At 40.6% G+C, this 111821-nt stretch overlaps 2 protein-coding genes across 5 annotated transcripts; one reads left to right on the top strand and one right to left on the bottom strand.

Moving 5' to 3' along the window:
• Positions 1 to 4208: 4208 nt before the first annotated feature.
• CEP57L1 (centrosomal protein 57 like 1) lies at positions 4209 to 29047 on the bottom strand. Its single transcript, XM_082047235.1, has 11 exons — positions 28917 to 29047; positions 14796 to 14940; positions 12948 to 13127; positions 12254 to 12375; positions 11723 to 11839; positions 11355 to 11432; positions 9514 to 9612; positions 8739 to 8816; positions 8401 to 8630; positions 6652 to 6796; positions 4209 to 4660 (listed from the first exon to the last, which is right to left on the bottom strand). The coding sequence occupies exons 2-11, from the start codon at positions 14935 to 14937 to the stop codon at positions 4436 to 4438; spliced, it is 1416 nt and encodes a 471-aa protein (XP_081903361.1). The 5' UTR covers positions 14938 to 14940; positions 28917 to 29047; the 3' UTR covers positions 4209 to 4435.
• Positions 29048 to 29276: 229 nt separating this feature from the next.
• On the top strand, positions 29277 to 108962 carry SESN1 (sestrin 1). 4 transcript variants are annotated; one of them, XM_082048803.1, is made up of 11 exons: positions 29277 to 29990; positions 99105 to 99170; positions 100072 to 100272; positions 101233 to 101415; positions 102726 to 102968; positions 104250 to 104397; positions 105223 to 105335; positions 105578 to 105768; positions 106022 to 106166; positions 107359 to 107412; positions 107833 to 108962. In XM_082048803.1, exons 1-11 carry the CDS (start codon positions 29709 to 29711, stop codon positions 107917 to 107919), a joined length of 1713 nt encoding a protein of 570 aa, XP_081904929.1. In that variant the 5' UTR covers positions 29277 to 29708; the 3' UTR covers positions 107920 to 108962. The 4 variants fall into 4 exon arrangements, with proteins under 4 accessions (XP_081904929.1, XP_081904930.1, XP_081904931.1 ...); XM_082048805.1 differs by lacking the exon at positions 29277 to 29990 and adding an exon at positions 91592 to 91722; XM_082048804.1 differs by lacking the exon at positions 107359 to 107412 and having other exon boundaries at positions 29279 to 29990.
• The last annotated feature ends 2859 nt before the right edge of the window (positions 108963 to 111821 follow it).

Consider the following 111821-nt stretch of genomic DNA (forward strand, 5'->3'; position numbering starts at 1 on the left):
GCCACTATGCAGGCAGTGGAGTTAAGATTAAAATAACTCAGATATGGCTGTAAAACTAATGGCAATTACTTAGCGCCGCTTTTTGAGACCATGGAAGTGAAGTTAGGGTAGCAGAGTGATGCAGTGGGATTATAAATTACCATTTCTGGGTATAAAGCAAAACTTTTGGCAAAATAGTAAAGCTGTCCATAAATAAATTCAGCTTGCAAAAAGAAGTCATCATAAGTATCAGCAGAATAAAATCCTATAGTAGGCTGTGTCTTCCTGAACCACACAGCACTAAGACTTTAATTTCCTAGTTTCAGATCAGGGAGACCACTCATGACAGGGTAGTTAAGGTAAGCATGTTCTCAGGACAGGCATCCACGTTTAGACCAACGCATGAGAAGAAAACATGAAAACAGGAGGAAAAATGGTTGAATGCACTGCACAGGATTCCCAGGTCATCAGCAGCCCAGGACACAGCCAGTATTTCTGAAGACTTTGAAGAGCTAACTCAGGATCCCCAGAAATCAGAGAAAAGAGCTCCACATTTCATCAGAATTTATCTGGCCAAACTCTGTGTACAGTGTAACTATCTTCATTTAAGCTCACCACTCACCCCAGACTCCCTTCATAGTCAGCAGAGAGAACCAGGCATTTGGGATAAGATTCATCTGACCTGTTTCAGCTGTTACTTTAGGGTAACACTTCCAGAAACGGTTGCTTGTCTCTGCTGATGGAAGAGACTATGGGACCCACACAGGGAGCCCGTGGAGACCTTCAGGTAAGTACCAGAGCCACAACTCAAGCTACTTGCAGAAGCTTCAACAGGCCCCAGCAGGGGATGAAGAAGAGGCGGCCTTGCCCACTTCAGTACAGGCAAGCCAAGGAAAACAGAAAATGCTTCATCAGAAATAGGAGCATATGTTCTATTATCCTCACTTCCTTATTTTTTTTCTGCTATAAAAATCATTGTGTGTTTGTACAGTATTCTTATTCTGGGAATGTCTTTCAGTCCACATAAACATCTGCACTTAGTTACGTTAGCCAGTATCCAAGTCCCAGTGAGATCCTGCCCTGATTATTTTGCTTCGAGTGTTTTTGCCAGCTTCTATTCCCAGAACGCACTGGGTTTACAGCTATGTCCAACCTCCAGCTTTGCTGGTTAGAAGATTCTAACACACATGCTCAAACTGAATGCCTTTTGTACTCAGACAAAATCTTTCCAGAAGGCTTGAGTAACCAGCCATTAATTTGTGCTAGCATATTTCATTAGCAGCAGGAAAGTGAACTATTGTATGATACAATTTGCTTGTCTGTATTTTTAATTATACTGTTTGACCTACATTTTTTGTCCAATTTTCTTAATGTCTAGCCATGAAATATGACCCTAGATTCAAATACTAACAAAATCTGTTGTGGCAATTTTGCATAACTCAGCATAAAAGAACTCAGATTTTGAGTAAATAAACCAATTAGTCTTTTTTTGGATCACTGTGTGGTTTTGCCTGCTGCTCCTTATAGCTAGGTTAAAAACATTCATTAAAAAAAAAAAAAAAAAAACAAAACCAAAACAAAAAACAGTTTCATCTGAGAAGACAAACGAAAACATGCAAGATATAAATCAAAACAAGAATCTGTAAAAGAGTAGAGCAAGCACTTATTAAGCCAAAACATATTGTTCTTGTGAAGAAGCCTGGTCTGACCACTGTGCTTTCTCCAAATGTAAGTTTATGGAGTTCCAGGCCAGAACGTTTTTGGACCGTAAGACATGAGGCGTTCAGACCCCAGCAAAACTCCCTGCGATCTGCGTGCCCAGTTCTCATGGAGTTGAACCTTGCCAACACTTGTGCACAAGCTCAACTTCACCACTGTGGGCTCTGCAGAATTATTCTTTGCTGCATATTTCTTTGAATACTTCCCTTATGTGTTTGACAATTGCCTCAAACTGTGAATATGCCAATAAATAAATACATAAGTTGACCTCCTACTCCACCCTTCACACTGAGATACAATCCGAAAACAAATTTTATGCATTTCTTCAAGCAAGAAAGCTTGTTTGGGATACTCTGCCTTTGTATCTCTTGTGACTCTCTCAGCCCATGCTGAAGTGCAGCTGCTTTGCTTTAGTGTGTGAAAACACATGCCTTAGAGAAATAAAAGCTCCAGAAAAAAAAAAAAAAGGCAGCACAATTATTAAAAGACAATGAAATCTTCCCAGTTGAAATACAAGCGATGCACCCTGGTCAACTAATGGAAGTTTGCATTCTCCCCTCTCAAATCCCAGCTCCTGGCTCTGAGCAAGACAGCCTCTCCAGCTCCCCATGCCCTTCCCAAGCAGGCAGAGATGTACAATGCCCGGCTGCCTATAGGACCAGGGCCAGCCTTCTCCCTCTCCTTCCAGCCACTCGCCCCACAGAAAGGCAAACAGAGCAGTTTTATTCTGGGACTGCCCAGCCCCTGTCAGCACACACATTTTGAAGACTGACTATTCAACGCTTCCTTCGGTATAAGTGCTGCCCCATCCAGTTGACCAACCCAAAGCTGCTGGCCTCCACAGCAGTCCCTTGTCCAAGAGAGGAGCTGGGCCTCTCCTTCCCCGGTTCCGGCACCAAAATGCCCCCCTCTACCCAGGTTTCTATAGTCAACAAAAATATTGTGTCAAGGCACAGAGGGAGCAGGTGACTGATGTGTCAGTTCCCTGCTCGGATAGGCCCAGCTGTCCCCGTAGCAACCTCAAGCTGCAGGAGCTGTGATGGCCTCTCGGCCCCCAGCTGCAAGGCCAGGGCATTTCTTACTCTGACTCCTGCCCCTGCACAAAGCTGTTCTATCTGGTTTTAAGCACTTGGGGCAAATTGCTGGCAATTTTCTCTCTCAATCCAACATCTGATGCCTTTTGTCTAGGGCTGGACCTCCAGATGAAATATAATGCTTTAGGCTCCTTAGGGCTTGGTATGGCCCTTCTTGCTCTCTTGGGTAGTGAGCTTCAGAGATTATTTAACTATCCCTAGGAACAGCAAAGGCTTATCTTGTGGCAGCGGAATACCTACAATCTGAAAATGTTAATAGCAGAAATGCTTACTTGTTTTTTGCCTCTGCTGTCAGCAATTCCAGTGTCCAAAAATGCATAAACCCACCCCAGAAATGCTATCTACACCACGAAAATACCACGTTTAGTACAGTCTAAGTGTTTTGAAGCATACAACTTGCTTTTCTGAGCCAGAGGTAATCCATAAGTAAGATGGATGTCTATACAGTTTAACAAAGTAGAGGAAATCCATCTCTGAAAATTAGCTGAACAAACCAGTCTTCCACAGTCCTGATAAAGATGTTTAGGGCCTATAAACTCCCCCATCACCCCTAAAAGCTCACATGCACAAGTCCTGTCAAAGATCATAACATTCTATTCTACATTTAAATTAATTGTCTGAAATTTTTCCTAATCCTTTGTCTTGAAGGTGGCAGAACAAAGCTTACTGATGCAAATCCTTTCCATTAGGACCATATATCATTACTAGCTTTTATTCAAAACACTTGAAAACAGAGCATGCCTACAATTTTCATTCTTACCTGCACAGGGGCTTGAGAAAACACTGCGTTCTCCTTATATCAGAGACCTGCAGCAGAACTGTTACTGTCACTGTTAAGTCTTTCACCATATGTATCTAGCAGGGTTTGGAAAAGAGCAGACTCACCATTGCGTAAGGACCCATCTTGCATTTGTATGGGTATGGAAAACTGCTGTACACGTGAAAACTGTACAGCTCTGGTAGAAGAGATCACAAATTCCACAACATACTGATACGCAATTCAAGGTCTCCTCTATAACAGCTCAATTATTTTATACTGTGCTAGATGCACGTTCTGTTGATGAGAAGACCCAGGCTTTTGGTAGCGGCCCCTTCCCTGCACTTATCAAGAATGCTCTCACATTGTCACGGTTTAACCAAGTCATGGGTTGTGCTTCCAATCCCTAGCTGTCCCTCACACTGTCAATAAAGCTTATAGAGTAACAACATTAATAATTAAAAGTTATATAAATAAGAGACAATACCTCTTCCTCTGCCTCATTTGTAATGATCTGAATCTTCAGTTATTAGAGAAAAGGAAAGTCACTGGTTTTATTTTAACAGAAGCACTAGCCCAAGTCATTCTGGAAACACGAGCTTTGAGTATCTCCTTGGCAGCAGTGGGAACAAGGCACCAAAGATTGCATACTATTTTAAGTGTATAAAATGTATAAAACTTTATTTGACAAGTTAACAAGTAAGCATTTCATTAATCCATTAAAACACTTCGTTACAAGTCAGTGTAGTTGAATTATAGCTACCCTACATGAAAGTTAATTCTGAGGTGAACAAACTGACCTACTAGGGAGTAGGCAGTTTAGTATTTTGTGAAATTTAAAATTTACTAGCTATAAGACAACTTCAAAAATTTCTTAACACAGTAACTATTGTTCCCACATGATATCATCTTTTTTCAGTGCCGACTGAAGCTTCTGCACATTTTTTAGCAGCTGAAGAGAGCTTCTGCGTTTGTGCCCGGGACAAGATTTAGACATACTTTCCCTTACAGTGACTGCAATCTCCTTTGCTTCGTTTTGTCCACCACACTTCAGTTTGACATGAGCTGCCCCTTGCTTCAATTTCTGATTTTTTTTCTTTAATTTCTGCACCTAGGAAGAAAGATTACTAATTAGAATGTTACATACTCAAAAGACCTACAGCTGGAGAGCTTACTGGACTTCTACCAAACTCCAAACCAAAGATATCTAAGGGACATAAAAAAAGTTAAAATCTACTAATCTTGTACACAGTTGTTGCTCCGTAACAGAAAGCATTACAGAAAGCTGACCTCACCCGCACTCAATAGATTGTTGAACCCCATAACTGCCTACGGTAAAAATGTTTGCTTGAGAGGATAGAATATGTTATCAATTTATATTTACAATGGTCTTTTACCATTAACAAAACACAACCAACAAACCTGTAAAATGTATCCTGTTTATTACTGGTTACTGCATTTAAGCAGTTTACTTTGAAGCCTCGTAAAAAACAGGAAAACAAAATAAATTGCTAAGGAATGTTTTTTTAAATGTCAAATAATGTCTTGACTTGCACTTGGCATGAAAAGGTCACTCCCAAAGATAAAATTAGGCTGGAAGCATTCCATATGCCAATTTAGGTTTTAAGTCCATTTCTAAAAATAATTAACTTTAATTGCATTCTAGAACATATTATTAACTGTGAAACACAGAGATGACTACAGCATTTTTAGTGTGACAGGTTCAGAAATATGCATCGGAAATATTAAGACAGGTCTGTACAAAACACAAATAGAATTGTCCGCGTGCAACTGCACCAGAAAAAATTACATAGGCCAAGGGTGACAGGAGTGGCCTGTATTGATAACCAGGGCATGATGGACAGTAATCAAGCAGACAGACATGAAGAATGTGCTATTTAGATCATGACCCTAAGGCGTGTGCTCTGATAAGGCTGTACCAGAGCAGAGATGACGTGCCAGGAGATCCGCACCCTGATAATAAGAAGGGATGACAACAAGGTTGCACCACATTGTATGTGATATTAGTCTCCTCATCATCCCAAAATGAAGGCAGATTGTAGCCACAAAGGTGCAGTTGTTTTCCACTGTCTAAGGTTCCTGGAGGATTAAGTCAGCAAGATTCTGAGGCAAGGAATAATACCACAATTGTTGGCTTCTCAAGAATACATGAGATTTATCCAAGACACAGTTGACATTGCCAAGAGAGGCTATGAGGACTCAACAATGTCCTTTGTCCATATTGCTTACATGCAACTCTGACAATTCTACTTTGACATAAGCACCTCTGTGCCTGCAACGACACACACAATAAAAGGTTTGAGTGAGTAAAATCTATCAAAGAATGAATGTGAATAAAACTGGTCAGATTTAAATTCACTACCACCTCCCCCTTTCATAAGGTCTCATACAATTTTGTTTTGTTTCCTGTCTAAGTGAAGTTCTTAGGTGAGTCTGTTTATCCTGAAACATAGGATGAAGAACAGAAAACTATCAGACAGAACTATGGGTTGCATTTTTTTATCATATATTCCAAACCACATTGCTACAAAAGGGTTAAGTTGTTAACCTACAGAAGAGTGATTTTCTATGGGCATGTATGAAAAGCTGTCATCTATGGCTCTAAAACAAATTCTGAGAGAATGCAAATGGGTTATGGGTTTAACAAACCTGGCTATGACTTTGGAGAAGCTGTGGTCAACAGACTATTTGGTTAATAAAAAGCTTCAATATTTAAGTAAGACATTTAATGCTATCTGTTCTGGAAATATAGCTTCCTTCTCATTCCCCATAAGGACAGGACACAAAGGAATGAAATTCCAACAATCTGTCTTAACGCAGGGAGCAGAAGTGACAGCCTGAGCAATTCAGCTCTATATTGCAGAACTGCCACCAGGAAGGAAGTTTTTGCACTTTCCTAGATACATAGCTGCCAGCTGTAAGCGTTTTTCTGGATGAAAAGAAGGAATTGGAGGTACAACACTGAGCTACCAGCCCTGGCTTAAGCATTTCAGTGACATTCTAGTTAATGACAACAGGAGGCAGAGTTGTGGCAGCCTTCAACCAGAGCGTTACTAGCTAGGGTTTACATCTTATTCTTACAGTAGCCTGATGCTCTTTCAGCTTGGATATTTGTTCTTCTTTATTCTCCATTTGTTTTACGAGGCAATCCAGCTCCCATTCTAGGTCTTCACGAACTCTGGAGTCTTGAGCCTCCCGTATTTGCTTCAGAAGTTCTTGATGTTCACTATTATAGACAAGAATGGCACACTAAGTATTCACGATATAGTCTCTAAGATTTCTTCCAATACTTTCAATGTACTGCAGGAATTGCTAGCTGTTTTGTCCAGAGTACAACCATTATAGCATTATTTACTGCCTCACACAATATGCATTAATCTGGAATATGTTCACACTAGAAAAGAAAAAGTTTTTTCAGTGGGTCTGATTTTCTCATTCCAAATTTGTAGCTGATGTACATCTTATTCCTCCCCCTTGTCACAGTCATAACAACCACATGTGTATAGTGTGCAAAATGAGAATTTGGAAAGTGAACAGCAGCTATGCAGCATGGTATTTTTAATTCTTGCCCAATTCAGCGCAGATTTGAAAGCTTAATATAATATTTAATTTATAGGTTTTTTCTGACAGATAATTCCAATTAAAATACTCTACTGGAAAAGATTTGCAGTGAGGTGTGCTGGTTAATCAAATTAATCAGCTTAATTAAAAGAAATTGTGTAGATCTACTTGATACCTAGATATTGGAACTAGTCAAAAACAGAGAGCTACTCTTAGATAAATAATCTCTTTACAAAGGTCATGGCTTGTTTTCTGACTTGTGAGTAACTGCTGCTCCTTGACAGCTTAATTGAAGCAACTAGTTGTTGCTATTTAAAAAGAAAAAAAAAAAGCCCGTCCCTGAATTTCCATGAGTAAGCCAAACCTTTTGAAGAGATTGGTTGCCATTTTAGATCTTGCCACATCAAGGATTTCTAACCAGTGTCAACATCCTAACTGGTTTAACCAACACATCCTCCTCTGTTCAAACCACAGCTCATAATGTTGACATGTCTACTATGACCAGCTACATAGCTTTGGCCCACAATTCTACAAGGTTGCATTAATGGGAAGATGCCTAAGAACAGGACAATTTGTAATCCACATTTGCTTGTGTGGCTAGAAAGATACATACACTCCCATCTAATGCGTTAGCTTCTTCCACACCCTGCCCATTTTCTGGCAGGACACTGTCCTCTTGCACAACCCTCTTACAGGACTGGCAAGTTCTCCTGCTGTCAACAAGGAAAAGGAATGAACGCCAGACTGTCTCAGCACAAAGACCCATCAGTTATGCATGTATGGAGAGAACATAGAAAGAGTGAGGAAAAAGTCATTGGCTGGATGTTGTGACAGGACTATTCCTGCCACAGCTGTACTTACCTATTCTACCACCCAGACTGACTGCATTCTGCAGGCTTACTCAACTTTAATACCACCTTTGCACCCTTCTCAAGGAGATCACTCCTGGTCTACTCTGTAGACCTCAGAATATGTTTAAAATTTCTAAAAAGCACAGGCCAGAAAGATTTTTCATTTGTTGCAGCTGTTACTTCAGTAGCAGTTAAGTACAGGATATGGAAGCAGAAAAACCCAGCTGAGGCATATGTTGCTTGCTCACAATATCAGATAAACACCAGGAGAGAAATAATTTTTTGAAGTCAGGCCTGCTCAGGCCATTCTCTCAACAAGTAGACCTAAACAGACTAGGTTTGACTACAGCACAGCTGTAGCTTCCCAGGTCTACCACTGAAGTAATTTTTCCCCATAACACCAGGGATGAGTACTCACAAGCTCATTTGGCCCAGCTCATCCTGCATGGCCAACACAAGCTCCGAAAGATTTCTGGTGGCAGTAGGTGATGTGGAACAAGAGGATACAGATTTTGAAAGTGCGCTGTGTCCTGAAATCCCAGACGTAGCTCCTCCTTGGCTTCGTGATGAGATACATGGATTGAAATGCTTCATAGTATGCAACATGCTTTGTACGTTTGCACTAACAGAATGGCTGGAACTGACAGACTTAAAGCAGAATTGTTAAGTGGTTTACAGAAGTGATTAACAATTACAGTAAAGACACTTATTCAAACTGTAGATGCTGATTTTGCAAAAGCACTTGGTTTCACTCACCTTCCCAGCCACAAAAGGTAGCTCACCAGCCTTTATATGTAATTGTGAAAGGTGCATTTTCTTCACTGTAGGAGTTCTCTGTCATAAGGTAGACAGGCAAAGACAAGAAATTTCAATGTGTTAACCCAATAGCACAAACTTTTTTTTTTTTTTTTAATAAATAAAATTAAAATAAACAAGCAGAGAAATGCATCATCTCAGTTTCCCTCTGGTTTAAAAAAAATAATTTCCCTCTCTATGTGGAAGGAGTAGGACTTTCCAACAGCTGAGACAAGTCGATTTTTTTCCAGATTGACAAATAGGTTGACATTAAAGAAACTGAACATTGCTTACTTAAGTTTGCAAAACCACAGTTGCAAAATTTTGACTGACCTGTAACGTGTTGCAAAATGAATTTTCTTGATTTCAGCAATCCCCCCCCCACACAACATCTTGAGATGCCTACTTAAAATGGCTTTGGAAAGTAATTTTGCCAGATAAACTGAAAGGCAGCTAAGACAGGACATGAAGGATGGCAGTAAAACTGTAACAGAAGTTATTGTCATGCTGGTAAAGGGAAAGTTTTCCAGTGAGGTGCTACCAGCCCCAGCTGAGTTTTAATTATCAAAGAAAAAAAAAAAAAGGGGGTATTGAGTATTGTTCTTCACTTTAGAAATGGAGTAAAGTGCAGCAGACAAATCAAGGGCCTCTTACATCACCATTTTTCACAAATTCTCATCTCTGTGTGAGGCAGTTGCTATCACTAACAGTATGCTAATAAAAACTTCCATGTTACCTTCTTAGTTTGTTTCTTCTTCTCATTTTCCTTTTTAGGTTCACTTTGAGATGTTACTGAAGACATCAAAATCCTGTTTATCTCCAGTCCTGTTTGAAGCTGTAAGAATAAGCAAAAAAGAAAACAATCATCTAATGAAATATTAGAAGCACAAAATCACATGGCCTAATTAATTCCCTCTTCATGCATGGATGAGAACCAATTAAAGGCACTATTAACTGTCCTGCTTGGAAGGCAAAATCTATGCTTAAAAACAGAACAGATTCCTAGGATGGCAGGGTATCAGGCAGATCTTGCAACTCTGTCTCAGAAGTCCTGATTTTCATATTCAGCTGCAGCAGCTGTATTTTTCCACTGTGACAACCAGCAACTGACATAAGCCAATCCTGCTGCATGCTGGGGATCTGATCATAAAATCCCAAAAATATGAACATTTGGATTTTACAGTCTGGGAGCAGAGAGAACTGAGCCCCTCTGTGTAAGATTGAGGTCAAACCTGAGGGACAATCCTTGGATTGCTCTGTAGTTCAAATTTTACATCAAGGCCCATGATAAACAGGATAATAGCTGTTCCCAATTAAACATAGGACAAGGACTTTGTTTTGGCATGTGTAACAGGTCTGGCTAAACAATACTGGAGGTCCACCACAAAAGTGGGATTACTCTGTTTTTTTCTGTCATCAAAAGGAAGGGAACCACCCCACATCCTGCATTTCCCAACCCAGATCCAACAGACCTAAATCGATCCTGCAGTGAACTAAGATGATACTAATATTGGTTTAGGACCCCGTTTACTACACTTAAGTCGTTTCTTGAGCAAATGTTTATAATACTGCTAAGGTCAGACTATTTGCTCTGGGAAAGTCTTTCTTACTATGTTTCTCAGAAGATAAAATCTCCATACTAGTCTTTCTGTTTTGCAGCAGCAAGCAGTTTAAGCAAGAAACCCAAAAACCTGTGAGTTTTCAACTGCGTCATTCTGCTGGATTCTGGAGGTGGTCAGATACCTGGGCTGCAATCTGGATGTTATTTCAGACTTCCTGGGCTGATGAAAGCCTCTTGGATGAGGTATAAAAACTGACAGCAGTGACGAATTAATTTAAGCTGTCAGCTTTGTTTTATGGCTAAGTTCTTTCAATATTATTCTTCAGCTCTGCATCCCCCCCACCTTGCCCCAAGGGGATGCCACCACAACTGCTCTCTTTCTAAATAGCTAATATTTCTCAGTGAAGGGAGATTTGGAATATCTGGAGCTACTTTGCCCCTTTAACAAAAGGTTTCTTTGATTTTGCTTTCTTTCGTAAATATTCCTCACTCAGACGGATGGCCCAACAAACTGACTATGGTTTCACAGAATAATGAATTATTCAAGCTCTCATTTAATGAACAATGTAACAGTATCACTGATTAAAGACTTTTCCAAGTATAGTCCAGTATATTAGATTTCAGCAGATCTTAACAAAAAGAACAAACAGAATAAGCAACCCTACTTCGGGTATAAGGTTTCTTATATGACCACTTTCTAGTAACTGTAAGTTAAAGTTACCTGATTTAGCTGCAAATTCTCTAGAAATTAAGTCTCTGCGCAGCTCACTTATAGCAACTTTAAGACTGATAAACTGTGCCATTATCACAAAATGAAGTAGAATCTTCCTTGACTGAGATATGCAACACACCTGGCAAGCTTTCTACTATTGAGTTTATAACTGGCCTACACAGTATTCCAGTTCTTCCCAGGTAATAAACACGTGGAGTTTAAATGTAATTTAAAAAATGGTATTTTGGACAGAGAAGTTAGCTTCCTCCAGTAATAAAAATATGATAAAATCTTTTCAGTCTACCTGAGCAGTTTTGTCTTGCATTAGTTTACGCTGATGCTCTTCTGTACGAAGCTTTTCCTCTAAGTGTTTGATCTTGTCCTGAATTTGAAGACAAGGATGATTAGTCACACTTCAGTTTGACATACTGAATCAGAAGTCTGAAGCAGCTTGCAATTGTAATCTGGGATACAACAGGATGGAGGAATTTATAAAGCCCAGACTGAAAAAAAGACTCATGCAAATGAACGCAAGGTGGCATTCAGTCAGGTATGTTTTATGATCTTAGCTTTAACAGAGGAAATTTTTGCAAAGCTTAGTACTACTAACAGTATACCATACAAACTATATGGAATGAAGGACTTTCAGACTGTCATTCCATGCATGCTTACTTCTGCAATTCTCTGAGTAGCACTAAGTTTAAGACATTCTTTTTCTAGCATTTCAAGTTTTTCAAGTTTTGCATGCAGTTCTAACTGGTTCTGATCTTCCTCTTCCTGAAGCTGGGCCTGGAAAAAAGTAAGCAAGAATGGAGTTGGCAGCTGACTGAAATTGTTTCAGATGGCAAAAAAACCAAACATGCCACAGTAAAGGTATTTAACTAGTTGAACTTATATATTTTTTAAATTGCAAACTGATGAAAAATACCAGGCAGACAAGATTCAAGTTTCCAGCAGCCTTTTTGTCTACCAAATGTGCAAGTTTTAGCATGGTTTTGCTCATTAAGAATTCCACCCAGGGAGTCTTTTCAAACAATTCATCGAACAGTTGTCATCAGTCAGTCAGACAGTAAATTGCTTCCGTTTGCCGCCACCCTGAGAAGAGCTGAGTAAGAATGATTGCCACAAAAAAAGTTACGATCTTAGATATTTCTATACTTCTTTACTATATCACGACTTTGTTAGAATGCTAAGAGGCTTCACCTGTTGTTCTGAAACCATTTTCTTTTCCAGTTCCGCACTGGAAGCCATTTTTCTCATGTAATCCAGCTGTTTCTCCAGCAGGGAGCAGCGAGATTGTGCTGCATTTAACTGCACACTTACATCTACAGAGAAAAACAAAGACATTCAGTACAGCAATGGGAGCTACACATTTAGCCAGTCTGTCATCTCACTGAGGAATTCTCTAGCTTGAAAACAGGCAAGAAAAGTTTTGTTAGTCATGTGCTTAAAATATGTTTTATATATAAGACATGAGAGTCAAGATATTTTTTTCAGAGCTAGTCCCTAATATGAATTCCAAAGGTGTGAGTACTGTGGTTACTTTGATTTATATCAGCAGACATCTAAACAGAATCTGGTTTCTTCCCTTTTAATTTTTCTCAAGTTAGCAGTGTTACACATGTAAGCAGCTGCTTGCTTATTGTAAGGGTTAGACATACCACCTGAAATCTGCTTATTCTTTAAAATAGCTTTATGGGTTATGCAATACTGGGTTAGTATATGTAAAAACAAGACCTCAACTTGATTCACATTTATCAGGCTCCTGCCCCTCCCCGGTTCTGAAGCAAAAAAGAAAAGGTGGTTGTATTAATTAGCAGTTTGTCAAAATAAACACTCCCTGGATTATGCAGTCTTGGAGTTGCTGTGGCTACACCTTATCGCTCAAGAGAAATACCTTTCCTCTGTTGCATCAGTTCTTGATGTGCTATGTCCTTTTTGTTGGATTCACGCTCTAAGGCCTTCTTATACTGAGCAGCTGCTATGGAGAGGCTGCACAGATTATCTTCAGCCTGTGACTTCTCCAACTCTAGACGGTGGATCTTTTCTTGAAGAGTTTTCAGGGCTGCCACCACAGCTAGCAAACAATGCAACAGTTCCATCTTAAGTAACAGGTCCTATTCTTATTATTAAAAAACCCCCACTTCAAACAGCAAAATACTACCTAAATTTTCTTCCCAAAATGAACTATGTTCCCCAGCAGTACACTTATACATGCAGAACATATCTGGGAGAAAATTGACATGTTTACTGCATAACCGAGGTATAAAGCACAGGTCCTATGAGTGAAACTGTTTTCACTACAAATAGTAGCAAGTGCAAAGAAATCATAGCAAATTGAGTACCACAAACCCTGGGACTTCACACAGAAGGATGAACACAGATATCCAAGTTAGGTCACAAGTTTTGGTGTAATGCAACTGGTGTAGATAGGAAAGAAAAAAAAAGACTCAGATGGGGGGAATAAGATATAAAGGGACATTTTGGTAAAGGATAGATTTAAAAAAACTTTATTGTTTAAAAAGCAAATGATTCAATGTCTAGTTTCTTGTATTTGATGATTCTTTAAACCATAGAAACAAGTCTGCAAAATTTTGCTTTTAGTCTCAAATGTCAAAATTAGGTGTCAAAGTTATGCCAAAAGAAAAAAAGTTGCAATTTCAGCTACAAGGAAAAGTCTGCTAGCTCTCCAAAAAGTATACACACCTGTGGAAGTTTAAGACATGTTCTGTAACAAGTCAAGCTTCTTTTCTGACATTTTATAAGCCTTGATAGTCTCACTAGACCAATTTTCTCGATAAAGGAATACCCAGCAAATATTGCTAGCTCCATAACAACTCTCATCAGCCACATTAGAATAAAATAAAAAAACAAACAAAACACAAAAAGGAAGCCAAAAGCAGATACCAGAGAGCAGAAAGATGAAGTGGGAGCACTTCTTCCATCTTTCCACTGTCATGCCAAATATTTCCTTACTATAACACTTAGCTACATAACATCAAACGGAACATTTTAATCCAAAAAGCCCAAACCAGTCACAGATTCTTCAGGTGAAGAACATTGATCACATGCACACACAGTGGCTATGTCTGTGCAATATTGCAAAGTTGTCCATGGTACTAAATCCAAACATGGCATCCTTGTGATTCACTGTGCTCTCCAGATATGCTAAGCCACTGAGCATTTGCCCTGTGAGCTCCAGAAAGTAATCACCCATCCAGGCACATGACAACCATGGCAGACCCATGTTTCATACAGACTGATTTTCATGCTGCTAACTTGCCTGAGAGTCTGCATTGTACAAAAGTTCTCCCAAGGAATCATACCACACAAAAACCTTATAAGTGATTTTAAGCTAGAGGGAATCGAATAGCCCTATGCAAAGCTATTTTCAAGTCAGTGTGCCATACTAATGATCTTTTATTGCTGTATTTGAAGTCATGAACTGCTTCTGCTGAGTTTGAAGCATTCTCCATTGCTTTTAGAGGAAGTCTGACAATTTTAAGTTAAACAATTTTCAAAGCCAAAGTTTATAAGGATGTTAGAAGACTTGCAGCAGTTTCCATTCCAGACGTATGACTTCAAGGAGACTACTCCCTCAGGACACATATACATCCTGTCTCAATGTCAGTCTGATAATCACAGCAAGTCATTGAACTAAGTAAAGCAGAACAGGGATCTTTGCTCACAAGATTTCACATGGAACAATTAAAAAGACCACTTTAAGGACATATTTTTGCTTTACCGTGGTTACTGGGGATAGAAGGCCTGTCACCACTAACAGCTGCCAACTTCTTTGATTCTGTATAAGCAAGGGCTGCAGGAAGCATCTTATCTGGTGGGTGAAGAAAGCTTCCTATGAAACTGTTCTTTGATTCAGAATCCATAGCCTGTGAAAAGAGAGCAATTTAAGGTCACTAGCTCTTTAACTGACTATGTAACAGTTTTCAAAGTATGTGACTGTGCAGTCCCTGGCTCTGTTTATATCAAACCAGATCATATGCATCAAAATAATAATTAAAAAAAAAAACCCACACATCCTCAGATGAATCCTGTATTTTAATGCAATTCCAAAACAATGCCTTTCATAACACTAAACAAAGGTCTCCTCAAACACCCAAAATTTCTCAGATTTTTCTTGGTGCTTTTGAATAACTTGTGCTGATTTTTGTCCTTTTAAAAACCAAGGATTATCAACTTTTTGTATTTTCTGTTTCACAGACTTCAGTGTCTGCAAGCATTCCAAGTTTTACAGCCTGTTTTCATTTGCAGCCTCCTTACTGCTCTAACACCTATATTTTTACATATGGCTTTATTATGTAAAAAAAGACATGGTTCTCCACATGTAATATTGAGGTAACAAAAGGATATGCAGTATCCCCAGAGTATGTATTAAATCCTTTTTCTCCACTCCCTTTCTGCCCCACCCTTTCACATTCTTTATTTTATCAGAAGCACATCTGAAGACAGTTTACACCCTGCCAAATAGTGATACTCAAGAAAGGCACAATGAAACTTGCAGAAAGTGCTTCAGTCTAATACAATCTCTAGGAGAGCGGATCCTTAAAAGATCATTCAAGCCTCATATGTTTTTTTACATTGGAAAGCCTATGACAATCAAGCATGGGCCATAGGTCATCTGAAGGAAAAAGGTGGAAAACGTACTAATATTGAAGAGGTCTTTAATAACTTTGGACTTACTGCTACTGCAAAAATAGCGTTCATTAAGCTTTTTTGTTATATTTGGTATTCTACTCATCTACTTATCCTACATACCCAAGAACAGCAGAGACAATTCCAACGTCACACAAATACTTCCCTCAAAAAGATACACTTTGGTCCATTTTAATAAAGGTCCTATTAACTTACACTTCAAAAATTGAGAGAGTTGCTCACTTCTGAAAGCTGTTACCAGGTTTTGCTACCTGTAGCAAGTGTAAACACCATACTGAGAGAAGGAAGTTACTATAAAAGCAAGTTTTAAATCACGTTGAAGCTACCTAGCAAAGTAGTACCGCACATTTCACTTGATACAGTGTAAGAAATGAAGAGTATAGACAGCCTCAGCTGACAGAAAAAGAACTTATTTGAAGGCTTGATGATACAATTATGGAATCACTGCAGTTTAAAATACAGGATGCACAACTGGAACAGGCTTCCTGCTTGGGCATGGCTATTTACAGACACTAGTTCCCAAAAAGTCACCCAAAGGAGGTAACAGGAGGAAGAACTCCTAACCAAAACTGGAGCCTGCTGATGAAGCACACCCTAGGAAAAGCCATTCATAGCCGGCGGGCAGGGAAGAAAGTTTTCAACGAAGGAACACGTTTCCAGGAACAGCTCCTCCAGCACTAGTTCAGAGGCTGTATAAAAGAAAAACCAGCATCCATCCACACCGCCTCTTCAGGATACACAATAAACCAAAGGTACACAGAAATACTTCCTTCCTCCTCTAAGTTGTCATCACGGAGAAGTCGACACGCACCTCACTTTGCCAGGGCTTGCTTGACTTGGGACCTCCCAGACATGCCTGCTTTGGTATGCTAACAACCCCAGGACAGATCCCACAGTTCAAATTGGCTCCCCTGGCACCGGCATGCCCCCCCCCCAGCACCAGCACGGCCCCTCAGACCCGTAAGAGAGGAGCTGTCTGGGCTACCCTTGTGCAAGAGGCCATTTCCAGAAAGTTCCTTGCAGGGCGCCGCCACCATCCTGCCCGTGCCAATGGGCCACCCTGGGCCCAGGCCACAAGCTCTCAGCACTGGGTCAGTGGCTGCGGGTGGCCAGGCAAGCCACCATCTCTGGCAAGAGGTCCCACCTGGTGACCCTGCCACATTTATGGCCACACAAGGCATTTATGTGCCTCCACACCTCCCCCCGGATGTCCAGGAAACACCACACAGGGACACGCGACTATCTCTAACAGCCGGACAGGTGCATCAGCCATTTCCAAAAGCACAAGGGGCAGTGGTGGTGAAGGACACGAAGCCAGGAGCAGCAGAAACCTCAAGATATGGATCGGAAAGTCCTGTGGTCACAGAGAGGGTCAAGGCCAAGACAGGAGAGGAGATGGGACTGGTGTCGCATGGTGCAGCAGCATGGTATTCCACAAAATGAGAAATAAGCAAGACTTACCAATTTTCCCATTGCTTCTCAACCCCTACATGCTGGTGACAAAAAAGACTAGCAAAAAAGTCTGTAAAAATATGCATATGTGCACACAATAAGCTTCCTACCGCTTCTGTGACCAGGGGAAGGAAACTTTGGATACTCCAGAGGAAGAAGGTGGTTTTTGCTCAGGCCATCTAACCTTTTGGCAGTCAGCATAAGTGGAGACTTGCTTTTCCAACATCCTCCGGTGGAACATGGCTCCCTCACATGCCTGCAGCTGCTACACATCAATTAGCTTTCTTATTACTTTCCTATAAACAATTCTGCTGTTTCCAAGGAGATGGGTTTGTGGACAGTTGTTAGGAGGGCGGTATCCGAAGCAAATAATGAATAAGAGAGGGAGGGAATAAGCACCGAAGAATTTGAGAGTTTGTGTTCAAGCTCGGTAACACAAAGGTGGGGGGACGTGGGGGCACGTATTTGCAAGAAACACAACTAAAAACTCTTTAGTTCTGCAAGTGAAGCCAGAAGAAAGTGAAAGAGAAGAGGCCAGCTCACCAGCCAAGTGATGGTGATCCAGCTAACCCAGCACGGGATTCAGCATGAAAACCTACAATTTTGCTAGCACAGAAAGGGTAACACATACCCTGTAGCTGGAGTGGGAGCTCCCCAACCTACTCCTAAGAGCACAGGCTCTGCAAGGGGTGTGAAGGAATACAACACTGCATGACCGAGACACCTGTGTTTGCAGAACCCCTGCTATCGACATAGTTACGGACACCTTGCTTTGCCACAGCTTCCTCAGACACAGAGGCTGAAGGAATGGTTGCTATAGTGCCTAGAGGTTCTGTCAGTGTAATTGCTCTAGTAGAGGTGCTCTGAGGTAGAGGAGTCCTTTAGTATCTCAGCAGGTAAAATATATGTAGTTTGCAACAACTACGCTGCACAGGAGCGATGTCTACAACACTACAATCCTCAGACAAGGACATTGGCCAGGAGAAAAGGATCAGGTGACTCTACACCAGTAAGACATCACCAAACATCCTGACCACTTTCAGTCCACTAGGACAAGAAACCTATCAGGAAATAATTAAGTTGCTTGACGTACGTTTGGACGTCAACTGTCCATCAACTTTTTCCCTCACAAGTATTTAAGTTTCTATAAAACAATCACAGACGAGTTTGCTTTTTAAAAATGGTTATGCAGCCGACATCCATTGCAAGCTTAACCTACCACTCTTTTATTCCACGCTACCATGGATGTTGGCACATGGACCTAGAGAGGTGCTTTAAAGCAGATATTGTTTCCCGAATGGTAATGTTTGTACTAATGTAACTCCATGAGGCTTAGGGGGATTTAGCACTTGAACAACACTCATTAAAGCAGCCAAAACACGTTGTTTAGACAAGCCCTTAGTTGAGGAAATTAGTGCACTCGTTCAAGTTTGGGGAACAGCCAAGGGAGAAGTATGTGTATTAAATGGAGGCTGACAAAACACCCAGGTTACAGGCAGAGGGGAGGGAGGAAGAAATGCCTGGCTGCCACCCCAGCTGCCTGTGCCACGGTGGCGAGGGGTGGGGGGGAAGCAGCTGCACTGTGCCGGTCACAGCCGGACTCACTGCCAGCACGTTGTGTTTTTTAACCAGAACTGACCCAGCCAGTGTTGGTGGAGGCATTGGTGATACTCAGATGCTCAGTGTTATTTTATACAGAAGAACACAAAGGAGACAGTTCATACAAACGCTGCATCAGGCATGGGGCAATTTAGTGCTGTTAACTGCCAGCTTGGCCCAGCCACCCATGTTTGCCTAAGGCAAAACTACAGTACTTACAGGGGCCTATAAGAAAGATGGGGACAGACTTTTTAGCAGGGCCTGTTGTGATAGGACAAGAGGTAACAGTTTTAAACTAAAGGAGGGGGGATTCAGGCTAGACATGAAGAAGAAATTTTTTACAATGAGGGTGGTGAAACACAGGTACAGGTTTCCCAGAGAGGTGGTAGATGCCCCATCCCTGGAGACATTCAAGGCCAGGCTGGACGGGGCTCTGAGCAACCTGATCTAGTTGAAGATGTCCCTGCTCATTGCAGGGGGTTAGCCTAGCTGACCTTTGAAGGTCCCTTCCAACCCAAACTGTTCTGTGATTCTATGTTGCCTCCAAGCCTGAGCCAGGAGGCTCCCAGAGCGCAGGGCCACAGGGTTGCAACGCTGTGCACGGTGCCTGACATAGCGAATTAGCTCTGTGACAGCTGTGCACTAATGCAATTGCACTGCCTACACCTCCTACCTTGCTGCAGCCAGCATGTTCACCTCAGGGTGTGAGCATGAGCAAAGCTGGTCCCTTCGGTGGGACCACTTCTGCCAGGTGGCTCAGTGTCACATGCAGGCTGGGAGTAAGCTTGCACAAAGGCTGTTGGGGAGCAATCCTCTCATCAGGTTTGTACCTGTATATATGACTTTCAGACCTACGAGGACAGCAAACAACCTGGAGTTTCATACATTAAGACAAACAGGGCATTTCCCATTTCATCATGGTCATGTAAGTACTGATGTGATTTACCTTTACACTATTTGTATTTTTTTTTTCTGAATGCGGCCTGCATGGAGTACCAGAGTACTGGATCGGGTAGCTGTAAAAATCAATTGACATTGTAGTTAGTAACTGTTGTCTGTACAAGTAAACATGCCATCAGTGGGGACGTACTGAACACCACTGAAATCATAAATGTTACAGAAAGACCAGTAATTACTTCATCTTCCTCTTCCCCTCTTTTCCATTCCTTTCCTCCATTGCTAGCCACATTATTAAAAAATAAAAAAAAATTTATTCTGAAGTTAAAAGTCAAAAAACCATTTTGCCACATATACAGTTATGTACCATACTGTAAAGCAGCACATGGAAAAGCTTTTTCTGTACATGAGCTCTAGCAGATTCAGAGAATAACAATGACTTAACGTTTTCCCAAAAGATATACACTAAAGGAATAATGTAAGGGATGATCCCACTAAATTCTCCAATGTTCATTACCTTAGAGATGTTCATTCAAATCACTGTGAGGGCAACCTTTTAGAACCAAAGAGGTGCTGTTAGAACACCATCAAAAAGGAAAAAGAAAAAATGGATCAAAGCATTTTTCAGAAAGAAATACAAAGATACCTGTCTTCTGACCTGACCTACCGGGCATGCACAATTTACAGTGAAAATAAAGCCTCAGATGAATCAAGGAATGATTCACTGTTTATATGACATATTATAAGACAAAATTTTAAAGAACTGCCCCAACACAAGCTATACCAAGAAACTCTCAGAATGCTGGCTGCTGCCTTGTCTATTTGAGCCAAGCCTTGCTGGCGAAAGGTTATGTGAGAGGCCATTTTCATGACACAATCCAAATTGGTCTTTTTTTTTCCCCTTTCACTTTCCTTCGAGAACCAGGGAAAAGCTTGGTCAGCTGTACTAGCTGTGCTGCAGCGCTCTTTCAGCCTTATCCCCGATAGACAAAGAACAGCCCTTCCACTGACAAAAAGAAATAAATAACGTTGCAGGCAAACTGCATTGTTGTTTTGGGAACACCCAGTCTTCAGCATCCTGACACAAACGCTTTAATCAGCCTGAAACATATGACCTTGCTCAGGACATATCTCAGTAACTGGTACTCGTGTGCCTTCTGTAATCTAAGTGGGTTAGAAATGAAGCGGTGACAGCTGCAAAACAAATAGGACCTCACTGAATCAATAAGGCATTTCAACACGTTTTAAGTTCTGTCAAGTCCCACTTTAAACGAGTTTAGAACAAATGACTAAAATTTGTCAGAGCGACGGAGGAACTTGGGAGTTTTTTTTTAAAACTGACACAGGCAACTCCATAGGAGTTACTTCGTTGTGCAAACTGTGAGATACAAACTGGCAGTCTCAGAACTGGATATATAATATAAAGGTTAAGTGCCCCGTATCTTTTTTGATACTACTGTGCCAAACCCTATTCATTCCTGAATTTCAAGTCCTAGGCAGAACTTTCATACAATCTTTTTTTTTTTTTCTTTTCACTCTTGGAAGAAAAGGAAAAGAAATTACATTCTGTGTTTTCTCATGACACTTTATGTACTGTGAAGTATGATAAAACCTGGCATTTTAATGGAAAAAAACCCTCCTAAGCCTTTTGTTGTGTCAGACCTTCTAAGCATTCATACCAGTATTTCTCTAGCTCCCATTTGCTAGAGATAAAAGACAGAGAACAAAAAAGATGAAGAAAGAAAATTGAACAAGTTACACTAGTATACTGGGAACAAGGCAAAGAAATAACCAGGTTTGGGTGGGGGGATTATTTTTTTAAAGCAAGTTTTTTTAGGAATGGGTTCTAGCCTGACAGTGTATCAAGCAAACTTGGGTCACGATGTCATTAGAGTTTTGCTGTCTTCTTCAATGAGCACAATTTCTCATTAAATTTGGCCTGTATTCAAAAGTACATGATAAAATCATATTCAATACTTGTGGGGAAATCAAGTTGATGCAAACTGCTTTAACCTTTATGAGCAGATAACTGAACTCTGCATTCAGAGGAGCAAAACTGCAAATTCCTATCTAGTAACAACTGCTGCTTTAGCATGAAAACATCTGGCCTGGAATATGGTGTTATCAAAATAATTACATTTATAAGTCTTTAATCAGTCCAAAGTAATTAAATAGAACCTTTCTGTAACAAGCACCAAAACCAAACCCAAATAATATAAATGGTCACTAATACACTTCCTCACTTCACTCGTAGCTATGTCTTCTTGATATTTTCCTTTCATCCACCCCCATATTATAGTTGTTTTTTCTCCCTCATCTCTTTTCCTTGTATTGACATAATTCTGTGGCTTTGTTCCTTGCTCTTCTCCTTTTGGTCTTCTTTTTGTCCCACTCCTTCTTCTAGTATAAACTTAATTTCTTTCTACAACAAGGTTACTCAGCTAATTGATCAAGGGAAGCTTGCTGATGTGATCTTTTTGGACTTCAGTAAAGCCTTTGATACTGTCTCTCACAGTCTCCTCCTGGACAAGATGTCCAGCACACAGCTGGATAAACACACAATGCAGCGGGTGAGCAACTGGCTGATGGGCCGGGCTCAAAGGGTTCTAGTAAATGGGGTTATGTCAGGCTGGTGACCAGTCACTGGTGGGGTTTCACAGGGATCCATCTTAGGGCCAGCACTCTTCAATGTCTTCATAAATAACTTAGACGGACTTGATGAAATAAAAAGTTAAGAGTTTTTTTATAAAGTTTAAAGGACCATTTTTTTTCCTCACACAAGAATAAATATGAAATTTCTTCCCTTCATACTTCAAATACAGTTGTAATGGATGCTGCTCTTAGTACACTAACTGATGTGGAAATTGAAGGTATTCTCCTCAGTACTCTACATTAGGAATGTAAAAAAGTTACTTTTCCTACCCACTGTTATTTTCTGCTAGTGATGGATGCCATCACACACTCTTCCACCCCTAGCTTGCTTAGCTTGGTTACTTCACCCTCAAAAATCTGCTTTTATTCATTAGATTGGAAGCAGCTCTCACAGCTTTCTAGAGAGCAAAACACAGTACCCGTGTCCTGACAATTGGAAGGCAGGAAGAAATTACTGGCTCTGGCTATTGACCCTTGATTAAAAAGAGGAAAACTTTGCTGTTGTGGAAAGGGAAGATTTTCAAGGGCAACTGTCTCCAGTATAGAATACTGTGTAATTAAGAGATTAGAAGGGCAAATGCAAAAATTAGGGTAGGGTGGGGCAAATATAAGAATGGGTTTAAATTACAATCATAATGAAGAACTATAACGAGGTAGGGGGATAGTTATTGCAGGTACTGACTCATTCACAGTAAACACTTCTACTGTATGATAATTTTCACCTTTTATGTCTCAAATATTTAATGGAATCACTGAAAGACAGCTCTGAACGTTGCAGCTTGCCCTCTAGGCAGATGAAACACACAGATTGTGTCCCCGTCGTTGCCTCAGAATTTATTTTTTCAAAGTAAACTTCTGTTTTCACCAATACTTTCTCAGGGAAAGTGTCATTCTCTTCATTCAACATCCTTTAAACTAGTGTGGAGATGGAGGTAGAATTTTAGCCAGATAACTGGAAGAGCATGACACGGATGAGCAGAGAAACACAAGAGGGCAATTGTTCTCCTACATTTTTTTTTCCATGTATTCTTGTGCTGCTGATAACTAGGCACCTGGCAGGGAACAAGAACTCCATTCTGCATATGGACATCAGGCAACCTAAGAACAATAATGAGAAAAAAAAAACACTAACAAGGAAAAGATAAGTTTCACTCCTGGCAAGAAATAATTCCCAAAGTCATCTTTTGTCAGCAACAGTTCTCTTCAAAGATGCAGAAAAATTACAAGCAGATCTGAGTCAGAGCAACTCCTCAATCTTATTTTGGAGACTTATTTTGTTGAAGAATAATTTTAAATAATATCATCTGTTTATATTAGCAACTCCAACACATCAGCATTGTGCACCCTGTACAGGCGCAATATTCTAAGTATTAATGCCTTGTATGTTACACATATATACTATTATATAGTATAATAAGTACTCAAAAATGGTCTATCACTACTGCTGCCCTCAGTTGTCTGGGAAAATTTACAACACTCAAAGCCATACAGTAGAATACTTGTTTCATGTAATCTGTATATTTAAACTTGCATGACTTCAGAGATGCAGGAATATCTGAGTAAGATGCCATGAAACCCTGCACGATGTTGCATATATAAAACTACATTTATTGATTATACATTATTTAAGAGACATTTCTCCCCTATTAACTAGATGCAGAGTTTCTGACTGCAAGGTAATTGAGTGGATCTCTAGGGACTTGGCTTAAATTCTTGCTAATCTGTGTGACCTTAATAAATCACAGAGGGATGGGACTGATACGGACTGATGTTCCAGGATACATGAGCCTTCCAGCTGAATCCCAAATGGTAATGACAGACTTACATTCCCTGCATGTAAAATAAGTGGAGGTATACGGCCAAAACAAATAGCATGCTCAGTGAGAAGCTAACAAAACCTGTGTGTGGGGAAACTCTATGAACACTGATGTGTGTGAAGTCCCACCCTGGTGCTTGGCACCTTTGTTCTCTTGGGACTCAGAATTTGGAGCTGTCTGGGGGCGGTGAGCACCAAAATCTGTTCTTTAAAACAATAAAGAGTCCCTGTAGCTTCTCACGTCTGCAACTTCATTTCATATGGTTGTTGGCCACAGTATTTTCCTTTGTGTTATTACTGGAAAACACCAAGGTCTGTGTTAACAGACAGTTTGCCAAAAGTGTTTAAAACGCCTATCAGGCTGTCAGCAGATAAAAAATTCTCAATAAGCAATGTTCATTTTCTTTTCAAGTGTAGCTGGAAGAAACAGGGTCCACCTTCTCTATGCAGTTACCCAGTGGTAAGAGCATTGGCCGGGAAGTGGGAGTTCCTGGGGAGCATTCACGCCGGATCCCTGACCACCACACTGGACTGGGAGGAGGAAGAGCAGGAAGGAAATGGGGAGTCACCACCTCTTCGTTTGAAGTTATGACCCTGTTCAGACAGGCATGCAAGAGTCTAGGACAAGGAGAAGGCAGATGAGGCAAAAGACAGAGTAAAAGAAGGATATGTCCCATCTAGTTTAACAGTTCAAAGAGAGTCTTGTGTTTTATTTATGCATTTCTGTAGTAAATAGCTCCTGAACAGAAAACAGCACTGGCTTGGGAATAGCTACCAGAAACTAGGAGTTAAGTGCCTACAGCTCCCTGTGTCTCCTTCCTTCTCATTCACACCAGTGCCACACATTTGCCACCCTTTCCAATAGGGACACAACTTCAACATGTGAGGTGATGAATGCTTCCCTTCCATTTTGCAGTCCTGGGATGCACTCCCGGGTGTCACAAGATGTTGACATAGATCCCTTAGAGCTAAAAGCCAATTTTGTCATCACTGGGTTACTGAACTGAAGGTGAGCATTCTACCACATGTGGACAGATGCTGAACCTGCCTGACTTGTTGGGTTCAGAGAGGTTCCTCTCAGCTGGACCTCTCTGGAAGCTGCTCCACCTACTTCCTAGATCACAAGTGGGCAAAAAGGGCAAAGAGGTGCCAAAATGCTCAGCTTGGGGTAATGCTAGACATTTCATCTAGACACAGACCGAGTTTAGGTGGGTGCTCAGTGGAGTTTCTTTGATCTGAATTTCTAGTTTGCCCATGATCTTTCCTGGGGTCTAGCCCTTAGTCTTTCAGGCTATGTCTATACAGTTGAATGGAGTATAGTCAGAGAGTTGGCAAAGTACAGCAGGACTTCTGGTGGCCTGTAGTTTGGGTACATCATAGCCCATCTCTTCTCAAAGCAAACCATGCTACAGTGTAGAACTATTCCATAGTCTTTCTGCCAGAAAGATATGGTCTCCTGAGAAGAAGCTGGTGGCTAACCTACCCATCCTTGCTGCATCTGTGACCAATAAGGAGGCAGGGTAGCAGAGTTTGGTGCAAAGGTACATAGGTGACACACAGTAGGCCACAACACACGTCAGACGTACAAACATGTGCTCAGAGGTAAAACAAGGCCACGTTTTCTCCCACATCTTACAATGTGGCTTGCAGAATCATTGAGGCCAGTCTGTTGGGACAATAAATAAGTTTGGGCTTGACACCAAGCTTGGGCCTCAGTTCAAAGACAGGAGGAGTAGCCTCTGGCATTCTTGTGTCTCTCTGCAAAACAGGAGTCACAGAAATTTGCTTCATCAGAGGGCCACTGTGAAGAAAACCACACGAAATACTGTGGAGTGCTCAGATGTTGCAGCAACATGCCAGAACCCAGATCTAAAAGGAGAGAAGTGATCCCATCCTAGGTATTTACTAGTTCGAATGAAATAAGCCTCAACAAAATCAGGTGTAAATAGAAGCAGTTGAAGGAGTCTAACTTAAAAAGCAACTCCTTCTAAGGTCCACAAATTTTATTGTGTTATTACGAGGTCTCTGGAAATCAACTAAGTGACCTCTGCAACAAAGTGCTCTTTTATGGCATACAGAAACTGGAAAACACTTATGAAAGTAAATACAATATAATTTAGATCTTATTTCTTAGAAAGGACATGAATACAACCACTTTATATTGTATTTTCAAAAAATATTTCTGCATTTGGATATCATTTGCATATGGCTACAGAAGTTCTTATGTGGTTAAAAAAAGAGGGAAGTTGATAAATCATCAAGGAAGGAAATACTGAGGTTTAAAACAGCCACAAATTTGTTTTTCTTCAGCTTATCATTTTAAAAACTCAAATGCTGTAATTCTGGATGAGTTGCCAGATTGTTTCCTTCATAATTCTGCCTTTCTCTTATCCGTTCTTTAGGGATCAAAAACAAGCACGTTAACTTCTGTCAGTGAACACACAAATCAGACAAACACATTCCCCTAACTTCAGGCTCTGATTAATTCCGCTGGTAGCCTTTGACCTTGATTTCCACAATGTCTTGCAGTACATACAGAAGCCTGACCTGGTATCGGAAAACTGCAGCGATCTGGTTTGGAAAAAATAAAGCCACCTTCATCTCCATTACCAAAGTGCTACATTAAAATGTATAAAACAAAGGGCTGAAATCTGAAGTTTAGGCCTTGGAGCCAGTTTCACAAGCTGTTTCCTGTAGCCAGAGTTCACTTGGAGCCAGTGGAAAAAACAACTCCTAAAAGATAAAAGGCAGTGCTGTGACTTTCAATCAATCTCAGTATTCAGTGTGGGAATATGATGTACTAAAGTCTAAAACCAATGCTTCAGTTCTTATTCTGGTTCACGTTATTGATCTCGGCTATATGTATCCATTGTCAGAGACATGCAGCAAGTGCAAACTTATCAGGGGAAAAATGAGAACTATCCAACTTCTGAAGATCAACATTTACACAGAAATAAAGCAAGCACACGTGACATGCCTATTCACAGGAAAACTGGTAGACCATAACAAGTGACAACAGAATGGGACGGGAAGCTGAAGAGGTAGCTAACGTCAAAAAAAAAAAAAAAAAAGAAAAAAAAAAGAAAAGGAAAAAAAAGAAAACAAAAAGAAAACATAAAAGGCACTGGCAGAATTAGTTTCTTGAACCCATTATCAGTTATGATGGGTGGAGGCCTTGAATGCTTCAAGAAGTCAAGACTCACATTTTTTATAGGTAGTGATGATTTCAGTAGATATATTGTTCACAAGGGTGCCAAACACCTAGAGGAAGCAGCTGCACAAAGCAGTCCAGGCCTGTCCACACTGCCAAACAATGGCAATGTAGGCTGCTCGTAGAGAGGATTTTATGGGAAAAAGAGATTGGCCTTCCTTGAAAGATACAGGTAATGACAGAATACTTATTTTGCAAGCTTCAGAGAAACCATGCCAGAAAACAAAAGGAATGTCAGATGAAGAAACCAGGTTCTTTGCAAATAAAAGAGCTGTTGATGGCTGGTGTTGGTGAGCCAGCCCAGTCTCTGCTCCTGGACTCAGAAGTGAGAGAGACTCTGTCTCTCTGTGGTATGTGAGCAGCTTGTTCTGCATTTAACTTCATGTTTGAGTTTTGCATTTTAGAGCGGGAAATGTGTACATGCTAAATTATGCAAGAACCTATAGGCCAAATGTCATGTTTCTAATTTACTTGCAAGCATTCTTTTGCCTCAGTATACTCAAAGTTGTAGTTTTAGGATTGGTTTAATGTGACAGCTGCAAATGGGTGGTTTTGCCCTTGTCTGTATGTTTCCCTCTCCTCTGCCAAGAGGTGAATTGGACCAAGGAACTGACTTGGTTAAAAATTAACTTTATTAAAAAAAAAAAAAAAAAAAAAAGTGTGTTTTTTTTCCCCTTCAGGAAAACCAAAAGAAACAGCAATACCAGCCCATTTGGTGGCAGACTGCACTTAATCCCAGAATCACTGAGGCCAGCAGGGATCTCTACAGCCCAGCTGGTCTACCCCCCTTCTCAAGGAGGGCCACCTAGAGACAGTTGCTCAGGACTTCAAAGGATGGAGACTCCACAACCTCTCTGGGCAACCTGTGCCAGTGCTTGGCCACCCTCGCAGTGAAAAACCATTTCCTGATGTTCTGAGGGAACCTTCTGTGTTTCAGTTTGTGTCCGTTGGTTCTGGTCCTCTCACAGGGCACCACTGAAAAGAGCCTGGTTCTGCCCTCTTCGCACCTCCCTTCAGATATTTATACAGATGGATAAGATCCCCACAAGCCTGCTCTTCTCCGGGCTTATCAGTCCCAGAACAATTCGGATTAAAAATAAACAAACAACAACCACCAAAACCCAACTGGACTAATTTGGATAAAAAGGCTACAAAACTGTCGCCCAATTTGAATATTCCGGGGATATTTTTTTTTTCTCTCTTTCATTTCAAGTGTTGAAGGCATTGTATTTCGCTTGCATCAACTGTTCTTTTGTTTTTGTTTTTTTTTTCTACTTTCTGCTGATGTCTTTACTTAGGTTACATCAAAGGCTTCTGTTGGAGCGTACATCTGACAAGCCTTTGCACTTGCTTAAAACACGTGTCTTTTTTTGCCAATGCAAATTTCTGAAGCAAACCCACTACCGGAATTGCTTTACTTGTGGCTGTTGCCAGGCATCTGCTGCTTCTGAGAACCTGTTGCGGTAGAAAACAGAACAAAAACAAAGAAAACAAAACCAAAAAAAAAAAACCACAACACCACGGGAAAAACGTGAGCAGAACCGGCAGCGAACGCCGTCTCTTACCCTTCCCGGGCAGCGTCCCGCGGTGCGGAGCGGGAACTCGCGGCCGCTACAGCCCCAGGAACGCGCCCACAACGCCGGGAGGCGGCAGTTAGGCGGCAGGTACGCGCCAGCGCCCCGCGGCCCCGCCCCGTGCCCCCTGCCGCCGCACGCGCTGCCTGCCGGGAGACGCAGTTCCCGCCCGCGGGCGCTGGGTTGCCCGTCAGCGGACTACAAGTCCCAACACTCCCTCCTGGGCCGGCCGCTCCCCGCTCCGATTGGGCCGCCGGCCGCGAGTGGTGAAAGGGGATTTGGTGGGTGGTGTGTCCGTCGTGTGGGCACTCCGGGTTGGGCGTGGCTAGTTTCTGCCCTTCGCTGCCCCCCCCCGCTTCACGGGTGAGGGGTTCGCTGGGGGTCGGCCCTGCCGCGGCGGGGAGGGCTGAAGGGGCCGCCCCACGCCGTGGCGGAGAGGCCGGGCCGGGGCCATCCCCTTCCCTCCATGCCTGGGACAGGGAGGAGGAGCCGCCGGCGCCGCGGGGTGGTGGCTGCCCCGCTCCCCGCCGGGAGAGGCGAAGCCCCAGCGGCGCCGCTCACTCGGCAGCCCCGGCGGCGGTGGGCTGCGGTTGCCGGGGGCGCCCACTGGGGCTGAGGGAGCTCCCGCCCGCCCTGTCTCTCCATGCGGCACGGGCAGCGGTCTCTCCTCTCACCGCCGTGTTCGTCGTCTTTGTGGGCGGGCTGGCGGCTGTCGGGAGCCCGCCATGGGGCGGCCGCGTCGGGGCTGCTGAAGCTGCGGCGGGGAAGCAGCCGGCCGGCCCCATGGAGGAGCGGGAGGGCGAGGTGCGCTGGGACGGGCTGTGCAGCCGCGACGCTGCCACCCGCGCCGCCGCCCTGGATCACATCGGACAAGCCGTTCTCCGCCGGAGCGAGACCATAAGTCCCGTGGCGGCGGTGCCGCCTACCCGGGCCGCCGACGGACCCCTGGTTCCCGCCGCCCGCGATGGGCTGAACGAGGTGCTGGCCCGCCTGCTGATGCTCTCCAAGCGCTGTCCGTTCCCCGACGTGAGGGAGAAGAGCGAGGCGATCCTCAGCGGGGTGCAGGTAAGCGCGGCAGAACCCACCGCCGCCGTGGGACGGGCCCGGGAGAGCGCTCCCAACCCCATCCCGCGCAGGGCACCCGCGGCTTTTAGCTGTGCAGCGAGGTGGGTGTCTTGACCCAGGCCGCTCGGATTTATTCGTGCAGTAATAAATGCGAAATGCTCCCCGCATCCTCGCGGAGAATCATTTGGAAAAGCGTTATTAAAAGGCAAGCGTCAAGTTTTGGAGCGCGATCCGGCGGAGAGGATTTAGCGATGAATGGCTGGAAAGTAACTGGTCGTTGGGGGTATCCCGCAAGAAGTGCTAAAATGTTAGCTTTAAATGCTCTAATTTTGGTCTGTATGACCAGTGCGGCGATATTACTAGTTGTCTTTAACACAAAAGCAGGAAAGATTCGGGTATAAACATTCAGGGCTGCCAATTAAAACTATAAATCGGTATGGGAAGTTTTTCACCTTTTAAAAGCTGTATGAGTTTCAGGACTATTAAAGCAGAGCCTGTCAAAATTCCCATTTTGTTGTTTCTTGATAAATAGTTTCTCAGCTGGAATCAGTAAAATCCAAGCTATTTTTCTCTGGCTCATAGGCCGTCTAGCCAAGAGAGGATTACATTTATTGACCTTTTATGCTAACAAAAATAAATGTTACTTTGTACTCTTCCACTGTTCGGGTCTAATTATAGTTACTTGCATTGCAATTCTCTAGCTCACCTAAAGTTTTTGGACAGGTCTTGAAATTCTGATGCCGGGCTTGTATCAACGGGTCTAGCAACACTGCTAAAAATACTTTCTGTAGACTAGGAAAAGGAAATTAAGGTATTTCTTTTAATCACAAGTGAATACGTAGAGCTGTGTTTGGAGTTAGCTGCCTGATTCCTACTATTGTGCTTTTTCTCCCTGAACATTAACAGGTTTAGTATAGAGGAATCCAGGGAAATATATATATATCTTTATAAAATATATAAAAATGTTAAAAATTTGATACTATATAAAAGTATATGTATGCATTCTAAAGGAACTTGTTTCTAGTTCCATTTTTATTCTGTCCTACTTCGAACTGGTTCAGAGAAATTGTGGGTTTGGATTACTGAATCTGAGAGAGGCTTCTCAATAGTTTGCAATATACTAAATACAGTATAGTGTAATTTATACAGTTTGGGCTGTATGGGATGTTTTTCTCAAAGCAGACTTTGCCAGTAAAAGTTATAAATACAACATACAGACTATCTGAAAGGCTTGACAGCTATACTGCTTTTCTTTAAAAACCCAAGCCAATGAAACAAACAAACAAATAAACCAACTTGAATATTAAGTTGAAAACTTAATCTGGCACCTTTGCATCAGCATCTTCCTTGTTAAAGATTCAAATGAGAAGTGAGCCCGTTGCCAGTGAGAATGATGAGTCACTGGAACAGACTGCTACAGGAGGACTGGCTTTTATGAGGCACAAGTTACCAGAGCCTGTTCAAAGGCCAAACAGGTGGTGATCTCCCAACTAAGTCTTGGAGGAGGTCAGAATGTATGATCTTAAGTCTTTCTTTTAGGTTTTTATATATGAAGTTCAACTGTTAGTCTCATTTAGAAACTTTGCTGCTAGCTTCTTTAAATAGGCCAAAAAGTTCTAGAAGAAAATAAGTCCATCTTGATACAGCAAGTTCAGATCCCATGGTTGTAGCTGTCTTGATTAATAATAATAGATGTGAAAGTTATAACAGATATGAAACCAATTGTATACACACAAGCTGCAGTAAAGGTTTAAGAACAAGTTAAGCTTAATAAAATCAAATACATTACTTTAAGAAAATCTTTTGTAACATGTCTTCTTAGGGAATTGATCTAAGAGAGAAGTATTCTATATTGTATGAATATAGAGTAGTGAGCCTTAGTTCTTATGGCTGTCCTCATGAATGAAAATTTTTGTTGTAATCTTTGGATTTGCATTTGTGGAAGAAATAATCCAATCCAAGTATTCCATTTTTAATGCTGCAGACTTTCGTCAGGCGTGAAATGGTTTTCTGTTGATTTCATGGCCAAGAGGAATTTTATTTAAATCTCTGCAATGAAGATGGCAGATAAAGCAAACTATTAAATTAAATATAATTATCCCATAGAACTTGTGGCTTTCAGCAGTGATTCTAAAGGTAAATAGCTTAGTAACACTGTAAAAATGTGCAATCCCGTTCAGAACACTATCTATACTTAAAGGACTTGCTTGTATTAATATTACTTTATCTCTGTGTTTTGAGACATGAAACTGTGTTTCTTTAAGTGAACAGTAATATTTCCCATTCTGCTTTCTAAACCTTATTCTCTGCCAAGTTATTAAAGGACATAGAGCCCAGGACAGGAGGAGGAAAAACCCAAAAATTCTCCTGGGAACTTGTGCTGCCCTCCTTTTCTCTCCTGTGGGATGGTCCAGCTCAGACCAGCAGTCTGAGCCTGGACTGATTTATTTATTTATTTATTTATTTATTTCTCCCTGCACGTGAAACAGAGAATTGGAAAATGTGCTTTCTTTATTTTTCTGCCCAGCATCCATGATAGGTTAGTGAGGGAATCAAAGATTTGAATTTTCCATGTGGTCTGGTAGCTAATTGTGGGGCTAGTGCCCTCTTGGCAGTTGGAGTAATCAACAAATATTTAGGCATAAGCAACTATGCTGCTGGTTTCTTTGCAGCTTTGTGTCAGGAGCAAGTTGGTAGAATGCATTATATGGCTGGCATAAGCTGGTGAGCTGCAGGCTTGGCAGCAGCCTGTGTCAGCATGGCACCCCTCTGAGCCTGCCTTTGTCATGATCTCTTTTTTTTTTTTTTTTTCCCTGGAGAAAAATTCCTCTGAAATATGGTAGAATCCTAAGTGTGCAACTTTCTTCTTTGCTATTAATAAATATTAATAAATGGTATTATTAATACTACTGTTAAGAAATAGTATTGCCTGTATCACAATCTATAAAAATAAATTATTGCTTAATGTATTATAAATTCCTGCTAATTTGACTTGTATTGAGGATAATGAGGTTACATGTGTATATAAGAGCATATATTTTTAGCCTAAGAGAATATATCTAATTTCTCATTTAGGTTAGACAAGTTATTTTTGCAAGAATTTTTACAAAGACAGTATCAATCAGCAAACAAGCATCCTTTTTTCTAATTTAGACTTCCTTTTTAATAAAAGAAAGGTCTTTAAAGTCACTTTGACCAAATATAAATATTTTAGAGATATTTCAATTTTAATGCTTTAACCAAGTGACAAGAGTTTGAATATTTGCATATGAAAGTATTTGATGAGTGTTTTTTGAGATAAAACTCCAAATATATCATAGCTTTTTGATGACTTCTTGCATATGCAGTATTTTGCACATATTTAGAGCACATTGTATATAACCTTGCAGAATAGCAGGTCATCCCAACCAGTATGCTGTATGTCTGCAGCTAACACAAGTATGTGGGAAATGAACAGCAATGGAAGGTCTTAACATCTGATCATTAAAAGTATTCTGCCTGGCTTCTATCAGATCAATTAGATGTATGTGATTGCAGTACAAATACAAGGTGTACATCAGTACCTGGAGAAGAATTGTTGAAAGTATGAGATTTGCTAGGTCTAGGTAAAGACTGAGCAGAACATACTGCTCTGATGAGGTATGTATATTTATAAAGATAGCCATTTAGATAAACAGCACAGGCATAGATGGGAGGCAAGTTCTCTAGGAATAACCACAAGATGCTAGCCTACAAAGGATAAAAGATGACAGGAAACCAGAATATAACCCAGAGTTGTCAAAAAGCTTAGAATTTGGCATGTAAATCTGGACTGGGGGATAAACAGAAGGAAGAAAGAAACTGGTCTCATCCTCTTTGTGAAGTAGTGTCACAGTACCAAACATTTCATTGAAGAAGAAAACTAATAATGAAAAAATAACTTTGTTCCCTGTTGATGTCTTCACTGATGTAAACAACAGGAAACAAACAGAAAATAGGAAACTGTGTTTTGCTGAAGATGCACATGAAGTGCATGAAGATGCATGAACAAAACTGGAACCAACAAATACATAATGAGGTGTAGCTAAAAGGGATATCGGAAGAAAGAAACAGAAGATACGCAGATTAATGGATTAACAGATAAAGCTGAGGTAGTTGAAACGTTCTCTGAAACGGTTAATCCAGCCAGTGTAGTTAATAGCCATGATAAAAGTGTAAGTAGTACTTGGCCTAAACTGGGGGCGGGGGGGAAACTATAGGTTGCTTGGATAAGCAACAGATTTTCAATCTGGTAGGGCCTGATGAAATGAATTCTGAGGTGCTTAAAAAAAACAATTAGCTGGAGCAATATCCGACCTGATAGTGGAGGAAATAGTAGAATAAAAAAAGAATACTGGTGCGTACCTCTTCAGTATAGGTGGGATGGGGTGAAGGGGAAACGGGTAGATTTTAACTTCAGCTCAAAGAAAAAAATACTGGAGCAGTGCGAAAACACATTTTTAGTGCCTAGAAAAAGAAGTTGAGCAATAGCCAAAACAGACTTATCCAGGATAAATTATTATAAATCCAGCATTTATTCTTCTTCTGTGATGGAGTAACAGGCCCTGTGGTGCAAAGAGATGCTGTAATATTAGTGTGTTGAAATACTGGAGTTCTCAATATTCACATGATATTCTCATTAATAAGCTAGAATTATGATCTAGAAACTACTGTGCAGTGAGTAAAACTAGCTGGAAAACCAGCCCCAAAAGGCAAGCGAGGTCAGGAAGCAAGTACTCTGCACAGATTTTACAAGGTCCTGTCCAGCACAATCTTGATTAGCAAAGTTTAGCGCTTGTTGAATTGCAGATTACAAGGTGGGAGGTAGAGTAAGAATACTGGAGAGCAGCCATGGAATTTAAGATTATGTTAATAGTTAATTGGAGATTTATCATATCTTCCAGACCTCTGATTTTTCCTTTTTTTGGTGAAGAATGTTTGAAGAAATTGGTGATGGTACGGTCAGCTAAAAAGGAGGCTGAGACAATATGTTCCCAAATACATGGGGGATGAAGGAGATTAAAAGACTGCTGCAAAGAGGAAGGAAACATGAGCTAGAATGAATGATCTAAATTCCAGCAAAACTTCCGTTGGACATTTGGGGGAAAATTTCAAGGATTAGGATAGTAAAGCAATGGCATAGGCTATCCAGTCATGTTAGGAATTATATGCTTATTTTATCTCTCCTTGGGAAAGGCAGGATGTTGCTAACTGGATGAGTTTTCCTTCCAGCCTCTTTTTCTGTGGTTTGTTTTGGTAACTGCTTCGATGGACACACCCTCCAAGTGCTCTCCCTTTGATCTCCAAGACCATATGTACCAGATATGTAGCACTGGAACTTGTGGTCTGGAACCTTTGTTTCTTCACTGAAAAGCAGCAGGTGGGCTTGGGATGACTTGAAGTAACCTCCTTGCTTTCTTAGGCCTACTGCTCTAGGGAAGAAATGTGACAGAATCCCATAGTTTGCACAGAGGGCTTTATGGCACATAATGAGAGGTGGGTCATGTCAGCATCCAAATGTAGTGTTCTCTTGTATTACAACCTTTGGGCACTGCCTGTAACTTATGCTTGTTTGTCAGGGGACATTTCCAAATCCCAGCAAAATACTTGTATTGATTTAAATTAAATGAGGATCCAGAAAGGATGGGAAGACTTCTAGTCACAGCCAGAGCAGGCACCATGTCCTCTTCCTCCACCACACTGTGTGGGACAAATAAAGCCTCGGCCAGGAGAGGAGGCAGTAGTTCCCCTGTGTATGCCCATAAGGGATAAAATAGGCGTTACCTTTCAGTCTCATTACTAGATTTTTCTCATGATAGAGTTAATTATCTCTTTGCTTTGTTTATGTACCATGTCTGAGCTCTACAGTGCATGCTTGTTAAGAGTAGCAAGAGTGAAGCTCAAATATGCTCCTTGCTCTCAAATGGTTTATCCTGATGACTCTGGTATTACAGGAGATTGGTTAATTTTGCAAATCCTTAATCCGCTTTTGGGGTAATCTTTGATAAATTACTTCATAACTTTTTCTTCAGTCTTTTTTGCCCTCCTGCACAACAGAAAAACTTTCTTTAGTGAACTTTGAAATCTGTAGCTAGGCAGATCTGTTAGGTTGTTGGAATTTTTTTTTTTTTTTTTTTCTGGTCAGAGTTAATTTGACTGTGTCCTGCTGCATGATAGTGATGTTCCCCTGTGATGCTTACTGTTGGTTAGTCACCGTGGAAAGGTGTCTCAGTTGAAATGTATAGTCTGTTCAAGCCTATGAATTTAAATATAGTATCCTCACTGGTGGTGGTGAATCTGGTCCATCTGGAAGCTGACTAGTCTCCTTGCACAATGCCAATAACCAAATCGGTTTCTGTTTCCCATAGTACTCTTATGTAAAGTGAATGAAAACATCCTTTTTTGTGAGCTCTCTTCAGAGCAAAAGTATGTTCTTGTCTCTTCTAGCCATTAAGTGGAATGGGTTTAATTATGTATTGTAGGTTGCTCCCTTCAAAAGCCACATGCCACTCTGCCAGATTGCTAGTTTAGAAAACAGTTGTCTCTTAGGGTTTGGTTTTTTTTTTTTTTGTGGTGTTCAGATATTCTTGCTCTTCTTAATATTGGGAGTGATACTGAAGTAATGAAATGATGCACTTAAATGATTAGTCTTACTAACAGCTTCTGCTAGCCTACAAAACAAGCTGTACCTCTGCAGTATTTATTGTAAACATGTGCTGATGATGGGCCTGTATCACTTATGTGGTGAGGCTGCCTGGAGAAGTTAAGGGAAAAGACTTAATCTTGACATGTCAGGGAATGTTCTGAGCAGGGGTGTGAACATATTTTTTTGAAAAAATTAAATGGTCAATAGTTCTTAGATTGCCTTGTCAGACTCCTCCCTCCTTCAGCCTACTTGCCTCCTTTCTGAAGGCTTCAGTCTGTTGAGAGAGAAGAAAGGAAATTTTCTTTTGTTGAGCTTGTCAACTGCAGAATTGCCTGACCCTGAGAAATGTCTTGGTTTGGAATAAAGACTTGCCTGAAAACAGTGGAGGTTTTCAAAGTAATATAGAGTGCGATATCTGGGGTCACTTCTAATGCTGTTTCTGTGTTTGGAGTCTTTCAATAATTTTCCATACTAGCTGTATGCCATTCTTCTTGTATGGAAATGAGCTTTGTGTAGTCAACTTATAATTGTTTGGGATATTTTGATCTGTACATTTTTGGGTTTACGTGATTCTGCTGAATTGATTTTCAGTACATTCTAACTAGAATTTTTATTTTCAAAAGAAGTGAAGGTTGAAGAACACATTTGATAATATTAGGTTGGTTGATTTTTATTTTTATTTTTTTACTGCATTGAAACGCTTTAAACTGAAGAAACCGAACACAAACCTTTCCTCATCTCTTATTATTTACTAATGAGTTAAGCGAATATAGGGTGTGCATTGGTAGCTTACATAAAAAAGGTTTGTTTCCTGATTTTTTTCATAGGAGCTAATATCTGGAGATCTGTAGAAACCCAAAATGCTTCAGCTTGAATGCATTTTGTAAATAATGGCATCTGTTCTCCTGATCTAGCAGTTGCTAAGTCACACGAGCTCTGTTTTAGATTTTTTTTATTCTTCTTTTGAGAGGTAATTCTAGAAGTTTGCTGTTCTTTTAATCTCATAGCTGGTTATGATCCTTTCCGGTCTACACTTATGTATTCTAGTGTCAGCTTAGTCCTTTATCTTAAATTATTTTTGTCGCTCTGATATGATGGTGTATGGGTAGCAGTGATCCTTCCCCTCACTGCATTGATTTTTCTAAAAGTTCTGCTCTGCTTTAAGTTGCCAAAAAGCCAAGTTATTTCCACTTCAACAAAAAAAAAAAACCAAAACCCACCACCACAACAAACTTATAATTTGTTTTGTCCATTTGATATGTAAATAACTGTCTACATTTTGGGGGCTGGTATGCAATGCGGAGAAATTTTAGGTATCTTGAGGAAATGTTCAATCAAAGTGAAAAGCACTAAGAATTTGGAAAGGTTTAGAAATTAGGATCTGATATGCAAAGTATTAAGTAAAAAAAATGTATGGACTCCTAGGTTATGTAAAATAGTATGTCTTCCATTAGCTTGACCGAAGTACATTGTTTAAAACAAAATTACATTGTCTCACTGTGACAAGTGCAAAGTGAGCATTGGAGAAAACACTTGCTGTTTTGTCATCTTACTCTTGACTTTTTCTTCAGGTCACAGTTTCTCCTTTTAAAACAAACATAGTGGAAAAGTACTGAATATACCATTGTAAGACAGAAGATAGTTTTGAAAGCTTGAGTATATTTTCCTGTGGATACTGAATGTTTAAATTTCCAAAAATATGGTTTGCTGTCAGTATGGTTTTCTATTCCAGTAAGTTGTTTACAGTTTAAGGGGGAGGAAAAAAAAAGGCTCAGCTCTCTCTCCAGAAATTGAGTGAAACATGGAAATCTTCACTTGGACCTGCATACATGAATTAAATCCAAAAAGTTAAGTTGTGGTTTTTCTCTTGTTTACCACTTTCTTGATGTTTCCAATGACTTTGACTTTTTTTTTTTTTCTTTTTTTTCTGGAAAGCTTAGGCTAAATTGCTGCCAAAAGTTGGGTTGGGAAGGTGAACTGGTTTAGTTCTGTTTATACCTAGTAAACAATTAACTATTTTTCCAGACTCCAGTTTTATGGCTTTATGTAGAAACCAAACTTGTTCTTTCAAGTCAATTTGGGTCAAACGTATCACCGGGTGTTGTTCACTAGTGCATAAATATAACCCCAAAATACATTGGGATGGTATTTTTAAAATAGAAGTGATGCTAGAATGCACACTACTATTTATGTAATTGGATATAAGTCTTCTTTCTGTGTAACTACAAGAACTTACTATCAGTCCAGGCATTGTGCTAAAGGAAAGCACAATGCTTCTGAAAACATGGTTGATTTTGACTGTAAATTAAATAGAAATTTTAACTTTCTCTCACTTTTTATGCTTTCTGGAGTCAGCAATGTGATTATCTCAGTTGCAGGTCTTTCCTGGCAAGTCCTTTGCCTACCTGACTGGTTTTGTGAGCCTAAGTTTTGAGACTGAAGGTGTAACAACCTCTTAGTTAAATTTTCCTCCCTGGGATATTCTTGCTATTGAATTGTTTTTAAACTAGAATACCTAGCTGGGAAGAACTAATGTTAAGGATTCCTTAACTCATAGAGTGTAAATGTGAAATAACGTATTTGTTCAAAGGAGGAACAAACTTGAAAATGGAAACTTACTTAAAGCTCTAAAGCCTTTCCTGTGTGCCTTTTTTTTTTTTTTTTCTTTGAAAGAGGAGGGGAACCTCTTTTCTGAAAGATTTTTTTTCCATTGCAGCTTGTTGCTGAGCCTCCACTGTTTCTCGTGTTTTGGTACAACAAAACTCTTAGCTTTAAAATGCAGCCTGTTTGCCAACAGAACATTCCACTAAGATTAAACTGTTTGTTTGGATTTTTCCATTTATTTAAATTTTAGTTCTAATCTTGATTTGCACTTATTTCCATGTAGAAGAAGGACTGAAGAGAGGAAAAAGCTTTTCTTAAACTTTCTATTTCTCTGAATTTTGAATCAATGCTGACTGCAAACCTATGTCTGTTTCACAGCAATAAATAACTGGCAGCTGCCAAGCATGTAACATTTTCTGGAGCTCATCAGTTCATGAAGATAAGTCCTTACAATGACAAGATTGCTTTCAATATTTGCCCTAACTTCATAGGTGTCAATTATGTCCTTCCTACTTGTGTTACAGAAAAGTTTTGGAAGCATTGTGACTTAACCTAGCTTACTGTTTTGTTTTTAAACAGGTATGTTTACAACAGTTCAATGTATTTACCTAGAAATTAACGTGCAAATAGTGCTCTATAAGTGAAGCTTAATTCTGATGGTTTTGTTGCTACTGTTGTATTCCAGGACACAGGAAAAGAAGCCAAAGGGAAATGCTTTTGTCTGGTTTTTAGAAGGCGCTTTGGTATCATGGCTTCTAGCCTTCTAGTTTTTCAAATGTGCAGAACATGGCAACTCTGCTTGGCTGATGTTGTCTGGCATCTGTCGGAAGAAGATGTGTAAACTGGGAAGGTCAAATGTTGCTTCTCTTTCCTTCATTACTTGGTGTCAGGTCTCTCTGTTAAAGGATTCAAGTTTTTGGGTAAGGTTTCACTAGGAATGAAAGCTGTATTTTTTTTTTTTTTATGCAGAAGATACTTTTTGTATTGTACAATGTAAAATACATTGAAATTTTAGATTCTGAAGGTAGTAGTTAACTCTTTATAGCTTCTGTGTTAAGTGAATACCTGATACTGAGGCATAGACTGTTTTGTGTTTTCTACTTTCTTGGGGTTAACTGGTATGTTTGCTCACACTGGTAAAAGAGGAAGTAGAGTCTTCATACACTCCAAGTTCAGGGTGCAAATCATTACTGCTAAGGGCAGTGGAAAATATGGCTGCTTTTAATTTTTAATATTAGTAGACTTCCAAATAGATTTGTAGTGACATGTGTACATCAGTAACAGTGTTATTTAAGTAAATAGAAATGGCATTAAGGCAAAATACTTGTCAAAAATACTTATTTTTTTTCCCTTGGAAAGCTTAATAAACTGTAAATGAAAAATTAACTGTAGACTCGGCTTGACCATGGAGGAAGAATTTGGACAAAATGAGCTTTTGAAGTGGACTGTTCCCCAGACACCCCAGAAATAAGACTGGAACTTTTTCATGTTGGTTCTGACAGCTCATCTCAGTTTAGCTCATCAGAAATTTCTGAGAGTCCTTGTAAATACTTATTATACAACCTGAGAAGCTTTCTCTGAAGCGAAGGGGCAAAAGGTAGATGTTCCCCAAACACTCGTAACATCTTAGTTTCAGGACTAAATGCTGTGGTATCTGGGGACTGTTTGGGACCTCTGTTATTCAGAGCTTGTCACCTAGATGCCTCAGTGCTCACTGATAAACCAGACTAATGCTATAAATCCATCAATGACAAACAACTTTTCAGTGGCAGCCCACATTAACCCTAGTTTGTACTAGCCTGTTTCAGTTGGCAGTTGTAACCATGTTTTGCACTTTGTCCAGGGATGCTGGCGTGGGATGACCAAAGCAGTATGTTCCAGTGAAAGTCGTCTACTTTGTGCTGAAGATACGCCTTTGGTGCAAGCTTACCCCAGGTCATCCTTTGCTAATGTAACCTGCCTGGTTCTGTCCTGTGTGATGAAGATTGTGTGTCTGTATGTTGAAATTCTGCAGTAGTAATACTTTGTATCTCTTATTTCAGAATAAATTTCTGCACACGAATGTTGGCAGAAAGATGCCCTGTTTGGGAGATCAAGTGGGTCAGATGCCACAGTGGTGATCTGATAGCGTGACCTCCTCTGCGTTCTCCCAGGCTCTCATACAGTAGCAGTGCAGCCAAAGCAGAAATCTGTCTGGCCATGCTGGTACTTGGCACCGTCTGGAGTGGCTTAAAACTTGTCGAAGTGCACTTGCTAAATAGCTTGTTATTGTGGAGGGATGGACTAGAGAGAAAGATATTCTTTCTTCTGGGTTACTACAAAACATCTTCTAGATTTGCCAAGTAACGATGCTGTGAGTTAGCACCCTGGAGGTAACAGTCTCACCTTGGTTCCACTAGTGCTGAACTGAACGGAACGATACGGGGTCAAGCATTTGCTCTTTGCGCTTTGCTCTACCTTGCTGTCTAGAGCTGGGCAAATTTGGAACAGAGTCAGATCTGCTGTGACTTGCTGGTGGTGACAGTAGTTCATTTGCTGCCCATTCTGTTAGGATGCTAACTAGGTACGCTATCATTTTTCAAAAAGACTATGTACTTGAATTATGTTATTAAAAAGTCAGTTGTTTCTTTCTTTATACATAGCTGGTTTAGGCAGCTATAAAGAGATACCTTCTTGATTCTGTAACAAACATACAAATCTGTATCATCATGTGAGTGTTTTCATAACTTCAGAAGAAAAATGAATACTAATATTTAAATGTTTCCTCTATAAAATAATTGAAAATTTGTTTATAAATAACAGAATAGACAATCCATTTAGACAGGACTTGTAAAAAGCATCCGGTTTCTTTGTTGTCCAAAACTTCGAAGAAACATAAGTGGAAATCATTGGAAAGAGCATGTGCTGTAAGTTATGATTTAGTATATATATTATGGTATATAATGGTAAGAGGCAGGCAATCTAACAAAGAACTAACTCTAAATTCTTAAGCCAAGCATTATTTATTTAATTTTGAAATAGCATGGAGGGATTTTACTATGTGAAAATTATGTGAAATATCTTCTCCTTCTGTAAGTAACAGAAGCCTGGGATAATAAAATTTAATAGCTTCATTTGAGGCACGATTCCTTTATCTGGTGGAACAGTAGATTCTGATGCTCACTGAAATCAAGCACTCCATTTCTTAGAGATTAAGACAGACTTAATGCGGATAACAGAATCTGTAAACTACCTTATCTTCAAAATGAGTGATACCTCTTATGCAGTTTGTGCTTCTGAATATTGAGCTCTGTTTGGGAAGTATTGAATCCTGAGACTTTGAGATGGCAAGGGGAAGCTTGTTCTAACAAGTTATTGGAATGATTAACAATTCTGAAGGATAGAATTTATTAAAAAATGAACCAACATGCTATATAATATTCTGCTGCAACAATCTGATTATTATAAACAAACATGGAAAAGAAACAGCTATTGTATCCTTGTGACAGTTGCTTTCCTTCACTTAATTAGGTATGATAATGACTCTTCACAGAGTATGAGTCTGAGTTGGAAATCCAGCGTTATCTGCAGGAGAGTATCCTAAAGTGGATAGTGTCATTATTGAAGAAAATTATAAAGCTCTGGAAACGTCTTACAAATATCTTTTTTATTTCTCTCTTTTAGTGGAAATAACTCTAGGAAGTATGTGGTGCAGATTATTTAATAAAGAATGGATTTCTTTTCCCCCCTTGTCTCTGTATTTCAACAGTTCTTTGGTGTGTTTTTAGAGAGTGAAGTTTAGAATTTGCTGGGATGTCCGTGTTTGCTTAATTGTTTCAGAGATGATTGGCATATCAAAATAAAAACTTCTAGTGAAAATGTACTGCTTTTGACAATGTGCTTGCAGAGGAAGACTTCCTCAGTAATAAGTGGAAGTCCCGTGGAGACGAGAAAGAAATATAGGCTTGGAATAGCCAAAAACTATGTGTGTGAAAGTCTCACATTCCAGTTGTGCTTTGCCCCTCTTGGATCAGTGACTTGAGAGAGCAATTGAACAGACAAAGGAGATCTTCTCAAGCAGCAGCAATTATGTGTTTTTCTCTAAAGCAGTAAATATCTTAGAGCATTTTCCTTGGACATATGAGTATCCCCTTTAAGCATGAGTGGGATCTGAAATTTGAAACCTGGTCTGCCTCATCTCAAGTAAGAGACCTAACTGGGACCTAACCCTACCTAAGGGACAGACACTGAAGTACCTGAGGTGTTAAAACTTCCTCAAGTTAGGAAAAAATTACTTGTCCAGCTGCTGTGAAATTCATTTGCCTTAGTGCAAAAGTGCTTTATATTAAAGGGGTTAGCAGGTTTCTAAGGCCCTCTGAGGTGGGGTGAAGGACTTTAACCAACTAAGTAGTTGTAATACAGTTTTAGATTAATGATGTGAGCTGAATAAGGATTGTGGGGAAGATTGAAACATGCTGTAATAGTTTTGACAATCATAATCTTCGGTATTTATCTCCTGTTTATTTTTTAGAACACTTCTAAGTGTGTTAACTTCAGAAAACCAGGATGCAGTACATGTTTATATGGCTTGAATAAAGTTCAGCTGCTGGGATCTTTTTTTTGGAGAGGGGAAAAAAAAATTGTTTTGTGCTACAGAAATAGGTAAAAATTTCTTGTACCATGAGGGCAAAACATTTTTTTTTCTTTTAATTCAGATGAAAGGTTGGTATCTCTATGTCCCTTATTATGATATTAAAGCACAGTTATCTCTATTTGTGTGGTAGTGTCCCCTTAGCAGGGCCTCTGAGGTTAAATGTAATGTCATATGAATGCAGCTGCAGCGTTTTCAGGACCGAACTGCCTCACTGATTGTGGGCTACCAGGTGTGCCAGTTACCATAGCAGTAAATAGATCGAGTCCATGCCCATGCTTACAGTTAAATTAACTTAAGCAAACTCTTGCCCCCTTGAGCACATTTCAGAGAATTCCACATGGAAGGGGTTTGATAGCAGTCTTGAGATGACAACCTGCTATAGTTCAGCTCTGCCAGGCTTCTAGGAGACAGGAATAGCAGTTTTTTAGATCCTTAGCTGTAATGGAGCAAAAACATTTACTTTGGATAGTATCCATATCCTTTTGTTTCTTACACAGACTTGTTTTAATGTGTAGTTGATCTAAATGAACTGAAGCTGATGCACTCACTGAAGAAAGATGTAATGAATTTGAAGGAACACTTGGGGGAGACTTCATGTCTCATGTTTTATTTGCAGGTTTTTATTTGTTCGGAGTAACATCATTGTGAATTGAGATCTGTTATGCTAAAACTCTTGAAAAACGAAACCCTGGTCCTTAACTTATTGTCTCCTGATATTTCTGGTTACAGAATAGTAACATGAAGGCTTCTTGACAAGGGGCATATTTTTAGTTTGTTGTTTTTTGTTTTTTGTTTTTTTTTTTTTGGTGATGATATCTTACAAGTTTTCTTTAAACATGATATAATTGTAACTGACTGACTACCTATATATGAAAGCAATGATGAGTGATACAGTTGTGGAGAAAGGAAAAGAGGAGCATGTATGACTAAGAAGTTTGTTATAGCAGGTGACCCAAATCATCGTAGGACTTCATATATTAGTTATGAATGCTCACCACTATATTCAAGTTGCATGCCTATTTCTATTTTAATTCTTGATTTTTAGTATCTCAATTTTATAAGGAGTTTATCTTCAACTGAAACTTCCCAAATTTGACCTCTGTAGTGTTAACCAAAACTCTGCATCAATATCTTAAAAAAACAAAAGGGAAAGAACACATACAGCAAAAATTCACCTCTTCTAAATACAGGAGACCTGCTCCCACATATTAAAAACCAAACAAATGGGGGGGAAGGGGGGAACCAAACACACACACACCCCCCTCAAACAAAGCAAGCCCCCCCAAAGAAACAAACAAAAAACCCACCAAACACAAACCCCAACCATAACACAAACAAAAACAGACCTTCCTTGATCTAAGCAGAAAATATTAGCATAGGTGCTAGGAGAAAATGATTGCCATAATCAGTCTGTTTTATTTTTCCGAAGGATCTAGCAAGAGAGGAAAATTAAATTGTCAGAGAACTTAGGTGATTAACTTCTTTAGTTATGAGCTTACCAGTGAAGAATTTTAAATTAGCATATGGCAGCATATGGAGAGATCACAAACCAGCAGATTCTAGTTGGGGGGAGATGGCTAACATTGAATGTTTTGGGACTTTTTAGCTCTTATTAATGAATGTGTTTAAGCTGTTCTAGAAAATAAATTTTTCTGCTGAACTGTATTACCTGTAAAGTAAAATCATGTGTGGTGGTGTTGCTGCTTTGCTGCTTTTTTTCCCCCCTACTGTAAGCAGAGTAAAACTACTGCATTGTCTAGGCTGAGTTTTGGAAGGAATCTATTTAAATATTCTTAATTGTCCACGATTATAAAGAAACAGTCCACTTTTGCTAGAAGTAACTAGATTATTTGCTCTGTGACTGTGGTCTGTTACAAAGGATTTGCTCAGGCATGCTAGAAGGGACCCTGCATTGGTGAAACTTGTGTCTGCTGTGCTGTATTTTAGCTTCTCTCCTGCTGTGTAACTTGATGGCAAAGGCTCCGCCAGCTGGACACGTGCTCCACTTAGTTCAACCCTGCTTGTAGCAATGACCCAACAGACCCCATGCATCCCCAAAGTTTTTCTACCAGGCTCTAATGCATCAGAACATAGGTAATATTTCTAATTAAAGAAGGGGGGGAAAGGTATTAGAGCTTGTAGCATCTTATTCAGATGAAAATACTCTTCAAATTGTCTCAGCTCCCTTACTGTAAGTATGCAACTGAGAGTTACACAGCTTATATCTCTGAGGAGTTTTCATATGCAATGCTGTACTACTTATAGCTCTGGGCATGCATTGGATAGCTTCCTACAGATGATCTGAATGGTAATTCACTTGGTGAACATTTAGATCATGATTGTGAGAGAACTTACTAATGTAGTGTTTTCATTGACCAGTTTGTCCCTGCTTTGTCTGTGATATGTAGCTCACAGTAACAACACAAGAGGTGAGGTTCTGCAGCAGATGGCACTGTAGGAAGAGGTAAACCTAACAGAAAAGGGTTTTCTCTATAGTAGAAGGTAAACTTAAAAACTGGAATAATCTAGGTAGATTCAACTTCTAGTAATTCCTACCATCAGGATGCTTTGCTTTTAAACTTTGATGTTTTTATAGCACAGGGTTTAAAATACCCACCACCACCACAATAAGAGATCTTAAGATTTGTGGCACTCATAGTCAGCAACATGGTGTTTCTATGTCCTGCATGATTACTCAGCAACACAAAGGTCCTGGTTTTTACTAAGTCACTGAAGGAGAATTCTGCAGCCCAAACACTGTAGCTGAGTTCAGAAAACTTGTGTTATGCCTGGACAAAACTCAGAATCCTTCTAACCCTGTAGGTAAAGTCAGTGAGCAGCTAGGCAGAACCTCATCATATGTTCAGCCATTCGTAAGAATGTTTCAGTTTTGAAGGTGGGCAATAGTTCCAAGCTCACTCTGGATCCAGAGATTAAATGTTTTCTTTTCTATCTCCTCTCAGAGCTTGCAGAACATGGTGTTCTTGGAGCATGTTTACTGAAGACCTATCAGATGGGCTCTGCACAAAACAAACCAGAGCTACCCCTCCCACTCCTGAGTAATAGCTCAGTGGTTACAGCATTCCCAAAGAGTGAGGACTCGAGGTTCAGCACCTTTTATGCCTGAGGTAATTCAAAGTCTTACTTCTTACATGCCTAGGCTCCTGACATGAGAGAATTGGACTAGTTCTTGGCTCTCATTTCTGGGCCAGTGAACACCTTAAGGACTGCCTGTAAAGCAGGACTAGTGCAGTTGAAAGTGCTGACAGTGTTGCCATCATTAAATAGCTTAACTTTCTTGTTTAGGAAGGAGAAGCTTACATCACCCCAGGCTTGTTCATGACTTGAACTTGGCCTCTATCTTGTTTAAGTGATCTGACCACTGAGGTGAGAGAGAGCTAGTCTCTGGGCTTGAGGTTGCGGTCTTGAACAGATGTAGGTGCCTTTTGGTGGCGGGCAAAAAGCTCTAGCATAGTGAGAGATGAGAATGAAGATGCACTCCTGCCTTTGGTGCTTCCTGTTGACTAATTTAAGTGGCTTCCAACTGGACTTGCAGGTTTTTGTGAATGCTAGGTAAGGTGCATTATCCTCCTTAACATTTCTATAACTACAATAAATATAACTTCTGTGTTCCTTATAGACTTACAGACTGAAGTATGATGTTTGCTATGAGATCCAGGTGCTGACAAAGTGTTGTTGCCTTGAGCACCATTGTACTTGTCTCTACAGTGTAAAATTTGACCTTCCACTAAGATACTTGTTCTTTTAAATACCATTTAAAGGCTTCTACAATAGATAACTAAACTGCCTTTCTGTTCCTGTGGTGAGAATGAACATTAAACTTCCAGCTCACAAGCATTTGAAAAGGCAGTTCAAAGAGGTGTTTTGTCATTTGTTTCTTGTACCTGTTTATAGCACATAGTCTGTCTATAATGAATAAGGACTTCCCCCCCACCCCAGGCACAAGTAAGCATGGTTTTCTTTACTGAGGGTCCTTTCTGAAGGCTTGAGAGCTTTTATCTTCCCAGTAGATCTCCAGACTTCTTCCACTTCACATCCCCTTACACTTGAGGGCACTGTAAGTTCATTCTTCCTTTATAGTTGAGTAGCTCTACAAGCTCTTAGAGGAGGTTTGAACTAGAAATGGGTGTCTCCTGTCTATTTTTTGTAAGTTTTCTATTTATCATTAGTTTTACGAAAAAAATATCTAGACATTTCCATTAAAGGAAAGGAAGAGCAGTTCTTTAAAGTATCAGTGTTGTATCAGACTTCGTAGCACAGTTTGGCACTTGGAAAGGAAAGAACTGGTTGCAGGTGGACTTGCAAGTTCCTTTCAGAGCCCAGGTGCAACAGGATGTGTGTAACCTGCTCTGCTGCATCTGAGTGGCTGAAACAGGGTTGCAGAACCAGCAGGACAGTCTGGAGGAAGAACAAAACAGTGTCAACAAGTACTGTACACTGTGCTGAGTTTAATACAGGGTGAAGCTTAAATTCTTCTTGACGAGAAACGTGTGCTCTTGTTGCTGTTTAAGTTTGCCCATACCAAGCTTTTTCACTTGAGTGTCCTATACAGGAACTAGATCATTACCATTAAAGAACCTGAAGTTCTTCCAAGTTTATATTCAGGTCTGATGAAGTAAGCCTCTAGCAAACATGCAACTAGGTGACATAACAGCATGTATTAAATGTACAGGAGCCTTTTTGTTTCCCCATCCCCTAATTGTATCAAACAATAGGGGATGCAATACTTGCCTCTTTAGTGACACTGTGTTTCAGCTGTTTAATAGAACTTCATTCAACCATAGATAGTTGTGCAGTTGGATCTTGTTCACGAGCATCCTGAAACGACAGTGGTTCTGTGAACAGTACTGTGAAAATCTGCAACCTGAAGAATAGCGAAGTCTTTCTCTGTGACTGACCTCACAGGTTATGCTGCAGCACTACCCTTCATACTCAGGCCTTCTGATTTTAGGGTAACTTCACGTGACTGTATATGAACTAAATTACCATGAACTTCTGAGTAGCTCATCTGTAGAAACTGACTTGTCTGATTTCCCATGTAAAACATGTCAAGCCAGGAGTGTATTGTCAGTTCCTGTGGCTGAAGTGACAAGACTTAATTCACAAGACTGTGGTAAACTGATTGTTTGCAGTTGTGTGAACTTATTCTGGTGAGAGCTTTTATTAATGTCTGCTTTGCCTTCTGTGTTAAAGCATGCCTTCACGCTAAGGTATATATTCCATCATCTTCAAAAACTTTTCTTAAAAGGTTCTGGAAAGGAAGGAAATGTAGCAAATGCTGAACATCAAGTGGTGGTGTTGACAATTACTGGTTTAATCTGTTGGCAGTAGATTAAAGAAGATGGCAGATGATGGCTACTTTTTCCCTGTATTCCCACAAGACTGAACTAATAGTTTTCTCCCCACCTTCCCCAAATGACATGAATTAGTTACACAGTTCCTGGGGTGACTGTTTAGTGACCTCCTAGTCATAAAAGCTTTTATGAACATCAGAAGTCTAGAGCTGTAAATATGGAACTTCAAAATGGTGTGGGGTTTTTTGATTGTTTGGATTTTGTTTCTGAAATAGCTAGCATGAAACTGAAGACTGGCCCATTGTCAGGCCAGCAGACTTCCTTTGTGGTGATTCCTTCCCTCTTGTGTGATATTTTAATCTTCAAACTATCAAATGGAGAAACAAGCAACAAAACCAAAGGAAGACAAAATTGGGTAGCTTTCCTTTTAAGTTATTGGTGCCCCTGAAAGGAGGGACACACTCCATTCTGTCCTTTACTGTGGATGTTACACCTAGTGTGTGGCACCAGGGAAAGCAGTGGTTTGTGCAACCTGGAATCTGGTGAGATTGTGCTTGTGTAGTGATTGTGCTAGTGCTTGATTTCTCCCTGCTGGAAATCTCAGAATCTCCCCAGCCTAAACTATGCTTGATTAAATTAATCTGTCCCACAGTGGCTTGTTTGATTTTGGGCCTAAGCCAGGCCTTCTTGGTTATGAGACCCAGCTGGCTGGGAATGGGGTCATTTATAGAGGCTTGAGTAACTATAGTTAGACCCAGGCTCCTACAGTTTACATTGTCCAAGTGCTGGTTTGTGAGCTCTTACTTTAGAAGAATTACATTATAAGCTGAAGGGGAAAACAGACAGTTAACTCTGGCATTAGGTTTTCATGGAATGAAATGGTCCAAGCTCTAACAATCCCTTTGCTTCTAGTCACTTATTTTATCCTTAGGGTAGAAGAATTTGCGATGTGGTTTTCAGTTAATGACAGTCTAGCGGTTTGCACCTTTGGCTCAAGATCCAGCCTCTTGGAGGACAGAGGCTTTTGGGCTCAGTGCTTCACCTGAGTTTGGAGACAGGCAGAGCCTTGTCCAGAGATGCTGGTGGAGCAATGCTCAGAATGGAGCAGGGGTTGTAATGCATGCTACTTGCTTTCTTCTGTGAAGACAGAGCTGAAGCAAGAGATGAAGTCTAGTTACCATTTCTGGAGTGGGAAAGAGAGAGGTATAGGTGGGTAAGGGGGATTGACACAGTAGCTTCCCTTTACTGGTACACTTAGGGAAAGAAAAATCCCATGCTCCGTGAAGTTTGTGAGAACATAAAGCTTTGAGAAGATATTCAAAACTCAGCAATATTTTTCATTTAAGTTAGAGCTTTGTGTAGGTGTTTATATAGGGCAGTAGAGAAAGGTATGAGGAAAATGTATAGCTAATAGTAATGTAATAAATATTTCTTTAGAATTTAGGCACCTCTGGCTGACTGCTTAGTGTTTTAGTCCTTGAAAAGTACCTTGTGGAATATGCAGATTTCTGTAGAAAAAGTTTTTGAAGCCTTTTTTGCCTGATTTCACTTTTTAATAGTTTGATTATCAAATTGTGCAAATTGTCGTTGTGCAAATTCGCTATGTCCATGTTAATTAAACTTGCAGTGTATTGTTGTTGTAGCGTTTTTTACACTTATTCCTACACCATTGAACTCGATATGTTTTCCCCTACTAATTTCCTTTGAGGTAGATTATCTCTGGTGTCTGATTTGCAGATTCCATTTTCTGTCTCAACTGTCTGTGCAGAGACCAATTTCATGTCTGCACTTGATGACTACCACAGTTAGCATATCCTAAACTGAACTCCTTTCAGCCTTTCCTTTCTCTAGCCTCATTAAGTCTTCTCATGGCTTTTGCTTACAACTTTGCCATCATCTTACGATCTTCCCGCAATATCTCATGCTGCCAACTGATGCGTCATGAAATCAACACATTGATTTTTTCAACATCTGTTTGGTGCCACTGGTACCTACTACATGAACCTGCCGATTTCTGTATTGACAGTACAGACAGGATCTGTCTAAGTTTGTGTGCCTATAAAGCACATAGCATACTGGGCCTATATCAGAAACAGTCCTTCCAGGTTGCACATACTTGAATGATGCAGGATGCGGGCTGCAGTCACACGTCTCTTTGATGCACGACAGCATAATAGAAAGTGCTGCTGAGGCAGGACGTGGGGTAGTGGGGGTGAGGAAATTAAGCAAACAATGTTTAACTGTCTGAAATCTCAAATGAAAGAAAAACTGTCAGTCTGTGGGAAGTCACAATTTAGTGTTGCAGCTCCTTGGCAGAGTATGACAACTTAGTAGCATCTGCATAAATCTAAGATACAGCTCTGAGAGCTGAAATCATGTAAGTGCAGTAGTATGTTTTTTTTTTTCTTCTGGGTTACTTTGACATGTCTTTTTCAAGATGCTTGTGCAGAGGCCTTTTGCGCTATTTCTCCAGTGATTACTGGTGAACCAAAAGAAAACCCCTTGGTAGCATGACTGAACTGTGGATTGTGTTACCATTAGAATATTATTCAAAATTTCCAGTTTGGGTCTGTCTGAACACAGAAGATGACAATCCCTGTCCTGGAATTCTTAGAAGTGCTAAGTTTCTCTAACAATCTTAAAAGTGATATAAAGATGAAAATCTTCTCTAAAATGAAATTTATGAAGTAATATAAACTGCACAAATAGACAATTCTCTAATAAAATAATTTTAATTTCTTCCTAAGTGATGAACACTTAGATTGTGGTTATTTTGTAGTTCAGTCATTGCCTTTGCATAGTTTTCCAGTGAATCTATCAACTTGTCAGCTTCAAATTCTGCTTGTCAAAACTATTGTAGGTAGCCTTTAAGATTGTATCTTAACTTCTGAAGCCTTTGCCAACTTGGTGTTATATTCACATTCATGTGTCGTCCTGTTGAAAGGTACTTTATGTGTTGGTTTGTTGTAAGGAGGGGATGGAAATATAATCAAGACTTTGAACTCTCAAGGACTTAGCACATGAGTGTTCTCCCTTACTTCTCAAGACTCCTTTTTAAGAAATCTTTCTCTGGCATTTCTGCCCAAAATGTACCTTCAGCTTCTTTAGTAATATTGAAATGGGCGTAACGGTTCTGGGACTGGCCTGGGAGCACAGATGAGTTCTGTTCCTCACCGTGCCACTCTCCAACTTGCTGTGTGATCTTGGATGAGTTATAGCCCCATTTCAGTTTCCTTATCTGTGAAATGGAAATAACAGTTATGGAGCTTCACAGTAATTTTAAGTTATGTGAAAAGCTGATAGGATAAAGTTAGAGATATATTTAGGTAAAGTTGCAATACTTGCAGTTAACTTTTATACACTACTGCAACTTTAGAAAACTCCTATAGCATATTAATATGAAGAAAATTATATATAGATGGAATATGGTGGAAATTATCTCACCTAAGAGATGTAATCATTTCTTTTGATACTGTGAACAGGCAACCTACAGTGCTGCTATTTGCCATTTCATTTTATTGCCATTTCACTTCACTTTTAATTTGCTTTAATTCAGACGCAGCTAACTTTCAAAGAAACAGAATTTGACTTGGGGGAGAGAAATAGAGCATGAGTAATAGAAGGAGGTGAAAATAACTGTTTTACAGGCTTTGCATTGCATTTTCCTTTCTTAGAATCCTAAAACATTTTAATTTGGGGGTAGGGTAGATACTCTTATCAAGACACAGATTTTTTTTTTTTTTTTTTTTTTTTTTTTTTTTTTTTGCTGGCCATTGAAATGTAACTAGCTTTGAGAAGTGAGGAAGGTGTTTAGCAGAACACAAGCAGTACAGCATAGTATGGCAGGGTCACAAAGAAAAACAGATTGAAAGTGGAAGGGAAAGCAGGATTTGGCCAAAGTGGGATCTGGCCAGAAAGCCTGGGCTTAACATAAGAATGGTGTTTGAAAACAAAATAAAAAAAAACCTTGTCACTTGCCTCAGTATGGGCTTTATTGTAAAGCATTCCTTTAAAATGGTGACCTTTGGAGCCAGGCTAGATTGGCATACCTTATGCCAGCACAACCTCAGCACATTTGCAAGATAAGCAAGGCTTGTATGTTAGGCCTTTGCATATTTGAAGGGCATATTCCAATAAACATACTGAACTTGCATATTACATCTCCTGCCATCCTATAAGTTATACTGCAAAGTGGGGTTAGCAGAAAGAAGAAAGGTAGAAAACATAATACTGTCATATTGAAATCTGCTAGGGCTGCAAAGCTATCTTTGTGAAAGCTGTAAAATCAAACTGTGCTAAGCCATACCTTTTCTAGAAGGTAGATACAAAATAATGGTAAAATTCTGCAGCTGCTGGCAGGAGTTCCAGCGCTCAATTTGAGAATGGGGGGACAAACCTAAGTGATGTTTTCACTTAAATGTTTTCTGGTATGCAATTCACATGTACTTAATGTAGGGTGTCAGGCTGATCACTGCAGCTGTTTAAAATAGGAAAACAGATGGAACAAATAGAAAGCTTTACCACACAGCTTGATCTCTTTCCCTGGAGCAGCCGTCCGTCATCGGCACCGCCGAGACAAACAGCAAAGGGAGTTTCCCTTCAGAGCTGCGATTGGGCTCGCAGAGGTGGCAGAGCTGCACGACAGCCTCGGGATTGGCTGGCCACGAACACACCTCTGGCATCTGGTTATTTCCTAAAAATAAGATACAATCTCTTACATTTCATCTGGAGATATTTTATCTTGCATTTAATATCCAAATAAAATCGAGCAGACGCAACTAACCTCTTTGGATCAGCTGTAATACTTGAGCTAAATGAGTGGAATGAATTCAGGTTGTTGGGGGGAGGGTTGTTTGTTTTGTCTTTTTCTCTCATGAGGACAATAGGCCTGTGTGAGTTGTCTATATCTGCTGTTTGTATTTTTCTGGGTAGGTATATATGGTATTGATATATGATACTGAAGAACTTTCTTGCTTCTTAACTAGAGTTGAAAGTTGTTTTTCAGATTTTATTATATACTGACTTTGACTTATACTGAAAGCAGTTATTCTTTTAAAGCTGTTTTTATGTCTGTTCTGTAAAATTTTGTTTAACCCCACAATAATGTCTTTCATTGTTTTGCAAACATCAAGTCACTATTCCTGATCATGTTTTAGTGAGTTATGGCTTCTTTTTTTTTTAATTTAAATCAGTTTAAATAGATCTGGAATTTTCTTGGAATTTTTTTTTTTTTAATTAAGGACTAAAAATGCTGTAAATTCCTATGTAAAATAACTTCAGACCATAACTGAATGAGAGACTTGATAATCTACAGTGAATGTTCCAGCTGAGTAAATATCTGGCATAACTGAATACATCAGAACTCATTAACCTACTTCCTCTCAAAAAAAAAAAAAATCAGGGGAAGAAAATTATATGGAAAATACATACAACTTTTGTTGTGTTTCAGATGAGATGCGTACAGAACCAGAAGGCTGTGAAAAGCTAGTTTGTAAAGCAGAACTTGTGGTTTTTCCTAAGTAACAAGGGTTTGGAGAAGCACACTAAAACAGGAACATGGACTATAGGTGTTATTGCCTTGAGGAAGAAAAGGCAAAGATATGTAGGAGAATGAGATGGGAAGTGGATCAGAGGGAAGATTAAAGGCAGGGGAAACTGACTACCAGAAAGCTCTTTAAACCAAAGTTCAGCTTCTTTCCTCCCCCAATAATTGTTTTTGCTTCTGTTATATTTAAATATGGATAAAGGCAGTACTTGTTAATACTTAATTGCAAATCAGCTTTTCAATAAGCACCTATGTTTTCCTTATCTATGTAGAATTAACATTTCAACATTTTCAAAATACTAGCCTTGCTACATCATTGGTATTGCTTAACCAATATTGAACATTCCATTCTTAATCTGTGAACCCTCAATGATGGTTTTATAAGCTTTCACATTATCCCATTAAAATTTCTTGCTCTTTGGAGGCAAGTGATGAGGAAATAACACCTGTGCTTATGGAGGAATTACCAGCAAAATATATTTCAAATTCTCTGATGCACAAGTCTCTTAATTTTGCTTGTTTAAATTCTTAACCCAGAAAAGTGACTGAGAAAAGCTTTCCTCAGAAACTTGAAAATAAATAAATATGTAATTCAACAGCTGCAAATGGAGGAATGGTATGTGAATGGTATCATTGATTTCCTTTTTCCAGGGGGACAAAGCTAGTGAGGAAATTCTGAGAGTTCTTACTTTGTTATCTTAAGTGACACTACCTGAGATACTTGCTGATTCTTAGTTCGTTGGTAAAACTGGAAGCTGATGGCAGAGAGCTTCAAAAAGTGTGATTGGAGAACAGATGGCATTCCGTCCTGACAAGTGCAAGATGTGTGTAGGGGAAACAAATTCTTGTTTGACATGCTGTGGTGTGCTGTGCTCTATGTATTTACTGCTCAGAAAACAGTGAAATTACAGTAGATCTGTCTGTTTCATTCTTGGTCAAATAGCAGACGAAGCATGAAATAAAGAAACATCATGACAATAATTCCAAGGTGTATTCTAGTTTTAACAGGTATAGAATAACAAGAAGAGTGAATGGAGAAGTAGTGCAAGGATGACCAGAAGGATGGAAAACATTTAAACTAAACAGACTGAGAGTCGAAATAAAATGGTGAAGGAGTGGATGGCACAGGATTAAAATCAGTAGTATAGAGGATGGGAACAGTATTTCTCTATTTCCTCCTTGTATGAAAGAATAAAGAGATTTCAATGTTGTTATTGGGTGGTAGGTTGCAAGCACAATGGGATGACTTTTTTTTTTTTTTTAATAAGGCACAGCTGAACTTTGAAACTTTATTTCTGTGGGCTAGTGTGGCTGCCAGTAGCTTATAGTGGTTCAGACAACTAATTGTGAGAGGCTTTTGGAAGGGTATTAAATGCGCTGCCCCATCCCTGGCTCAGTCCGAGCAGCAGGTTGCCAGAAGCAAGCGAGGAGTGTGTTAGCAAGGCAAGTGGACTTTGAAGCTTCTACCTTATGCTGTTCTCTGGGCCTTTAGTATTGGTTGCTGTTCCTGTTAGCACTAACCAAGGGATGACTGTGCCTTTGTCCCAAACACATGAGTAGTATTCCCTCAAAAACACAGAAAAAGCTGTAGTGAGCCACACTGCTGGGGGAGGGAAAGTATTGCACCTGCAAATTGACAAAAAAAGGGCAGGGCTCAAAAATGTAAATGAGGGAACACTCTATAAGGCACCTGTTTGCAGGATTTACCTTGTTGAAGGTGACCCAAGGAGGGCTGTTAGTGGCTGAATGCTTCTTCACAGTGCTCTGCTTACATGTATGAAATGAGAAGTGGGGAATACAAAGCAAACCCCATAGCTGCTGGGATACCTCTATAGCTGTGATGGTTCAGCAGAACCCTTTTCCCCAGTATTTTGGGTCCTCAGGTGGGAGGGGTTATAAATAAAAAGAAGAGGGGAGAAGTGCAACCAAAATCTCAAAATAATATTTTACAGAACTGATGCTTTTGGTATGAATGAGAGACTGTGTCCTTTTTTCTGCAAAAGAACCCAGTGAGCAGCCATGAACTTGCTTGTATCCACAGCCCCAGGGAGGACTTTTCAGCTTATGTGCTTCAAATGCTGTGTATTAGCTATCAGTAAAAGCAAACAGCACTGTTAAAGCCTAAAGTTTTTTATGTAGTCTAAGTTAAAATCTGACTGAGATTTAAGACTTTTGTACTGTTTCATGTGGAGGAAGTAGATCAGTCTTGTATACTTGATTAAATACTGCGTGTTCACATTTGCTGCAGTAGCTGCTGTAGTGACAAGGTAAATGCAAAAGGAACAGAGCAAGAAAATATTGATAGATAATGCTTTAGTTTCAAACTTATTTCATTTAGGGGACCTTACCATCCACTTGGAAGGAGTAGTGCTTGTTGGAGATTGTGTTGACTCTTACCTTTGTACAGTTGTGGTTTTACTGTTTGAAGATGCTGCTGTTTCCCTAAATTTAACCCAGGTGCAACATTGCCCCACAAAACTCCATCAAACTCAAATTCATGACTTTGATGTCAGGGAAATGATGCCATTTTTTAAGCTAGAAGTGGAAGGCTGTGTTAAATTACTTAGTTTTGTTTGGTTTTGGTAAGATTTTAAGAAATTGAATTGCTAGGAGATTTGATTTCTGTTCCCATCTCAACCTTAAAAAGTCTGGAACAGTTTTCATCTTCGGGGTGAATTTGTTACTAAAACAATATTTTACAGTTCTTGAAAGAATTACTAAAGGAACAGGTTAGTTTTAGTAATTGTGGGTGATGGGTATCTAGAGATGCTGATAGGAAAGAGCTTAGTGGTGGGGTTTTGTTTTGTTTTCTCAGGATGGTTGTCACCTCACATTTGTTCTAAACAGTGTAACATTGTCTCTGTTTAACAACAAAACTTTGACTTTTTTTTCTTTTGGATTTGTAGAGCAGTCCTGGATTTTGTCAGATTACCAATTATTTCCAATATTTAAAAGATGCACAAGGTCTAGCATTGTTAAAAGAGTCCTTAGATTGCAAAAGGCTTAAAAGCCAAGACTGTGATTGAAAACTGTATTCCTGAGGTACAGGGGGGACTTTGGAAACATAGAGTTACTCATTTTGCAGGCTGAGTGGTTCTAGATTATTAATTAAATGACCATGGGGACAGAGTATGTTCAAGGACATTCCCATCTCTTCTTTTTCCTTTGTAAATGTAAAGAAGAACAACACATTGAGCTCACTTCTGATTTAAAAAATAAATCAAAAGTTATATGAAAATATTGCACATACAGTCTTCTTCCAGTGAGAAGGGTTAGAAAGGAATATGGACTACTAGTAGCAAAATTTCATGACACTTTGCATACTGCTGTCAGGCATTGATGTGCTGGTAATGGCAAAAGACAATACTACACAAAGCAGAACTGAAAGTCTGTGTCGAAATGGTTTAGCACCCTTGTTTAAGTCAGGTCAGTCTGGAAGGAGCCATTGGTATGAGTTTGATAGTTCCGTTTGCATACACACCATCCAAATAATAATAAAAAATCCCCAAGATACACAGTTCAGATTTTAGCTATGTCCTTTAGATTCAGGGAAACCAGGAATTATTAAAATTTATTTTACTGTAGTCTAAGAAAATTCTTGTAGGTCTTACATTTCAATGTAGATCAATAGGATAAAATGGTAGAGTGGTTTGGTTTTGAAGCTGTTGAGTCTGCTGTGGAGCAAGTTCTGTTCCTCATTCTGATCCATTAGTCCATTCTTGGTTCCCAGCAACTTCCCAAAACAGTGAGACTTCCAGAAATACGTTGTAGGTTTTATTTATTGCCTCCTGGTTCTTTAGCCTGTAGGGTTCATGTAGTACAGATTAGTTTTATTTTTTTATTTAAGATTCTTACATGTTTTTATAACCTGAGAAATACATATATGGCTAAAATATGTCATGAGTTGACAATATTAGGTACTGTAGCATCTCATCACGTTTACTTGATTCAATAAAATGGAAATGACCAACTGGGTAACATTGCACAAAAGTGAAAACAAGTAAATGTTGAACAGTGGTTACAGAGGTATGTAGGAATGTGTTTGCTTGTAAACGGCCTTCTCTCCAGTGTGCTTTAGAGCAAATGTAGCGTGTTGGGCTTTTTTTGATACATGTATATATATATATTTTTTTTTTTGGACTCATTGCTCTTGGCATGTCTTTGTATTTGTCTTATTATTTTTTTAATATCTTGGTTATTAATCTTGGAAAAACTAGCATATATGAGTTACCCAGAAATAAACAAAAAGAGATTTTTCTTTTTAAGGGGAGGAGATGAGCCTCTGTGTATTGTGTTTCGTTTTATCACTTCAGTTTAGTGAAGGGGAAAAGACAGAGTGACAGAAAAGATGGAAGGCATCCTCACTCAGGAAAGTACGGATGTACTGTCCAGTGAAACTGAAAGGGAGGTTGCAGCGATTGAGATGGTCAATAACTCAGCAAGACCAGCACATGGGGGAGGGCAAGTACAGATGTTTGGCTGGGAAAATGGAAAGTGGATCGGTTGGGTGGAAGAACTTATTAATTCGTTATGCTGAGAGGATGCAGTAGTTCACAAATAAGAAAGATAAATTTAAGTGCAAAGTTTTCTTGTGTCTGTTCCTTCTTTTAAATCTTCAAGGAAAAGGTGAATTAAAAACAAACAAACAGTCTAGGTTTCTTTTAGAAGACAGAGGCCAAAATTTTACATTTGAATGAGGGAAATCTTTATCTGCAATTATGCTCCCTTGTCCAGGATCTTTCGTCATGCAGCCCAGGGAATAGGCAAAGCACAAACATGTAATTAAATTCCAGAATTCATTAAAAGTCTCCTGAAAGAAGGAGGAACATATCTTTTGTGTTAGCAACTAAAAACTAAACAAATAAATAGATTTTATCAAATCTGTAGTGACTTCAGAGTTAATGTGAACTTAGTACCAATTTCAAAGCTCAACAGAAGTATTAACTTCATCAGCTGGCAATATCTGTTTCTCACAATGATGAATCTTAATATAGAAATGGAGGTGGAAGCCATATAGGAGTTAATTTCTTCAAGCTAATTTTTGGAACATCATGTATCCACCTGCTAGAAGGTAAGACCTGACAGAAGAAATCCAGAGTTTTAGTACCATGGTGTGGAGTGTTTGTATGTCTGTGGAGATATATATATGTCTGTGTATATATATATGTCTGTGTATATATATATATCAAAAACTGTCGGTTATCTCTGTGGGGTTAGATGTAGCTTGTCCATAATACTATGAACAGTCTAATAGTGAAGAATGGGGAGGGGACAGCAATTCCTGAATATACCAGCAGTCTGTACAGCACTGTGCCTAAACATGCATTAACAGCGCTTGCTTTGGTAGGAGAATATTCAGAGTCAGAACCCTGACTTGGTGGCTGTTAGAATTACATTCCCTGCACTGTGGGGCATTATGCTTTCTGTGATATCCTTTTTATCTTGTGCTTCTTGTTAAAATAAATCATAAACCTGCTGTGATAAATTGCTGAGCAGGAAACACCTTGGTACCCTCAGTGCCTTAAAATAAGAGGTGAAAGAAATCTTTTGCCAAAAGGAAGCTGATAAATAATTGCCTCTTACACGGAGGGTTTGGACTGAGTTATACCATTCTGCTTCAAGTGGAAACTAAGGCAAAAATATGTAAACAGTTTGTTCAGTCACTGTAAAAGCTCCAAATACTGCAGCTTAAACCCTTTCCTCTCTGTCTTATACAGCCAGGTGCTGTAAGCTCTCTGTATTGAAAAACTGAAGGAAAATAATGAAATCCCACAAAGTAAATGCACTTAAGAGTAAAGAAACTTGAAACAACAAAAAAAACCCAACAGATTACAAGTGACTAATTTAATGTTTGAGGCCACTAAATCAGAGCTTGAGAAAACATTCAATATGGTTTGATTTGGGAGGAAGAAGTACCATGATTTAATAATTTGGGTTGGTTGGCTTATAGATCAAATAGAACATGAAAATTACATGCATCAAGATAAGTTTTGTTGACTTTGCACCTTCTGGGGCTTCCCTCCCCCACGATGTTTTGTAATGCTACTGCTTATAAATGTTTCTGTCAGTCTACAATTTCCACACTACAAATTCTTCTCCATTTTATTCACAACTATAAACTGTGGCAATAGCGGTACTTTTGTCTTGTCATTACTATGTCCTCATTTTGGAGTTTTATAGCTATAAACGTATTTCTTTCTATATTAGTATTACTTTGTATTACTGAGGTAATATTATGTACAAAACTTGCATAGATATGCTGTAACTTTTCCTTGGAAAAGATTTTTATGACATTTTCTTTGAGAGAGTCCATCCACTTTTTGCAGATCTTTTGATATTTGGCAGGAGCATTTGAACTACACAAGCGGCCTTTCTTTTTTCCGTGACTACCACTCAGATTTGTCAGGGTTGTAAGGATTAAAAAGAAGGATTTTCCTTTGTGCGGTTACATGGCTCTGAGAACTTTGCAGCAGTGGTGGCTATTGCCAAGGGTTAGGGGGGAGCTCTCAATCCATTGTGAGGGCAGAGGTGTAGGAGGGTAAAACTGGGCTCTGCCCATGAATCTGCAGTCTGGTCACATAGTGGAGGTAGATTTTCCTTTTCCCTGGACCTGAAATGGTGGAAGATTGTTACAGTTGGAAAATGGGTAAAAATATTGCTGTTTGGTAGGATTTCTGGAGCCCAAGAGCCTGTGAGGTGTAAAGAAACTTCTACTTGTGAGTAAAGTCACCCCTGTATACCCGGGCACTGGGAGCAGCGTTGTGCCACAGTGCCCAGGTTTCCAGACTGAAGTTTAGTGGGAGTTTATTCAGGGTGCTGTTTGTGTTCGGAATCACTCATGCAATCTAAATTCTGTCCCCTTGAGTACTGAGATTCTCTTCAATTGCACAGAAAATGTGTTTCTCACTACGGTCACTGACCAATTACATTCTGAGAAGAATAAATAAAATTTTAGTCAGGGTCACGTTTAGCATTTTCCCATGTCCAACTTACATCTTCCAAACTTTTTGACATAGGATATTATACGGATCAGGGACTAGCAAGAGTTGAAAAAGGGAAGTTCCTGTATTTGCGTACATTGTCTCAGATCTCTGGTGGAGCTCTGTTTCATTGTTGTAGTCTATTTATGCCTTCCTGCAAGTTCTGGAAATGCTGAAACTGCAGAAAACAAGAGTGTGGTTCTGAGCAACTGTACAGCAAGTTCTATTTTAATCACTTTCATCAGCTTTATTCAACAGTGAAAGCTGTGTACTGTATCTCTCCATCATGGGGGGAGGAGAGGGAATTTGAAGTTGTAATGAAGCCCGATTTTAATATACGATTTACATATGAAAATCACACATATAAATGTTACAGCCTTTCCTAGGACTGTCAGAGCATTATGAATCAAAAAAATGGCAGGCTGAACAGTTTTGCATCAGTAATTAAAATACAATCCTATCAGTACTGCAACATGAATTTGATATTAAGTAGAAAACTTAAACCTGCTCCGGATTCTGGAGGATGGAGTGTTTGCTCTCCCAGGAATTTTATATTGGCTGGTTGAGGCAGTTTGAGTAGGAAACCACTGTGCACTGTTGATACTGGTACAGGTACTGGGCTAAAAAATAAACCAATAGCCTGTTTTGCAAAGTTTAGAGTCGTTCTTCCTAGGTAGGTTGCATATGTTCTTACCTTCCATGTGAAAATTAAGTATTGACTGAAGCAGACAACTTCTGGTTGGCCTTTTCAGCTGGCAAATACTTTCCTGTAAATGGGTGCATTAAGGAGGTATTGCTGCTAACGCATCCCTTAGATAATAAATTACCAAGAATTTTTAAATTTCACTTCCAGCTTAAAAAAAGTTACAACATTTAAGTGGTGTTCAGTAAATATGAGCTAATGTTAAATATATACATTAAAGTGATGCTTCTGTTTTAATGTCATTGGCTGTACTGTCACTCAGGCTTATGCTTTAGTGATACCACTTCGTTCTTCTGCATAGCAAGCACTGTTTATAAGACATCTGAAGTTCAACTCAAGTGTTACGAATATCTAAAATCAGGATTTTAGAGGTTTTAAAACTCTTAGCAGTTTTAGATGATCATAATATTAAATTGCCAGTTGTTTAAGTGTCTGTAAAGTAACCAAAATATGGGAAAGAGAAGCAGAAGCTACCTTAAAATACTGCAAAAAGTTGCCTGTCTCTTAAACCAACACTTTGTCTCAGAATGCTTTGTGCAGCATTTTATCTCTCAGAATGTTTCCCGTGTTTGTTAGATGGCTCAGCTCCAGAAGTACTTTAACATAGTCAGCTTGTTCTTTTCTTGTATGCCTTGCTGATGACATTTTCCTTATTTTCATTATTCAGGTCTGTAATGTGTGCCATATTGCAATTTCTTCTTCCCTGCACATCCCTGACATACATATATTTCTTAACATATACAAATTCTTTGATGTTCTGTTGTTTCCATATCACATATAAAACAAGGTTTATCTTTCTGTCCCACGAACTCAAAATTTCATTTAGGCAGAAATGGGACTTCAAGGAGTGAGCTACTCTAGGACTGTTTTGAGGGCACCTTTCCATATCACCGTCTGTTCCATGGGTGCCTGGACATACAGCACTCCTATAGAAACACATGGTAGATACACATAAGATTCCAAATCCTAATTATTTTATTACTGAAATGAATGTAGGAGAGCCATAGGCATAGCTGGTATTATGAAACCCCATGTTCACTCTGAAGAAATTCAGGATCGCGAAGTTCCTTCCATAGCCTGTGTCTTGTCTAACATGTACCACACTTAACCCTGTCTGTGGCTGCATTTCTTCACGTGTCCCTCCTGTATTCTCCTGCATCTCTTGGCAGTCTCTGAATGCTTGATAACTGTGGACTATAGTACAACATCATTTCGTTCTTCTGTTTGGGGACTTTCCAAGCCTCAAGTCTTAGGGCTCCTTTCTGAGTGTTCCCATCCAAGCTCCAGTATGCATCTAATCTAACTGTAGTTTAATCTAAGTAGATATTTCTTCTAAAGTCACTAATATATTTATTCAAGGCTAGAGAGTATGACTGTATTCTGTATCTCTTCTAACTTACTGTGACGTCCTCTAAAACAGCAAGAAAGTCCTAAGGTTCCAGAACCCCTGTTCCATTATGAGTAAATATCTTGCCTTGGCTACTCTGGAGTTATATATGTATTCGTAGCATACTAAATCTTTCTTATTATTAGATGTTTAGGAATCCTTTATATAGTAATGTATTTATTTAAGAAACCTGGTTATATTTAAGTTCTGTTTTCCAACCACTTTATAATTTATTTTGACATATGAAATTTCATTATTACTAGTTTTCTGTGACAACATTTTGACAAAAATACTGAGACCTTAAGTCTGGGAGCTGTAAATATGTCAAATATGCTATTTTGCTGTCACAGAAAAGATCCTGCTGTACTAGCAACCTTAAATTTTGTTTAGCAGACAGGTAGCATGAATTAGTTACATTGCTGAAGTCTTCTGCTGAGCATCCAGTAGCAGCCTTGACAGTGTTTTGGAGTACAACTTGATGCATTGCTGGCCAAAGGGAGAACTTGTTCTAGCAGTAGTTGCTAGGATGGGCTGAAGGTTAAATCGTTATGACAGTAACCACACTTGGAAACATGATCTGTTATTGGAAAATTGTCTCCTCGTTGTTAGTATAGGGAAAGGAAAGATTCCTTTGGAACAGCTTGTACAGTAATTAAAATGTAAACACTGACTACATATAATGTATAAGGTAGATTTAGACATGGATTAATCAGTATAGCAATAACAATAAAATGCATGCTTCATTCTGTTGATGTCCCTGAAAGCAAGTGACTTTGGAACTGCTTTGTCAGGCAAGTCTGAGCCTATGAAGGGACAATGGAAAGACTCAGTTACCATTAACATGAAACATGTCAGGCAGCCTTTAGGGCAAGTGGAATATATATTTTTTTTCTTCCCAGTCTTCAGGAGCAGATCAGTTTCATTTCTCATTGCACATATTTCATGCCCAGAGCATTTTCAAGAGGCAACTCACCATTTCTTCCCTGATGGATAGCAGGCATCTTCCTCCTGCTGTGTTCATTTTTTTCCTTGCATCTTTCTTCTCCCTAGATCCCTTAGAGTTTTCTGCTTGCCAAGTCTTAAAGCTCCTTTCTTACTTTGTGGCATTTAAGGATGGTTTTTTTTTTTCCATGGCTGTTGCCTTTTAGGTCCCTGAAATGGTATTCTTTCTGCCTATTTCTGCTTCAGGTCACTTTTGTGTTCAGTCCCTTTGGCTCTTTTCTGCTGAAAAATGTGTAGACTGGGAAGCATCTAATAGACAGCTGAGGGAAAGAAGTGTTAAGGCGGCTAGGCCAGGTTAGAGAATTGTGATAATCTAATTCGATCTTGTGTATATGTAGGTCATGGAGTTTTGCTTATCTCCCAGAAGCTGAATATAAGTGTATCTTTCTGAAAGATCTCTAATCTTTGTTTAAAAATTGAAGCAGTAGTGTCCATTTCCTGTAGTAAGAGCTTTCAGAGTTCTTGTTCTTGCTGCTAGGAAATGGTATCTGCAAGATACATTTGTGCAATGTCCATTTCCATTTCCATTCATTGTAGCTTTCTGTGAGTTAATTTATGAATTTGAAAAATCTTTATTTTTGTTTTCTTTTTCTCCTTTTCACACTTCTTAACAAGCCTTAGGGGTGTATATGTATATAAATATCTATTTATTCAAAAAATCAAGTAATCTCTCAACTTTCAGAATTTGCCTTGACTGAGGTTTTTAAGCTGTGTACTAAGAGGCCCCTTTTCAATATCAAGTCAAACAGGAGACATAGAAATCCTTCCAGTATTTTGAAATAAGTCTTGACATCAGGAAAGTCATTATACTATTAAACAGTCCAACGAGCATAGTGTATACAGAAAAGGTTGTAATTTGTTGTACCTGATATTCCTACTTTTATGCATTTTAAATCAAATTTACCTTCTAGACATCTGAACCACACCATAAATGCACAAGTGGAGCTTGATCTGCTGTTCCCAATGTTCTTTTTGGAGACAGTGCTTTCCAAATTACTTTCCCATGTGTACATGTTTATTATTTTCTTTGTCCTTATGTGTGGGATAGCTAGCTGTATTCAAATGTGTTTTCATAGAACCACAGAATAGGGAAGGTAGGGAAGGACCTGAAGAGATCTGTTAGATCTATCAAGATGCCTGAGGGAAGAACCAATCGTTATATCTAGGCTATGCATGAGAAATTTATTTACCTATTCTAAAGACTACCAGCAGTCAAGACTCTGCAGAACCTCCGTTCTCCTTTCAGTCTCCTCCTCCTTAGGTCAAATCTCTTTGTGGTGTTTGGCTTTACTCCCTGTTCCCAGTCTTTCTTTCTCAGTCATCTTTTCTAGGCATCTGATCACTTTTGTTGGTGAGAATACAGAGGACAGCATTCAGTTCTTTGATATCTTTGATATGTCTTGACCAAAGCGACAGGGTATTTCTGCTGGGTAGAACAGAAAGGTTTGCTTCATCTGTCTTGCAAGCTAAATTACTCTGTATGAATCACATTTTGTTGTTTGTTTGTTTGTTTTTCATGTTGACCTCATGATGCCATAATTTATATTTATAACCTTAACTCTTATAACCTTAACCATTTATAACCTTAACTCTTTTCAAGCAGAGTGTCTCTAGCATCTTGTTGCCCTGTCCTGTTTTTGTATAGTTGAGAATTTCTATCTGAGAGTAATAAATTAAATCTCTTCCCTAACAATTGCATTCCCTTTTTCAGGTGATTCTGGAACATTTCTACAATTTGTCAAGAACCTTTAGAAGTTTAAGTTTGTCCTCTCAGATTCCCTCAGTCCTTAAAAGCTTATATTATTGGTTCATTAATGTAAGCATTCTTTCAGTTCCATAAATCAGGTCACCATTCTGTGTAGAAGCCGTTTTAGGGGGCATTTGCTGTGAATCCCACGTGCTACATCTTTTCATGCTGGCAGTGAGCCACTGATGGCTGCTCTCTCAGGATAAGAGAGTTTTGTGCTTATATTGCTGTAGTCTCGTTGAGAAAGAGTTTCCTTTGTTTAAAAGTCGTTATTATAACATGTACTAGTCTCTTCTTCAAACTTACTATCCTAGATCCAGGATCTGTTCTCAACCTGCATGTCAAACCAATTTTAGCTTTCACTCAGTTGCATGTTCTCATCTAGTCACTTACAAACTGTTTTGGTAAATTTTTGTTTGTTTGTTTTTGTTCTGTTTCATTTTTTTTCAGGAATTGAAATTCAGCTGGCTGAACTGGTTCCTTCCCCCCGCCCCTTCTTTAAATAAAAGCACTGTGTTTCTTGTTTCTCTGTTTTTTGATACTTTGCCCCCATCATCCATAAAATCTTGAAAATAACACTAGCCATTTCAGTAAATTCTTGATATACTTAAGATTAAAGAAGCCTAGACGATTTTTTAAGTAAAATTATCTCAAGCTGTAGCCTTTGTCTTCTAGTCTGACAACTTGTGTTGAAGTTGAGCTCTGAAGGTTACAAAAGCATCTGAATTTCCCTTTTTATGAGTTTGTATGTACCTTTTTGTTATTTTCCATTCCACTTATTATCTGATCTTCGAATTTCAAAATTTTTGCTTTTAATTCCAGGTTAGGAGGACAATAGATGCTGAAATACTGGGCCTTCTGAATTTCTGAGTTTTTGGTGGTCTTTTCACCTTTCAGGGCTATGTAAGTGTGTGTTCTATGATACAGCCATATGTCCATGTGTTGCCTATGTCACATCATCTTGTTAGGTCCTAATTTTATATGTTAATGGAAATAGCAGCTGTAGCAAATAATCCAAGTTATTCTTGGCCATTGACAATATAGACCAAAGTATTATATGATAAGCAAGCAAGGGTAATGTTTTTTCTAATTAGAATATGGACAGAAGATCCAGACAAGGATTTTGTTAAAATAATATCAGGTTAGCTTGGCCTTGGTACTTGAACTCTTTAACTGAATCTTAAATGGCTTGTACCAATGTTTTCCTGGAGAAATAGTAATGTGCACTCCTTTTTATTTGCCTTGACTTATTCTTTAGGTCTAATGAAAGAGCAGGAAGTCAGCTATGGTTTTTGTAGTTGAGACCAGTTTCCTTGTCAGGAAAATGCTTTCATTTAGAAAATACATATCATGTGCACATACACTCATGCATTATATTATGGTTAGCACAAAAAGTTTAAAGCCAGATCTCAAGCTTTCTAGCCATTTTTGTGGAAAAAAAAATACTTCCCAATTCATGAACAGCAGTTAAACAGTGCAGCAGTCACTGTTTATCAAGTACCTGTGGATTGTTTACCGAAGTCCCAGTAATATACAATCAGATTAATTATAGGAATCTTTTAAGATATTTGAAGTTTTAGAATTTTTGGTTTATGCAGGCATATTTGAAAATGTGAAACTTTGTTTCAGAATTCAAAAAATAGCTAAATTTCCTTGGTAATAGACTTTGACAGTTTTTGCCTGATTAATTGGAAAATGAAAATAGAAATGTCCTGTTCAAAGAGAGTGTGAAAGTTGCCTTATAAAGGAATGGTTGCATCATGCTAACTTAAACTCGCAATAAAATTGTAAATACATTTTTTTGGAGATGTAACTGTATATTATGCCTCTAATTTTTGCAACATATTTTTCTTTATTAAATAAAATAAAAAAGAAAATATCTTTTCTTAACAGAAGACAAGTGCAGCATACCAATGATTCTTTCCTCCTTCATTTTCTGTAAATCCCCTTTTCATCCAGAATGGAATCCTTTACTGCAGTTTTCTCCTGGATAGGTATTATTCTCTAGCACTCACATCATGTGGCATAAGGCTGGACCAGAGGACCAAAGAGTCTCAAGGAAAGTGCTTTGTCAACAAGGCTTCCACTTAAACCTGAGATGCTCGTGCTTGTATGCCGGTGTCATGGCTGGACGGAGCTGGTCTTGGGAGGCAAGACCTGTGCTGGAGCTTGGGCTTCTCTGGTTGAAAACAAAAGCCAGAAATTCTACTTGTAAACCATTAGGCAGGTGTGCGAAGGAGACGGTGTTCCTGGAAACAGGCTGATTGGCAAGGCCTTTTAGATATTAAAGCACAGTTGCAAAATGTATGAGTCATGCCAGGCTTGGCTATGCACACTGTAATTTATGACCAGAGTCTGTCTTGTTTAAAATTGCAGTGTAGCTGTATTGGTTCTCTAGTGGCTCAGGTAGACAAGACATGAATTTCCAAGCTTAGTGAATGAAACTTCCTTTACCTCTCCCATTTTTTGAAGGAGGAAGAAGAGCATATCATACAGGCTTTCTCAACTACTTTTAAAGACTTGCAGATCCATTAAAACTTTTCTGGTAGTCTCACTGAGCAATGCAGCATGCATTTTTGGAGTTATATAACCAATGTCTGTTAGCCAATTTGAGTTTTGAAAAATTCAATGTATTGAAGTATTCATGTTATACAAGTGTTTATAATGAATAGCATTTCCAAAGATTAATTACAGAATATACCAAAAGTATATCATTTTGAGATGTCATGACACAGGTTGTACAGCAAGCAGGTTTCTTTGTTATTGAGGTTTATGATTTGTCAGTTCTAGAACTTCCTCATTGTACTTGAAGACACAGCAGAGAGAACCATTTCTCCTTCATCTCTCTGAAACCATATTATTATAGTTCAGGTGATGTGTTTTTTGTTTTAGAGGGTGTACTACCGTATTTGAGAAACAAAGGGGACTGTTTCTTCAGCATGCAAACTTTGTGGATGCCCAAGGAATAGCTGTGAATGATTCTTGAGGTTTTTTTCCTGTCCTTCCCATTTATACTTATTGTATGAAATTAGCATTTCAATAATAAATTGATATCAGTAATCCAGCAGAATTTTTGAGTGTAGTTACAGAGAAATGTATGCTAATTCTGAATTACAAGTAAACAACATGCAGATATTTGGATTATGGATATTTAAATTTGCTAATTTGGAAGCTAAGCTTTTTATAAATATTTTGGCTGAAGCTGAAAAGGGCCAAAATCTAGAAGCTTGCTTGGCTCATCCAGTATTGATGGGCAGTGTCAAGTTCAAATACTTAAATATTCAAACTTGCAGTTTTCATTTAAAGCCCAGAATTACTTGCATGTGTGTCACACAGAGCTTTTGTTATCCTAGTGAATGTATTAGGATGAAGAATTGAAACTGAATTTCTATCTTATTATAATATACTCCTCCAGTGTCTCTTATCAGATCTTAAAGTGCTTACACTTTCACAAGGAAACCACAGCAGTAGCTGTTCCCAGGCTGACTTGACAGTGCTGCAAGACCAACATACATGCATTTATGTAGTTTTGTCACTAGTCTGTTTTGCAAATGTTGTTCCATACATAACCTAGCTCATCAGTAAAATGTAAGCTGCTTTGAGTCCTGATGTAAATAAATGTACATGGGCTTATAAAAGCTTCTTACTGATTTCGGTGTATCTCTTTCTTGTTTAAGCTGTTTGTAAGCAGTGTTTAAAAAGGTACACGCATAGTTGGTGACAGTTTAATCAAACCCATTTTAAATAATTGGTAGCAGTTTAACTACAAATAGTGCATATAAATAAGGCTGTAAAAAGACTGCCTTCTCAACAGATCATGTCTCCTCTCACAATATAGTTAACTGCTGAGCATAGCAACTTGCATGAATGCTCACAGCGTTTGACTCCAGTTCGTTTGGTGAACTCTCTAGTAGAGTAAGAATGAATGTGGTGGTTTGTCCAGGATTGAGCAGCATCAGCAAAGCTGTTTTAGCTGCTTGAAATCCAATATCATCCCTAGTTTTGTGTGCTTGTTAATGACCTGAAGAGAGTGATATCACAAGTATATATCTGGGATGTAACTTGACCTTCTTTATGGTTGGGTGTCTTCCAGGAGGCAGAGACCTCTTTCTCACATTAAGAGGCAGGGTTTATTAGCTCTGAACTGATGACAACAGCATCACAGTTATTCAGTTTCTTCACTGAGGCTGGTTTGCATTCAGACACCTTTGTGCACTGGCACAGCCATTGTAGGATTGTGCTCTGTAGTTGTGCACTTCAGACTTTTGGACCCAGATGAATTTGCAAGCTCAGCTGTACAACTGTCTAAACCCTTTTTTAAAAAGCTTTTGTTTATAGGCCAAGTATATTTCAAATGAAGTCACTGAGCTATAGTGCAAGTGCAACCAATTAATGCTGCTTGAACACAAGTACACTTTAAAGCAGATGTAAAAGACCTCTTTCAGACATAACTGTGGAAAAAGAATTGCATCTCTTGATGATAAAGTAAGCTTTCAGTTTCAGATAAGTAGAGTGCTTGGATAAATAAGATCAAAATATTTATATAGGACAATAGTAATAATAAATCTCTATCAGATATTTGTAGAGTAGGATTTGATTACATATGTAGGCTTTTTTTTTCCTTGGTGGATTAGTACACTAATTCATAGTATTTTTATATATATATATATATATATATATATATATATATATATATAATATAAACAAGAGATTTCAGTCTTTTTCCCTAGGTAGTAATTTATTGTTATTATGTTATGGGAACTCCTAGAAGTTGTAGTCCTTGACTGGGTTCCCACTGTTGTAATTGCTCTAGCATGATGCTTTCTTTCTGCTGCTCTCCAACGAGATTGTAAGCTTGTAAGTAGGGGAAAAAAAAAAAAAAAAGGTGTTTTTTCTAAGACTTTGTCTGCATGGGAAATTATTTCATGTGTTTGAAGTGCCTGATCATTGCCTCAAACTGAGCCATAATGATGAATAAGCAGCCAATTTAACAGAGAAGAAAACTAGCACTCATCGGCAAATAAAGGTGGAAAAAGGGCTTATGTGCAAGACTACAGCAACACAGGCACAATGTTTTTATTTAAGGAGTTCTTGAAAGGAGGCAGGGAATCTGAAGTTACTTGTAGGATGAGAGGAAAGGGCTAGTAACACTGGGTGTTAAGAGATCTCCAGTTTCCCAACAATCTTCTATTTCCCCTTTTACTGTACATGCATCCTCTCTCTGGAGCAAACGTTCACAAATTAGTCCGAGGGTCCAGTGCAGGGAGGGTACTTATCTCAGCTACTCCACTCTGTCAGAGCTGCACTTGGCATTGTTTCCTCCTTTTCACCTCCCTGTCCATTCAGGTTTGATGGAAGCTCTTTCCTTTCTACCCTGCATTTCCTCTGTGATAAATTTAGTTAGAAGTATCCTTTCACATCGATTCTGTAAGACTCCTAGAAAACCTACTGTTATCTGTCTACCACCTACATCTCACCTTAGCCTGGCGTCTGTACTTCCACGCTTCTTTTTCACCCCTACTCATGAAACCTTCAAAAGAGTTTGCACGCATTCCTTCCCTTAATCAAGTGTGACAAGTTTTTTTTTTTTAAATCCTGCACTTGGGTGAAGTCTTGCTCGGACATTCATTGGTCCTGCTTTTGTCTGAATTTTCATAGTATGTTGAGGGTCCCCAACAAGACTTCCATTAAACAGAGGTTTGCTGATAATCATCTCTATTTGATGTGATGGCGGAGCTACTAATATGGTGTGAGGAAGAAAAAATACCTGGGCCTTCCAGGATGTAGGACAGGATTGCTGCTTGCAGAGTTGGTGTGAGCAGGAAATAAGGATGTAGTTGTAGTAAATTGCTAGCAAGAGAAACAATGGAAGAGAGCATAGGTGAAAAGTTCCTTCTGAACTTCAGCTGCTGTTAAGGAAGCACCGTGATGGACCTCTCTTTAGGCTTTTCTTACTCCTGCTCTTCAGTGTGGAAAGGTCTAGTCTCTGGCCTGAGAAGGGAGAATGAGATATGAGATGTTAGGAGCTGATTCTCCAGTGGGTAACCTGTGGATTTGTTGGATCAGCTAGAACTAGACATCCAGAAAAATTGTTTGCAGAAGACTTTCTGGCTCCCGTGGTGCCAGGGTGAGGGGAACACAGTTCCTTTAAGAGTATTCACTGCAGCAGAAGTTTTCAGCAGTACCTGAGCCACCACTTGTTCTCTTCTCAGGTAGCAGAGGGTTGTGCACAACAAGTGGAACTTCTGTCTCCGTCTTCTGAGGCAAAGATGAAGTAACTAACTTGCTGTTCAAGGCCGTTACCTGTCTGTGTCTGGAGAAGTAACCTCTGTCCCTGTTAGAGTAACTAATAGTGGGGCTGCTGGTGGAGAACGAGAAATGCTCAAAAATAGCAAGAGCTGGTGCTAAAGTGGAAGTGAGTAGACATGGCATCTGAGCCTTTCAAAGCACCTTTCCCAATGGCATATTGCAACTGATTTCATCAGGGAGTAGGAAGAGCGCTCTTTATTTTATTTTTCTTTCCCGCCCTTATCCTCTGAAAAGCATTGTTCTCAGGAGCAGTAAGATTGTGTGCTGCTACTTTTCCTAGTAGATTCATTTGTTTCTGCTCTGAAAAGTTTATCACAAAGCAATTATTCTTTAGAAATTTTAACTCATCATTTTCTTTATCGTTGTCTCCCTGCTTCTCAGTCACAAATCCACTGTGGCCATAAAAGAAATGAGAACAACAATGCTTTGAGCCATGCTTAATTTGAAATACCTGCTGTCTGCTGTATTCTGTCAAGCATTATATTTGATGCTGTTTGCTCCTAGACTTGCATTTGTTTCACTTTATAGCTGAATGAAAAGACAGCTGTAGACACACAGCAACAACATAATAAAAGTGTTTCTTGGTAATATATTCTGTGACAACTGGTGGTGTGTTTAATTTTTCAGCAGTTAGGAAAATAAGATAATTTTTTTTTTTAATAGCACTGAAGAGTCATTCTGTGTTCACAAATGAATTCAGATGATGGTACCAGGTAAAGTTTACATCTTAATAATAAGGATACTTGAGTACTCTTTACCTTGGGAGTCATGGCATGTCTGTCATTAGAGGCCTTTGAACAGGTTAGGCAAACATCTGTCAGGATGACAAAGCTGTAGTTCATTCTGCTGAAGCAGGTTAGTCCTAAATAGGCTTTCAAGGGTCCCATATCCTTTTTCTACAGCTAGGATAATTTTGTAATTTCTTTGTGACTGTTTCCTAAGTATTCTGCATGGTGTGCCATGCAAATTTCTTTCAGCTGTATTTCTTTTAGTGGTCATGGAGATTAGATCATTGAAGAATGTGTAATACATTTTCTATCACTTTCCATTAGACCATTCTGTACCCATCAGGTAAGCCACGCAGAGTTCAGTAACTATATACTGAACCTAAAGAGATGCTTACTTTACAAAGTTACCTCAAAAATAGCAAAGCTGTTGGCTAAACCTCCTTATCATTTGGCTAGCACAGAGTTTTGTTCTGAAATTCCACTTAATCCAGAGCATGTATCTCTAAAATAAGCTGTCGGACCAGTACTGCTTTTCTTGCTCTGGTATTTGTAGCAGTGGAGTCTATAAGGAAAGAATTAATTGCTGTTTTGGTGGGGAGAAAAAACTAAAAGCTCTGAGCAAATGTTATAAGTTTGTTCTTTCTGTTTTGAATGAAAATAGTGTTGTAGCTGTGATAACAGCAACTCAGACTTGTGGGGAGAGGTAGTTGCTTTTCTTAGATGAGCTCATACGGTTGATAAAAGTAAATAAGCATTTAAGCCTGTTCTAAAGCAGTGCTTGCCCCCTGAAGTTTTTCAACTGCACTAGCTGATCTAATGAAATACATTATTTAAAAATAAACCTTATTTTCTTACAGGATCCTTTGGCAAATATTTTGCAAACCAGAAATTTGATATTCATTTATCTTCATATTTGCTCCTATGGGATTTCTGTGCTGTAACACTGCTCCACATGAAATAGATTTCTGCTCTAAGTATTATTAATGGAAGATGTAGCACAGGGGAGACTAAATGCAGGTGAACAGGATTTACTGTCTTCTAACTTGGGCAGAACTGGGGTGTAGCTGTTTCTCTGAGACCACTAAACAGTCGAATCTCCACATTCTTGGGTTTTAGTGACTTTCTGGTGGACCTTGTGAGTAACAAAAGGCTTAATTTTCCTGTCAGTTTGACAGTATCTACTGGTTTAAGCAAGAAGGTACACAAATATTAACAACTTCTTTCTATCAGTTTGAATTCTTTTGTTGTTTCAGAATTTAAATTCAGTTTCACTCTCATGTCCAGGGAGCTTTAAATAGTACTTGTCTAAAATGTGTTTGTGAGGAGAATCTGTCCTGGTCCAGCAGTGTACATTTGTTCAAACAGGGCACTCCGAAGTGCCATTAGTTCTTGCCTATAGCAGCAGCACACTTCCTAATGGAAATGGGCACTTGGAAAGGAAGATTGCTGGGTTTGGAAATACTGTTTAGGAAAGTTATTCTTCAGAGTATGATCTGCTAGATTACCACAATAGCAAACCCCTTCTCTGAAGCAATCCTTGTTCTTTCCATAAATTTTCTTCATGGAAAATTGGGAGGTGGGAGAGAAAACCTCCAAAAGCCCTATTTATGTGTTTCCAGGCAACACGGTAAATATTCTTTGTAGAATAACCTTAAGTACGCTCAGACGCTTGTGGTGTTTGTGTGGCTGTGCTGTGTTTACACAAGCTGCCTAGGTGAGATCACTTGCTCTGCAGTGCCATTGGTACATGCCATGCTATTAGCAGCTCTGCAGCACAGAGACCTGGCTATTCATAAATGCACAAATAACATCATGAGGTTACAGTGAGGGAGCCAAACTGCACTTTTTTAGATCATTATTCTCTAACTACGTGCACTGAAGCAGGGGACCTCCAACTAATACCTTAAAGAGTTTCAATGAGGCAGCTGCCTGCCTGCATTCAGGGGCAAGGTGGTCTTTCAGTTTTTAAGGTTCACCTCACCTTTCATAGCCCTTACAGAATGGCAGCCCAGTTCTTTTTGTTGCAATAGAAACAAGGCCACTAATAAATAGGGACACCCTACCTTATCTATGCTGACTTTGCGGTCCAAACAGAAATAAGTACCAACAAACCCTCCTTTATTCGGCAGTAGGAACTGCATAAAGAAGTGATGAGCTTTAAGGAGGAATTGGTTTTGCTACATTTATTTCCATTTCCTTGATGTGGATTCTCTGGCTATGTCATCCAGAGTAAGGACTGGACTGTAAACATGTTGCTGCAAAATGAATAGTCACAAATGTGATTCGAGTGACAGTATCAGTCTTTGCAGGATATAAAACCATGCTTAGAAAATGCAAGGAGTAATACTCATGAATACAGAGAGTAAACAGTAACCAGATAACAACTGTATGATGAAATCTGTTGAATCAGGAGTTCATCGCACAATATTTGTACAAGCGCTTTAGCTTCCTCACCTACATGAAGGCAAGGGAGAGCGAGTAGATTGCTGCTGTCATGGTAGTTTTCATGATCTAGCAGACCAGTGGAAATGGAGTTGTGTTGACTTACAGTAAAACTGCATTCAAAATATTAAGTTTGCAGCCATAAGAGTTTGAAAGTTTATCTCCTACAGAATTTGAGTGTTTTGTGTGGTTTACACACATACAGCAAGTAAGCTATTTGAATCTCCCTAGGGCTATTGTATATTGATGTTCTTCATTTGCATTCTAAATTTGCATGGATGCAATGTATTCCCAGATATCTGTGGCTTGTCTGTTTCATAAATGTAACTCCATTTACCAGCGGAATAGCCGTCCCCTTCTGCATGTAATATTCGGGTTATGTTGATGTAATGGTTTGTGCGATCCCTTGGAAAAAGCACAGGCTGATAAATATCACAGATAAGTAATGAGAATATGCTTACGAGGTGTTTTGTGGTGCTGTGCTGGATGCACCTGAACCAGCTCTGACAGGCTGGTGTGGCGAAGGGCTGCGCCAAGAGATAAACCCCAGGTCCCAGCAGCTGTGTGGTGTTGCTGCTGGGGCCCTGCGCCCAAATGGCAAATGCTGCTTCCAGAGCTGGCTTGTTGAGCCAGCTCTTTGGTGCTGCGTGTCGTGGTTAAATAGTCCTCGTTCAAATCAGTGGCCCAGATTCTTACAGAGCTTTTTCATAAATTCTCTTACAGTATCCTGGATGAGACCAAAGGAGGCAAATCAGATGTTAGGCTACATTACAGGCTAGGGAAACCAAGACAAGATGTGGTCTTGTATATTTTCACCTTGAATGCTCTTTAGCTTTGGCTATCTTACAAAAGGCACATCAGAAACAGGCAGGTTACCAGAATAGGCTGGATTTTGGATTAGATGAGAAAGGATAGGGGAGGGATTAATGAATGAAAAGAGTTAGTTGTGTGTTCCTGTCTTCTTATTCTAAGTGATAAATTAAAAGCCATAGTAACTTTTGTGTAAAGCAGAATGTTACAGGGTACTTTGGATGCAAGAAGAAAAAATCTTGAAGCCTAACTTTCATCTCCCATACACTCCTTCTCCCAGAAATCCCCACTTGCCTCCCCATTGTCAATATTTACACTAGTTATATTGAAGGTGTACAGTTATAAAAGTCTAACAGAGAATAGCAAGATCATCAGTTACATAAAGCAGGGAAAACACCTAATCATTATAGCATGCCTGGACAGACTTTTGCAATTGGCGTCTCTCTTTGGTATCTGTTACCTGGACCTTGTGGGGACGGTAAATTATGATTTTTAGTATACAGCTGTAAAAGAGTGTGAGTGGACAGTATAGCTCAAAGCACTGTACAAACATGAAATTGTCCATAACACAGAGCCCACTCCACTGGCTCTGCATAAGGCAGCCTGTTTCACGCCCGCTGTGTGCCAGGAGACTGAAACAGAGATAAGGTTAAACAATATGTACAGGATTCAAGGGCACAGTTTCTTTTTGCTTTCTTATCTGTACCGACTTTTCAATTGACTTTTAATCCTTCTTACACAGGCTGTTTAAATCCCATCAACACTGTTTATAAATGGAGATCTTTTTAATAACTCAGCCTTACCCAAGCAGATAGTTTTCAAATTGCTGCTGAATGCTGCCGTATTCATTAAATCTCTTAGTGTTGCCAGCTGTCCACTATTTCTTGCCTACTGAAAGGCTTTGAGTCTCTCTTCACTTGGGGACTTAATTGTTTTTGTTAAATAGTGTTAACCGGTATTCCTACATTTTTGTACTGGCCTGTAGTTTTAATTGTGAAATAGATAACAGTTCAATGTCTCTGAAAATCTGTGTGATAATTAGATGCTCTTTATAACTGTGATTTATTGTATTCATTTGAAGAGAGGCATCTGGATTTTGTTTCTCAGATGCTATAGATTTAATAACGTGTAAGGTTGGCTCTAAATAATGCTACTGATTTTAGAAGGAAATTGTAATGAAGTCCACAGAGTTAACTGAGGACTACTTTTTATATGTACGTGCTGCTGTATGAACCACTGACATAACCAGCTGGAATTGTCCCAAGCTTGGGTGGGTGTTTGTCCAAAGAGAGAAAACAAATACAGTAGCTGCAGTGGAAGGAGTAGATAGGCTAATTTTCACATCAAATTTGTGTGTTTCTGTTTGCTAGCAGCTCTGCTTAATAATAAAACATGAAAGTTCAATTCTAAGAATTGATTACATCTGCAGAGATTATACAGCAAAGGCTCAGGCCATTGGGAATGATTTAGTTGCAGTCTGGTCACAGGCTCGGGTAAACCCATGTTTTCCATGAAGTACCTGCCACATCTTTAACTGTTTGAAGCTTCCATGAAGTTGAATCACATACCAAATCTGCTTCCCACCCCCCCACCCCCCCCTCATACTATACAACAATTTATGAACCTGCTGTCCTGGGTGAGTCCCTCTACTAGGGGCCTGTCCCGAGGCCAGACAAGTAGAGGGATGCTTTTCCTTAGAAGTCCTTTGCCCCAGGTGCTCTTTCTTACTCTCCCCACCTAAGCCCCTAGTTTGCCATCCTTCATTTCCAGGAACTGTGTTTTCTGGCTTTGCACTGTCCTTGTCCTTAATGACCAGTGGATCCAGCTGTCGGGCACTGGGGAGCAGTACAGCCTGTTTTCTTCTTCTTTTACATGTATATGATGTACAGAGAGAGTTTTCAGCCTCCACCTTCCGAGTTCTTCTGAGGTAGAAGGAAGTTGTGGTGTGACAGTCAATCTGCATTTAGTGAACTCGTGTGAGTTTCAGGTTCACAATAACAAGCTGACCCAGATAAATTCTGCCAGACTTTCTGTTTCCTGGGGCAATTCAGGTATTTCCAATCTGCAAGTGGCTTTGACAATGAGACATCGGCAAAGTAATAACCTGCTCTTGCAGAGCTGGAGGTCTTTTGGAAAAAGCAGCAACCTATAGCATGGCAGAAATCAGACCTTGCATACCTTGAAAGTCTTTGCAGATGGAGGTTTTACTGGGGGGGCTGCTTTGCTTGCGGGGAGTTGTCCTGAAGCTTTAGTACATCACTAATTCCTGTAACAGTTCTAGTTGACATGTCATAGAAGAGCCAAGCTGGTTTAGTGTGGGCAAGAGACTGAAAACAGTAAAACAGTAGAAAAATGTTATCCTGATTTCTGTCTGTATTAGTCAGTTTTGTAAGACCCAAGTCATAGTGACTTTTCATTTCTGTGCTTGCTGGACCTAGCACATATGCTGAAGGGACAACATCCTCTGTTCTGCATATGGCACCACCAAGTGTCACTAGCGCTCATACTGGGTGTGTCCAGAGTCAGGTGAGCAGGTGGGGCTGCTGTGCAGATCCAGAGCACGGTTCAGATAATTACTGCCCAACCAGGCTAACAGCGAGCAATTCAAGAAAAGGAAAATCAGATGCACTCTTCAGTAATTTCTGCTTCTTTGAAGTTGAGACATAATGGTGGGGAAGGCGGAACACTGAGAGAAATGAAGGAGAGATGATGTAGGGAGGAGGGAGCCCCGGCTGAGAAGGGGGAACTCAGCTTGGGACTGAATTGTGATTAGTGTGCGCTGATCTGAATCTAAAAGGCCAGCTGTTCTCTATACATTCTCATGTCTTTTAGGTGTCTTCTTCCGTAACTGGCTTTTGTGTTCTGAATTTTGTGACTGTATTTGCTGAAGGGGCTTCCTACCAGGGAAGAACTTGGTGTACAAGCCTTATTGGTACATGTGTATTAGGGATGAACATGTAAGTCTATGTCATGTAAATGTAAAGAGTTATCTATGTTTGATTCATATTTAAGCAGATTTTCCTCACGTAAAATAGGTCATGAACCCAGGGTCCTGCTGAAATTACTTTCAGCATGCGCTCTTCTGAGTCTCCTATCTGCACTTGGGTATACTAGTCAGTTTGCAAAAACACTGGGCAAAGGAAAAAGTTGGAAAACAATTTCACAGTATGGAAAAGATGTGCTGGTTCTTAGAAGCATCACTTAGAAGTTAACTGCAAACCTTGGAAGCTTGCTTTCTGAGTCTTCCTCCACACTCTTTTCACATAATTGCAACAGTGCTTCAAAAACCTTCCCAAGTTGGTTTAAGGGCACCTAAGATGGGATCCTCTGCTTGATGTAAACTGTTGTCTATAAGATCAAGCCACAGAGATTAAGTGCCCTTCCACCACAGGAACTGTATGCTTTCCAGGGTAATGTACACAATACACTTAGATAATGTTCGAGGTTGTTACCACACTAAAAATATGTGCTGTTTCTCCAGGCAGTTCACTTAAATCTTCAAATCTAATTTGCTGACTCTAGTTCCCTTGATGTTCCTTTCACAATGTACTGTAGTTACAAACCTTCTGAGCAGCTGCCCACTCCCTTTGCCCCCTGAGGCGACTGGGAACGTGAGTTAAAGGTTGCAGATGGTCTGATCAGGAAGTTCACATTAGTGTCAAATGCAGTTGCCCAGCTTCTCTGGCAGTTGGTGCAAGTTTTGTGTGAGTAGAGTAAGAAAACATATTTAGGGAGAGACTTGTATAAAGCATATGGGAAAAATGGGTGCAGCTGTATTCCTTCAAATCTGATGGTGACCAAAATACCAGGATAAATGTCATTAACATTTAGTTGTTACTTTGCTAGCTGACAGAGAAAACATGAAATAAATTTGCTTTGAGAGGTTTTATTTACTCTTTGAAAACTATAATGTAAAGTGTTCTTGCTCTGTTCTGTCAACAAACTCAATAAAAAAAACAACCAGTTATCATTAAGTTCTTGTGTTTTTTATTTTTAAAACATGTTTTAACCATGCATAGCTCAGTTAGGAATTTAGTAGGATACTCAAGTGCAAAATTCAAATTACTTTAAAATAGACAATTTCCATCGAGAGTGTGTTCTAAAAATGAGTGGAAAAGGCATTTACTTGCCAAGTTGATTTCTGTTTCTACTGCAGCTCTGGACGATATCCCTGACTGTTAAACAGGCTGCAGTCAACCCCGTGCTCCAGGTGCTTGGGATGGAGCATGTTGTCGGCTGCTGTTGAGTGAGAATTGTTAGCTGATTGCTTTAAGACTGGCTTGGGCATCTCTGTGTCCAGTGTTCCTTAGTGGTGTACTTTTAGAAAAAAGTTTTGCATAATTACTTGTTTGTGGTTGTTCTCTCTTTTTTAATAGCCACATAAATGTCAACAAGCTGGCACGCAAGGCAGCATAGCAGGGTTGTAGGATAACTGTGGCCAGTACCTTTCTGTCATTCTTGTACCCAGATGCCTTCTTAACTTACCCTCTGTCTTGGACAGTATTCTTGTGATTCCTCTATACTCAGCCCTGGATTTGTGCCATATATTCCATACATGCTGGCTGCTTATTACCAGGCAGGCCTGTCAGGGCTTGAGGATGTCATGTCCCTCTCTTGGGAAACTTGTGGCCACTAAGGCTTTCTTAAAACAAAGGATCATTTGTTGATACATAGAGCAACAATTCAGAGACAAGAATATTGAGCCAGAAATCTAAATGTATGTTTTGTTCTATGTGAACGTCTGTCTTGTTATGAGGCAAAGCAGGCAGTTGTGTTGTTTTTGTTTTTTTTTTTTTTTTTATCAGTACCCATGCAGAGAGTTAGTCTGTTTTTAGGACCACATAAATAGTGCTGTCATTACCCACACACATTCCTGTCCCACCCCTGCCCTGTCCTCTCGTCCCCTCCTGGAAGATTGTATAGACAAGGGAAAAAAGGAATTTGGTCATTTGAGGCTTCTGGTAGCTGGTTACATGGTCTCTGTAAAACAACTGCTGCATGCATACACCCAGGTGTCTGATGTGTTTGGGGCACGTTCAGACCTATTATACGTGCGATACTCGGATGGTCAAGCAGTGCCCAGCAAGCCAGATATGTTCTGGATGCACGGCAGTTACTTTCATGTTTTTTTTTCTATTTCCAAAATATATTGAGCTAAATATGATGTATGCTGGCTACCTGGGCTCTGCCTACATTCCCATCCAGAAGTGTGGGACCCCTATCCAGTGATTTCTTTTACTGAGCCTCTCCCTGCAAACCAGCTCTTCACCTTGCCTCTAGCGTCTTTCTTCTTCCCTCTGCCCCTCAGAGCAGCTGTGTTTAAGAAGGGTTCAGAGCCGTTAGGATAATTTATCCAATTGTTGTATCATGTGAAACAGGGCAAAGTCCTCCACTCTAACATATTTGCTATGCAAGTTCATGTGGGGGTTATCCTTCCTTCCTGTTCAGGTCAGCTTAGGCGTGTTCAGACGATGAATTCTGATTGCTTGAATGAGACCATTTCCCTCAGCCAGTGCAATGTCCTGCCAGAAACAACCTGAAGTGGCCATAGTATAAAGCATTCCCTCCCAGCAATGTCTTGACTGTATTTCAACAAAAGAATTAATGCAGGACAGCTATTAAGAAAGTGTCTGCCTGCGTGTGTAATGCTGCATTTTTCTTTTACAGCACCGAAAACAAATTTACTGTAGAAAATGTGGCCCTTGCACATGAAAGACAGAATATAGATGATACTTCAGTATGAATTCAGGGATGCAGGGTTTTATTTATGTATTTTTACGGAGCAGAGAATCAGCATCTTGGAAGCAAGAGGGGCCTAGGGACCCCTCTCATTGCCACAGCTGAACCTCCCTTTCTGTATCCCAGTTAGTGCAAGCTCTAAACTTCACCAGCTGGCTGTGGACATGCAAACACCTTGCCTTAGCAAAATGACTCCTACCAGGCTTAAGTTTAAATCCAGGTGGATGATTCTCAGAGACCTCTCTCTTTCCCTAGGCCAGTGCTCAAATTCTGCCCTGCCAGTCTTTGCTGGCTCAAATCCTAATGCAGCCCTTGGCTCTGGTTTCTCTGTGAGCCCCAGGTCTAAGTTCACCAAAATGGTTTTTCCTGGATTCATCCCCGTGTTGGTTGTTTTAGCAATCGTGCAGTGATCCTTGACAGCTCTAGACCTACACTTTGCCAAGTGATTTTTTTCGCTGCAGCTCTAGGAGTTGGTCTCTGGCCCTTGTTGGCTACAGTCCAAACCTGGCTTAGCCTCAGCCCTAACAGCTTCTGGATACTATGATGGTACGTGTACATTTCTTTCGAGTCAAATTTCACTTTAGGTCATAAATCATTTGTTACTCTTATGAAATTCATCTTTTAAAAGGGGAAATACATTTAGATGAGTAAATGCAAATACTTATGGACAGGTTTTCTCCTGAAATAACAGAATGAATTATTTTTGTGGTCATTTCTCTCATGATTTGGACTTATCAGGATGATGACAAACACATCCTGATGAAATCATCCTCTCTGTTGTTAGTAATACAGGCATGTCGCAAATTAATCAGCATTTTTTGCTAGTAGCTTAGTTTACAGGCTCAGTGATCATTGTATCTTCATTGGTAGTGAAAATGTGGTCCGGTTCTGCCCGAGCTTTCATTTGCTGCATTGTTTTGCTGGCTTGGAATCCCTGCTGAGCAGTCAGAAGGCAGTTGTCACGGTGGTGAGAAACAGAGGGACAGGTACAGATTTGTAGCTTTACTGATAAAAGAAGAAAGCATTTGAGTGCTATTGCTTTGTATCCAGTAAAACAGATTGATAAGCTTAAATGTCAACTGTAAACACCAAAACCTTTACTTAAGAACATTATCCCTGGTTTAGTATTGTCTTATTAAAATGTGCACATGTGTTTATTATGGTATGTGTGCGTTGTTATTTATTTACTTGTACTTCATCTATTTACATTTGAAAACTGCTATAAATCAGGCTTTAACACTAGCTTGATTGCAAAATATTGATTCTGCTGTGGAAATAGGAGAGCATTGTGTCTTCTGCAGCACGTCTGTTGTACGTATTTTGTGTGTGGTTTCAGTGCATTTGAATCTGAGGAACTACACATACAGTGCTGGCCTTTCCCAGGACTTCTAAAGAAGTATCACATATTGAAAATGCTGTATAGCAACTAGTCGGGGTGGTCCAACAACGGGAGGTGGCCTTTCCTCTCTCAAAATAGCAAGTGGTTGATTTAAAATTATGATTGTTAACAGTGGATTTAAGGCTAAGTTCCAATATTGTGGTTAACTTAAAAAAACCAACCAAACAAACAACAAAAACAACAAGCAACACTTAACAGTATTTGGACAGAAAGTGCCTCTTCTGACTTAGTTCCCCATGCACATAACGCATTTGAGAAGGGAGATGGGGGAAGGTGCTAACAGTTCCACTGTTTGGACATCACCATTGCAGACAGCAGCATTGCAAGGCCAGAAAAGTTCGTGGTTTTACGGAGATCCCAAGCAGCTCAGTTGCAGAAATCTCCCTGTGACTTTACAGTTGTTCTGCAGAGACCCAAAGCTTTTGTGGCCTGTGGGAAGCACCAGGGTAGCGGTGGGGGTAGGAGGGTAAGGAGATGGTCCTGCAGGCAGATTGGTGTCAGGCCAGCTTCTCCCAGGGGCCTTGAAGGGAGCTCCGGAGAAATCCAGGATTTAGGAGGACGCAGGAGTCGTGCCGTGTTAAACAGGGGCACATGCACAATGTCCTTGAAGCACGTGTTGGCAGTGCTGAGGCCCGCCAGAGTGAGTGTTGGCTGCCACTGTTGCTGGTCACAGGGCAGAGGTGGCCCTGGTGGCCTGGGGGGCTTCTGCTCCCTGCTGTGTCCCCTGGGCGGTGTCAGTGTCCTTTTCGCTGCAGTAAGAGAAAGAAATGGCATATTAATGCAAGTGTCAAAATACTAAAACCCACTGAAGGAGATGGTCTTGATTGCTGAGTAGAAGACAGAGCAGATCTTTTAGGATTTGTATCAGCAGGAAAGCGGGGCACTTTTTTTTTTTTTTTAGTTCTTCTGTTTTAGAAAGCAAAGGCCAATAAACTGATTTGGGTCAAAATGTCTCAGCCATGTCATCTTCTCAAATAGGGAAGAATGAAGAATACAATGCTGTCTGAATTTAAACAGAACAGCAATAATAACTGCCAAAAATGGCAAGAAATACACAATTAATCTATTTTTTGTTTTAATTATTCTCTTCAAGCAGAGGTCTTCATCTGTTTGTCTTTGAGTATAAAAGAAACAGATCTGATACAAAAATAGCAGATCTGGTATTATCTCCTTAACTTAAAACAATCAGGTGTTGAATAGTACCTAGATTATGATCTGTTTTCTTAACTGCTATCATTAAATTAATGCTGTGGGTTACTCTTCTAGGATGATGTTATGTTTTTGCTTAACTTTTTGCCAAGATAATGTTCTAAAGGAGTTGATAAATCCTATATTATTATTGTACTTGGCTCTATATATTGAACAAATATGGAGAGAGATTCAGTCTTGAGGAACTTGCAACCTTACTATCAAGATAGGTCATTACAGAAAATGCAAGGGGAATATATCTTTATAGGTGTTTGGATTTTTTTTTTTTTCCTAATTAAAAAAACCAAAACAAAACAAAAAACTTTGATGGTTTTCCAAAACTCACAAAGTTGGATAAGAAATGTATATTATTTGGGTCACAGTTAGACTGTGAAAACTGAAAATAAAATAACTGGGTTTTTTTTCTTCCCTGTCTGCTGCTCTGAGGCACACTGACCATGTGCCTGAGAGTGGCAAGTGTAAGAAGAAAGTCACGAAACAGTTCTCCAAACTGCAGTTACTGATATAAGGGTTCCTGAATCTCTAATGGTACTTCCCATATTCATTTAGTACTGTTTCAGTTGATTTTATCTCATTGTAACAATCAAGCTGTAGAAAAATAGCCTAGAGTCTTCTTGAGGTGCATTAAATGATTTACATGCTTTTGTGGCATCCCGTTCTTTTTTACTTGTCTTTATGTGGGGAAAAATTGAATTAATTAAAAAAAAAAAAAAAAAGGAAAAAATAAAATCACTAAAATCAGGTAGGTTTTGGCTGTAGTGCGAATACATGTGAGATTAAGAGTTGACTTGGAAGAAGTCTAACAAAGCATTTTATGAATTGCTAGCTTGTTCCTTGGTGAAGGCTCTACAGAAATAAGCTTTTTGTTTGTTGTACCTGCAAAATCAAGTCTGGCACGAGCCTCAGGTCAGAGTTTCAAGCAATTTTCTAGAAGTGCATCTGAGCCCCTTAGGGTAAAGGTGACAAAAACTTCTGGTGAGGAGAAGCGATTTTGGGTTGCATGTCAGTACATACCAGAGTACGAAAGTAGGTTTTAGGTGCGACTTCTTCCCAGGACACTTGCCAGGCATTTCCTGCAGACTCACTGTAATGTCACAGCAATGCAGTGCTGGGTCCCTCGCTGTCATGGTCTCTCTTAATCCCAGTAAGCCATGTATAAAACTCCAGTACTCAGAAGGGCATTTTTTTCCCCCATTTGCTTGTCCTTGTGTCTGATTTCTGCCAGAAGCTAATAATGAGCTGCATTTCATTGTTTTTTCTTCTCTTTTCTGAGGTCAAACGTAGTTTAAAAGACCCAGAAGCCTTAAACTCATGCAGAGATGGCCTTCCTTTGCTTGGAAGGCACACATTTGCATTATGTGAAAAGTTTTGTTAGCAGTGGATTGCCCAGCGTGATAAGGCAACTTCCATCTGTGTAGGATAGGCCTTCCAACAGCATCTTTACTGGACAGTGGTAAAGCATGGTCAGACAGCACTCCAGGTGGCACAGCAAGTAAGATGGCATTGGCTCATTGCTCTTCACTGAATCAAATACAAGGACTAGGAGTTGTAGAAAGCTCCCAAGGGTGAATTTTCACTCAACTGAGGAAGGATATTTGTCTCTTTCCAGTATTCATCTGGGGGAGAAAGGGCTTAAGAAAAAGACAGTAAAATGGATACCAGTTTCAAGGAACCGTGCAAAATGGCATTGGTGTCACCTGGCAGTTCGCTAACTGAAGGGAAGAGAGGAGACCTCTTAAGGCCAAACCAGGTCTAGACAGCTATGAGCTATGTTAAATTTTCTTTTTCTTGGTTGAACTCCAAATACACTCTTTTATTAATATTAAAGTGGGGAGGGGGGGTTAACCTTAATGTTTATTTAGTACTGAGACTGCAGAGTGGTTGGCTGCCTGCAGCTCCCCAGAGAGTGGCCATCTGCAGCTGGACAACGGATCCCCTCTCCATACACCTTCTAGTCACCAAAAGATCAGAAGTTACCTGTGAGTTACTAAGGTCAGTTTTGAAACTAGTTCTAGTAACATAGGCTTTCATTCTCAGGGAGCTGGGTCTGGAAGGGAGTTTGTAACCAGAGTATTCCTGTGTAGTGCATGAGCCTGGAGCCACCTCAGAACAGTATCAGAAGAACACACTTCTCTAACACTGGATATTCACAGCAAGCCAGACAAACAACTTTTATAGTTCAGCTGCTGTTCATCAGCCTAGGAGGAGCTGTGTACCCCCATAAAAAAGGGGAAGAGTAATCTGGTAAAACATTCTTTCAGTCTACTAAGATTAGATATGCATCTTTAATCTACCTATTTGTATTAGTCTTAGAAACCGTAAATCTGTTTCCATGTCCTTGCCAAAGCATGAATAATCTCAAGATCTCAACTTCTTATCGCTCCTTAAATTAAACTTTGTACTTCTGCTACCTAATAACTGCAGAAGGGAATGTTAAATTTGGACAAGCTTTGGTGAGAGAAAAAACAAAACAACTTGTGGTTTAGAGGTGGGGGCAAGCTGTAGAAGTCTTAAAGGCAGAAGTTACAAGAAGAATGACTGTTTTGGGGGAAGAAAAGTCCTGACCGATGAATCAAATAGTTCAGGGAACAGAAAAAGCCACTGGAGTTCTTGGAGCTTGCTGAGTTGCTGTGCCTCCCATATTGTTATGATGATAAAGATTTTTACTATTCTAGAAATAACAAATGTATAATAAAGGGATAGAAGGAGATACATTTGAAATTTGTTATGAAAAGGGTAGTGGCTGTGGACAGCAAGGAATGAGAGGAATCCAGAAGGAAATGTTGAGAGCAGCCAGTGTGGGGCTGCTTAGTCATTGCTGAAACACCTGGTGACTTCATTAAGGCATCAGATTAGGTGGAGCTGCTCAAACTGTTCTGATTGAAAATATTCTTGCCCCCATGCTTTTATTGCTGCTTCTTCGCTAGGAGTTACATCCTCTGAGATCTGGTGTTCATTGTTAGCAATACCTAACCTCTAACAATCAAAATGAGCTATAACAATTTTAAAAAATAATCACACACCCCCACCCGCCCCAAAATAGTTCTCCAATCACTTACTTTGACTGTACGCAGTGCTGAGTGCTGTTGGCAGCAGCTGGGCGGGCAAGTTTTAGGACAGAGACTCATCCCTCCCCCCGGGGTCAGTGACACCCGAGTTGGTGCAGTGACCTCTTCTGCTGGGATAGCTGCAGATGGGAGACACCACCCATCTGCAGCTGTCTCAGGGGCTTCAAAGGCACTTGGACGTGAATGCTGGTATTTACATCCATTCTGCTAAGCTTGCTGACGCTACCATATGAAACCACAAGAGTCCAGTCCTAGGAACTAATACAAATCAGGTAGCTCAGAGCCCCAAAGAATTATGTGGTTTTATTTGTAAATGTTCCATTCTTTGAGATGTTAATTTGATGTCTAGGGCATTGCAGGAACAGGCATTTCAAGTGCTCCTGCTTGGATAGCTTTTCTATGGAAAGAATTTAGTATCTTGGTTTGCCAGTTCTTCAGAGTAATCTGTTTGTGCTGAACTTGACTCAAAAAAGTCGCCTTATTGGACTGAAGTGGAAGTAGGCCAAGTTACAGTGGCTAAGAGCAGATATACATGTTTGAAGGATCAGGCTTTTCACACTGCAACTGCATGGTCTCCTTTTGGCTTCATTGGGATGTTTCTTCAACTGTAGCGATAAGAAAAAATTGCATTTCTGATGACTTCATGTAGACTGCACAGATGGTAAACCCATCCTTTCATGCAAGCAGCATTTATGGAAGTGCTTGTTGTGAAAGAGTATGTTTTCCTCCTGTAGGTGGTATTTGCTTTAGGTGACTTAATGTGTATCTGTCCTACATTCTGAGTGAAAGGAAACTTGGTATCTATCAATATTTTCATGTTTAATTATTTTTTTTTCTTTCCCTTATAAGCATTTCATTCGATCTGTGTTTACTTGCATCGATACATAGTCAAACATGCTGTTGTGTTTCCCCAGGGGAGTGCTCAAGTTATGCAAACTGTACCATAGATCTGTCCCCATGTGCCCCGGCCGCACTGGTTTCTGCACTCATTAGTACCCAAATGAGCTTTGTGCTCGTGTCAAACCATATTCCCTCCTGAAATTGCCAATGTAGCTTGTTTTACTAGCCCCCAAATGGAAATAATTTCAGTCCACAATTGTGTACTGATTTATAGATGAGCATGTGGCTCAGTTTTGTGCATTCCTCGATTTGGGGGAGTTGCACTTTGGAAATACTGTGTGAGGGCTGGGGTGGAGACAGGGGTGATGAGATTATGCCAAGGCAGAGACGTACCTGGGGCCTGAGCAGAGCTTGTGTACTCAGGCCATATGGGAGAGCTTTTAAGACCATTATTATTTGTTTGCTATGGCTGTGCAACTTCCTCTTCCCCTTTGTACACGCTTTTTCTGACATGCTGTCACTGCTTTTATCTATCCTGATACAAAAAGCAAAGAACATGGTATAATTTCCTACCTTTCTGCTGTTGAGTTGGTTGTTTAATGAAAGAGAATTTCCCTTGGACAATGTCAGAGAAAAATCTGCATCTGTCAAGGTTCTTTGTATAGGAACAAATGTTAACATAAACAAGCTTCCTCACAAATATCCAGCAGGCAGGGCCATCAACCACAGTGGAGGAAAAACATTTCAGGCAACTATGGGAGTGCTGCCTTTCCCTCCCCCCTTTCAAGGGTGTTAACAAATTCATTGAAGGGGGTGACCTTTCATCTGACATCCAGGAAGATTTCTTATGGTGAGGCACTCTTCTTGCATTTCAGCTTTCAGGTAATTACTCTCTTTTTCAACAGTTTTTCTGAGCACAAGCCAGTTCTTTCCCTGTGTTTCAAAAGGAGTCCATTCCTTCTCTTTTTGTTATGTTCTGGCCTGAAGTAAGGATATAGCCAGTGGGAATTAAACAGTGTTCTTCATTATTTTATTAGCTCACAATATGCAACCTTCCTTGCCAGTATTGCATTCTTCTTCTTTTTCCATGCTTCTGTCGAGCATTTGATGAAGTGCAAGTAGGTACCAAGCTCAATTCATTTCTTCTGGAGAAACCTGCCAGCTTAAAGCCAAGGCCCCAAGTGAGGAGCTGTGGTACCTGGGCACCTCTAGGTGATTTAACATAACTGCTGCTAAGCCTTCAGAAATATCCCTTGGCTTTCCAGAGTTAACTGCATAGCCCAGAGAGTTGATGGTCATTGCAAAGTGGAGAGGAAAGGAAGCTTTTAAAGCTTTAGCATTAGAAATGTGCACAACTTCTGCTGTGAGTCATGTTGCCACATTCCCCTGACAGCACTGTCCTCAGTGCTTTCTGCATTTTGCTGCAAGATTCATATACCCATAACAGGAACAGTTTTTCAGTGTTCAGTTTTACATTTAACAGAAGTGTGAAGTTCAATGTCATGGAATTTCCCTGCTTGGTTGTTAGAAAGCTTGGTAGGACTCAAAACCGAGCAGCCTGAATTTCAGGCAGAAGCCTTCCTCCCCAAATGAGTATGTTCAGGAGTTCAGAGTTGTGCTCGCATCCTCCCATCAAAACTGCAACAGAAATTCTCCTCTTGGGGTCTGTCATATTTTATTTTAATTCAAAATATTTGAAGGAAAACGATCTAACAGAATTCAGGTTTATAAATCTTAGATTGCCGTGGAAGACAAAAAAATAAAATCATATGGGCTAGCTTGGGGACTTTTTTTTTTCTTTTAAAATAATTGATGCCATAAAATCCCAAACCAGAAGAGGTGGGAGATGTAAGGCATCTGGCAGAGTTTACAGCCCTGGGGGGTCGACGGGAGAAGTACAGCCTGCTGCAAACAAAGGCTGAGTGTTTTGCTGATGTGATTGCAAAACATATGTTTGCCCAGGACTGTTATGATCTTGGGAATAGGCAGGAGGCCAGATTTCTCCAGCAGCATACTTAGTCACACAAATATCTGCAAAATGTTAACCTCTTGCAATTTCTCAGTTTAAAAGCCGTAATTAGCTCGTTGCTTAAAGAGAAGGTAGAAACTCTTGCATAAGGAGCAGGGGAGAAGGAAAAAAAAAAAAAAAAACAAATAAGAAGTGGTGTCCGAAGAGCTTCTCGGTGCTGGGGAAGGCGGAGGAGTCCGGCGCTCAGAAGGAGAAGGGCCCTTGCTCCTCAGCCCTGCTCTGCAGCCGGGCCGGGGGCAGCACGGAGCAGCGAGGCGGGGTGGACGGCTGGGCCCTGGGACGGCACTTGCCTCCGGGCTGGGCGGCTCCGGGCCGGGGCTTCCCCTTCTCCCCCTATCCGGGGCATGTGTGGGCATTCCCGGGGGCTGGCAGGCAGCGGGGGGGTAGAGGGCACAAACAGAGGGCGGTGGCAGGCAGCTGTTCGCCGCTTCGCTCCGCCCCGGGGAGGAGGAAAGGAGGGCCCGCCCCGGCGGCGCTGTGCGGCGGGGTAGAACCGCGGCGGGGCTGCGAGGGGAGAGCGGCTGGCCGCAGCCCCGCAGCGCCGGCATGAGGGTGGCGAGGCCGGGCTCACAGCACCAGGTACCCGCGGGTGGCGAGGGGCTGGGGCCACGGGGGTGCCCCCTTAGGGCTGGCCCTCCCCAGGGCCGGCGGTGGTGCTCCTAGGGCGCATCCCCAGGGAGAAGTCGCTGCTCAAAGGTCGCTGCAGCGACCGAGTCCCGGCTCAGCTGCGGGGCCGGGCAGGCGGGAGCAGGGCTTGTCTGCGGGCTCCTCGCTCGTCCCGTGTGGACGTCGTTCTGGAGGGTGACTTTTGGGGATTTGCAGGTCCTTTCTAGCTCCCTTCTATGGGATATCCGGCTACTGCCCACAGTGACAGTGAAGATGCTGTAGCTATCCTCCCCATTGCCACCTGCTCCCAGAAAGGCTGTGAACCGCTTGTGTGTGGTGGTGGGATGACTCTGCTGGGTTTTTAGGCTCATCCAGGTAGTTTTTGCCTCTGCAGTGCCGGGTGTTTCCTTATTTCTTGCACAGACTTGGATTATCCTTTTGAAACAGTGCTTCTTGTGCTTCTGATAGAGAAGAGCTTGCTGTAAGCATAAACAAGTGCAAGTCAATAGCATTATTTTAGACAGGAATTAAAACACTGCTTTAGAGCTCTTTTGTAAGTTTCGTAGTGTTACCACGTTTAGATTTTTCTTTTAATGGAAATTTGTAAATCCTGAGACTGCTGCAGGTTGCTACAGAAACTATTTTGTATTCTGGTTTGTACAGATCTGGTATGTCTTGGATACAAATTGCTTTGCTTTGACATAATCCAGCAGTACAGTCTACATAGTGCAAACGGTAACTGTCACATTTAAACTTGTTTCCTTCTGTGTCACTGATCTGTCGCTATTTAAACAGTGTCTACAGCATGGAAATTGCAGGCATTCCTTCCAAATCCTTTGCCCTTTAATACTTTTTGTTTCATTGTACGCATTACAGAACTGGCATATAGAAAAACTAGGCACTAGTCATTGAAAGTCAGCCTCTTGGTTTCAGTGAGCTCAAATAAAAAGAAAATTGGGTTGTGGTCTCTAGGCAGCTGTGTCACAAAACCACTTCAGGAAGAGCTATTACTGCTGAGGAAGAATAGGTAGCACTTAGGTGCCTTGAGACTATTCCAGTTGGATCTGCTCCTGCTACTTGGCCCTAGAAGATGACCAGAGAAGAGGGGTTAGAGCTTGAGACTGAGCAGCCTGGGGTTTGCTTTTATTCCTGCTGTGTGAACAGGGCATGTAAGCTTGGGCACATGCTCCCTTGCTTTGATTTGTCTTGAATCAAGTCACACAAACCAGTTGGGGATGTTTTAGAAATCTGCTATTTCAATGGACTTTGAGACATTCAGAGAAAATACACTTACTGATATTTAAGCTAAAATAAAGTAACTTAAGGGCTTAAATTCATATATGGATCTATTCTGTGGAAACAGAAATACTTCAACATTTGCTATGCTCTAATTCCAGTAAAGAGTGGTAGGTCTGCAGAACAAAGTGCTTTGTAACAGAGGGGGAGTACTTGTTCTCTGTTCTTTAAATCCGTGCAAGTGCAGACATGTTTAGTGCTTCAGTTGAATGACAGTCTGAGAAACCCAGAAAACTGAACCAATGCAAAAATTTAGAATACGTGAGCATTTTTGAGATTTTTTTTTTTCTGTCTTTTTAACATGAGAAAGCCACAACAATTGTAGCTGCTTCTGCAGTAGATAAATGAATAAAATAGGAAAACCTGTAATGCCACATGTAGAAAAAGTGTAGAATTTGTGAGATTATTTTTTTGGAAAATAACCATATTTGGTCACTACTCTTTATTTCTTAATCCCTTCATTTCCAAAAGCTACCCATCTGATGAGGGAACTACAGTAGCTACTGCATTTAGCAGAACTGAAAATATGCCTTTTAAGCTGACTGCCTATCAGTTTGGTGATAAATAACTTGTCCTGCGTGGCCAGTTGTGCCAGTCATTGTCGTTAAAAGTCCCAAACAAGGGAACTCCAAATTTGTAGCCTGTCAGTGTTACCACCAGCGTGGTTCTGCTGTCGGTGACCTTTAAAGGGGAAGTAGGAACCAGACACAGCGAGCAGAGCAGCCGCAGCGGCGCAGGGCCTCTGACACTGGTAAGTGCCCACGTCTCCCTTGGAAATCTAGTGTGAGCTGCTTGGATGCTTTGGGGCATGTGAGCCTATAAGAATATAGAGATTTAAATTGGTATTTTTAATGTCATCTTGAAATGTATACAGTAGTATACTAAGCTGAATTCTTCAGCACTGGCGTGTTGCAGGGGGGGTTAATTCTGCTAGGAGACTGAATAGTTTTCAACGCACTGCTCATTGTGCCTTTCTTAGCCCTAAGCTTGGATACAAATGCACTTAGATTATGTGAAATGATTGCTTGATTGTCTAGGAAAATGATACCCCCAAAAAAGGTCACCTCAGACTCATTTCCCTTCTCTGGTTCCTTCCTTTATATTATTTTATATTGTATTACAGTGTGTGATTTTCATACAGTTTTGTTTGAATCTAGTGGTATTTAGTGCGTAATCAAGACAGATTATTCACATGAAGATGTTAATCCAAATGTGGTTTAGTGAAGTGAATCAATAATTATATTTTCACTTTGTGGTTACTTGTCTGTGACAAAATGTTCTTTTTGCCATTTGGAGGAGGCTGAAGTAGGTATGTAAATAAGTCTTCCTGGGAGATAAAACATTTGATATTGGTACTGACTGTACTCGAGGGGAGCAAAATGAGTCACTGTGCTAACACCAGGGAAGAAGTCTGAAGGTTGTGGTTCATAGCTGGAACTCAGTTTGCAAATCCTGAATGACTGAAAATTAAAAGTTCAGTAACAGTCCCCATACTCATCTCACACAACTATAACTGAGTTTTGGGAGAGGTTTTGTGATAGGCAGCAGAGCTCTAGCTTCCAGGAGCCAGCAGTGCGGGAGGAACAGGGATGTGAAAAAGCATTTTAGGTGCACTGTGGAGCAGGAGCTACCATGAGGCTCCTTTTCTAGAGAGAGGTCCTGTGTCTCAGCTTCTAACTGTGCTTCAGTGTTTCTAGGTGGAATTTCTGATATTTGGTGTCTGTTTGAAAGCAACTCTTTTTTTCTTCACTTACATTTTGAAGACGTTCAGAACCAAAGTAGGTGATGGTCTGTTACCAACAGAGGTCGTGCACATTGTACTTTGCAGTTCCATTTTTGATCTGAAGCTTTTGCTTAAATTTGATAGGAATGCTATTCTTGACAAGACACTTCAAAAATTACCTAAAAGGGGGCTTGATTGACAGAGTCTTGAGATATAGAAAAGCCATTAATAGAGTGATGTTTTATGTGCTTGTGGTTTTAGAGTGGTCTCTTCATGTATATGTGTGTGCAGTACAGATTTTTGGTCTGGTTGGCATTGTGGCATTGGATGTACTAAACAGGCCAGACTGGTGAGAGGGAATGGTAGCTGGAAAGTATATAATTAAGTTTGCAGACTTGTCTCATTAAGTCTTCTGTCTCAGCTCTGAAGAGCTGGTTTTTGGTGTGAATTTGCATAAAGCGTATTTCCTGGCTCAGAAGTCTCTGAAAAGGCACACAGTCTGGTGGTCAGAGCATTACCCTGTGGCTTGAGAGATCTCAGCTCAAGCCACCAGTCTTCTGTAGCAGCCTCTGTTAGACATGTAGCTTTTCTGTTTTTTAGTTGTTTTTGTTTGTTTGTTTGGTTTTGTTTGTTTTTTTTTTCTCCTAAATGGCAGATAATACACTTGCCCTACCTCACAGGAATGTTGGATGAATTAAATACCTCAGATGAGATGCTCAAATAGGCAGTGATGAGGGACATGTAGATTCAGAAATGGTAGGTATGTGGTGAACATAGTTCCCATGGAAATAATAATAGTGGCTGTACAGAAATGCAAGTTACATTGCATAAAGGGAAGGAGGAGGCTTTGCTGTGATTTCTGAGGTCGTCTCCGCCAGCACAGCGATACAGCATTTATATGGCTGCTTCTCTGTCAAGGTATATCTGGAAGGTGAGCGGTGGGATGGATTGCCACCTGTGGAGGTCCACCTCCCTCCATTAGCTGTGAGCTTCTGGGTGTTGAAGGTGAAATCTCTTCCACCCTCAGTGCTCAGCTTTGCAGTCTGAGTGTTATGCTCTGGCTTTGAAGATGGAGTGCCTCTGATGCATTATTATTATGTATTATTTGAACCTAAAGCCTCAGTTGTGGTTGGCTTTCTGCTGAGCTTGGAGCTGCGTTCAGCTACAGAGTTTCTAGGCTGAATGGAATTTGGTGTGGCAAGGTTAACAAACAGGAGGAAAGAAGTCAGGAGAAGTTTGATGCAGAAAACACAACTAAGTAGGTCACTTTGCTGTGCCACTCGGTGGTCTGGAATTGCATAGAAGTTGCTTGTACATTTGTAATAACCAAATAAATACCGCTTGCGTGCAACTGCTGCTTGTCCTAGACCCCAGCTGCTTCACCAAGTGCTTGTCAGTGCTCCAGGTGAGATGATTCAGGAGATACTGGTAGCAGCCAGAGATGCCTGATATTTCTCGAGTACTAGGAGAACTTGATTAAATGCTGCTCCTGAAAAGAGAGAAGAGAGTTTTTAAAAGGTCTGCTATAGCTTGTAACTAAAGAATAACAATTTTCAGAAGATTTTCAGTGGGTCAGAATTTGTACGACTCTCATGACTGTGGTTACCATGCATGTTATGACAAGAAGCTTATTTCTGTTCTCAGCACCACCTGGAAGAAACACATTTACCTCTGTTTTGCAGATGGGAAACTGAGGCTCATCTTCACAAATCCTTTGCAACATCTCTGTCAGAACAGACACTTGAACCCAGGCTTCTCAAATACTAGGCTGGTGCTGTGATTTCTAGGAGACACTTTCTTTCCCGAGGGAAAACAAAAGCCAACTTCTTCAATAACCAAAAAAAACCTAAATCACTTGGCAGAGAGGGTTTGTTCTTTACTGAAGGATCATAACCTGTTATATGCAGCATAACAATAGTAGTTTGACCTCTGTGTGCTTTAAAAAAAGGCTAAATGTATTGATACTGATGTATGTTAGATTGTGAGGCAAAATATGTTAGCAGCTTGCTGATCTCAGGTTCAGAAATCTTGGGTGTTTTTTTCTTTTTATAACTGTTCTGGGAAAGGAGGCTGAAATGTGCCTGTTCAGGAATTGAACTTGAAGGTATTTATCTTGAAGTGCTTGAGTTGGCAGACAACTGCAGACATCTGCTAAGTTAAATTATGTGTACAGGCTTTTTTTTCTTGCTGTCATTTGGATGTAAGATGCTTCTCTAATTTGCTAGGGTAGGTGTAGCTGAGAAAAGCAGCTGTGCTAGGGCTGTGAGGAGAGCGAGTGTTTCAAGATACAAATTCTATCCTACAAGTGGCATTGCTGGAGACTTGGCTGACAGGCAGAATTTGTAAGTGTTGGGACTCAGCAGGAAAAACCTACATCGGAAACTTTACTGTCACACGGAAAATGTGAATTCTAGTGTAAGAGCTACCCTCAGATCTTGCTTTATCCAAATAAAACTTGAGAAATGAAAGCACCTGACGTGGGGTAGAAGGAGACGGTCAGAGTCTGATGGGCTTTGGTAGTTCTGACTTAGACCTGTGCTGATTGTTTCTGTCTCTCTGAAGCTGTTTTTTAATCTTAGGGGAAAGTTCAGGGAAGGGTAACTGATTAATAAAATTGCTTCTCATGCAAACAGAAACCTCAGCAAAAGGCAGGAAAAGTGCAGTGGTGAGTGAGACCAGTATTGCTTGTTTGTAACAACCTTTAGCTATGGCGGGGAAATGTAGCAAAGTTTAAAACTGAATTTGACAAGCAGTTTTTAGGGGACTCCATTTGCACTTGAGACTTGAAACAGCTAAAGGTGCCCCTCTGCTCTGTCTAGCCTGAACTGGCTCAATATACAGTATTTATTTATTTACCTAAATGTTGCTAAGGACCTAAATGGTGTTGGTGTCATCAGAAAAGGGAATGGTCTGGCCTGTGGAACGGAGGCGATGGATGTGTTTTAAAAAGCAGGGTAGAGGGAACAGATAAGAGCCCAAATGGTTAGTTTATATATAGCCTAGTGTTCAGCGCTCAGTTCCATCCCCAGCTTTAATCGCAGGTCTCCCTCCATCTGTAAGAGCACAGTGCCATCAGCTGCCCTGTCAGGAGCTGCTTCGGGTGCCAGGGCTCCCGTCTTTCCTGGGGAAGCTGTCCCACTGGCCATGGAGCAGTCACAGGATAGTTTGGATTGGAAAGGACCTTCAAAGGCCATCTAATCCAACGCCGTGCCATGAGCAGGGGCATCTTCAACTAGATCAGGTTGCTCAGAGCCCCATCCAGCCCCTCAGGAGAGCTGGTTTGTGGGTGGGTGCCGCACACCCTGGGGAGGAGCCTCCGTAGCGATTGTGCTTCCCAGTTGGGACAGTGGTGGGCATGTGCAAACACGTGAGATGGGGCTGTGTCCTGGGTTGGTACGTCCCCCATGGACCCTACTGTCCCCTGTCTGGGGGCTGCTCCATGCCAAACACAAGAACTGCCCGTGACCCCATGGCTCCTGCTCTTGCCAAGGGAACGGTTTAACAGGCAGGACACTAATGCACCCAGGTCTCCTGCACACCTCGCTCCTTGGCTGCACCAAGGGCCCAGGGTGCAGTAGGTCTGGCAGGAAGGTACATCTGGCTGAGATGGCAGGTCATGAACTGCTGGGAGGTTTCCAGCCTCCCTCCTACCTGCTGGGCAACACCTCCACTGAACCGTGTGCGAGGATGTGGCTGCTGCTCTTCTGATGGAGCAAAACCCCCTCCCTCCTGACGTGAATAGCTTTTTATCCTGTTTCAAAAAGAAAGCAGATGCAAATGTAGATCAGGTACTTTAAGCAGTTTAAGAGCTCTTTGAGGTTGGGAAAAAGAAATCTGATTAGGGTTACAGCTGTTTCATTTCCTGACAGATGCACAGAGTGTTATGTGCTGGCGTACTGCGGATGTACACACACACACATCGGTCTCGTTTTATATCAGTGGCATAACCACACAGCAGCCGGCTGTGTACTGAACGCCTTGTTCTGGACACCCAGCCAAAATATGCTTTATGCAGAATTTTCTGTGAACCAGGTTGTAGTGTGTGTGTGCATAAAAAATTTGTGTGTGTTTTCTTCGGTTGGCAGGGCCTTTGTTGTTGAGTTTTTTGTTGCTGGAGCGAGGCAGTACCCTGTAAACAAGCGTGGCTAATTTTAAAGCACTTCTATTAAAAATGATTTGCATTTGTACAAATGGTACTAGTAAAAGCACCCGTGTAAGAGTACCGTGAGTACCCAAGTAAACCCAGCTCTGAAGGGAAAATTCTTTTCTTTCTTGCAACCACAGCTAAAAGGCTGTTTATAACTAAATGCTGAGATGGTGTAATTTTCTTTTCTAGGAACTTGGGATAAGAATTCCTAGACCACTGGGACACGGACCAAGCAGATTCATCCCCGAGAAGGAGGTGTGGTGATGTTTTCAAGTACACAGTGAACTTTATGCTTTTAAGGAACACCCTTTTAGTAGTAACCCACATTTGGTTTCAGGACAGCTGCTGAGCTGCAAAACATTGTCAGTCGCGATCACATTCAGTCCTGGTGAGACTTTGGCCACAGTTCCAGTGTACAGGAGCAGTGAGAGCCCCGGGGAGCTTTGGAAATAGTTATGACCCCTCCTGTTCTGCTATCTAGCATAAGAGAAACCCAATACTGTTTTCTGTAAGAGTCTCTGTTTCCTTGTGAACATCCGGATGTAATTTCGTACTGGTCCATAAGGAACCTGCCCCGCTGCTCCGGGGTTACTTTTTCTCGAGTTGCTTCTACCATTCTGAATTATCTGAGAAGCTGTGGGTGAGCATTTCTGGTGCTTCTCTCCTGATTATCTGGTAAGAGAATTTGGAGCAGAAAAAAAGTTAGTAGTATGCCTGTGGTTTTCTAGGAATTTTAGAGCCTTAAGCTTCAATATCCCTTTATTTCTCTCTTGTTGTCTTAGCAAGATTTTTATTTCCCTCTTTTTTTTCCTCAATGAGAATAATGATTCACTTACCTTGTTATTATAATAAACTATGTCAGATCAATTCAAGAAAGTGAAGGTGAGACAGTCAAAAGTGAGAACTTGGTGTTGCACAAGACAAAGTGTAAAGGCAAAAATCTCCTTTTGCTGTTACAACCACTTGTGATCTCCTAAATGAGAGGTATTAAGGGGATTTATGTGCCATGCTTTATGTGTACTGATTTAATGCCATTAATAGATTTATAACGTAATTCCTTTTGCTGCAGGCTCTGGGTGCTCTAGTAATATATTTGTTTACTATTTTATTGGTACTTCTCAGACAATATTGCTAATTGCTCTTTCTGTTCAATCAGACAATTCAAGTGGGAAAGGAAGACGCCATGATGCACACGCTGTTTGCAGATTCTTTTGCCACGCTGGGCCGATTGGACAATGTTACCTTGGTGATGGTTTTCCACCCACAGTATCTTGAAAGCTTTCTGAAAACTCAGCACTATCTACTGCAAATGGATGGTCCACTCCCGCTTCATTACCGACACTACATCGGGATAATGGTATGCTGGAACATAAAGCAGCAAGCAGAAAAAGCCACTTTGGCAACTCTCTCTGGTCTTGTTTTATAGCAGTTATTTCTGTGTTTTGCAGTTTCTAGTTGGAAAGGCATTTCAGTAGGAGCTAAGGGGAAAAGCAGAGTAGGTTTGTTTGTGTCTGGTTTACAAATTGTTTCATAAGATCAGTTCTTTGTGTTCATAGTTTTGGTAGGACTGTGAGAAAGAGGGGGGAAAAAATCCGTTATAAAAATAAGACAGTTGTTTATTTTTAGTTTCCTTAATATCTCAGAAACTCTTTTCCAAGAAAGCTTGTTTTTGTGTGTCTTGTTGAATACACCTCCCTCTAGTTCAATATTTCCATCATCTGTTTCTGAAACTCTAAATTCTAAGAAAGTTTTCTGCCAGAGGTGGTTGGTTTCATAATGTCCAAACTGCCACTGCAATGATCCTCGTCTGCTGAAGCTGAATTAAAGTTTTGGGCTGTGTGTTAATTTGATGTGGGAAGCATTACTGTTTGAATAAATGATATGGCATCTGTTCTTTGCTGAAAAGCTGCCTTTAGTCTCTCTTGCTGTGTATGTGTTTTAAAACCTGCTTTTGTTTTAGCTGGTAAAGATTCACCCAGGGGCAGCCTTGCTTCTTCCCTGCTGGAGCCTACCATGCAGTATGGATTATTTGCTTCAGGACATACAATGAATCCATGCCTGTACATGCCCTGGATGTAGGCATGTTGCACCTGTAGCCAGCATTGTTATAATGTATATGAATGAGGGATATTTAAGTTGTGAGAACAATAATCAAAAGAGGCTGATGTGTTAATCTCATGTTTTTTTTACTTCAGCCTTTGATCACTGCAAGTCTTATTCTTGAGTGTTTTGAGGAAGTGATGACTTACAGTATTTATCATAAAGCACTGATTTACTGCAGTTGTTTTCTGTATCACAATTGTGTTTTCCTTGCTAGGCTGCAGCACGACACCAGTGCTCTTACCTGGTTAACCTCCATGTGAATGACTTCCTTCATGTTGGTGGAGACCCCAAATGGTTGAATGGCCTGGAAAATGCACCTCAAAAGCTGCAAAATTTAGGAGAACTGAACAAAATGTTGGCTCATAGACCATGGCTTATCACCAAGGAACACATCGAGGTAAAAGTTTCATGGAGTATTGTGAATGTGCCTTTATTTGTCAGTAAATGCAGTCACAGATTCTTAGGGGGTTAAGAGCCAGACAGGGTGAGAGATGTTCTGCATTACTGACTTCCATTTCAGTGTTACATCGCTGTGATACTACGTGATACAATATCACTTACGTCCTTCTAAAACTAGCATGACCATGACTGGTCTTAGGTGGCTAAGAAATTTAATTTACAACACACTGACATGTCAGAATTCTGTTGGTGCGATGGGCATCTGCTGAGATGTGCGCTTCCTTCAGCCCTGTGCTCTCAGTAGCCAGACCCCCCTGAGCACTTTGGAGATGCTGCCAGAGGTCAGGCTGAACACCCATCACCACATTTTTGTCTCAGCTGCTGCTGGTTTGTCCACACATTCAGTTTCCAGACTGGGCTGGAGGGAGCAGGCTGGCAGAACAGCCCAGGGGAGCTGGTGGCACAGGCCAGCCAGGACCGCAGCACCAACAAGCCACCACGCAGCTGCTTCTGCTGCCCCCTTCTCTGAGGGCCACCAGCTTCGAGCGTGCTGCAGTGTGTATGTGGTGACGGCAGCTCTCGTGGCAAGGGCATGCCTGGCCCTGGTTATGGAGCAGCTGCTCCTCCTCCTCTGCTCTTTAACCTTCAGAAGGAGGAGCTGGGTGCTGGGACTCTCAGTGCTGTCTGCCGGGTAGAGAGGTGATGGCAGGTCTTGCTGGGAGGCAGGACGCTGGGCTGTGGGGGAGGATGCACGCTCTGTCAGAAGGCCCCAAACCTCCCCCACTTTCCTGCCTGAAGGGGAAGTTGGGGTTTGAAGTTTCTTGTCGAATGTAGAGCATTCCACCCACAGGGACAAGATGGAGGGAGCCTGCCCCCGATGCCAGGTTGTTACATATCTGGTCCACAAGGAATTGCCAGGTCTTTCTGAGACCGTAAAGACCAGTTGAAGAAACATGTGACTGTTGTGGTTGCATCTTTGTCAGAGGTGTGAAATTTCAATGCAAGTCAGTCTGGCCTTGATACAAACCATATGGTACAAAATAGAAACCTCAGCTGATTCAATACCCGAGGGCCAGAGAGGGGAGAGAAGTCATCTCCTATGTGGCTTAACCACGTGAGGCTGTGGCTGGCACATAACCTGCTAACGGGACACTGAGCACAGTAACAGCAGAAGAGAGTTAGGAAGTGAGTGTGGACGTTGGAAAAACAATTCTATCTGGTAAAGAAATGCATTGGTCACCTGCATTAAGGTGAGATCATTTGAAGGGCTTCAAAATTAATACTTTTAATCTTGCGTTGTTTTTAAAGCAACTTTTGAAGACTGAAGAGAACAGCTGGTCCCTGGCAGAGCTGATCCACGCGGTCGTTCTCCTCACACACTACCATTCCCTTGCTTCCTTCACCTTTGGTTGTGGGATCAGTCCAGAGATCGACTGCGAAGGGGGTCACACCTTCAGGCCCCCTTCCGTCAGTAACTATTGCATCTGCGATATCACAAATGGTTACCACGGGGTGGATGACGTTCATGCTAGCCCAACTGGAAGTATCCCAGTAAGTATTAGTCTGAACAAACAATCTCTGTTGATAGTAGTTTCTTGGTAAACTTAACACATGGAGGGTGCCTGGGTCTTCATGCAGTGGGAGTGGGATTGATTAACCTAACCCAAGATGAGGGCGGGGCCATTGAAAAGATAAATTTAGTAGAATCTGAAATGACACTGGTAAAATGGGAGAAGCTACCGAAGGGAGAGACGATACAGTCTCTCAGTTGTCTATTTTTATTGGTCTCTTGTCATTCAGGTGGACAAACAGAGATGACTCCTGGCTTTTGGGAGTTCGTGATACATGTCCTGAGCAGCAGTGGCCAGGAATGCTTTTTTCTCATGGGTCCAGGGGAAAGTCCTTTCTTCCTTTGATTCCAGTCTTTGTTGCCTTGAATTGTTTGTCATACATCACACCACAGATCATTCACAATTTTCTGACTCCGTTTCTAAAACAGTGTTTCCTGCCTGCAGCACTTATGCTCACTGATCTGTACTTGCTTCCACTTAGTGAAAAGCATGACGTGAACTAAGCATTGCTTTAAGAACAGTGAAAACAGGATATTTTCAGTGCAAGTTCCTTGCTTGTGAGATTTTACAGCAGTGGTGTGGGTGGCATTTGAATTTTGTCTGATGGAGCTTGCTGGTTCTCTGAAGGAGCAAACCGACTGCAAAAGGCAAGAGAGGAAAGGGGTAGAACTGTATACATGGAAGATAACTTTGTTTTGCTTTGTGGTGATGGATTTTTACAAGGCCAGGTATTAAATTAATAGTGTGTTGCGGCATTAAAGCAGCTCTTGTGAAATAAGATTATCTTGTACTAGCTTTCCTTTGAGGCTTCATTAAATCTGCACTTATACTCACTCTTCCTTTCTCCTTCAATGTGTCTATTCTCTATGAGCAGAGAAGGGGAAAAATACAGTTGGGTAGTAAATTGTGGTTACTTCCTCTATCAGAATTTCTGTTACAGCTCCTTGTTTTTCAGTTGTTAAATGTTTAGATTAAGTAAGAGAAATTATTTTAATTTTACTGTCAGAACCACTTGTTCCAAAAAGCTGTGATTCTTAAAATATGCTAAAAATTCCAGGGATCTAATTGAAAAAAGATGATGACTAAATGTGTACTGTTGGGTCAGTACTAATTTTGTTCAAGAACTGTTTTCATCAAAAAATCAGTGTTTAAAGATGTAAATGAAGAACGTAGTTCGCATTTAATTTTTCTGGCTTGATAGTTTCTGCCATCATTGTCAGCTCGTTACATGGAAATTAAATGGTTTTCTCTCCTTTTCAAGTCTACAGAGTCTGTCTGTGAAGTTGAAGCTCTTATGGAGAAAATGAAGCAGCTACAGGAGTGTCGAGATGAAGAGGAAGCCAGCCAAGAAGAGATGGCTACACGTTTTGAAAGAGAGAAGAGAGAAAGCATGTTCGTGTGTTCTTCAGGTAGAAAAGATGTATAAATATATTTATTTAGACTTTTCTAAATGACTTGAAGAGATACTTAGCACAGCAAAAGGGGGGAAAAAAAGCATTATTAGATGTCTCAAAAACATTATCAGTTCTTTGAAGGGATCAAGATTAGGGGTACCTTGTTTTCTTCCAGGAACACTTTTAAAAGCAAAGTAGTGCCATGATTTGTGGCTTCTCTCAAACACACCATAACACCTACTGACCAGTATGATGTTTAATAAAAATGTCCAACAGAAATGGAATCTCCCTCTAGAGAGATTTCTTGGGCGATTTAAGCATCTCCCAAGATGATGTAAAAAGTCCTGAACACACTTAGCTATTTAAATGTATGAAACATTACTTTTCAGATAATTGAGAGTAACTTAATCTGTTACAATCTTAGGGTCGTGGTGGGCTCTTCAGCAGAGTTTCCTCTAAAACTTGGCATGGAAGTCTTAGAGGTCTCTTTTTTTAATTAGCTCTCTGTTCCAAAACAGATTTTCCCTTGATGTTTTTACAGAGCCTTGAGTGAGGAGCAGTGTCCGCTAGACTTAGAGGATAGGTAGTGATAGACAGAAGAAAGGAGGAAAAGATCTTTGTCTGTAAGAAATAATCTGAGTGTTTTTCGTGGTGTTTCCTCTAAAAACTATAGTTGGACTCACACTGAGCTGTACCAAAGGGACTTAATACAGGTGGTCCAGCAAACCTGTGCATTTATTTAAAAAGCACAGAAACTCCCATTCTTCCGTAGGAGTTCCACTAGCTCACTTCCAGTTTGTTCTTACTGAAATTGTGTGAAATTCTGTTTGAAATTAACAGAAGATGAAGAATCGGCACCAGCAAGAGATGTCTCTCGTCACTTTGAGGACACCAGCTATGGTTACAAAGACTTCTCCAGACATGGAATGCACGTGCCTACCTTTCGTGTTCAGGTAACAAGGATGGGGCTGTCAGGAGGTTTAGTGCCCAATCTGTTTGTTGTGCCAAATACCAAACCTGGAGATGACTGTGCTGTAATTGACTGCCCCATGGATGAGGAGGCTTAAAGCAAGGAAATGAACAACTCCCCTGCCCCACCCCGGATTATCTGCCCTGAGATAAATGACATTAAAGCACTAGGCCTTCACAAGTTATTTTCTGAAATGCTCCATTCTGCGTTTTTACTTGTTCTAAGGATTATTCTTGGGAAGACCACGGCTATTCCTTGGTTAATCGTCTTTACCCAGATGTGGGACAACTACTTGATGAGAAGTTTCATATTGCTTATAATCTGACTTACAACACGATGGCCATGCACAAAGACGTGGATACCTCAATGCTGAGACGAGCAATTTGGAACTATATTCATTGTATGTTTGGAATAAGGTCAGTTTTACTACTTTTGTTCTATATATGTCAGACTTGTTAGCATTGTCTTTTTTTTTTAGGTTCTCAAATTGAAGCAAAGCTATTTTTTAAGCAAGCATACATGTATTTTCAAATATATTTTTATTTATGGGGAAGGGCCTGTGGTGCTACAAATTACACAATAATTTATTTTGCTATAGAAACTTATGAACAATGCAAGTGAAAGAACTGGTTCTTGAAAATGAAAGTTTCTTCTTTCAATTCCGAACAGATACGATGATTATGACTATGGTGAAATTAATCAGTTGTTGGACCGCAGCTTTAAAGTCTATATCAAGACTGTGGTTTGCACTCCTGAAAAGACCACAAAACGAATGTATGATAGCTTCTGGAGGCAGTTTGAACACTCTGAGAAGGTACGGTTTGCATGTGTGCTGAGGGACATGGGCAGTAGATGCATTTGCCACGCTAACAGCCACAGCTACCCAGACAGCACTTCAGCGTTAGCTGATGTTACCAGCATTCTTCAGTAAATCCCTTAGGAGGTGTAGTACTTCCCAGGCTGAAATTGTTTTTCTTTTCCTACGGCATGTTTGCTAGCTAACAGACTGTGCAAGCTCTGAAGTGTATGGGGATGTTAGAGGTGTAAATGGCGCAGCGTCCCTGCCACTGCAGCTTTTTCCTTCGCTGTTGGTCGGTGCTGCCTGCGGCCCAGAGAGGCAGGGAAGCAATGCCAGACCCATCTCTTGGCCTCAAGCCCAGAGCAGCTTGTGTGCTGGCCCAAGGTCTTTGCAGTACCACCAGCATTTTGAGTGTGAATGGCCCCAAAGCAGTTACTTCGTGTTAAAGCCTTAAGTTCTGCTGCTGCGTTACAGTCTGAATCACGCCTTCTGGTAATATTGCTTGCTATTAACCCTTGGATGTCTACTCCGTCAGGTTCACATCCTCCAGTTTTTGTCTGGAAAAATATTTCTAAGCCCCACTTAAAATGGATGCAGATACAGTGCTGAAACTTAAGTGCACTTTAATTAGTGTACATATCATCAGAGACTATTTCTTGCTGAACTTGTGCAAATAGTTTAGAGGTACCCAATTGTAACAGGGGTGCTATAACTACAATGATTTAAGCTTGGTCAAGTAAAATAGTACATGTTTGTTTTGGTTAGACTAATAGAGATGAGATTTTCAAGCTCAAAAACCCTTCTTTATAGTCCAAAACTTTGCATCTTCATAGCTATCAAAATCCAAGGCTTGTATGTGTTATAGAGTGCAATCACTATCCACCCTCATGGAAATCATGAAAATGAAACCAGACATGGCCATTACACACCAGAATAAACTCGCAGCCTACCTGCTGCGAGATGATACTTTTCACACCTCCCTGCCCTTCCCCCCACCCAGTTTCTGGTCTCATCCTCAAAGACATATAGAAACGACACTGAGGAGATGAGCTGGGGAACAAAACTTCTTAGCTATGGCAGCTACTAAACACCTCTGTCTCGATAATAGTTTTAATGGCATGTTAGAATTGTTCTTGCGCTTCGCCTCAGCTAAGCGCTCCATGTTGTTCAGGTGGTAATTACCTCTGTGTTTCTCTCTGTCCCACAGGGGCACACGACCTTCTCACCTCTTCCTTTGCTAACAACCCCCTCTGCTCCACAGGTACCAACTACCCTTTTGCCTCTAACTAATAGATTAACTCAAGCTACATTTGAACTATTATTTTCAAGCTGCCAAATTTCATAGTCTGCTGCCGAAGAAGGGCTTGTGTGCTCGAGAGCTTGCCTGTTTTTTTTTCCAGCTAAACCAGTCGGTCTACTAAAGGATGGCTGCCTCTTCCTATGAACCTGCTCAGGTGTGCCTGTGAGCCGCTGCGGCGCTGGGCTGCGGCACTACGGGTTCAGCCTGTCCCCTGTGCAAGCTTTACCCATAGCGCTTGGTGTCTGGGAAGCTGAAATGCGAAGTGCTCCTTCATCGCTATTGCGAACTAATACCAAAACCACGGCCCCCACAAACTGCCTTTTGCTGGAGCACATCATTGCGAGCACACCGTTAAAGCCTAACTTCTTTTCTTTCCCCAAGGTCCATGTAAATTTGCTTCTGGTAGAAGCTCGGATGCAAGCCGAACTACTTTATGCTCTGAGAGCTATTACTCGCTATATGACCTGATGTCTCCGGCTGTCTGTCGACCTCGGAATGTTCTGCAGCTGCAGTGTGGCAGAAGAGGATGCGAAGCCTCAGGACCAACGGTAGCTCTAAGTTAAGACGCCCATTGTGCCATAACTCCTTTAGTTTCAGCTATTTCAGTGTTTGGAATATCCCTGCTGCCACTCGGCAGTGAGCGCTTGGCAGTTGAAAAGACAGGGTTGTGCAGAAGTGCTGCCTGCTCATGGTATTTTGGCTTTAGACAGCACGGGACACTCTGTGAACTTGTGGCAATCTAGCAAATGATAGATATATAGATCTTGTGTTAAGGCAAATACTATGGGAGCTGGAGCGTGACCAGAAGTGGGACTTGATGACATTTGCTTTCCCTACGAGAATAATTTTAGAAAATCTTGTTGCTGCTATTTGTGCTGGTGGAGTGAACAGACACGGGCTGTTCCAGTTAAGCTAAAAGTGAAAGTGAGCACTGCTATTGTCTGAGCCTTTATTGTGTGTGGTTTCAAAAAATGCCTTGTTATTTAGATTTCTTCTTTTAATCGGGACTAAACCTCTTCTGTCCTCACGGATGATTTGAAAGATAGCAGTCAATTTTCTCAAATAGTTTAGCCTTAAAATGCTACAGGACATTTGTTCAGCATTATTGGGTGAGCTCCAAAGTACAATGGTCTTCCTATGGAAAGAAGGGGCCTTGGGTCCTCAGAGCTTTTGAGAGATCTAATGATGTGACTTGTCGAGTAGCTTTTTGTCCTGGTTTTCAAGGATGACCCAACACCTGTTCAGGAGCCAGGACAAGGTGTGGGAATGTTGTTCTAGACTGCCAAACAGTCCTACTGTACGCCATGCCCAACGCTGGTCTTACTGAGTTTTGCAGTTGCTTAAATAACTAGGCTAAAAACCATCTATTTTTAGTAAATCAAGACATGATTAAAATGCTGACATGTAATATACGGTGGTTTTGGAGAACACAAGTACTTTTGTATGAGTGTGAATTGCTTTTTAAATTTGTCAGTATTATTGGTATTTTTTAAATAAAGGTAACAACTTTTTCTCTTGGTGTTTTTCTGTGGTTTAACTTCACGTTTCTGTTCTTACTGGTTTACTTACTGGTTAAAAGACCATTTAAAAATATTTGAAATGGTAACTGAGCAAACATACTTGAATGACAAACCATGACTTTTTCAACTGGGTCTAAAATGATGAGAGAAAACAAAGTTTGTAAAATAGATTTAGATCTTCACTAAAACCATAGTAGGAACTCCTTTCATATGCTCCTGTTTTCATCCTTCCCACAGCCCTCCAGCCCCTCTTCAGGTAGACTCTGGCATATTGGGTTTTCTCTTTCCTCACAGGTAACAGGTGTGATACAACTGGAGATTCTAACTGTATGTTTATATCATCACTTTTTTTTTCAATAAGTAGCTCTGAATGTTATTGTGAGAGTTAAACTGATTTTTTAAAATCCTCCAGTAGTGAACTTAGTTCCAATTAGGCTGCTGATTTTCTTAGGCTAGTGCCAGAAGGGGATCAGAAGGAGGGTCAGGTCTGTGCAGTCAGACCAAGGAATGGATGGCAAGAGGCACCAGGGAGCAGGTGGGGGATGTGCTACAAGGGGGTGACAGGCTCATGGGTTACAGAGCACTCACGTGTCAAAACTCCTACCTGCTTAAAGGAAGTAGGAGCCTTATTTGTAAGGCAGGAAATAAATGGATTTTTCCAAGCCCAAAGACAGAATGAAGATTTCTATCCCCTGGCCTGGGTCTCAGCCCCAACTGGTTTCTCATACTAGTGTTTGAGAACAGTTCTAAGTTTACAGTCCAAGAAGTTAAAATATCTATAAAGATCTAAGGGAGAAAGATTAATAAACTGTCAAAATTGTGACTAACAGGAAGCAGCTGCTGTTTCCTCTTAACTAAAAATACAGGATTTTTAATATTTCAAAACCAGAGCAAAGCTTTCCTGTCTAAGGGCATATCATAAAGCCAAGCTGTGCCTAAGGACACAGAGAGAGTGTCTTTCCAGTCTGTAAATGGAGTTTCTGCAGCACCTGATTCTGCTGCTGCTTTTTTGTTGGTTTTTTTTTTTTGGGGGGGGGGGCAGCGCACTAACCACAACACACAGACAATTCTGACTACATATGGAAGGTGACTGACTTTGGACAAAAATCCTGAAAATGTTTGTTTGGTGATTTTCTGTTAAAAATGCAGAGGCCTTTGTGTTCTTAGGTAGAAGAGAACAAGCAGAACAGGCTATTAGGCACAGTAGCAACTGAAGATGGTGGTGGGGTGAGTCTTCAAGGTTTGTGGTACAAACCCCCAAATGGTAGAGGCAGCCATAAGAGTACATCAGAAATTCAGCATTTTGGGGATTGTTCCTGTTACCCACAAGTTTTGTTCAGGGAAAGACATGGGCCAGTGCAGCTCCACGGGAGCCACTGCTGGGTGTTGCTGCTGGGTGCCCTGGGGCCGCTGCTGCCCTCCCTGCTCTGCCCTGCAGCAGTCACAGGCCACACTGAGCACGAGCCCCGAGCTCTCACACAGCGCCTGCCCCGGCTCTGCTCTCCACTATGGGATGCCCAAATTTGCCTACACAGTGCTCCAGGCCCTTGTTTACAATTTGATCAGCAATGACGTGAATAACTAGAGTTTTCTTTGAACAAATCTTAATTACCTACATATCCACCTGGGCTTGATGAAAACATCAGTTTCAGCCTGCCTTCTGACAGATAGCGCCTGTCAATTCTGATCAGACCTGCTGATAGGACTTGGCCATGAGGCCTTTTCCACTGCATCCCCACCCCGTATTACACAGCCTGCTCTTTGCTGCCTTTCGCCTTGATGCCACTGCCAAGAACAAACGCCTCAAGCTCCCTCCCCATGGGAGTACTTACCCATTGGCCTTTAATGCCTCCCGAAAGCAAATCCAATATTTTTTCAAAGACACAAGTGGGGCATTGAAGCCATTTATCTTCTCAACTTCAGCAAAAATTTAAATGCCAAAAGGAGGAATGATAATTGAGATGTTTCTGAGCTCAGCAGAGCTACTGTTGGAGCCAAACCTGACGGAACTGCTGAGTACCTCTCTCCTGTGGATCGCAGCAGTGGAGGCTGCCACAGGCGCTACTCCCTCTGTGATTCACTGTGGGGCTGCATTGCTGGTCACAAGAAATACCCAAGCTGCTGGGACAAAAAGAACATTGCACGTTTCATTCCCTTCACTGAAGTCTCCTCCTCACCACTCCCAAAACCTGGCCCATGAGATCTCCTCTTCTCCCCTGTCCCATCAACAATAAAGAAGTCTCGAAGAATGTAGAAGCAGAGACCTAGACTATGTGCCCTCCTGACGCACCCAGCGCAGTGTGAGGCTGCTGCCCCTCGGGATCAGATCGCGGCAGCCTCTGCACAGCAGGTTAGTCACCTGAGGTCAGGAAAGAGACAAATGGGTCAGGTCTGCAAAGCCTTCTGCAGTCAATTGGGCTGTTGCTGCTTGAGGCCAGTGATGCACATGCTGAGCTAATCCACAGGCTACAAGCAAGGACTCATATGCACTGGAAGGATGAAAACTGAGCATTAAACAAGGCAGCAGCAGTCAGAAGGAAGGTGAAGGATGTACGTTTTTTTTGCCTTGTGGATGGAGACACAAGCCCGGGGGAGACAACTGGCCAAGGTGGTCTGAGAAGTAAAGGCACAGAGGTAGCTCCTGGGCATGTGGGAACAACTGAAACAAGAACATACCCAGCCATCTAAAATCTTCTCTTATATCAGGGTTATGGGTGTTTTGCCTTAAGATGTGAAGTCCCAAATCAGAAAAGCCTCTTACTGGCACAGCTGTACCTACATCCCACAAGGACCGAGGGAGGAGCTGGGATACTGTGGCCACACAGCATCAGGTAAAGAAAGGGGATCTCC

The sequence above is a fragment of the Streptopelia decaocto genome (assembly GCF_964273445.1).
Source record: "Streptopelia decaocto genome assembly, chromosome: 3".
Lineage (NCBI taxonomy): Eukaryota > Metazoa > Chordata > Aves > Columbiformes > Columbidae > Streptopelia > Streptopelia decaocto.

Excerpts from the sequence above, each read along its gene's own strand:
- CEP57L1 (XM_082047235.1), bottom strand. The coding sequence starts at position 14,937 with ATGGATTCTGAATCAAAGAACAGTTTCATAGGAAGCTTTCTTCACCCA. Across the intron at positions 8,631-8,738 it reads TACCTTTTGTGGCTGGGAAG|TCTGTCAGTTCCAGCCATTC; the intron begins GTGAGTGAAACC and ends TTCTGCTTTAAG. Across the intron at positions 6,797-8,400 it reads GAGCTGGGCCAAATGAGCTT|TGAACATCAAGAACTTCTGA; the intron begins GTGAGTACTCAT and ends TGTCTATAATAG.
- SESN1 (XM_082048803.1), top strand. The coding sequence starts at position 29,709 with ATGGAGGAGCGGGAGGGCGAGGTGCGCTGGGACGGGCTGTGCAGCCGC. Across the intron at positions 29,991-99,104 it reads CGATCCTCAGCGGGGTGCAG|GAACTTGGGATAAGAATTCC; the intron begins GTAAGCGCGGCA and ends TTTCTTTTCTAG. Across the intron at positions 105,336-105,577 it reads TGCCTACCTTTCGTGTTCAG|GATTATTCTTGGGAAGACCA; the intron begins GTAACAAGGATG and ends ACTTGTTCTAAG.